Here is a 144,179-nt window from a genome sequence, read left to right as displayed (position 1 = left end):
ATGATTGTTCTTCTCTTTAATGTCCTTGTTAGCAAAATTTAGAGGATATTGTGTTTTAATTCTGCTTTAACATTTGACATTAGTGTGTGCATAAGAATTGCTCGTTCTCCTCTTTTAAAGAAGCAAGAAACTCAAATGGTGACTTGTTAGTATAGGGGTTGGCAAACTTTTTCTCTTTGGATGGATAGTACTTTTTGCTTTTTGGCCCTTGTAGTTTCTGTTGTAACTATTTAACTTTGCAGTTGTAGCACAAAGTCAGCCACAGACAAGATGTAAACTGATGGGCGTAGCTATCTTTTCACATAATTTTTATTTAAAAAACCAGGTGGCCCAAGGGGCTGAAGGGGCCAGAATTTGCCAACCCTTGACCTGCAAGGTTTATCTTAACCCCCGCTGTACTTTATTAAAACTATTTGCGTCTTAAAAATTTTTAAGAGAAGGGGTTTTGTTTTGTTCACCTTTATCATCCTGCAGCTTAGCATGTTGCCCGATACATACTGGCACTTAGTAGGCATGAGACTGACAACTTCTTGGCTTGGCTGCCACTGGCAGAAAACAAGTAGAGAAAAGGAAAAAGGAGAGAGGAATATTAGCATTAGAGAGTAAGAGGAAATAAGGGAGTGGAAGTAAGAGAGAGAAGAAATAGAGGGATCACAAGGTTGAGGTGGCAGAATCCTTGCCCATGACCGTGGGGTCAGATGGGCAGCTATTAAAGGTCGGGATCTAGTTGAGGTAACTGACTATTCATTTTACCTACTGATCCACAAACCTCACAACCACACATGCCCTGAAAGTTTTTTTAAATTTAGAACTGTGTCCCATTTTTTCATAGTGAGATTTAATATATAGAGGAGCATTAAAATGTTTTGCCTGAAGTTGCTGTTAGTGCGTTTTCTCCCTTGAAACTGTTCTCTCTAATATTCAGAACCTCAAAGCTCCCACTCACTGAGCAGTCTCTCTTCATTGGAGCATTCAGAGGTTGAAGAAAATGTACCTCAGGTATTATTTAATTGTTGGGTTTTCTAGAATTAATATCATATTTGCATAATGTACGGGCTTATTCCTTCCTAAGGGATAATGTAACGCCATTTATTTCTCATTTTGACACAAATACGTATACTTGTGGCCTGTTGATTTTTTTTTCTTTTTCTTAAGACTGTGAACCCAGAGTCATTGATGGAAAATACTAACTTCAAACATAAACTGGAAAACTTGGAAGACAGAGGTGAGAGAATACTAAACTCTTTTTGCAGTATAAAGCCAAACAAATCTGATTTTGGCAGGCCAGGCTGTTATTCAAATTGCAGCAGATAAAATCACTTTACAGAGTGACGATTGCTAGGTCTTGGAGAGACTAGTGTGATCTGCAGATCAGCTCCAAATGTGCATGAAGTTCAAGGAGGGGAACAGGGACTTCTTCAGGAACAAAAATGTCTTGTGTCAAGAAGCACATAGCCTGGGGCCCGAATCCCGCCAGCCAGCATGCCTCTTCTCCGGCCTCACACAAGAGCTTAGCGGGGCGCTTACAGTTTATCAGCAATGTTTCAAAAAGTTGTACGGCCAAGGTATTACAATTTCTGAATTCATGTTTTGTGGAAATGGTGATCCAAAGGTTTCCAGACCAGGACACAGTGTTGTGAATTAGTTTAGTACCTAACTAAACATCTTCAGGATGTTTCTGAACAGTTTGTTTTTTCTTTGCATGTTAAATTAAATATCAGGAAGATTCAAATAGTTATGAATTATATGCAGGATAGTTAGCATATCAACACAACAGCCATCTGTGACCCACCATCCCGTTTAACAAACAGAACATTACGATTTCCAAATCTTGGTTCGCTCCATGCCAAACCCATCCCCACCTTTCCACCTTCACAGGGGCCCATTCATGAAGCTTAGTTTTGTGTTTGAGTCCACTGCTTTTATTTTTTTCACTTTCACATTGTGAAGAGTGCCATAGATTCAGAAGAGAATACAAAACGTGTATAGTTTAAAGAACGATTATAAAGTGAACACGTATGTAACCACAATTCAGAGTAAGAACCAGAAAGAGCCCTTTCATACGGGGTCATTCTCTGCCCATTCCGTCCATCCTTCAGAGGTAATGACAGTCCTGACTTGTGAAAACCCTTCTGTGGCTTTTCTTTATAATTTTACTTCCTTTGTGTGTATCCCTATGTAATAGGTAGTTTAGTTATATTTGATTTTAAATTTAAACAAATGGCAGCATACTGTGTATACCTTGTGTGTCCTGCTTCTTTTGCTCAAAATCATTTGTAAAGGTCCATTTATGCCAATGCATAGGTGAAGTATATTAATTTTCATCACAATATAATATTCAGCTACACAAATATACTGTCATTTATCCATTCTAGTGCTGTGGGGTCTTTGGATTGTTTGCAGTTTTAGTTATTAGAAATAATGCCACTATAAAGAATCATGTCCATTTCTCCTGGTACATGTTTGAAAAATGTTCTCTAGGTATGTTTTAGGAATAGAATTGCTAGGCCATAGAGTATATGTACCTTTAACAGTTTTAGATGTGCCAAACTGCATTTCCAACGTGGTTGTATCCACTTACTTTCCCACCAGCTGGGTGTGAGGGTTCTGGTGCTTCACATTCTGCCAAGACTTGGTATTTTAAAATCTTGATTCGTGTGTGTATATATATATATACAGTGATGTTTTAATTTGAATATCCCTAATTAAGGTTAAGCATTATATGTTTATAAGCCATTTGAATTTCCTCTTTGTGTAGTGTCTAAAATGTCTTGCTGATTTGTTAATAGGCTTGTCCTTTTATATCAGTTCCTAGGAGTTCTTCATAGATTCTGGACTGGGTTATAAGTCTTGTAAATATCTTCTTCAAGTGGTGGTTTGCGCTTCTCTCTCTCTGTGATGTTTTCTCTCTCTATGTCTTTATGAGTTTTTTTGATAAACCAAAGTTTTTAATTTTAATGAATTCTAATTTATTAATCTCTTCTTTATGGTTAGTACTTTTTTAGTCTTGAGAAATTCTTCCCTACCAACAGTCAAAGATATCTTATAAATTATTTCCTGTATTCACTTAATGCTACACATTTCTGAGTACTACTATAGCTGAATCCCACACATAATATGCATTTGTTATTACTTATTTAAAAATACTTTTTCTTTAAAAGAAAAGCAGTATATTTCTCAATTACCAGTGGTATGGGATTTTTCTAGCTCTCGTTTTCTAGCTCTCGTTTTACTGTTTCTAGTCTGATTTCATTGTGGCCAGAGATGATTGCATCCTTTCTGTATGATTGCATCCTTTGCAATTTTGAGATGTCCTTTATGGCCCAGTATATGTCAAATTTTTTAAAGGTTATTTGTGGTAAGAGTATATTCCACAATTATTGAGTGTAGTGTCTCTATATGTGTATCCATTCAGTCACTTTCCTTAATTACATTCTTCGAATAGTTTATATTCTTACTAATTTTTTTCAGTCCACTTGTTTTATCAGTTGTTGAGAGTAGTGTATTAAAACCTCTTATGATGATTGTGGACTTGCCAGTTTCTCCTTCGGGTCTGTTCAATTTTGGTTTATACAAAATAAGAATGGCTTAGGTGCTTGTAAACGTGAAATAGTTTAGCCTTATGGCATATTGAAACTTTTATCATTATGAAGTGACACGCCCCCCTTTACCTCCAGTAATGTGTTTGTCTTAAAGTCTGTTATTTCTTTAGTTTAGAATGGGCATAGTATCATCTTTTCATCCTTTTATGTTTAACATATATGTCCTCAGGTGATAGACACCATTTGTAAATAGCCTATATTTGGAGTCCCCGACTCCTCATATCATAGTACTTGTCTTTTAACTGGAGTATTTAGTCCATTTAAATTACTGTAATTACTCCTATATTTGGATTCTATCTACTAATTTATTTTGTACTTTCTATGTGATCCAACCATTTTGTTTTCTTTCTCAATATTTTTTTAAATTTTGCTTAAGTATTTTTTCTCATTCTATTTTCCCCTCTACTCATTTATAGTTACATACTCTATTTCTTTTCATTTACTGATTAACCTAGAAATTATAACATGAATAACTTTTCGAAGTCTAACTTTAATCAGTAGCATTCTTTTCCTCCCAGATTATACAGGACCTTAAGTCTCTTGAATTCCAGTATCCTACCCCAACTGTGTTATGTGGTGGTGTTCTGTATTTTAATTTTATTATAAAAGTTGAGATACTGTTTTACGTAGTCATTTACATTTTTATATGCCCACATATTTACCACTTTGTTTACATTCTTCTACCCTGTTTCCCCGAAAATAAGACCTAGCCAGACAATCAGCTCTAATGTGTCTTTTGGAGCAAAAATTAATATAAGACCCAGTATTATATTATATTATATTATATTATATTATATTATATTATATTATATTATATTATATTATATTATATTATATTATATTATATTATAATGTTAATTATATTATACCAGGTCTTATAGTTAAATAAGACCGGGTCTCATATTAATTTCTGCTCCAAAAGATGCATTAGAACTGATTGTCTTGCTAGGTCTTATTTTCGGGGAAACATGGTAGCTTCTCACACTCTCCATGTGAGACTTCTTTCTTTCTGCTTATGGTACACCTTTGGTGAGGGTCTGCTGGTGGGAACTTCCTCAGTTTTTCGCTTGTCTGAAAAGGCCTGCTTCACCCTTATACTTGAATAAATTTTCACTGAATGTCAATACAGGTTGGCAGAACTTTTTCTGTCAGTACATCAAAGATATTATTCCACCACCTTTTGTTTTCTGTTCTTGTGATGAAAATTCAGCAGTTAATCTCACAGTTACTCTGAAGGTAATTTGTCTCTTCTTGCCTCCCTCTAAATACTTATAAGATGATTTCTATTTATCTTTGACAATTTTCCACTTATTAAAATTTATCTAAGTGTGGTATTCTTTTCATTTTATCCTGCTTAATATTTGTAGGGCATCTTGAATATATGACATAGTGTTTTTCATCACTTCTGGAGAAGTCTCAGCCATTATCTCCTCAAATATTGCTTCTGGCTCATTCTCCCTTTTTCTTGAACTCCAGTTAGATGCATAATATTCTGTCTCATTCTGTATTCAGTATGTAAGAGTAGTCTCTTAACTACGCTTACGTATTTTCCATTTCTTTGCTCTGTTTGCATGCTGGATAATTTAATTTGCCAATCTTCCAGTTCACTGCTATCTCTTTACCTATATCTGATCTGCTATTGAATCTATCATGAAATGTTTGTTATTGTATCTTTTGTTTCTAGAAAATGTTTGGTTCTTTACAGATCTTCTGGGTCATTTTACGTGTAGTGCCCTGTTCCCTTAAAAATATTTTTAAGCTTGAATTTATTTCTTTAAAAAGAATACGTGTTTTTAATAATGTGTGTCTGAGAATTCCAGTAACTAAAGTTTTTGTGAGTACCTTTCTGCTGTCTGATTCTGCTGCTCTCTGCTCATGGCGCATTGTTTCCTTGTGTGCTTAATGGTTATTTATTTATTTATTTATTTGCAGCTTCTCATTTTCCTTAGAAATTATTTATGATACTTCATTGAAGCCTGGGATGAAGTGATTGCTTCTTTACCCTTTTTGTTGTTTGCTGATTTTTTGCTCTTTGGCCAGATTGTACTTCAACTAATTTTGTCACTCTTGTTTCTTTTTGATTCCACTTGCCAAACTATTGTCATGTTTTCATTTTCAATCATTATAAATAATTTTGTTTTAGGCGTTTCTTTTTCTCTATAGCATAATATGGGTTTTGCTGTATGATCTAATCTGAAGATATTTTTCTTTGAATAAATGACTCAAACCTACTTTTATTGATATGACCCATTTTTGTCTTTGTTCTATGATTATTGTATGTGATGTTGCCTTTTTAAGGTTTTACAAATTATTTCACCATATGGTCTGTTAACTTTTCAAACATATTTGATTGTTAATTTTAATTTAAACAGCTTGATTGGGTGTAAATCCTTGACTTACTCATGTTTTGAGGACTTTGTAATGTTCAACTATCTTCTAGGGTTACATTTTTTTTCCCTTCTAAGTGAATTGAACTTTTTCTTTGGGAGCTCAAAGGATTCCTTGCTTCCTCTCTTTTGTTCATAGTCCCCAGTGTCATATGTCCCCATCCAATAGGTAAACACTGTAATGTGTTTGCTTATTTATTTATCTTGATATACCAGGAGAGACTTTATTTTTATTTTTTTGATTTTTTTCCCTAGGTTTATTGAGATATAATTGATATATAACATTGTGTAAGTTTAAGGTTACAGCATGTTAATTTAATACATTTATATATTGCAGTATGATTATCACCATAACATTAGCTAATACCGCCATCATATCACATAATTACCATTTCTTTTTTGTGGTGAGGACATTTAAGATGTACTCTCTCAGCAACTTTCAAGTATTGTTAACTGTAATCATTGTGCTGTACATTGGATCCCCAGAACTTATTCATTTTATAACTAGAACTTTGTATCCTTTGGCCACCATCTCCCCATTTCCCCCACTCTCCACCTCTAGTAACCACCATTCTAGTCTCTTTCTAAGAGTTCAATATTTTTAGATTCCACATGTAAGTGAGATCATACAGTATTTGTCTTTCTGTGTCTGACTTATTTCACTTAACATAATGCCCTCAAAGTCTATCCATGTTGTTGCAAATGGCAAGATGTTCCTCTTTTTTATGACTAAATAATATTCCAATGTATGTGTGTACCACATTTTTATTATCAGTTTATCTGCCAACAGATGCTTAGGTTGTTTTCATGTCTTGATTATTATAAATAATGCTGCAGTGAACATGGGGTACAGATACCTCTTTGAGATAGTGATTTCATTTCCTGTGGGTATATACCCAGAAGTGAGATTGCTGGATCTTATGGTAGTTTGATTGTTAATTCTTTGAGGAACTTCCATAGAGTTTTCCATAGTGGCTGTACCAATTTACATTCCCACCAACAGTGCTCGAGGGTTCCCTTTTCTCCATGTCCTAGCCAACACTTATCTGTTGTCTTTTTGATAATAGCCATTCTAACAGGTGTGAAGTGATACCTCATTTTGTTTTGGATTTGCATTTTCTTGATGATTAGTGATGATGAGCACGTTTTCATGTACCTGTTGGCCATCTGTACATCTTCTTTAGAAAAATGTCTATTCAGATTCTCTGCTCATTTATAACTTGGATTTTTTTTTTTTTTTTTTTTTTTTTGCTATTGAGTTGTATGAGTTCTTTATATATCTTGGATGTTAACCCCTATCAGATATCTGGTTTGTACATATTTTTTTCCCATTTTGTAGGTTGAGTTTTCATTTTTTTGTTGGTTTCCTTGGCTGTACAGAAGCTTTTTAATTTGATGAGGTCCCACTATGTTTATTTTTGCTTTTGTTGCCTTTGCTTTTGGTGTCAAATCCAAAAAAATCATTACCACGACCAATGTCAAGGAGCTTACTGCCTATGTTTTCATCTAGGAGTTTTATGGTTTCAAGTCTTATGTTTTGAGTTAATTTTTGTATATGGTGTAAGACAGTGGTCTAATTTCATTCTTTTAACATTTTTTTGACAGCATGTGGCTGTCATGTTTTCCCAACATGATTTCTTAAAGAGCCTGTCCTTTCTTCATTGTATATCTTGGCTCCTTTGACATAAATTAATTGATCATATATGTGTGTATTTATTTCTGGGCTCTCTATCCTGTTCCATTGATCTGTGTGTCTGTTGTTATGCTAGTACCATGCTGTTTTGATTAGTATAGTCTTGTTACAGTATAGGAAACATGATGCCTCCAGCTTGGTCTTCTTTCTCAGCATTGCTTTGGCTATTCAGGTCTTATGTGGTTCCATATGAATTTTAGGATTATTTGTTCTGTTTCTGTGAATTGTTTCTGTTTGTATCTATTAGTGGTATGCTTTGTTCCTATTAATGGTGTCACATAATTCAGGTAGGCTTTCTTCACTCTTTTTCATTCTTTTTGTCTTTGTTCTCCTCTAACTGGATAATTTCAAATGATCTCTTTGACACCACAGATTCTTTTTTTCTGCTGGCTCAGGTCTGTTGTTGATATTCTCTATTGAATTTTTCATTTCATTTTTGTATTCTTTAGCTCCAGAATTTTTCTTTGGTTCTTCCTTATGATTCCTATCCCTCTGTTAAACTTCTTGTTTTGTTTGCAAATTGTCTTCCCTATTTTGTTCAATTGCCTTTCTGTGTGTTCTTGTAGCTCATTGAGCTTCCTTAAAACAACTATTTTGAGTTCTTAATTGGGCATGACAGAGTTCCGTTTCTTTGGGGTCAGTATAATTATTGTGGGTTTTGTTGGTGGTGTTATGTTTCCTTGAGTTTTCATGTTCCTTGAAATTCTGGATCGCTTGAAGAAGCAGTCACCTTCCTCAGTCTTTATTGACTGGCTTCGGGAGAGAAATGCCGTTTTTCAGTCCTTCCAGAGATTCCGAAGCTTCCTCAGACCTTTGCCATGGATATGCCTGCTTCTGCTTCCCTCTGTGGGGTACTTCTTAAGATTGCATATTTTCTCTCAATCCTGCAAAGTGAGGCCAGTGCTGCCAGCCTCCTGTAGCTTTCCCTAGAGTAGTGCTGACTGCTCAAGCTTCTGTGCTTCTTCGCAATCCTGCAGGATTGGCCTTTCTTCAAATGCTCTTGGTCGGTACCCTGGAGTGGTAAGGGGGCAGTGTGCAAAGTGAGCCAACCGCAGGATGGGGGCATATGTGTGTGGGTGAGGCATGTGGAGTGTTTGTGGCAACCATAGGCCAGTTGGGGGGGCCCATAGGTGAGGCATCTCCAGTGGCCCATGGTCAGGTTTTTCGATGGAGTCTAGAGCAGGTAGTAGGATGGATCTATGTCCCTTTGGTGCTCTCCAAGAGCCCTGGATGCTGTTCTCCCAGCCCGTCCTCACCCCCAGTCGTGTATCATACCTTAGTATTCTGGACGGGGCACGAAAGAAGTGGTTCTCTTTCGCAGTGTCCCGCACAGCTGGGGAAACTGAGCGCTCCCTCAAACGCTCTCACTTTCCCCCATGAGAGAAATCACAGGCTGCAGAGGTCTCTTGGCTGAGCTGTGCTGCCTCGAGTGAGTGGTGATGTGTTTAAAGTGAAACAGTTCTCGTTACCCTCTTCAATATGTCCAATCTTGGGTTTTCAAAAAAAAGTCCAACAAGGTGCTAGAACTTCCCCACTGGATTCCAAGACTTCCTTCCCCAAAGGCACTTTTGTCTATAAGTGATTTTCAAGGTAGGTGTTCTTTTGGGGAGCGGGTAGAGATAGTAGAAAACTTCTGTTCTGCCATTTTGCTCGTCAACTGATGTTTTAATGTTTACCCTAGAACTTTTTATGTGCCATGCTTCCAGAACTGTAAGTAAACAGGATAATTTTACTCATGATTTTGCATTTTGCCCTCATCTACCTTCTTGGTCATGTCTCCATCATTGGGAAGGAGTCAGGAGGACAGCTTCTTTGTTCCATTCAGTGCTATGAATGCTGAGTTCAGTGCCTGGCATATAGAGGCATATTGAATAATAAGTATTTGCCAAGGAGCCAGAATAAGAACCTTAAAAAATCCTAGCATTTACGTGGCCAGTTAGCTCAGTTGGTTAGAGCATGGTGCTGGTAGCACCAAGGTTGCTGGTTTAATCCCTGTATGGACCACTGTGAGTTGCGCTCTCCTTAAAAAAAAAAAAAAAAAAATTCTTGCATTTAATGATGAACCTCTGCATAATTCCATCATTGAATAATCGTTCCTATATAGTCACAAGTAAGTAAGTATTATCAATTGATTTACGGATTTTAAAATCCATTAATCCGTGCAAAAGATATTTCAGTAGTCCCCATTAGGCTGAGCAATTCAACCATGGAGATTGTCTTCAGTTTTTCATATTCTCAGCATACTAAATAAACATTGGTAGAATAAACAAAGGAATGGGCATTGGGAAAGTGCCTCCAGGGGGAGGATATTGGGTAAAGAAGACTGTGAAGGTTGTTGGCATTTCTGATTCTAGGCCACAGGGTGTCACTTCAGAGTAAGATTTTCAAAATGCCTTAACTTAGGAGAACTTGGCTGTTAACCATAGGGTTGGTTCTGTGTAGCACTAAAAATTATTTTATCAGAAGTGTGACTATATCAATATGGATACTAAATTATGGTCACTACAACCTGTGCCCAGGAGGCCACCCAGTGTAAATTCAGAAGCTCCTCAGATTTCAAAAGTCTTCAGTTTTCATGCCAATGAGGAAAGCTATGTTCAAAAGCACGAGCACACCCCTTCTGCCAGCCACCAATAAACAAATGGAGTCAGCATTCTCCATTTGAGATCACTTTAGTTTCAGCCAGGGTTTGTTTACTGTTTGTGTTTATTCATTTTTTCTTTGTCTTTGTTTTTTCTTTGTTTATATTTATTTTGAGGTGCTTTATGTATGTAGTTTGAACCCCTTTAAGAGAATGTCAAAAAGTCCCTGTTGAAAGAGGCATATAGTTACCATGGAAACAAAACTGAGTCAACTGCATCACTTAGGACCTGCAGCCTTTAATATATGCACGGGTTTCTTTAGAGGAGCCTGTTCTCTCTGCAGAGCCATTCCTCTGTTACGGGTAAAATACTGTAACGATTGCCTCCTCCAAAAGAGTTCTCTATGCCAAATTATTTCCATGGCCCTCACGTGGTCCTTCTGGATGATTCCTTTTTAGTAGGTTCACAAATTCCAAGCCACTCACACCCGTGTTCCTGGATTCCTTTCTTCAAGTAATGTAACTATTGTCTGTGCCAGCAGACACCATACTTTACCATGGGTGGTGCATGAACATGATAAATTGAAATTTAGATCCATGCTTTGAGCTGTTGCTACAAATATATTGTCTGAAGAGAGAAAAAAATCCAGATAGGGTAGAACAGGAAGCAAGGAAAGAAATGTAGTAGCTGAGGCCTAATTGGGGGTAGCTGGAATCCTTCCTAAGTGGTTTCTCTGGGCCCTGACTGGGGTGTAGATACCATGTGAGATTCAAGTGAGTGCTGTTTGTTTTGAGGCTTGAAGGGGACAGTGCTGTACCTGGATGCTTTCCTTGATATTTGAAAATCATTTATCCTTGCAACAATGCAACCTCCTAGAAAATATCCATCCATTCTTTTCAAACAAATGAATGTGCCTAAATCTAGTAAGAATGATGGGAAGAAAGAAATAGTGGCTCCTATAAGTTACCTCTCAAAATGGAGAGTATTTCTTATGCTTTTCGTTTTATTTTTTCCAGAAAGGCCAGATATAGGCAATTGCTTTTCCAAGTTCTTCAGAGTGGGAATGTGATCTCTAATGAGGTTTTCAGTGAATGGAAATTCTATCACAGCAAATCCACGGAGGGGGCTCATGAATTCCATCATTCTTATATAATCATTCTGTTCATATACCTGGTATTAATTTAGTCCCTTCTGCTTTTGGATCATTCTTTTCTCTCAATTAGGTGTTTATTACATCTCTTGTTTTACCTCTCTTGTTTTGCTATTTCCTTTTTTTTTCTTTTAATAGAAAATAATCTAAGTTGACATTTAAACCTAGGTTATTCATTTTTCTTAAAAAATGTATCTTCTATTTTACCAGAGAGCATGAAGTATTTTGATACTGACTATTTCTATTTTGCATAATTTTAATGGCAAAATTATTTTTCTTTTATCACCTTGAAGTTTACAACTAGTATTTCCTACTCTGGTGTTATTTCTAAAAATTAGTATATTTACAGTTCCTCCCAAAAGGTAGTTTTAGCAGATTTTTAAATGCTAAACTTTATTAATTTCTATTTTTATTTATGTAGTGGTATTTGGGTCTCTAAAGTTTTTGATAGTCCTCTGTCTCACTTCTCCCTGCTTGTATAAGATAATTAGAATAAATTCTTATCTATTTTACCAAGATCCTCTTTTAGGATATGTCTTATTAGATATTCTAGAGAACAAAACAGACAAAATCCCCGACCTCATCAGAGCTTCCCTTCTATGGGGGGAGATAAGTGAAGTGTGTAGTATGTTATATTGTGATAAAGGGGATCCAAAGGGAAGGGGTCTCAAAGGGGGTGGTTGTACTGAAATTTTAGGTTGGATGGCCAGAGGAAGCCTCAGTGCAGATATGTGGGGGGATGGACTCAGATCAGACGAGGAACGAGTGCAAAGGCCTTTAGGTGAGAGGGTAGCTGGGGGTCTGAGGAAGCACAGAGACCGGGGTAGAGGAGCAGAGTGGAGAAGGAGAAACTTGCCTCTTTCCTTCTCCACTGTCTTCCCACCATATTGCACAACTCCTTGCACATAGTGGCATTTAAATATTTATTAAGCAAATTAATGAAATTAGATTCCAGAACTTTCAGAGAGAAAATCAATGGCAATTAGCTGGATATGCGAGGAGAGGGAAAAGCCAGATGACTCCACAGCTGCACGTGTGTTTAGGGGCTCAGTATATGGTGGGGAACAAAGTGGTTTGAGGGAGGAAATAGAAAGAATGGGTTTGAGATGGAGATGTTGAGTAGGCAGTTGGAAATACAAATTTGCTGCTTAAGCGAGCTCAGGCAAGAGAGATTTGGGAGATGACAGTTGAAGGTACGGTATTGATGAGCTCCTCCAGGGTCAGGGTGGACGGTCACGGCATGGGAATGCAGAGAGAGGTATGGATTCATTCTATAGGCAGGACCTCAGGCCGCGTTGATGGAAGAGAAGTGGATGGTAAAGAAAAGCAGGAGTCAGACCGAATAATAGAACTCTTTTGGCAATGGTGGTGCCATTTTGATAAGATTGGGAAGATGAAGTGAGGACATGTGTGGGGTGAAAGTGATTGGAACATATTTAGTAAATGCCGAATTGAGAAGAGACTCTATATTTAAATCTCATAAGCTGATGCTCTCTAAGTCACTTGAGCTAGTGAAGAGCAAAAAGGATCTCATTTATACGGTAACCCTGAAGCTCCAGTGTTACCAGCAGGTGGCACACGCTGCGGGGTGATCTGTGAGCTTCCAAAGGCCCACATGTGGGGAAATCTTGCTACCTTGCCATTTAGCCTGGAGCCTTGGAAGTGTTCCTGGTGCCAACCACTACTGCTTTCTGTTAGATTCAGTCTGTATCTTGCTAAGCAGAATGTTCCTAAATGTTACAGAGCTCATCAAAAGGAGGCCTGTTCCCCTGCATCTTCTTTCGGGCATCAGTAGACTCAGTGCTTTGATACTTGTCCCATGTGCCAAATGATAAGTAATTAGTAACAGGCAGGGAACAACTTTCACTTGGTGCGTATCAAGGTTAGACATTAACTGGTGAAAAGATAAACTTGGGACAAAAGAAATGTGTGTGTTGTTATTAATGTGCTGTGCTTGCCTTCAGACGTATCAGATGGTAGTTTTGCTAAGTGGAAACAGCCAAAATTGGAAGAAGATGATTCTCCAGTATCCCTTTCCTCAGGGACAGAAGAAACGGACTTGGCAGGTAACATTATGCACGCAGCCAGCCCGTGAAGCAAGAGTGTGACAAAATTGTAAGCACCGAATGTAGAAATGTGTGAATTAAAAGGAGTTACAGTATGAAGATCATAGCAATTGCAGGACCTAAAAATGAAGCATTCTGTCCTTTCAGAGACAAGTAAATTGTTGCACAAATTACAGATGAAAGTAAGCATATCTCCTTTTAGCTGTTAGATTTCAGCCTCTTAACTCCTCTTTGTGGCAATTTTTGGGCCCTAAGCGTTCCTAAACTTACAGGTTTCTGCTTTAGTTGATGGTTATTAACTAAATTTTTAGTGTTGGAAATAGACTATACCAATGAAGGAGAATGATCTGAAACGTCTGCATGTGAGGGGTTGGCCATCTTGGATGAGTGGTGCCACTCTATGTTGAAACAAAAGGGTCCAGAAAGGCAAATTTGGAAGCCCAGAGATACCAGAGCGTGGTGGTTAAGAGCAAGGCAGCCTGGGTTCCAATCCTGAAGCAGTTAGTGCGTGCTTATGTAAGTTATTTGATCTCTCTGTTAAGTGTGGACAATAACATGGCCCCCTTCCCATCGTCTTTATGAGGATGAAATGTGTGGACACATGCAAATCCCTTAGCACAGAGACCCCCTCAATGGCCCTCATCAAACTTCTGGAATCCAGAGGCTGTCACGCCTGCACTGCCCCCATAGAAACGCCCTACCCGTCACATCTTCCTTAACACCTCTTCCAACACTTCAGCCTGCTTCTCAGACTTAGTAGTATCAGTTGCTCTGATATAAAGTGCTGGGAAAGTCTGGATGAAGTGGGCACTCACCAGAGAGTGAGTTTTGATGCAAAGCAGTATGAAGTGCCTGCAGCATGGACTCTTGGCTTGAGTTGGCCTTGGTGGACGCCGCCAGAGTCAGCCCTGCTGCAGTCACAGCCAGGCAGCCATGGGGCTTTGTGGATCGGATCTGTGCTTCCACCTGACTGCCCATACTCTGGGCAGCTGATGGACTGAGCACATCTGCCTCAAGCACTTTGTTAGTTTTCCTTAATTCTCTGTTTTTGTTGCTCAGAAGGCCTTTCTACTCCACCCCTGGCAGTTGTGCCAGAGAACATGAATAGATCTGCTGTTATCACAACCTTTGAAAACTTCACTAGAGAACTGAAAAGAAAATACAAGGTAATGGTCCACAAACAATGAAAAGCTAGTTCGTTATGAGTTTAAAGTAACAGGTTCATATTATTCATTAATACTGTTGTTACTTTTTGTGTGTAAAAGTGTTCCTGAGTCTTTTTGGGGAGAGAGATTTGTCTTAGTGGTGCTCACTGATTTTAGAGCCTTTGTGAGCTGTGGTTTGTATTTATAAGACACCTATTCTATGCCCATTTGCTACAATGGGACCAGGTGGACCTATGTGGAAATCAGACTCATGGTTTGGTTTCACTGATAGCCTTCTCAGACACCTGAACTACCAAGAAACGATGATTTGGTCACATTGATAGACAAGGAGGAGGAGGGAGAAGGAAGCACGTGGATAAGAGAGGTGTAGGGGCACAGTTAGGCTGTGGGTGGGTGGTCACCTGAATGGTGGCAAATCTTTGTGGTGGCACAAATAGGCTGTCCCCAGACCTTGTCTGCCAGATGAACTCAAGAACCATTTCAGTCCCCTCATTTTTTGTCCTATTATTTGTATATCCCTAGAGTTATTTAATAGCACATTTGAGAGAAATATCTTACCCTAACACATTCATTTAACTAACTTGGAAAATCTCCAAAGTCTGATTTTCTGCACTACCAATGTAAGCTAGTTTATAATGGAAATTTGTACATGATATTCAATATATGTATCAATAGTATGAATGAAAGTTTTTCTGTTTTAGCTTCTTGTTCTTCATTGGTACTGACTCTGAGGTGATACACAGGAGATGCAAAGTGTGGCGCCTTACCACAATTCTTGAGCAGTAATGTTTGCTGTGAATATTATGTGCTGTCAACAGTTTTTAATACAAAGCCTGCACTCAATTTATGTAGTTATGGTTAACCCAAATATGATTATTTTGTTATTGTTGTTATGGTTTAGCTTAGGTACAGAAGGAGTGCACTTTACTCAAAATATGCAAAGGAAGCCCCGGATTGCCTAATAAAACTTTTAAACCAGATACATCAGTGCAGGTAAGTATTAGCTTTCAAAACAAGTTCATAAAAGGGGAATCATTCACAAACATTTGTCTCATGACCACTGTGCTGGGGTCGTGAGGAGATGAAGCTTGGGCAGCTGTGAAGTTTGATAGATTGCTTAAGCCATCCAGGTGCCTGGTTCTTCATTCATAAGATGAGGGGTTGGACTAAAGGTCCTTCTTAAGCCTTTTTATAGTCTACCATTGTAGATCCTAAAATACTGTTCTTAAAAAATTCATAATCCAATTGTGAAGACAGGGCAAGCATGGCTATATATGTGAAAAATGCTGGTTAAATTACATGTGGTTCAATTTTGCTGGTTAAATTATATCCATACAGTGATATTATTCAGCCTTAAAAAGGAATAAAGTTCTGAGGCTACAACATAGATGAGGGCATTATGCTAAGTGCAATATACAAAAGGACAAGTATTGTATGATCCCATTTACATGAGGTACCTAGAATAGGCAAATTCATAGAGACAGAATAGAGGTTAGCAGTGGTTGGGGGAGTGGGAAATGGGAAGTTATTGTTTAATGAATACAGAGTTTCTATTTGGGATGATGGGGAAGTTCTGGAAATGGATGGTGGTGATGGTTGCACAATATTGTGATTGTCCTTAATGCTACTGAATTGTACACTTAAAATAGTTAAAGGGGTAAATTTTTATGTATATTTTGCCACAATAAAAAAACACTACACACTCATGCACACATGTGCAAACACACATACCCTATGACTATGTACCGTGTTTCCCTGAAAATAAGACCTAGCCAGACAATTTTACTATAATATAAGACTGGGTCTTATATTAATTTTTGCTCCAAAAGACACATTAGACCTGATTGTCCGGCTAGGTCTTGTTTTCGGGGAAACACGGTAGCAGGAAGTACAAATGTGCCAAGATTTTAGAGAGATGTGAAGAACGAGAAATGTGAGTGGAGAGATGGGTTTCTGTAGTGATTAGAGTTAATCCAGAGTGCTGACAGTGAAGTGCTTCTGGAGTGAGGTTTTGGAAACAAAGATTTGAATGATACAGGGAGCGTGAGAACAGGGATTGTTCCTATTGGAGAGAATGGCATGTAAATGAAGGAGGGGAAGAAAGTGGTTGCAGGTTGGTTTGCTTGACTGAAATAGTAAGTTTCTTAGAGCAGAATACATAATGTGAATAGAAATTTATAATTTTTTTCACTCATTTATATATGCAATACCATTTGATTCTCAAAACAAGCCTGTGAAGGTCTTTGGACTTGTGGAACTTCCATTATCTCTTAGGGGGCAGGAATTCATCCATTTTTTCATTCAGCAAACGCACACTGAGCAGGAGTTCAGTGAGAACTGGCTTTAAGAGCATCTTGGCTTCATGGAACTTTCAGTGTAATTGAGAAGACAGAAAAAAAGCAAGCGAACAAATAAGCAGTTTATATGGTGGTTAGACACGGAATAGTGACTGTTAGAAATTTCAGAACTAAAACAGAAATGGGGAAAAAAGTTTGTTAGCCACTTTCAGCTTTCAGAGCCAGCTCAAGGCAAGAGAAAGTAGAAGGTACGAAGCAGCGGGGAGCCATGGTTGGTGGCAGAGTGACTTCTAGCGCAGGTCTGGCATTAGTCCCCTTCTCTGTGGAGTCATCTCTCCTTTGCTCTTCAAAGCGTGATCTGGAATACCACCTTCCTCTGGGCTTCTGTCGAAAGGCTAAATCAAAGTTTGTGTAGTTTCAGGGGGTGAGGACAGGCAGGCAGTCAGGGGAGGGGAGAGAAGAGAGATATTATTCTTAAAACAGGAAATGTCTAGAGAAGAACATGAAGTATCCTTGCGAGATGAGGATTGTCTTTTGTCACATCCAAGCAATCTCAATGAAACTTGTTGCTTTTACATTGATCAGACTGAATAAACTAGAGCTGTTTAACAGTTTTGTTCTTCAAGCGCTGAGCAATCTTGAGAAGGATATTCTGGCTCTGAAACACCTTGAGAAGGATGTTCTGGTAAGTTCTTTTTGTTTAGCACTTTATCTGTGATTTAAGAGAATCTGTTCCAGGGTAGGATGACTGCTTACTACTTAAACACACTTTTTGTTCAATTTTAGGAATTTTGGCGGAGACAGTCTGATGATCTGAAATCATTCTGTGATCTGCAGGTGCTGAGGTATTTTTTTTTTTTTTTTAAGTATTCTTTCTAGAAGTACCTTAGTTGAAGTATAAGTAATGCTTCAGCTAGAGTGTGGGTGGTTGCTATTCATAAAACTTCATGTAAGTGGCTAAATATTTGCTTTGCAAACCAGCCACTTCTCTAGCACTCCCTGAGCACAGAGTGTAGCTTAGGAGATCAAACTAGAAATGTGAATTTTGAAAAGCATAAACAGGATCATCCAAATTTCAGTGTTTTGATTCAAATTGTTTTATCTTTCAGCAATAGTTTAAATTAAAATGAGTAGATTTTGAGGCAAATATTTAGACTTCTGAGTAAACAGTTGATTTTCAGTTACATACTGAATTGTGTTCTTGATAGGCTATATTGTATATATATATATCCTATATGTATATATTTTAAATACACATCTATATGTCAAACATCAAATGGGTTTATCTCACCTCACATTCCTTTTGCTGTGATTGCTCTGTGAAGATTCTGAGACTGCGCTTAGACCTGTTTGGAATGCCAGGCCATTCTCTTGCGTGTAGGGAGTGGGGTAATGGAGAGGGGAGCCCTTCACTCCTCTGCTTCTGCCCTGGGAGAAATTGTAGTTTTCTTTCTTCCTGAACAATCAAAAGGAATCCCTATATCAATTTGCATTGACTGAAGGTTTATTTACCAGTTGAGAATCAGCTTCTGTCACAGAAATTCAAGTCCAGTGGTTTCAGAAAGGATATTATTCTGATCCACCATATATTTCAAACAACACTTTGGAAATTTGAGTTATCCATCCTCTGTTAGTCCTTTTAACACAATAATAATGACAGTATGAACTATAGATTTTCAAAATTCTTTCATACACACATCTCCCTCCCTGTACCTTATAAATGATCAGAGGGAAGAGGCTTTTAAAACCTCTGCACTGAATGCCTCAGGTGGTGAATGGTTCTCACACTTTTTGGAATTAGAACAGCTGACCACTTTTAAAATTGATTAAGACTCCCAAAGAGCTTTTGCTTTATGGGTTATCTCTGTGAATATTTTCTACACTAAAAATTGAGACTGAGATTTGAAACATATATTTATTTTAAAATAACCAATAAAACTGTACATATTGGTATAAATAAACATTTTTATGAAAAATAACCAGACTTCTCAAAACAAGAAACACGTGAGAAGAGTAGCGTTGTTTTATGTTTTTGCAAATCTCTTTAATGTCTGGCTTCATAGAAGACCGCTGCATTCTTATCTCTGCTTCTGAATTCAATCTGTTGTGATATCTCATGTCATGTAGCCTCTGTAAAACTCAACTGTATATTTGTGAGAGAGTAGGAGTTTACAAAGTGAGAGAATAAGAATTTAACAACATCTTAGTGTTGTTACCACTTACCAAAGTAAATTTTGATCTCACGAAACCTTAGGAAACTTACTTTCCTTAGGGGTCCCTGAGGAAAGGGGGTCTCTTTGGGGTTCCAAAGGTTCACACTTTGAGAACTGCCAATATAAAGCAACACTATAAAACACATTAGAGAAAATTATACCTCCTACTTTTCTGAAACTTGGAGAAATCAGTTATTTTGATTGAACCCCAGATTTTAGACAACTGTCTCTTCAGTTCATACAGATTACATTGCAGAGTATTAATTACCATTTACATTCATCTCCCTTGATAACAGGCCCCTGAGTGAATTTGGAATACCTCAAAGAACAAAAATGGCTTCCAAATGTACATCTCTCAGGGTTTTGCCTTTTCTCTCCTCTTTTCCAAACACCCGAGGACACCACCGTGTGGCTTGCAGATGAGAGATGATGGTGATACCCTTACCTCATGCTGAGTGCTGACTGGGGACCAAGCTCTGGGCTAACCACTCGAAGCTCCTATAAGACTTAGGGAAGTTAATTAGCTTGGTTGAGATCCAGGATCTGGATCTGGTCGGTATCCAGGGTCTGTCCTTTTGTCATGTTTGCCCATCAGTGTTGGCTTTGCCTGTCACTGTTGGCTTTACATATTTTTCTAGGGAGATGAGAAGGACATTCCTCAGACTAGATTACTTCGGCCTGTAGCACAGTGTTACAAAAAGATTGGGAGTCGTTGATTTGAATGGTGATCATGAAATACCTCTGTATGTGTTGTGACGATGCATAAAGTAGAATCAAGTAAAATATTAATCTCTTATGTTAATATCCTGGATTGGCCATTGGCCCTCCTCAGCTAACATCCGATAACATAACAATCTATGAAATAACTAGGGTATATGTATGTACATATATGTATATTTTTATTTTTCAATTGCCTAATGTGAATATAATGAGATGGACCAATTTCTTCCAGGCTTAATGCGAGTCAGCCTTCATGAAGAAAACCAAAGTCTGGTTTTATGATTGCATTCCTGGGGTAGGTATGAAGGTTTGCTTTGTTCAGTCGATGTGAATTGGAGTGGGGAGAAGCAAGCACCAAAAGATATTCTATCTAACACTTTGTCCATATTACAGCTCTTCCACGGAGCATCCTTCTCTGTCACAAATCTCCCATCCTAGCAGTTATCCTTTTGGATCTGGATCATTCATTCAGTAAGCATTTATAATTGAGTGCTTGCTCTGCATCAAGCACTGTGCTGAACATGGAAATACAGTGGTTAACACACAGACATGCTCTCACCCCCATTAAAAATAAGTTCCCTGTAGGAAGACAGAAAAAAGACAAGTAAACAGAATAATTGCAAGTTTACTAAGTGCTTTGAGGGATACCAATGAAATGCTTTGGCAGAGAGCAGTGGTGTGAAGTATCAGTTTCAGATGGGATGGTCATCAAAGATCTCTAAAGAAGTGACATTTAAGGTGGAGTTTCAAGAATGAGAAGGAACTAGACTTGTGAACAGTTTAAAGCAACCTGATTGGGTGGGAGAGAACTTGACATCCTTGAGGAACTGAAACTTCTTGGGTCATAGTGGTGTAAGGGGGACAGTTACTTGAAATGAAGTTGGGAGCATGGCGGACTCTCAGTTGCTCTTGGTGAGGAGTTTGGATTTTATACTAAGAGTGAAGGAAAATGTGAATGGCTTTTGAGCAAAGGCATTGTGGGTGAGGGTAATAGAATCTGATTTATATTTTAAGAAAGTCATTCTAGCTACTGTGTTGAGAATTGATTGGAGAAGTATAGAAGAGGAAAGCGCAGCTGGAGGGCTTTGGAGATCATCAGAAGTGGAGAAACTCCAGATCCCTTTTGGAGCTAGAATCAATAAATTAACAACAGATGGAAGGAAGCCATAAATAAAGGAAGGAGAAATAAGGATGATTCGTAGGTTTCTGTCTTTCAGCAATTAGATGGATGGTTTTGCCAATTAGAGAAAGAGGAAAAACGTGGGGCGGGAGCAATGCATGGGTTAACAAATGTTCATTTGTTAACCTTTTACCTTTCAGATGTCTACATCAATCCAAGTTTTGATGAAAACCGAGAATAATGGACAGTTTTCCAGGAAAATACAATTTAACAAAAGAGACTCTTGAATAGATGAATAATTTAGGCAAATATTCATAGAAGAAATAAAATGGATAAAGAACTCCCCTACAAACGTGTATGATCCAGATTTTATCACGGAGGAGCTCTACTGGTCCTTTAAACAAGAATAACTTTAGTGCTACTGACTAAAGAGTACTAAAGAATAATTTCAGTACTATTCCAGCACATAGAAGAATAAAAATTCCCAATTTTTAAAAATGAATCTATATTACAATACAAAAATCCAACAAAAATTGCGCAAAGAACCATAGAATAATTTCAATTAAAATAACTAAGCCAAAATTCTAAGTCAAACATTGACAAACATAACTTGGCAGCTTATTAAAGGAATAATACGTTATGATCAAGTGAGATTTATTCCAGGAATATGAAGTTCGTTTGATATAAGGGAATATATTGATACTTTAATTACTAAGGAGAAAAATCATTATAATTTTCTCCATATATTTCAAAAGGCATTTGAAAAAATTCTACATCTCTGTTTGAACCAAGTAAAATAGTAGATATTCTATAGTGAAGAACTAGATAGTCTTTAGTATGATAAATCTCAGTCCAAAAGCCATTATCATGCTTCATGGAGAAGCTAAATGCATCATTACTAAAATCAGGACCAATGGATGGGAAGACCGAATAACAAAAAGGTGTCAGTTTTGACTGACACTAATCCCACTCATGAGGGCTCCGCTCTTTTGAGAGCACTATGTGATTATCCCCCCAAAGATTCTGTTTCCTAATACCATCACGTGGGAGGCCAGGGATTCAGCATATGAATTTTTTTGGGGGGGTGGGAGCACAAGCATTCTGTCCATAATATGGGGTCAATCTCAGTGGGATCAGAAGCTATGACAGTACAGGAAGGAGAGCAGGTGTCTTGGAAGGGCCAGAAAGTATGGTCAGAAAGTGGGATATTGAGACTCAAGATTTTGGACGTGGGAAGTCGGTGATGATGACAAAATCTGAGAGTGTGGCTGTGGTGACATAGAAAAAAATGCTGTAGGAGGTGAGGCTTCAGAGAACTGAGAAGCCAGAGCATGAAGATGGGTGTTTTGTCATGGCGTTGCAATTACTAGTACCAAGGCTGACAGGAACTGAGTGAACACAGGGACCAGAATGGTGAACACCTAAGTCAGAGGGATGGTTCAATATCAGCAGGGAAGTTTCTACAGGAGAGGCAGTAATGGTCTGTGTGAGGCAGTAGGCAGTAGCAAGGAGAATACCTGCCTCTCCACCTGGCTGGTAAGTAATAGGATAACAGAAAAAAAGCTTTTAATTGAGAGAAAGTATCAGGGGGAGGTGGAAGCCTCAGAAGTCAGCAACATTTTAGTTAAAAGAAGGAGGCAAGGAGGTGTTTTTTTCCAAGAGAAGGCTAAGGGTATTAGGGACTTGGCTGCTGACAGATTGAGTTGTAGGGCTTGGACAGGAAGACCTCGAGAGGGTGGGGAAGGGTGGTAGATTGAGGCAGGCGAGACGTACCAGCAGCACCGTAAGAATGTCAAAGATAATGGCTGTCTTTTGGTAGTTATTAAGGCAAAGAGGGATTTGAAACTGAATGGGATTGACTTTGAGAGATTTATAAAGGAGGACGTTTATAGAATTATCACTTGAGCCTCATACTCCTGGGATGGTCCAGCAGCTCATGGGGCTGCCACTCTGAGTTTTCTAGCAGTGTTGTGAGACAGACAGAGTAAATGAATATGGAATATGTAGAACAACCTCCAACTATTCTTTTCTTGCACACAGTCACTTTAAGGACAGCGACCCTTCCGCCCAGTTGGATTCTCTGAATTATTGTTTCGTTCATTCCCACAGCATTTAATAATGGGGCTTTTTATACAGATCTCAACTCAAGATTTTCTTCAATTTAGAGGTCTGAACTAGATTGCCTAAGTAGGCCATATCCCAATACATTTTTATAAGAACGCAATTCCACTTACCTTAAAGAGTGTAGTAATTATTAAAAAAACCCAAGTATTTCATTTTATTTGAGAGTAAATGAAGTGGGTGATTTTTAAAAACTCCTTCAGTGTCCAAAATTGTGCTTTGTGATTTTTGACCCAGCAATTCCACTTCTGGGAAATTATTTTAAAGATGGAGCTAGACTGTGCATGGACATGTACAATGACATGTGTTACAAACAATTCTCATCAGGAGAGACTGGGAGGTGCCTAAATGCCCAACTAGAGTTTGGTTAATAGATTTATCCATTCATATGCTATCCTATGCAGCCATTAAAAAGAAAGATTTAGATTATATTAATTGACTTGGGAAGACATTTAACAGTGGGTAAAAATTAAATGCTTGTTTTTAAGCAGCATAATCCCATTTGTTTTAAAAGGTGAGAATGAATATATTCATTTTCTCAATAAATTGTTGAGTGGATTAGATGCTGGGGGTAGAACAATACCCAAGAGGTCCGTGACCTCACAGTGTGCATTTTAGGGTAGACAGATGGTGAACAAGTAAACGGATAAGAATTCATGTTAGGGGTTAGTGCTAAGGAGGAAAGAAGTGTGAGAGACTCAGTGTGGAAGGAGGAGAGTCAAGTCAGACCTCTGTAAGGAAGTGACATTTGAGCTAAAACTTGAAGGATGAGATGGAGCCAGCAGTGAGGACAGTGGGGGAAGGGCATTTCAGAGTGAATGGCCAAGACAGATGTCTGAGGCCATAAGCAGCTTAGAATGTTCCAGGAATTCAGTGAGGGTTAAACAAAAGGAGTGAGGGCAGAGCCGTAAAAGCTGAGGATGGGGGTGGGGTATGTGTGGTGGGGGTGTCACCTAGGCCTATGGACCATGGTTAGGAAACTGGATTTTGTTCCAATTGCAGTGAAAGGGGTACTAGTACAGTACTGTTCTCAAGGGCCTTTGTGTGTGTGGAGGGTGGGGAATGGGTGATGTGGGCGAGGGGAGACGGTGCTGGAAGGGCTGCTGATGGATTAGATGTGGTGGGGAGGGAGAAGGCAGGATTAAGGACAACTTCCAGGCTTGGAGCTTGAGTAACTTGGCAGAAATTGGTGTCATTTAAGGAGAATAGTGAAGATTGGAAAAGGCCCAGTTTTATTGAGAGGGTGAGGGGAAGGATATAGGTTGGGTATCGGCTATAGGAGGATATAGGGGTACATGTTGGTGGTGGTTTGATTTGTGACGTACATTTGTCTTGTGATTTTAGTATCTGAATGGAGTTGTCATGTGGGTAACTGGCTATCTGAGACTGAAAGGCATGGCAGAGGGCTAAGCATAAGACTGACTGAGTTGACTTAGGGACTACCGTGTTTCCCCGAAAATAAGACCTAGCTGGACCATCAGCTCTAATGCGTCTTTTGGAGCAAAAATTACTATAAGACCTGGTACGATATGATATGATATAAGACCCGGTCTTATTTTACTATAATATAAGACTGGGTCTTATATCATATCATATCGTACCAGGTCTTATAGTAATTTTTGCTCCAAAAGACACATTAGAGCTGATTATCTGGCTAGGGCTTATTTTCGGGGAAACACGGTGTATTCTTCCAGACATTTTTGTCTATACTTACAGAAGAATGTATGCAAATGTCTATATAAGTATACATGTGTAAATTTTTAAGTAACATGAATGATGTACTAAATATTATTTATATTGTCCTTGCTTTGTTCTCTCAGCAATAAAAGATTCCTTTCCAAGTCAAAAATATGGATCTACTTATTTTGTAAATAACTGCAAAATATTCTAGTTTATAACTTATACATTTGATTCTCTATTGGTGAACATCCAGGTGATTTTAAATTATTATTCCAAAGAAATCTGTGGTGAATACTCTTGTAAATGTCTTCAAAGACTTTCATTATTGGAAAAAAAGTAATATTTTCTTTTGGGGAAAAAAAAATAACAAATCTCCAAATCAAAATAGTACTGAAAGAGGATATGGAAAAAAGACTAATCTAGGCTAAGAGTATTAGACAAATTCCCAGACCTACTAGAGAATTAGTTAGATCAAATGTGAATTAACTGTACATGTTACAGTGAATCACGTGTAACAGAAACCCGATTCCACCCCACCCCCCACCCCCCAAGCAGCCGCCAAGGGGGAAATGATCCAGGGTTGGTTTCAGTAGCTTTAAGTAGTCATTAAAGAAGCAGGTTTTTTAGCTCCCTGCTCTGCCTCCTGCCTGTGGCTTGGGGCTTTATAGTCACAGATTTCTGCCCTAACGCTAAGCATCTCTTCTGCACTCCAGGAAGGCCGAAGGGGTGGGCTAAAGATACGAATCTGCCCCTTCCCCCAACCCCCCTTTTTTTCTCAATTAGGGAAAGAGTTTTCATGGAAGCCCAAACCAAGAGATATTTCTCCATCTTATTGGCATGAGCTGGGTCCCAAGGCCCTTTCTAGCTGAAAGGGAATTTGGGGAGGTGAGAATTTAACTGAGCATGGTATTGCCTTCCCAAAAAGTGGGGTTCTGTAGATAAAGAAGAAAGGAGAATAGATGTTGGGTAGGTTACTGGTAATATCTGTCCTACCTGAATCAAATTACATGTGCTGAACACAGAAAAAATTGGAGCAATAACTTCAATTGCACAGGTTGCCGTTCTTCTCGATGAGAATACACCCTAATGTTTGCACTGGGCTGGGAGAATCTGGCCCCTCACTGATATCAGCTCCTACCTACCTCTTGTTTTATGAGCATCGAATTGGGTTGAATGCCAGGCTGGTTATTGACAACATGTATTTTTCATACAGCGTGACCCCAGAAGTCAGCCCAGCCACTTCATCCAGTATTCTATTCAAGAAATAGCTATTTTTCCTCCAACTCTGGAGGAAAAAAAATAACCTACTGTGTTATAGACTGTTGAGAGCTGGCACCTTTAACAGATTTCTGAGGGAGATTTTGACTCTAGCTGATTTTTACCCAGTACACTGACTTTAGCTCCCAGCGGCCAGGCAAGATCCAAGTTCAATGAATACCTGAGTTAAGGACGTAGCTGATGAAAAGCAGTGACATCCATATTGACTCACTGACTTTTGAGGGACCAAGAGGAGGATAGTTCAGGCTGGACTAATCACTGTTCTCTTTTTTCCTTTCCACCAGCCTGAGCTGCATGAAGAAGAAAAAGATGACCCAGGCCACACAAATGGTGCTTTAGTGCTCTGTGTTTTCATTTCACTCCACTTCAAACAGAATCCCTGAGAATTCCTGAGGTGGAATAGAAACTGAACCAAACAGAACAGAATAGAATATGTTGGTAGTTTGCAGTTGTGTTATTGTTCATTTGTTCACAAAAGTTAAGCTTTTGTATTAAAATTTGGTTGGAATAAAAGGAAGTTCAGGATGTTTAGCAACTTGGAGTGTTGTTGCTTTTTTAAAAAATGATTTGAAAAGTAAAACTGATTTTTATTTGAGAAGTGTCAAGTTTTTTGGGGAAGTATTTTAGCAGCATTTATACTCGTACTATTTACCCTGTTTCCCCAATAATAAGACCTAGCCGGAAGGTCAGCTCTAATTCATCTTTTGGAGCAAAACTTAATATAAGACTGGGTCTTGTTTTACTATAAGACCGGGTATAATGTAATATAATATAATGTAATATAATGTAATATAATGTAATATAATGTAATATAATGTAATATAATGTAATACTGGATCTTATATTAATTTTTGCTCCAAAAGATGCATTAGAGCTGATTGTCCACCTAGGTCTTATTTTCAGGGAAACAAAGTAGTATAACTCTTTGAGGGAGAATTTAAGTTGAATGTGATGAAATTATCTCAGATGAAAATAGGTATTTTGAATTAGTTATTTAATTTGATCTGCAAACGTTCTAATTTCTTCAGCACTTTAACAAAATTTCCAGCTTTAGCAATGGAGAAATATCTAATTAACCTCATTTCATTTAGGCATATCCAGTTTCGGGCTCACAATTTCTGGTGACCCGATGTTTTATGGATTTCGGTGCCATTACACTGACTGTCTTCATGGAAGGACATCTAAAGAATTAGTTACAAGAAGCGGAGTACAGCATTAGGAACAGAGACAGTGGAAATGCAATGGCTGTGTGCGATGTCAGAGGGGTAGTGGATGGGGGCGGGGGGTTGTCACAGTGTGGGGTATAAATGATAAATATCTAACTATTACTATTACATTTTGTGCACCTGAAACTAATTTAAAAAAGGAAAAAAAAAGGAATATATATGACTTCTGGTAACTAGTGGACATATATTTGAGCACTGTCCTCTGAGAGACCTTGAGGTGGCTCCCAGTAGTTCGCGTGGTAGATGTCAGGATGGGTAAGAGGGGATCTTGGCTGTTAAGAACTTCGTCTAAAGACACCCAGGTAACTGACAACCTCAAGACTGCAGGTGACAAGTGCCATAAATGAGGTGTACACTGCGCACTGTCAGAACTGTGAGGAGGGAGAGGCCATCTTTGTTGGGGGGACCGGCATGGCTTCCTGGAGGAGAGACTCCCCCTGGAAATCGATCTGGAATGATGGAGCAGAGGCACGCAGATGCAGAATTTGTTTGAGGCCATCACGGGGTATTAATGGGAATTAAATTTGGCTAGGCCCAGACTGCAACGCCTTTCCTGGCTTGATTAGAAGGACTTTATTCTGTCTGTGAGGAACAGCCCCTGCAGACTGACTAGGCAATGGGACAATGAACACAGTGGTTTAGGAAGATTGATATGACAGCACTATGAAGATGGAATTCAATTTACCGAGAGGTGATAACCGCAAGTAGGGCTCCACTGGAACAGACGTCCTGGGGATGGACAAAGAAATGTGCAAAATAGCTTGACGAGTGTTGTGCCAGGAGCAAGGTGGGTGGCAGGACACGGATGGATGTGCTCTTGTGGGCAACACGGAGGGAGGCTGGATGGTGGGTGCCTGGCTGCGGTCGTGTTCAGCCAGTGGGGGAGCAGGGACAGCAGCAGTGCCCCCTCATGCAGACCCCGCTGACTGTCCCACCCTCTGGCCCATGCCAGCGGGGCATCATGCTCACCCCCTTTCTGACTCATTCAGGAGTTGGGCACAGCCCCAGACCCACCCCAGTGGACTCCGTACAAGCCTGTGGCCTCAGCCTCCTCCGTCATTTCCCATCGTCCCCTGTGCTCTAACCTCCCGTCCTCCACAGTTGTTCTTCCCAGTATTTACTTCCATCTTCATGTTCCTTCCACAGCAGACTATCTCCTGGATTTTGTATTTTTAAACACAATCCAGTGGCATGAACAGCCCTCCTTCCTGTTCCTCCCTCCCAGCCCCTTGGCTCCTTCCCCACCCTTCCTGTGACAAGAAAAGATTGAGGCCAGTTCTCTCCAAGGTTCAGGGCCCCAGTGGGCTGCTTTCAGCGCGGGATTTGTTTGAAGCCATAGAGACTATACGGTGATTCAGCAGTGATTTGTGTTGTGAGTATCTTTCCTGTGGAAACAAAGGCCAGATCCTTGGCCTCAAGCTGCAGGTTCATTCAGAGTTTTCCTTCAACTACTGGAGACACCCCCTCTCTCTCCCTACCCCCCACAGCGACACTCATTCTCTCTTGCTCACTCACTCACCTCTGTTTTAGCAACTACTGTAGTCATTCCTTCAGATCCCCAGTTCTTAGGCATTATTTTCCTGTGGCTTGTTTGATTTTTTTTTTTTTTTTTACTTTTCATTCACTCTAAAGCCCCTGCAATGTGCTAACTGCCTCCCCTTGACCAAACCTAATGGCTTTTGTTCAATAGTTGTCCACCTGATCTCCATGGAGCATTTGATGTAAGTATTCTCTCTTTCCTTGGCTTCTGGGACACTACTTTCTCTTCTTTCTCTGGCTGCTTCCTCAGCCCCAGTTTCTGGTTAATTCTTTGGAAAGTGCTGCTGGCTTTCTCGTCTCTTGCTCTCAGCTTCCTGAGCCTTAGTGCATTTGCACGTGCCCATTAGACAAGCACCAACTGCAATCGTGCACCCACCTGAGACTGAATGTGCCCACGACTAACTCATCCTGGCTGCTCCTGCCCGTCCCAGTTCAGACCCTCCCCCGCTGAGCTCAGGTCATCCCCATCCACTCCTGTCCCTAACTCAGAATCTGGACTTTGACTCTTCCCCCCTTCAAAGTTTTGTGGCATCTCCAGAGCAGTGAAGTCTCCTATATGATCTAGCCTAGATTTCCCCCAATCTGGGGGAGAAATGCCACAATGGTGCTTCTACCTGGCTTCTCCCCGCTCTTCCCCTTTCCCCAGTAACCACAGGTTACCTGTCCACAACTCCCATCTAATGCGTCATTCCCTGCTGACTACCATCACGGCTTCCTGTGAGCCTGGCACTCAAGGCTGTCCATGTTCAGCCTCATCTTCTTCCTGTCACCCTATCCTGAAGCCTCCTCTTTAGTGCTAGAGGTTTCTGGAATGTGCTATAACAGCTGTGCCATTATGCTGCTCCCTAACTAATATTGCTGCTCTACTGGAAGCACTCTTCACCCAATTCTGCCCCTAGTGAGCCCCTAAATGTGTTTCAAGGCCTACCTCTGGTTCTGTTTTCTTATATATAGTCCTCACCACCTCCCAGCTCAGGTCACAGCTGACCAGCCCTCCTCTGGGCTTGCTCAGTGATCACCTCTGAGATCACACTTAGCTTGTGGGGTGGTGATGGGTGGTTTATAGGTCTGCAGCCTGGCCTGCTCCTCGTGTTCTTCTCAAGCATTGCTCACCTTTCTGCCTTAGCAGAAATGGAAGATGACTTAATCAATTCAAAATCCCAGGAGGAGACATAAACAAGAGAACCTCCAGGCTCCTTCAAGTTCTCAGAAGCCAAAGGACAAGAGAATTTTGAGAATGAGGCTATTAACCCTTTTGTGTGGCAATGAAGTCAAGAAAGGTAGGAACAAGTCCTACCTGGGGTCTTGGTCATTTCCCAAGGAGCAGGTGACAGTCAATTTTAAGTGTCAACTTGGCTGGGCTGTGGTGTCCAGTTGTTTACTAGTCTAGATATGTGAACTATTTTGTAGATGCGATTGACATTTAGATCAGTAGGCTTTGAATAAAGCAGATTACTCTTTATAATCTGGGTGGGCCTTATCCAATCAGCTGAAGGCCTTAAAAGCCTGAGGTTGCCTGAAGAAGCAATTCTGTCTCAAGATGGCACCATGGAAACCTGTCCTGAGTTTGCATCCTATTGGCCCACCCTGAAGATTGCAGACTCAAGGCTGCATTATCAACTCTTCCGAGCGTCCAGCCTGCTGGCGTTCGCTAGACTTCACACTTAGCAGCCTCCACAACTGGTGAGCAAACTGCTTAAAATAAATCCCTCTCCCTATCTATTATCTATATCTATCTATCTATCTATCTATCTATCTATCTATCTATCTATCTATCTATCTATCTATCTATCATCTATCTATCATCTATCTAGATTTAAGTAATAGAGATATGGATATATCTTTTTCCTTCTGTTTTTCTGGAGAACCCTGGATAGTGCAGGAAGTCTCTAAGCCAATGTAACTGAGACCTGTCCCAGGAGCCTAAGAAATGAAGCACGGTGTGTGTATGGCAGAAGAGTGGGTGGGTAGAGGGTCAGGGTGGTGAGACATGGGCTAAAATATGAGTCCAGAATTTCTGTGCTTTTTAGAAAATAGTATGAGTAAAGCAGTAAATTTCCAAGGTGAAAAATCTCAGCTTTGCATTAGATCAAGGATAGCTGTAAAACTTATTTCCAGAAGAACTGAGATTTATTAAGTAAAAGGCCCAGATGTTCTTGGTCAGGCTTTTAATTTTCTGGGAATTTAGTAGTTTGATTCTTCCGTTTATGATATAGTCGTTATGACTGACCAGATAATGGAGAGGCAGATGCTGTTTGGACTCCTGAAGACTGGTCACTATTGGCCGAAGCCCTTTTTACTGGGAATTCAGGTAAGGCAGGAGCTTGCCTTTCGGTTTTTCCATTGGGCACTAGATTTCATGTGGCACAGACATTTTTGGTTGTTATCACAGGCTATATGGTAGCTTTGTAATGTGTTGACTTGGCTAGGCGGAACTACATTTCTCAGAATCTTTGCTCCTTTACTTTTCTGGTTAGAAAGAACCACAGAGAGTCCAGTGGGTGATTTGGAGGGCGGAGTAATGAGACTGCCCCTTTGTAGCACACCTGAGTTGTTGCTCGTCTGCTGACTAGACTCCAGGCTGTGGGGCAGCAGCTGGGCCTATGGCTGGTACGCCTTTCCCTAATCTTCTGTCAGCTCCCATTCCTGGGCCAGACGTGTGTGGAGCTCTGGGACATGGGCCTGTGGAATTTCCTTGAGCAAATTTCCTGCCTCGTCTGTTTGGAGAATTTCTCACCCGTTAAAACTAAGCTCAGCCATTGCCTCCTTTAGTTTTCTTGGTAAGCTGATTTCAATATTTTTATTTTATAACTAAATGTTTCTCCATCTATTTTACTAGACTTATGAACTCCAGGGCAGACATTTCATCTGGGTCACTTTTGTTCTCTAGTGTAATACACAGCCTTGGGCAAGGTAGATTTGATGAATTTTTCAATTAAACTTTACTATTTCCATAGTTTATCAAAGCCCACAGGACTAAACTAGCTTTAAAAAAAAAAGCTAGTTCTACACAAAGTACGTTAGGTAGAGGGCTTAAGTCCTTCAGAGAAATTTGCAGCTTCTAATTTTGTTACTAAGGTCACAGCCAACAAGAATGTTAAGTTCATCCCCCTCTTAATATATATATGACATCAACCTGGGAAAAGTGGTTTTCCTTTTGGTGTTCAGTGCTCAGGAGTCACAGAGTCACATGCCTTTAGGGGATCAGCTCGGTTCTTGGGCTCAGGGCAAAGGCTGAGCAGTAACAGTGGCAAATACAAGAGACCCCATCTCAAGGCTACGGACTGTGGTGCACAAACACATGTGCCAAGAGCTAGCGGGGCACCGAGCATGGCTGGGCCTGGCCTGGGTGCCAAATGTGATGTGGCCTCAGCCGCTGTCCTAACGGGCTCCCGGTGGGTTGCTCCTGAGTCATAATGGCTGCACTCCAGGAGGGTGTGCATTCCAGATTTACTTGTCCTTTTGGTGTCATTCCAGTGTTCCCTCAGTGCAGTTTCTTGAGACAGAAAAATGACCTACAAATCAATAGCTTTTACTCCGTTTTCCCCCCATGACTGAAAATCATGTTTTATTGAAGGCCAAGGGATTTTTAGGTGACTGTAGTTAGTCTTGCAAGAGTGATCATTTCTTTGCATGCCCTGGAGTGGAAATCTTCCTTAAATACATGAATGTAATTTGATTTTGAAGAAAGTCTGCTGTAATAAAAACACACACTGAACTTTATACAGATACTAAGTAACTTACTTGGGTGAACATTTATCATGTATAAACAGCTTTTGATTTGCAACAATAGTTACAAGACTTTGCCATAGAGACATAGGATTTATCTTTTATTTTTAAGCACAAAGTTTTAATAACTTCGGTCCACTGACTTTAAAATAATGAAAGCCCTGAAGGTTAAAAGGAAGCTCTTTAAAAATGTCTACTCTTCTCCCCAAATTCTATCCCCCACGCAGATAAAATAGTTTCTCTTCTTCAGTGCTACCTCCTACTCCGTTTTCTTCCTCTCCTATTCCCTTTTCCCCTCAACATATCCTGCCCCATCTCCATTACTATGCAGGAATTTAAGCAACTTCATAAGCAGACTGCGAGCTCATCTTTCATAGCTTTCTTTTGGACCTGTGTCTTACTCTCCTTAACATCACAATCAAAACTCTACTCTCTACATTGACCCAACACTTATCTGTGGTCCTGCTGCACAATCTTGAAAGTCTCAGGCTTCACCAGGTCAAGTCTCAGCTCACACAGCCACACCTGAGCTGCAGTAGCCCCCTGCCTGTCCAGGTCTCTGCAGAGGGAGAGTCCGGGCCTCAGGGCCTCACCCTGCTTCTGTGCCTAATAGTCTCCTTAACGAATATGTAGGCATCGTTTGTTTGTTACAACTTTTATATCCTCTGCTATCTAATTGGTCTTCAATTTTTCTTGTGAATGATCATTTTCTGAAATAGTTTAACTTGCTATATGAATACTCTGTAAAGGTAATAATGTTACATAAAACCTCATTGCTTTCTGAAATAAGGAAGAATTAAACGTCTGAAATTAATTGCTAAAATATTACTTTATTGTAAAAAAAAAAAAAAATCCTGAGTAACAATAGGTCATTTGGAATCTCATGGAGCACACATTTTAACTTCTTTGAACCAGATAAGAAAAATCACAATATGCTTTACTTTAGTGTAAAAATCAGTTTATTATACAACAATCATACAGAATGCTTTTTATCTATCTACAAAGAAAAATGGCTTCTCCTGCCTCCCTGCCACCCCAATCATGATACTATGTTCTTAAGGTACAAGTACTTTCAAAGGAAAACCAAAAAAGTGATATCCTTATTTTCCAAATAAGGAAGCCCCCAGAAACATCATAAAATGACAGGGAAATATTAGAAAGAACCAGAATGGCCTCTACACACAAAGTGCTGTTCTACCCATCACAGTTTATGTCACTTTGCTTTAAAATATAAATACCTTCCTGATGGTGGTGGGAGCATTTCACCCCCCAAATGCCTAAATAGTTCAATATATAATTTTGAAGGGTTGAAAATTTCTCTCTGTTTAATTCCATTAAGTAAAAGTTTTATTTTGTTAGTTTAAAAAACTGGGGGAATTATTGACAGATATGCTTATGGTTTCATTTAAATGTTTTCATTCTTATGAATAAGAAGACATTTGGGAAAAACTTTTTCCATTTTTTTCGTTATAGATTATATAATTTTTTTTTTTTTATTTTACAGTTTTGTTTTAGGAAAATCACATAAATAGACAGTTTGTTTTTCAAAGTTGTAACACTTAATGACAGGTGAAAATATTTACCTGATTCATTTTTTGTGGCTAAGAGTTCTTAGCTCTGTGTCTTTTTATCAGCCCTTGAATGGTTTAAGGCGATTAGTGTTTTATTAAGCTTCTCTAGAGTTAAAGACCAATTGGAAATCATCCTGAAACCTTTAAATTGAGCTTGAAAGTGTACACTACCCAAGTTTTCGCCTTTGATCTGGGAGGTTTCAAGCTGCTCTGTAAGTAGAGCTCCTCGGCCTTGGCCTTCTGCTGAACGATGGCTTCCGCCTTGCTCTGCAGACAGGAAGCCCATGAAAGCGCCCAGGATGGAAGGTATGGTGCCGACTGGTGAGACTTCAGGGACTCACTGACAGTTAAGAATAAGGTGAATACAACCAATGACTAGTGATGTGTCTTCTGAGTCTCATTTTTACCTGGATTTTAGCCCATGTTTGGGACTTAAAACTGAACTAGAGTCCAGTTGCTCCAAGGGCTTTCTCCTCACTCCAAGGTGTGTTTGTCACAGGGGAGCAGTAATGGTCGTGCTCGAAGCTAGCCCTTGTTTTACGATGAGTTTCTAGGGGAGAACAATACTTACAGCAATACAGTTATACAGTTATAATGTGACGAAAGTGGGGATTAAGCACCCTGGCGCAAGTCAGTTTTAGAAAACCATCTAGAAAAATAAATCCAAGAGTAAGTGGGCATCAGACAGAGATGTCTGTCCACCAGAACTGGGTCAACTCCTAAAGAAGGGAAGTTACAGGGCACAACACTTTCATCATGAAGACTAGGTTAGGATCAGTCACCGTTCAAAAAGTGGGCCGGAATCCTGAGTGGGTAGTTTACATGAAAGAGAAGTTAGAAAAGTCAGTACATTGTCAGCGTACAATGTCAGTACAAAAGTCAGTGTGGTTGTTTTTCTCTAAATAGAAAAAATAATTTAAAAACTAGAGCTCAGGGGGCAGAAAAGGCACTCCCAGGCGTACTGGGACGTGCTGGGGCAGTGGTGACGATGCCTTTCTGGCACTCAAGCATTCGATATCGACATTATGACCTAAAAACTTATTTTAAAAAGAAGGGATAGGGTATAAATGCTTTTAGAGGGTATAAGTCATCAAATCTTCCGAAGGTATTCTGGTTCCATTTTTGGTACAGTGTAATAGTAAGTAACAGTCCCACCTTTAGGGAGAAAGGAAATACTCATTCATGCCGTCTTCTGCTTTTGTGCTTGATTCTCAGTAGATACAGGTTGTGTTACCCGAGCAGCGAAAGGGTGCGCTGAGTTTGCCAAATCGGCACTTTTCAGTGCACCTCACGACCAGCTCACAGCTCAGCGCTGAAATCTTTCCATAGTCCTCTAATTTTTTCTTCCAATTTCCAAAAACTTAACCCGCAAAGAGTGACAGCAGGTATTTGGGAACAATATTCACAAACAGGCTCACAAGAACTAGTTGACAAATTCAATGTCTATCTGCCCCGATTGCTCTGTTAATTCTGATTTGTAAGTATCCCAGGGGCCTATCAGTCTAAGGAAAATGGCAGAGGGGGCTTGAGTCCTTGTTCAGAAAGCAATGAGCAGCCAGGTTGAGATTTTGCTTTTTAATACTGAGTATTGTGTCTGTCTATTATCTTAACCTGGGCAACTTAACACAAGAGGTAGATGTGAATAATTAAAGAAACCAAATTAAAACTGAGGAACAGCTCCTATTCAAGACCCCTGAGCTATGAGGGTTTGGCAGAAGATTTTTTTTTTCTTAGAAAAACTAATCTTCAAAATGAAAAAATACAAATTTCATTACCATATCACTAAGTTGAGAATTAGGAGTGGCTATGGGAACTTGACAGATTTTAAGAGAGAGAAAAGTTTTGCTACATTTACCATTTATGATGCTATTCTAATATTTTCTGGGGTTGATTCCTACCATGTTTCCCCCAAAATAAGACCGGGTCTTATATTAATTTTTGCTCTGAAAGATGCATTAGGGCTTATGTTCAGGGGATGTCATCCTGAAAAATCATGCTAGGTCTTATTTTCAGGGAAACATGGTAAAGGAACAAAGGGACTAATTACTTTATACACTGACAATTATTGCTTAATATAGATTAGAACATACCCTGTATTTATAAGATAATTAACATTGTTTTAAACATTTTAATGTGAACAAAACTCTTAACTTTTAATTTGAAGACTTGCTGTGAAAAACAATGCTTCATGTTTCCTGGCTTTGATGTATATAAGGCATTGTAAAGACAGTTTTTGGTGAGTGGTTAAGTTTGGGGGGAAGGAAGAATAGGGGGGATGGAGAGAGAGAAGTTGTACCAGTTCTGAGGTCTACAGAGTTCAGCCTCACCTCAATGCTAACAGAAGCATTCAGTTAACAGTTAACCTAACAGCAAGATATTAATACATTCTGGGTACAAATGATTTATAAACTCAAAGGAAATTAGTTTATGCTAAAACATATGTAAACTCGATGTTTACTGTGCTTTCTTGCTTATTACTACTCCGTTAGTTGCAGTGATGTAGGCTTTGGAAAAACCATTCTTAACTTGTTTCCCTGCTGGTGACTCTTCCATCTCTTTCTTCATTGGCTTTTTTCGATATGTCTGTTGGATGTGTATATTTTGAAGAGAAAAAGAAAGAAAAAAGGATTCTTTAATAAGACCTTGTCTGTAACATGGCATATAGTATAAAACAGTACGTGATTTTCTTGGGTACTGAACTTTCTAATAAAAATTCTTGTTTTTAATATGACAACTTTTAAGCTTCTGGTTAAAAAAATAAGTAGGGTAAAAACAGGACATATGAATGAATTTCAATGAAAGATTGTTTCTTTCACCTTATCTATAATAGGATAGTATTTATATGTTATATATTATGGACTAGCATTCAATTTATTCTGCGTTAGTTGCTTACTTAGAAAGGATTTTTTTGAGCTGTTTTTCAATTGAGGTATAATTGACATACTTTAGTTTCGTGCACACAACATAATGATTTGATGTTTGCATATACTGCGAAATGATCACCACAATAAGTTAACATCCATCACCACGTTAGACATTTTTCTTGTGATGAAAACTTTTAAGATCTACTCTCTTAGCATCTTTCAAATGTGCAATACAGTATTAAAAACTATAGATACCTCTCATTACCATGCTATACATTACATCCCCATGACTTATTTAAGAATAATTTTTAAAAAATGCAATTCCAGTAAAAAAAAGGTGCTGTTATTTTAAAAGTACTAATACCTGGGATTTGGGCTTGATATGAGTTTTGGCATATCTTTGCTATTCTGACAAAATACCTGATCTCATCTCATTTTTACCTTTAAAAAAAATTTTTTTTAAAGCAGTGGTATTAGGGGTTAAGACTAACAGAATATATTCAACTTTAAAGGACTAGATTCAGTTGACCCAACATGTAGGGTTAAAGCTGTGAGTGCCGCGTGCTGACCCCTGCTGGCTATCTGCTTCTCTTCAAGTGCCAACAGTAAATGACTCCCTTAGCTTTCTTTTAACATTCAGCTTTTATTCCTTTTTGTGGCTTTGTTTGGTTCTATCAATGGTTATTTCTTTAGAAATTCTCAAAGGAAATGTTTATCTCTTATAAAAGACAAAGCCTAGCCAGTCCAATTTCAGAAACACAAGAGCTGAAAAGCTGTCAAAAGTTCAGTTCCCACAGTTGTACTCTGTATAAAACCACTATGGGTTGACTTTCAGCAAATGCAAACTAAAAAATCAGAAGGCACTTGTTGTTTGTCTGAAGAAGGAAATGCAGTTGAATACAATTTCAAAAGTATTGTTTTAAATAGAAATGTACGTTTTCATTTTTTTCATGAAGCTTTCTATGTCTCCAGCCCACAAGGAGAGCAATTTCAAATCTACATCGACCTGAGGCCTGTGCTGTTACAGCTTTCATCAGTTCTCGTGTAACAGTTGCTCTGAAATTGTATTTTGAAACTCTCTCCCATACAAATTGTTAATTAAAAAGAAAATGATGGGCGGCTGGGTGGCTCAGTGGTTGGAGTGAGGTGTTCACAACACCAAGGTCGCCAGTTTGATTCCCACATGGACGAGTGAGGAGCAATGGCCTGAGCTTGGAGCTGGGCCACCAGTGGGCAGCCAGTTGGCTCTGGTTGGAGCACGTTGCTTATAACGCCAAGGTCGCCAGTTCGAGCCCCATATGGGCCCGTGAGCTGCACCCTCCATAACTAGATTGAAAACAATGATTTGACTTGGAGCTGAGTTGCGCCCCCCCACAACTAGATTTAAAAACAAGGACTTGACATCCTGGAGAAACACACTGTTTTCCAATTCCCCACCCCCCCATAAAAACGATACTTAAGAAAAAGTCAATGGGAACTTTCCATGCTGCTTTGCCTTAAAATAATTTTTTTCCACATTATCAGTGAGTCTACAACATCACAGTAGCTGATATGGAAATAATTTTTTTAATCTTAAATTCATTTAGCCCATGTTTTTCTCCATTCATATAAATTTCCTGGATCTGTCTTACTATATTCGGAACTCAGACCTTGGTAGCATGGTACAAATATATGATACCACTGCATAATATTTCCAATAAAACTTAATATGCAGGCATTGAGAAATGTTGGACAGAATGGCCACTAGACTGTTACCAGTAGTTATCCTCTGAGGAGGAGGACCTCCTTCGGGAGAGGAGTTAGAAATGCAAGTTCCACTTTTTACTTTGTGCACCTCTATCACTGGAATTTACCAACAAGCCTGTGCTATGTGATATTTAATTGGTAAAATTAAACACATATATAATGCAAAAGTGCAGTCTACTAGGCGTTACTGCTGACTACTGACATTTAACTTACCTGGAAATAAAAATTTAAGAAGAGGATGACGAGTGTAAGCATGTAAGAAGACTGGAAGATGAGGCACCCAAAGGGGAAGCCACATGGTTTCACGACGGCGCTCATGGTATGCGTGATGGTGAGGACGAACTGCACCTGGAGGGGCAGCAGGAAGGGTGTCACTGAGCGGGACGCGGCCGGGCACACAAAAGCCACTGCCAAGTTTTATGCTTCAGAAACCAACTACTCTTACTCCCTAAATTTTGCAGGAATAAAACAAATAAGAAAACACCAAAGCAGCGCACAATCCCATCCAGAAATTTTATTTAAAATTATATGAGTAAGTAGTTATAATTGCTCGTTAATTTTCTCATGGAAAAGTAGTTGAAATGACAGATAAAAATGATTTAACATCAACATTAATTTTAAAAGTATTCGTCTGCATTTCAAAGCAAGGAATAAGCTAACTGCACAGAGGACATTTTAACACATGAAGTTTCATTCTTAAAAGGCCATTTTTAGGGGAAAAAATAGGCATCCTCATCACACATGGAAAAGCCTCTGGCCTCTGAGAGGACTGAGACTGCTTTCCCCGCCCACGAGGACATTTATGAGCTTCCCAGGGAGAAGAGCTGAAAGGAGGGAGAACATACCAGTTGAGCCTGTGTGAGATATTTCTTCCACCAAAGATACTTGTGCATTGATGGAAACACAGACAGTCCATAGTAGGAGTACATAAGAATGTGGATAAAACTGTTCAGAGTGGGTCCAAAGAAACCTGTGAAAGTACCATGTAAAAATTAATGCTCTTCTAGAAAGTAAGACTGTTCATTCTTTGTCCAGTGAGGTCCTTCCTGTGTGTCATGAGGACGAATAACAAATATGGCACTAACAATCACACGGATACACTCACCCCAGTTACTGGGCCATCGCTCCAGGATTCAGCAAATGTTGCCTAGACAGAAGGACTACCCTGGGACAGTGCTTCAGTCAGTGCCAAGCACACAGGTAACTCCTGATGTGCAGGGACAGCTTTTACTGTCCCTTTAACTCATTGCTATCAGCTAATTGGGGAGGAAAAGAAATGTTAGCTTAAAGCCGATGGCAGAATTTCTTTGAGAGGTGTCTTTGCTTTAGCTAAACCTTTGGTGAGCCATTTTGATTATAGAAAGAGAGCCTTCAGTGCATGACTGAGGAGTGTGCTCAAGAGTCAAGGAACATGCTGCTCTTCATAATTATGTAAATAAAATCTATCTACAAGAAACCTAGGAGCCAGGATGCTGGGGAGGGTGAGAGAATATGGGGGGCCGGGGGGAGAGAAGGGCTGGCAGGATGAGAAAGGGCTGGGACTGAGGAGACTGGCCAGAGACCTTCCCAGTAGCTGGGCCATCTCGTGGACTGAGGACAAGGGACATCTGAAACCTAGTTGTAGGGTATTTGCTGTGCTGAGCTGTGCTGGGGCATTCCTCCCACCCGTCTTCATGAAATCTCCCTATAACTGCCATCAGCGTGGGTGAGTTTCAGGACCCCAGGGAAAAAAGATGAAATTCTATGTTGGGTCAACTAAGGGTTGGAAAGACAGAGCTGCTAGAGGTAAGATGTCAGAGACAGATTATTTGTTGGAAACAGAGAACTCCCTGTTGAGGATTAAATCACTAAACATGGCAAGTGCCCATCAGCATTCACTTTGTGTTGGGTACTGTTGCCTGTTAGCTTGGGCTGCAGATGGCTGGCCTAGGAGAAATCAGTCCTAGAAGAGACTGCAGCTAGAGGAGCCCTATTAGCTATGGCCCCCGGATACGTTTACTTTCACTTTGGAAATTTTGATTTTCTCACCTGGAAAATGGGTATAATAATAATTACCTCTTAAGGCTATGGTAGGATAGAGATAATATAATACTATATAAACTAAATTAAACATTTGCTGGCTAATTAATCAATTTAAATTCTCTAGCCTGGTTTTCCAATCTTAGATTAGAGATCTGGATAGATAAATGCAAATCAATGAATAAGAAACAAAGGAATAACACCATGTATCTAGTAAGTCCTTAACTAAAACTGGCTGAAATAACTGGTTCAGGCACGTGAATTTATATAAAAACACAAATACAGTTTCAGAGTACCAGGGAGCACAATATTAGTGATTTTTTTTTTTACCTACGTGAGTTTTCATTTCCATCGATTAATGAAAAATGAGTGGTTGCTGCTTATAATTTTTATAATCTAGACTGAATAGAAATTGTCACACATAGTATTTTATTCATAGGAAATCTCCTTACACATGTTTGAGATTGACATCTAGATCCTTAGTAATTTGTAATGAAACTGTTGATGATTACAAAAAATACTTAACCTTGATAACTGTCCTTTGGTGTTGATTATAATCTATATATTGATAACAGTGTAAGTCTATTATTGTCTTAATAACAAAACTAAAGAAACTGGATTCCGTCAGGCTAGGAGAGATGTAAAAGGCGTCTCTTTTTGCCCACTGCATTTCTTGGTATTTCCTTCTCCACGTTGTAGTTTAAATTTGCATTTCACCATCACTGATAATTCCAAATATCCTTGGTGTTTCAAAAAATGTCATGTCTACAAGATCCTAAATCCTAGGACAAAATCATTTTGACTTAAGTTTTCACAACTGTTCTGATTTTTCAAAAGTATTTTTAAATTCTTGGGTACAAGACAGTATCGAATAGAAAGTACTGTCCTCTGTAGCTCAGTGTTTCTCAAACTGCAGGTTGTAATGGACCCATTAGTAAATCAGTGCAGTGAGAGTTGTCATCAGCTTTTTGAAAAACTGAAAGAATGAAAAACAACAGTGCCTCATACAGAGCCAGGCTAAATACTGTCTCATGAAATTTTCGTTTCATACAAAATATATACATATGAACGAGTGCACTGGGTTGTGATGTATACAAATATATTCCTTATTGTAGTTCTTAGTAAAAAAAAAAAAAAGCCACTCTTCTGGTGGCTTTAATGTGACTTTAATTTTTCAGAATGGAAAAAGAAGCCCTAAAAGTTGAAAGGACACCATCTGTATCACAGCCAAGTAGTGACTGTGGAAGGTGCTGTATGTATTTCTTCAGCCCCAGGTGTTGGAGTAGCACTGCTCCTGCGGGGATACTGCTTTTGGCCACTGGACATGTGGCACGTGGACAAGAAAATATTTTTAAATTTTAAAGTAATACTCTGATTCTGCCAGTATCAAAGACCATAAGCTAAATGGCCCCTGGCCAAGCCGTGCTTCCCGGTGTGACAGAGCAGGCTATGCGCTATGTGCGGCCTCCCTTCCCTCTCTGATCTGCTCAACACAGGAGACTCCCGAGGGGACTTGCAAGATCCATTACACAGAACTGAAAAATTAACAAAATAACTTACTTTGCCCACAAGGTATCCAGTTCAAAACACACCACCAGATGTTAAACATAGAGGCATGATGGTATACATGAAGGAAAGTAATCTGACCGGTTTTTTTCCGCAAAACAAAGAAAATTGTGTCCAGGAACTCTATTAATTTGGAGAAGTAGTACCACCACAACACCTTGGCTACCTGTAAGAATTTTAAAACGGGAAAAAGAAGAGGTGAGCACTGAGAACGCCCTGGTGCTGCCCTCCCTCTCAGCATCCTGCCTGTCCTGTGCTTCACTGGTGGCGTCTGTCTCAGACTACCGACAAAACTCGTTTTTCCTTATTCCCAGCAGCCCTCTCTACTCTAGTGTTATCTTTCCAAGGTACATATCTGATCAAGTGGCTCCTCTGCACCTACAGAACCGAGTCCACGGTTCCGTGCTTGATGCAGGAAGGTCCTCGGACTTGTGCTGGCGCCGTTCCCACCGCCCTCCCAGCACAGCACCCCGCACCCGCGTGCTTCTCAAGTGGTGTCTGCTCACTGTCCCCAGCCCTGCTGCCGCTGTGCGCTCTGCCTCTGCACACTCTCCTCCCTGCGACCAGCACTCCTTTCCTTACCTCCCGTCAGAAACGTTCCTAGTCATCCCTTATGAACACTCCCCTTAGAGACCACCTTTTCTCTGGAACTCTACCTAACCCTCTCCTTTCTGAATCAACCACTTCTTCACTTATATTCATTCCCAAATTGCTTTATGCCTCTATTTTAATACCCATAATGTAGTTGGTATTAGGAAACTATCTTTTCCAACAGATTGTAAGTCACTTGAAGGCAGAAACTGCCTCACCCTTGCTCAGTGCCCAGCACTCAACAAAGCACTATAGTTTGTTACACTAGATTTTCATTTGTCTCTATTTCTCCAATGGACGTATTTTGTCTCTTAAAATTATACTACCCACGAACAGCCTTTGACTACTTCTTTCGTGTCTCTTCCTTAGAAGAAAGATTAAAAATCAAGACACTCTGCTTCCTCATTGACAGTAGGTCATGATAACCACTTCCATTTCCTCTAAGTCCCTTAGCACTAACATATAAACATAAGAGAAGACACTATGTAATAGGAACTTTAAAAACTAGAATATATGCTCTACTGTCTTCTTCTCAAGAAGATAAGGTATAGTGGCATCCATCTTAACATTTGAGGGAATAAACCTTCAAAAATATTAAACCAAAAAACTATTAAACCATAAATACATACATACATACAATGACCTTTAGAGAACTGTACGGTATCCCAAAGTGCACTGGTCTATGATAATATATTAGAAATAAAATGGATATAGAGAAATCTATATGTCCTACTTTTTTGTATGTTTACTTTCAAGATATTTTAAAAACATACATCTTAAATATTTCAATGAAAAGTTTCAATCATCTTCTTTATTAATAACCCATGTTTTTTAGTATGGGAAATTTCAAACATTCCACAAATGCAAGGTGAATAAGTATAATGAACCCTTTGGTATCTATTGCTGAACTTCAAAATGTTCAATATGATTCCAACTTGTTGAATCAATTCTATTTCCCACCACTTTTTTAGGGGGAGTGTAGCATATAAAAAAATCCAAAGTATTATATTATTTTATCTATAAAAACTTCTAATAAATAGGGAGACTTTTGTTTAACAAAGCCACCATGACATTATCTAGTAAAATTAACAATTCCTCAATACCTTCTAATAGCCTAGTCCATGTTCAAATCTGTCTCAGAAATGTCTGTTTGTAAATGATTTGTTTAAATTAGGACACAAACGAGGTCCAGCTTGCATTTGTGATAATGGTTCTTAAGTCTTTTCTAATCAATAGCAACCCCTCTCCTTGCTCCCATTTTCTTTCATGTTTTTTATTTCTTTAAAAAGCTAGATCAGTTGTATAGAATTCCACTATTATGGATTTGGATGACTTTCTTCCTACCGTGTTTCCCTGAAAATAAGACCTAGCAGGACCATCAGCTCTAATGTGTCTTTTGGAGCAAAAAATAATATAAGACCCGGTCTTATAAGACCCAGTACTTATATTATATTATATTATATTATATTATATTATATTATATTATTATATTATATTATATTATATTATATTATATTATATTATATTATATTATATTATATTATATATTACATATATTATAGTCCCGGTGTTATATTAATTTTTGCTCCAAAAGACGCATTAGAGCTGATGGTCCGGCTAGGTCTTATTTTGGGGGAAACACGGTAATGTTATTTAACTTCTCTATCCTCCGCATTTCCTGTAACTAGCAATTAGATTTAGAGGCTTTGATTGGATTTAGGTTTAAAAATACTTCATAGGTGGCTCTGTGTACTTCCTATCACATCACAGCAACAGGGACATAAGTGCTGATATTCATGAACACCCAGCTCAGGTGTTGTCAGCCTAATCCAATCATTATGAAATTTCCACTCAACTTTTACCCAGTAGTTTTATCATTTACAGATCACTGCTATCTAGATCCTTTATTTCACTAGGAGTTGTAAAATGGTGATTTTTATTCTCTTATTTATGTGATTTTTTTCTTGAGAGAAGAACTCTTCTTCTTTGTCCATTTGGAGATTCACATATGAAAGGCAAAAAAACAAAAAAAAAAAAAAAAAAACATTTGCTTCTTTCATTTTAATTTTTTTTTTTCTAGAATGAGTTGGTGTTCTAGCAACTTTCAAAGGGTAGCCATGAGTTTTCTTTTAGGATCATTTTAAATGTGTTTTTAAAAATACACTTAATACGTTTCAATCCACTCCAGTCACTATTCTTTTTGACAGTCAAATTGTTCCATATTTAGCAGTGGGAGCCCCTTCAAGGTGGCTCTTACACCTAGGACATGCATGATCCTAGCAGTCTTGGGTAGTTCCCTTGTTTTCTGTCACAAGAAGTTCTAGATTCTTACTATCTACATTTCCTACCCAAACCAGGAATCAGCCAATTCTCTAAGAATCCTAATCTCCTAGGTGGAAAATTCTAGTATTTAGAGAACACAATCTGGGGATTCATTGCTCACTGTACTGGGTTGTCGCAGACTAAGCCTTTTTTATTGAGTGAGCTAAAAAATCTCGTTTGTTTTAGAAAGAATAAAGTTCTGATATTTCCAATTTAAATCTATGATTACTGGTTTTCATTTAACTTTTTTATTGATAACTCCTTTCTTGTATGTTTAAATGTTAGTCATAAGGGTATTAACATTATATACTTTATCCTACAGTGTACTTGTTAAGTCTCAATAAAAGCAATACCAATATTTTTATTAATAGCAACCAAAAAAATTACTGAATACTGGTAAGGTATACCTCACTAGGGATGTCCAATCAGAACACTGTTTTAATGTTACTTGAAATAATTCTTTGTGTGGTTATGTCACCAACTTAATATATGGGTATATTCATTTATTTTGGTTTATTTTCAAGTTTTTTTGGGGGAGGCTACCCTGCTTTCTTTTTAGATTTAATTTTGTTTAATAATTATGTAAAAGACTTAATGGTTCCCAAATCCAACGTAAGACAAGGCACATTCAGAGAGTTTAGCTTCCATCAGTTCCCCTCTGCCTTGTTTCCTCCCCAAAAAGGAAATCACTTCGTTAACTTTTGGTTTATTCTGCCATTGTTTCTTTTTAAAACCAAAAGCAAATACACACACATACAATATTTATATCTTTTCTTGCACAAAATGTACGATACTATTAAAACTGTCTATACAGGTTGCTTTTTTCCACATATCCTGGAGATGATTCTGTAACAGTAGAAATCTTCCTCATTCCATTTTGAAAGGGATTCATTACATGGATGTACCATGGTTGATTCAGTCAGTCTCCCGTAGTTGGACATTTGGAAAACATTTTTGTTACCATTTCTATTAGAACAGGAGTCCCTTTCTTATCTAATCCCAGCCCCCATCCTCATGTCTAGAAAGAGAAAGCTTTCTCCTCTTTTCAATGAGAAATAGTTACAGGTGGTTGACTTGCTTCTCATGACTCACCCGGGTATCAGCTTCCCCTGCACTGGCAAGATTCTGACACTGTAAGTTGTAGCCTCCTTCCCAACTGGACAGAATAAGCTGCCAAAGAAACAAGAAAGAGGGGAGGGAATCAACACAAGAATTTGGACAAAACTAAATTTCCCATCCATATTTCTAATTGGCATCTGTTCAAGTTTTGAGTAGACACTTCCCAGAACTTGACTTGATCCCGTGCTCAAACATTTATTATCAAAGGATTAATTCTTGCAAAGAACTGATATCAATGGTTATATTCCTTAATTAATATAATTTACTTCTAACCTTTTTTCTTTCTAAATTAAATCTAAAAGAAACATGATTTAGCTATCTTTTGAGGAACAAAATATTTTGTTAGTAACTATCTAGTCATATGTTTCTATCAGTAAAATGTAGAATTAAATGTAAACAAATGTGAGGAAACTATACTAAATTTTTAATAATACTTTATATTGGCTTATACATAAATATTTCTCTTATTTATGAAGTACATATTATCATTTTTTTTAATTAAAATTTATTGGGGTGACAATGGATAGTAAAATTACATAGGTTTCAAGTATACAATTCTGTATTACATCATCTATATATCACATTGTGTGCTCACCACCCAGAGTCAGTTCTCCTTCCATCATCATATATTTGACCCCCTTTAACCTCTTCTACTGCCCCCCTCCCTCCTTACCATCTGGTAACCACTAAACTATTGTCTGTGTCTATGAGTTTTTGTTTCTCATTTGTTTGTCTTGTTCCTTTGTTGTTTTCAGTTTTATATCCCACATATCAGTGAAATCGTATGGTTCTTGACTTTTTTTGTCTGACTTATTTCGCTTAGCATTATAATCTCAAGATTCATCCATGTTGTCACTATTTCATTTTTTCTTACCGCCGAATAGTATTCCATTGTGTATATATACCACATCTTCTTTATCCATTCATCTATTGAAGGACACTTTGGTTGTTTCCATGTCTTCACCACCGTAAATAAAGCTGCAATGAACACTGGAGCACACGTGTCTTTATGGATAAATGTTTCAGATTTTTTGGGTAGATACCCAGGAGAGGGATTGCTGGGTCATATGGTAATTCTATTCTTAATGTTTTGAGGAACCTCCACACTGCCTTCCATAGCAGCTGCACCAATCTGCATTCCCACCAACAGTGTGTGAGGGTTCTTTTTTCCTCCACAGCCTCTCCAACACTTGTTACTATTTGTCTTGTTGATGATAGCCATTCTGACTGGGGTGAGGTGATATCTCATTGTGGTTTTTATTTGCATTTCTCTGATGATTAGTGATGCTGATCATTTTTTCATATGTGTATTGGCCATTGGTATGTCCTCTTTGGAGAAATGTCTCTTCAGGTCCTCTGCCCATTTTTCAATTGGGTTGTTTTTTTGTTGTTAAGTCATATGACTTCCTTATATTTTTTGGATATTAGCTCCTTATTGGAGGTGTTGTTTGCAAATATCTTCTCCCATTCAGTTGGTTGTCTATTTTGTCGACGGCTTCTTTTGCTGTACAGAAACTTTTTAGTTTGATATAGTCCCATTCATTTATTTTAACTTTCACTTCCCTTGCCTTTGAGGTCAAATTCATAAAATCCTCTTTGAACCTAAGGTCCATAAGTTTAGTACCTATGTTTTCTTCTATGTAGTTTATTGTTTCAGGTCTTATGTTTAGGTCTTTGATCCATTTTGAATTAATTTTGGTACATGGTGACAGATAGCAGTCCAGTTTCATTCTTTTGCACATAGCTTTCTTTTGCACATGGCTCTCCCAGTACCATTTACTGAAGAGGCTTTCTGTCCTCCATTGTATGTTTTTGGCTCCTTTGTTGAAAATTATCTGTCCATATTTATGTGAGTTTATTTCTGGGTCTTCAGTTCTCTTCCATTTGTCTGTGTGTCTGTTTTTCTGCCAATACCATGCTGTTTTGATTATTGTTGCTCTGTAGTACAAGTTGATGTCAGGGGGAGTGTGATACCTCCAGAATTATTTTTTTTTTCTTAGGATTATTTTGACTATTCAGGGTCTTTTGTGGTTCCATACAAATCTGATGATTTTTTTGTGCCATTTCTTTAAAAAAATGCCATTAGGATTTTTGATGGGGATTGCATTAAATCTGTGTATATTGCTTTGGGTAATATGGCCATTTTAACTATGGGTTTTTTTTTTTTTTGTCTTAATTGGGGAATATTGGGGAACAGTGTGTTTTTCTAGGATGTCAAGTTGTTTTTTTCAATCTAGTTGTGGAGGGCGCAGCTCACTGGTCCATATGGGAAATGAACCGGCGACGGTGTTATGAGTACCACACTCCAACCACTGAGCAAACCGGCCAACCACCACGGCTCAGCCCCAAGCTCAAGCCGTTGTTTTCAATCTAGTTATGGAGGGTGCAGTTCACTGGCCCAAGTGGGAATCGAACTAGCAACCTTGTTGTTAAGAGCTCGCGCTCTAACCCACTGAGCCATCTGGCCGCCCCTATGTTGACTCTTCCAATCCATGAACACGAAATGTCTTTCCATTTCTTTGTGTCTTCTTCAATTTCTTTTTAAAATGTCTTATAGTTTTCAGTGTATAGGTCCTTCACCTCCTTGGTTAAGTTTATTCCTAGGTATTTTATTCTTTTTGTTGCAATTGCAAAAGGAATTTTTAGAAAAATTTCTTTATCTGAGATTTCATTGTTAGTAGATAGGAATGCAATGGATTTTTGTACGTTGATTTTGTAGCTGTCAACTTTACTGTATTCGTTTATTGTTTCTAATATTAGGTTGGTTTTTGCAATGTAACTTTTTAAACTGCAATTACTTTCGCACCAAGCTAACAAAATCCAGAATAGAGTCTGACATTGTATAGGAACGCCATACACAGCTGTTGAAAGAGTTAATAATTTAAGTGGTAATTTCCTGGACTCAGCAAACATCGGGCCAAGGCATAACAAGTTAGCAAGGTTAACTCAACCTATCACTCGCCTGGTGTCTATTAAACATACCCCAAAAGTGCCAAAGAAAAGACCTTCTCCTTGCCGTGAAAGAGGCTGCAATCAGAGGAGGCCAGGAAGGCAATCCACAGTAGCGATTTTGAACCAAGAGATGTAAAAGTGTGAGAAGAAAAGCGGTGGAAAAAATTCGTAGAAGGGAATGAGCTCAGCGTGGATGTTCTTCCTAAAAGACAAACCATTTACTTGGTTGTTCACACACTAAACTGTTGTCCTCGTTCCGGCTGATGGTGACCAATATTCCCTTTAGAATGTACAAAGCCTTTCACACTGACTGACTCCTACGTATACTGTTCTGTGAGTACAGATACCCTGCCTCTCAAGTACAGATACCCTGCCTCTCAAGTACAGACACCCTGCCTCTCCACCTCCGCATCTCCGGGGCTTGGTACACTCCACAGCGCCTCCGAGTGCTCACTGCATGTTTGCTGAACAGAACCCATTCACCCTCACATCTGACTGAGTTCAGAAGAGCAAATACCATATCTCCATTTCAAAGATAAGTTGCCTAAGGTTCAGAGAGCCTAAGTAACTCCTCTAAAATTACAAAGTGACAGAGCTGACACATGAATTCAGATCTCCTGACTCCACTACACCAAAGCTTCCAGCAGGTACTGGAACTTTCAATGTAGTTAGACCTTTAGGCTGGCCCTTCCGATGCAGCTGATACTTCTGACAACCAGCCAATGATGAGTTATCTTTCCCTTTGTTATACAGAGAAACTAATTCCATAAATTACTATCTCGCCAGCTCATCTAGCGACCTAAAATTCACTTAGTAAAGAACCTAAAATACAAATTCCCCTTTCAGAGTCAGGTAAATTAGTGAGCTCACCTATGTGTATGATTTTAGAGCCACTGGCATGGCTTTTCTGACCCCAAATCCCATCTCCTGCACTTTGATGACTAAAATTCCATTATTAGTGTTTTATTGCAATCATTTTAGATAATGGTTGTTAACAATTATTAGAATGGTGCATATTAGACTAATGAACAGATTGAACTCTATAGGAGAGATGACCTGTATTTCAGGCAAGGATTTACCTATTTATTTTAGAATTCAAGGATACCAGGAAGGCAGTTATACTTGTGCCATTAACAGCCATTTGTAATTTATATGAATGATTTTATCCTAACTTTTCCCTAAAAAATATTTTGTTCTCTCTCTCTCTGTCTCTCTCTCTCTCTCTCACCGTTGGTTCTATAGGCTGGACACTTTTTTTTCCCTAATAAAATTACTTGGGTTTGACACTTCACAAAGGAATGGAGAGTATGTGATGTGATGAGGGCAGCTAGAACTGAGCGGGAATGTCAACTCAGACCTCTGAAAGTCAGTCCTGAGAAACAGCTATGCCACAAATATTTGTATTTCAGTCAAACGAACTGCAGTGGTATTTAATTTTAAAAAGACTCTGTTATTCAATAGCTGTCTATTCTCAGGCAAATCATGTAACTTTTCTAAGTCTCAGTATTATTATGTATAAAAGGAGAAAATTATTATTATTAGTTTCAGGTTGCAAAACAACATGATTAGACACTTACACCCCTCACAAAGTGATAATCCCCCCAGTCTACTACCCCTCTGACATCATACATAGCTATTATAATACCATTGATTATATTCCCTATGCTGTACTTTATAGCCCATGACTATATAAATATATATTTAATTACAGTTGACATTCAATATTATATTAGTTTCACGTGTACAGTGCAGTGGCTAGGCATTTATATGCTCTATGAAGTGATCCCCCATAGTCCAGAACCCACCTGACACCCTACATACCAGTAGTCTTTATTACATTATTGACTATAGCCCCCATACTATATTTCACGTCCCCATGACTATTTTATCACTACCAATTTGTACTTCCTAATCCCTTCTTCTTCTCACCCACACCCAACGCCCCTCCCATCTAGCAACCATCAGTTTGTTTCTTTTTATATATGAGTCTATTCTTTTGTTTGCTTGTTTATTCTGTTCTTTAGATTCCACATATAAGTGAGATCATGTGGTATTTATCTTTCTCAGTCTGACATTTCACTTAGCATAATACCCTCTAGGTCCATCTATGTTTTTACAAATGTTAAGATTTCATTCTTTTTTATGGCAGAGTAATACTCCATTGTATAAATGTACCACAATTTCTTTATCCAGTTGTCTACTGATAGGCATTTTGGTTGTTTCCATATCTTGGCTATGGTGAATAGTGCTACAGTAAACACAGTGGTGCCTATATATTTTGAATTAGTGTTTTGGATTTCTTTGGGTAAATACCCAGGAGTGGAATTGCTGGGTCATAAGGTAATTCTATTTTTAATTTTTTGAGGAACCTCCATTCTGTTTTCCATCATGGCTGCACCAATTTGCATTTCCACCAACAGTGCACAAGAGTTTCCTTTTCTCCACATCCTCGCCAACGCTTGATGTTTGTTGTTTTTTCGATGAGTCTTGCTGACAGGAGTGAGGTGATATCTCATTGTGGTTTTTATTTGCATTTCTCTAATGATTAGGGACATTGAGCATCTTTTCATATGTCTATTCGCCATCTGCATGTCCTCTTTGGAGAAATGTCTGTTCAGGTCTTCTGCCCATTTTTTAATTGGATTTTTTTTTGACATTGAGTTGTATGAGATTTTTATGTATTTTGAACATTAACCCCTTATCAGATGTATCATTGGCAAATATCTTCTCCCATTCAGTAGGATGGCTTTCTGTTTTGTTGATGGCTTCCTTTGCTGTGAAAGGAACGGATGTAGTGCCATTTGTTTATTTTTTCTTTTGTTTCCCTTGCCCGAGGCGGATATATCAGTAAAATTGTCACAAAGAGTAATGTCTGAGAGTTAACTTCCTATATTTTCTTCCAGGAGTTTTATGGTTTCGGGTCTTACATTTAAGTCTTTAAATCCATTTTGAAATCCATTCTTGTATGTAGCATCAGAAGGTGGTCCAGTTTCATTTTTTTGCATGTATTTGTCCAGTTTTCCCAGCACCATTTATTAAAGAGACTATCTTTACCCCAATGTAAATTTTGCTTCCTCTGTCATAGATTAAATGACCATATAGGCATGGATTTATTTCTGGACTCTCTATTTGGTTCCATTGATTTATGTTTCTGTTTTTATGCAAATATAAGAGGATAAAATTATAACATATGAACTTTAAAGGCCCATTCAGACCTAAATTGTGATTTTAAATTACAATGAAAGATCAAGCCTAAAGAAATAGGCCTAAATTAGGATAAGAAAAATTCAAATTAGAAACAAAGACTTCTAGGGCTTTTGGAAGGAATAATATCAAATGCTGGAACAAGTTCTTGGGATCTTAAAGAACAGAACTGATAACAACCTTGGATAGTTTTAATTGCTTTTAAAAATCTCTCAATTATAGACTCTAGCTTAGCTACATAAACACTTACCTCTGCCAGCATATACATGGAGAGGAGTGTGATTCCAAGATTATACAAGGTGAGGATTCCCTTCAGGGAAAGGGCATGTCTGTTCTTCATATATTTGTTACCCAGCCATATTGAAAGTAGATACAAGACAGTAAGAAAAAATGTAGGAAGGTAGGAGTCCAACATGAACCATCCTCTGACTCGAGAATCTGAAAAGAAACACATACCGTGGGAATCCTGAAGAGTAACACTTCTGTATGTTATAAGATACTGGCACATATATTTTATTTGTACATACGAAATACAATAGGGAACATAGTACACAGCATTAAGGAAGCTAGATTTGGATTATCATTTGGAAGAAGAAATCAGTGGGGGCTGCAATGGTTAAAGAAGGTGTCATGGAGCAAACAGCTTAAACTGAACATGGAATGACAGGAAAAGGTAATGAAGATGGAAAGTAATAGTTCTTGAATGTCTACTTTGGAATAATTACTATATTTATTTGCTCTAACTCAGTAACTATGAAGTAAGTATCTTATGCCATCTTATGGATGAAAAAAACTGCTCACAAAACTTTAGTAACTTGCAAAAGGCCACAGAACAGTCGGCTGCAGAGTCAGGATTTGAATTCACATCTGACTCCCGGCCATCATACCTTGCTGCTGCTTCCTGTGAAGAAGTTTCACGGAGACAGGATAGAAAGCAGATTAATACTGTAACCTAATTCCTAAAACCCACACTCCCTGGAATTTGCCTGGGATCATTGTGCAGTAAATCAGGAATGGGCTTAGAGTTCAGCTGATCCCAACAGAGCAATGGGATTTCAGCATGGCATGCATGAGAGCTGAAGACCGTGGAGGCAAAGCCTTGGAGCTGATGATTCAGAACTGAGAGCAGAAAGTAAAGCCAAGGACCCAAACCTGCCCAAGGACTACAAGTACAAACAGCCAGGAGGCCAGAACCTAGACACATCAAGTGTCCCTTACTCTGGACAGTGAAAATTTAAAAACGTAAATAAAACACACATAATCAATTTGTATATAATTAGTAACACCTGAAAATAACTGTAGGCGCAAAATGATTTTTGTTCTCTATTTTGCTTTCTTTTGTTGTTGTTTAAATAAAGGTAATGATTTGGCCTAGAATTATAACAACTGCATGCTGTGTTTAATCTCCATAAATAGAGTTGTGAGAGCTGGTTCCTCCGGAAGATAAAGCCCTTTTCTTGAGCTCTGTGGTTCCAGGCTGCCGCTCTTTCTGCTCTATTCTACCCCATCGACCCCCAGCCTCTCTTTAAACCACTCCACCTACCAAGCGCTATTTCTAAGAAAAGGGTCTTCTCAAGCTCTGTCCCATCCCTTCTTCTGTAAACTTCTCCCACTTTGTGATAGAGACAAGAAAGGTAAGAAAGGAACATTCATGTGACTAAGATACTACCTTTCATACAACTAGCTCGTAATTATCCGTCATGAAAGTTTGTACTCTGGGCCACTTCCTAATGTTTACCTCCTTATTGAAATCTCACTCATCCTTTCATGCCCAGGTAAAGGCCCTGCCTTCTGAAGGGAGCCACTGCCTACTGCTCTTTCCTAACTAGGGCTCCTCATCAGCATAACAAAATAATGATCATTTTACAATTGATGTTATTAGAGCTATAATATTCTTTTTTTTTTTTTAATTTATTTTTAATTTATTGAGGTGACAATTGCCAGCACAATTACATAGATTTCAGGTGTGCAATTCTGTATCACATCATCCATAAGTCACACTGTGTGTTCACCACCCAGAGTCAGTTATTATAACTAACATTCACTGATCACTGATTCTGTGCCACACACTGTTCCAAAGCCCTTTACATGTATTAACTCTCAAAGCAATTTTATTATATGGGTCGTATGATTTTTAACAGCTTTATTGAGGTGTAATTGATACACAGAATCACTTACTTAATGTGTACAGTGATAATTTTGGACACATGCAAATACCTGTGATGCCATCACCATAGTCAGAGTAATAGACATACAGGTGATATTATCCCCAGTTTATGTTTGAGAAAAACTGAACCACGAGGTGTAAAAAAAGTCAAGTAACTTGTACTAAACTGCTACTCTACCTCCTGTCATGCTGCTATGGGTTGAACTGTGTTCCCCAAAAGAGACGTTCAAGTCCTAACTTCCGGTACCTATGACTGTGACTTTATTTGGAAATAGGGTCTTTGCAGATGTAATTAAGTTAAGATGAGGCCATGTGGGTTAGGGTGGGCCCGACCCAGGTGGCTGGTGCCCTCATAAGAAGGAGATTTGGATTCAGGGACACCAAGAGAACGTTATGTGAAGACAGAGGCAGAGATTGGAGGGATGCATCTATAAACCAAAGGGTGTCAAAGATTACTGGAAACTACCAGAAGTTAGAAAGGCATGGAACAGTCTTCCCTAGAACCTCAAGGGAGCAGAGCCCTGGCAGCACCTTGATTTCAAACTTGTAGCCTCGAAAACTGAGAATAAATTGCTGTTATTTTAAGCCAGGCGGTTTGTGGTACTTGGTTACTGCAGCCCTAGGAAGCTAATATACATGGTTAACTTCATGGCTGTCCAATTGTTTCATGTGCTAGTTTTACCTTCCCAACTATAGTATAAGCTCCATGGGACAGAGAGTAGGCCTTACATTTCTACTCTCACTTAGAACTAGTAGAGCGCCTCAAGGGTTTTTTTCCCTTATGTCATGGTCCCGTAAATATTTGCTACAATTGTTAGGGAGGATCATAACGATTCTAACCAAAAGACAGGAACAAATACTTGCAACAAGATTATTGTCTCTGGGACTTGAGAAGTGTTAGCTCTGCATCTGTGTCAGGTATTCGCCCAGAACAACATCCCCTGATGGTATTAATATGGGAGAGGTAAAATCAGAAAAGGCTTGGGCACATCGGGAAGCTGACTAGGGGGCTGCCAGCCAACTTAAGCTTGAGCCACTTTTAGGAAGGGGACAAGGATTCATGATGGCCTACATGCCAGACTGTCTGTCACTGTGGAGGTCACCTAGTCCAGCTGTCAATTATCCATCTTACAGTCTCTTTGCTACAAAGGAGACATCCATAAAAATGGCCAAAGCTGAGTAAACAACTGCAATCATATCCTTAATTGATCCCATGTCCACGTTATTCCAGATCATGGTGATGTTACCGATGGCAAAGTTTAGTGTGAAGCTGGCTCAGAGAGACTGCTACTTAACTCTCCAGTGGAAGTGCCAAGCAGAAAGCCACAGTCACCAAAACTCCCTCCATGCCCAAGTTAGGGTGTTACAACACTGCCTGCTGGAACTGGAAGGCAGCGATCATATGAAATGAAGTGGTTACGAGATACAGGTATCCCACTCGGCCTATCCCCCAGGATCACCACAAGGATAAAAAGGAAAAAAAAAAAAAAAGCCAAAGACTACATGAAACTATTTTTCAAAAAGCTCTGCTGAATCACAGAATATTTTATTAAAATTATATAAATAGTCATTCACTTAGAATGACTTAGAATAGTTTATGGAGCCTGTACAGAAAATGGAGAGTGGTCTAAATAATCTCTAAGTGATTATTCTGTTTAAAGATCTTGAGGAAAAACGAAAACCTCATTTCCCTCCTCCCCCCACCCAAGAGTGCTAAGGAAATAACTTGTATATTTTTCACAGTTTTGTGAACATTCAAGGCTCAAATGAAACAAAACATATTGCTTAGAATGTATTCATTTATTTGCAAAATATACAGTGCCTAACCTGTTTCTGGAACTGTAATAAGCCCTGGAGATATAGTCATGGTTCCTGCCCTCATGGGAGAAGAGCTCTTCATAATAGGAAAGTATATGAAGGAAAAAAAGAGAGGCTGAAACAAAGAATAATAAGGGGGCTACTTTAGAGGGGCAAATTCCCTGACATCTTTGCTAGAGAAAGCCCACCTGAGAAGGTAACATCTGAGCTGATACCTGAAGTATAAGAAGGAGCTCACTGTATTGGGGGATGGAGTAGGAAATAGTGGGGAGGAATTCCAGGCTCAGCACATGGAAGAATTTTATATACTGTGTTTCTCCGAAAATAAGACCTACCCCGAAAATAAGCCCCAGTTAAGATCGTCAGCCAGACGAATGCATTTAGTACGTTATGACGATGTTCCAGAAAAAGATGACATGACTGTATTTGAATAAAGCTAGATTGTTGTACATGAAAAAATACGCCCTAATGCATCTTTTTGAGCAAAAATTAATATAAGACCTGGTCTTATTTTCAGGGAAACATGGTATTTGAGGAAGTAAAAGATATCAGATGTCAAAGTGAGTGGGGAAGACTGTCACTGACTGCTGGAGAAGTACCAGGGCTGAATAATACAAGACTATGTGGGTCGTGGTACACAATTTGGGTTTTATCCTGAGGGCACTGGGAAGACACAGATGAGTGTTTAGCTAGAGTACCACAGACTATGATTTAGGCTTTTAAAGTATTATTTTAGCTAGCACTTAATAAATGATTGGAAGAGGGGAGACTAGTTAGGATAACTTATAACCTCTTACCGTGTTTCCCCAAAAATATGACCTAGCCGGACAATCAGCTCTAATGCATCTTTTGGAGCAAAAATTAATATAAGACCCGGTCTTATTTTACTATAATATAAGACCGGGTCTTATAACATAATATATAATAATATAATATAATATAATATAATATAATATAATATAATATAAATAATAAATATAATATAATACCAGGTCTTATATTAATGTTTGCTTCAAAAGACGCATTAGAGTTGATTGTCCGGCTAGGTCTTATTTTCGGGGAAACACGGAAGTACTGAGTTGAGAGGAAAGAGTCATTAAATATATATGAATTAGACATTGAATCAATTGGCACATAGCAGTAATCTAAGTGACTGGTGGTGGAGGAATGATCAAGAGACTCACTGACCGAGAATTTAGGAGCTCAACCTAATGGCTCCGGTAGGGACAGCTCACACCTCTTTAAAGATAATTTGTCGAGACACATAAGGGCAGAAAGACTACATACGACTGTGCATGTGAGGAAGGTCGAGGGTGAATGGGTGTTGGCGAGAGGAGCAGCAGCAGTATACATTCAGATGGAAAGCCACCACCTACTTTGGTAGCCAGTTTTTGGTAACTTTGGTAGCTGGAGAGACATGACACCAAAGGGAAGTATGGCACTGCATTCTATTCCTGCTTCCTGCTCCCAGAACCTGAGTCCCAGGAGGCTGAGCAGGAGAAATGGGGCATTCTGGGTGTTCTGCGAGAAGGCTAGCAAAGGTGAGGGATGTGAAGTCTCTAAATGTTAGGTACCATATACTATTTTCAAGACACCAAAAGTGATATCATCCTTTTCTATAACTAAATGCAATGTTCCTTCCATATTAGGTTCTCGAGGAGCTTACTCACCTCGAGGTCCAAACATGTTGTCCAAAAAAGCATTGACTTCATCGTCAAAGGCCTTTAGATGCTCCTGAAAAGTTAAAGAAAAAAATGATTTAGGTGGGTTTTTTTGGGAAACTTAAACTACTATCAACAATGTTGAGTTGACAGACTCCCCAGGGGTCCTAGCTTCAAGGACTTGGACTGCAAAGACTTAAGGAACGTGAACCAGTAAATGTAGCCTCACCTCTCCCAGCCTGTAAAGATTTGGAAGGAAACAATTCCTCTTTCATTTCCTTAGGCAAAAGTAGTCCTGAGAAAACAGGGTCGGTACATTTAACCACTGAAGGGTTATTGACCTGAATTCCATTTCCCTCTAAAATGCTTAGAGGTATAAGCATTTCCATAAGCAACTTCCATTGTTGCAGTTAACAGGAGTTGTGTGCAAGCAACAGGGAAAGTCTATTCCTGCAAGGCAAAATGTAAGTATTTAATGAAAATTCAGTTGAATTGTATCACAAAGCTGACCTTAAAGGGGACTTGTTTTTCAAATAAGGAAATTAAGCATTACAGCTATTTTTTCCATTACCTTTATATTTTGTTTTCAAAATTTCTAAAAAATACATTAACATCTATTTAATATTACAGTAAAGAGTGTGCTGGGGTACATGTTATTATTGCCACTTTAATTGAATTCAGATTGGGATCAAAGAATCTCTGCCAACAATCTTAAGGTTGATAAAGGGGCTTCTGGCTCTTGATTTAGCTCCTATTCATGCTGGTCTGCTACTATACAGCTCCAAATACCTACTAAGATGTTCCCTACCCCTGTACAAAGGTCTAGAACACCCCTTCAAGCAAAGCAAACAAGGGGCAGGGCACTCCCCAGTGTTCCTAGGACAGCAATCTTTGATGAGGATTTCGGGCCCATGGAGCCTAAGAAGTTCACAGAACATTCTCTATAATCAACAGGACGGCAGTCAAACGCATCCCATTCTCAAAGAAAGTCTAAGTGCCAAAGAGGAGAATTAATTTACTGGCATCTGAAGAGAAGATCCACATGTTCGGTGACTGGCACACACTATTCCTTATTCGTGACTTTGATCTTAAGAGAAATTTCAAGGAAACTTAGGTCTTTGGGAACTTTAGGAAGGAGGATGAAGATTAGAGACTAACATTTATTAGTACCTACTACTGCTGGCCAATGTATTAGGAACTTTTTTCTTTCACAATATCTCTATAAAAAGTATCTGGGCTAAATTAAACAAAGCTTGGAAGTTTTTAAATAGTGTTTTCATCTTTGCTTTCTATGAAGGGCATCTCAGGACACCTCCAGACTTGAGAAAGGTCAGTTACCTAACATCTCAGTGTGACAGAAGTGATTTTTGTTGCCATTACAATAGAGCAGATCTGTCTAGATCTCTCATTCTGAGCAAAATATGTTAACCTCACTGATGTACCCACCTTCATAACAAATACCAATGAAATCTCTTTCATTGCCACACCCACCCACAAATGTTTAAACTTTTTCAGTTTGTTTTACTAAGGTTCAAAGTCCATTTTCCAACATATGTGATCAAAGAACACTCTAATTAAAGGTCAGAAAGCTTGTATTATTTCTATCATCTCGCAGAAATGTACTCACAGTGGAAGAAGAGCAGAAAAGAAAAGAGCTCAATGAGAAGGGACATTCCATTCTTTCAGTCATTAATTTACTGATTCATTAACCAATTATCTGAACATTACTCTGTGCCAACACCATGTTAGATGCTGAGCTACAAAGTCAAAGGAGACATGGTCGTTATCTTCATGTAAGTTAACAGAGAAGTAAATCCATAATTACCTAGTGTCTTAAATACGATGAGAGAGATTTATAGGGATATGCTATAAGAACACAGAGGAAGGAAATATTCAGCCATAAAATGAAGGAAATCTCGCCATTTGTGACAATATGGATGGACCTAGAGGGCATTATGCTAAGCGAATAAATAAGAAACAGAAAGATAAATACCATAGATCTTACTTATATGTGGGATCTAAAAACAACCAAAACCCGAAAACAACAAAAAAGCCCCCCAAAATAAACACAAACTCAGATACAGAGGATAGATTGGTGGTTGCCAGAGGCAGAAGGGGTTGGGGGAAACCGGTGAAGGTGGCTGAAAGGTACAAACTTCGAGTTATAAAATAAGTAAGTCACGGAGACGTACAGTAGGGGGATTACAATTAATACTGTGTTGTGTATTTGAAAGTTGCTAAGAGTAGGTCTTAAAAGTTTTCATCACAAGAAAAAAACATTTGTAACTATGTAACAGGACTTACCGTGATCAATTCGCAATAAATAAAAACATCAAATCATTACGTTGTATACCCAAACAGACAAACAAAAAGAACACAGAGATAAGAAATTTAATTTAGATTACTTAAAAAGAGAAGCCCTCTGAGAAAAGCGGCTGCTGCTGTTGCTGCTGAAAAACTCTAGGGCATCGTCTGGATGAAGGAAAGAGGGCTTTTAGGGGAGAAGGATCAGCATACGCTGACACACTGAGATGGGACACTTGGGAAATGGTCACGGACAGGGTCTCTAGTGTCCTGTATGACAGAAACAAAGCCAATGCTGGGAAAATCAGAAACCTGACTTCTGGATTATCTAATACAGTTATTAAGGATATAATCTAAAAAGACTATGAGATCAGAAAAACTAATCAAAATTTACCCTGGATTAGTAAAATGTAAGTACAGGTTTGGGTAGTGTTAGTTAACTAAGGATGAACACTTAGCAAACAACGGTAGAGCAGAGCGTGGGTAATGAATTAATCGCTACACACTAGGTTCTGTATATGTAAATGCAAAAGCATGCTGGATAATTTCTCAAGTCTAACACCATAACCCAGGAACTAAGAAAAACCAGCTAACGACATGCAGTACTTCATTCATTTAATCAGCATCTTTGAACAGCTATTGTGTACATAATACTTAGTCAGACATATGAAGAAAGAAGGGATAGAGTGGTTGACTCAAAAGCTTATAGACAAATTGGGAAAGTCAGAAATACAAACAAAGGCAAACAGAAAACAACTGAGAAGAAGGAGATACACAGACTGCTACAATGATGGAAGATATAGTAGGAGTGAGGACTTACGATGGGTTTTTAAATGGTTAGAATTTGCACAGATTAGAAGACAGAGGAATAGTCCTGCCCTTTGACCTGCCAAGGGGATACACTCCTGAACTTCCTACGTTAGAGGGCCCCACTCTGGTCATCCTTAGGCTATACCCCTCCACACAGGGGAGAAAAATCCTCTGAGCCAAGGGAATGCCTGCCTATGGCCACAGCTTCCCCCTCCAGACTATGTTCAAAGCGCGCCGGGCCTCAGAATTCTCTGCCAAACAATTCTGAGCCCACTTCTAGGACAGCTTCAGGGATTTCTCCTTACCCACATAGTCAAGTCCACGTTCTATGACTTTGAATTTAATCTGTGGGTGTGTATAGCAATAGCTGAAGGACGGAAAGACTGGAAGCAAGTAGGGCCTTATTTAGTTGTGTATCCCTGATTACTTACCACATCTGGCAATAATGTAAATGGTACAACCACACTGGAAAACAGTTTAACAGTTTAATAAAATCATAAACATTCAACTACGATCCAGCAAGCCACTCTGGGTATTTACCCAAGAGAAAATAAAGCATATACCCATGCAACGACTTCTACACAAATACTCATGGCAGCTTTATTTGTAATGGCTAAAAAATGGAAACTTTCCAATTTCCCATCAACAGATGAATGGATGAATTGTAGTATAGCCATACAATGAAATACTATTCAGCAATATAAAGGAATGAACTATTGATGCACACACAATGTGGACAGATCTCAAAATTATGATACTGCATTAAAGGAGCTAGACAAAAAAAAGAGTACGTACAATTTGTTTCCATTTACATAAAACTGTAGAAAATATATACTGATCTATGTGACAGAAAGAAAATCATGGTTGCTTGGGGACTTCAGGGAAGGGAAGCAGAATATCCTTTAAAAATGAGAGTGAAAATAAGGATATTTTCATATATGCATAAGTGAGAGAATTTGTAGCTAGCAGAACTGCACTATAAAGTATGCTAAAGATGTTCTTCTTGCCAAAGGGAAATGATTTCATATGGAAACTAGCATTTACAGAAAAGAATCAAGAGCACAAGAAATGGATCTAACTGAACAGCCACAACTCAGAGCAAGCTGGCCTCCACCCATCTCATCACGTCTACATAACTGCCATCACCACCTGTCCCACCACGCACATCTTTACCACCAGGAGCAGTATTACCTAACACCCAGGTGGTGTCCTGCACCTACTCCTTCACCTACCTGGTCATGTGACACACAGCTCCCAACACTGGTGGACTAGACCACCATGCACTCCCGCCTCAGCTGCCATTTTCTGACAATACTTGGGAAACAGGAGCCATGAGGGGCCCACCTAGGTTTTTGCCACCATGAAGATGATTGGGACTCCCACTCAGCCCTAACCGCATTAGTTGGAGCTCAACATAAAGTGAAGGCATCTCAAATGTAAGGCCATTTCCTGGTCTGTTCTTCAAGGTACAAACCCTGTGATCATTGTGGGGATGGCCTCAGCCTGAACACCCTGATAATTCAGATTTTCTTCAGCAAAGGCAGTCTTGCAATCAGAATCATTAGCACCACGATTAAGCATCATTCTACAAAAGCTGAGATAGGAAGCAAAGCAGAGAGAACCCCACCAAAAAATCTCTGCCTGTACGTTTTCTGATCTCTAAATTATGACTCCAGATTTCCGTTTTTTTTCTTCCTTTCCTTCTTCCCTTCCTCTTTTCCGTCTTCTGTTACTTTCCTTGTTCCCTTCCTCACCTTCCATTCCTTTCTCTCCTTCCTTCTTTTCTGCACTTCCTTCATTCCAACTTTTCCCTTCCTCCCTTCCCTTCCGCTTTCTTCCTTCCCTCCCTCCTTCATTCATTCCTCCTTCTTGGCATTCCTTCCTTTATTTATGTTTAAGGCCTTTTGTAGTTTTCAGTACTTATCTACCATGGTCATTATGTTCTATAAAAATCTCATGACCACGGTGTTTGTCCTACTTTGTTCATATAGTTTTATATTATAGAACATTTTAAAGACCCTTATTTATTAGAATAGCTATTTCCTACCCCCAACTCCCTTCCTCACTGCTTTCTAAAATGAGCAAAAGACATTAAGATGACAAAACTGACTGTTAAGCTTCAGAGAAGACATAGTATCCAAATCGTTTCTTTCTCTCTCTCTCTCTCTGACAAAACTAAATCTGAAGTGTTCAATGACAGCAGGTCAGGAAATGGTGTCTGACCAGCTAAGGAATATATCATGTTTCAGACTAACCAGACACAACTCTGAAAATTTTCCAGGAACCTCAGGGCAAGGCTGAGTTATACAGGCTGAGACAAGATATGCCATCTTGTCCCCTCAGGTGCGAGGAACACAGATTAGAGTGCCATCCCACACTGTCCTCCATGCTGTTCCAGGGCTCAGGATGGCTTTCCAATGTTGAAAGCTCTTTTGCACACCCCAGGGGACTATTCCCAGCCAGTCTCTCATGTATTTGAAGAGTCTAAATGTGTTCATATTTGTGAACACAACTAGAAGGTTTAGAGGATGGCTAAAGGTAGACAGAAAATTCTTTGGCTTTCATGCAGCTGCCGTCACACAATGGGTACGTATGCATATTTACACCGATACCCCTACATGCCCTCGAGAGGCCTACCCATTCAGCATCTCCACCCTCACGACGATACTCCAGAGGGAGTAATACACTAAGTTAGGCTGAGGGTAGGCAACAGGTAGGGAATTCTTAGTCATTTATGGGAACTCTACATTATGTGTTTAGAGTTCTATTATGTGTTCTATTATGTGTTTAGAACTCTATTATGTGTTTTATGAAACAATTTTCTTAAGATTGAAACTAAGGTATTGGAGAATCTGTGGGAACATTTATACGTGGTTACCACATCCTACGACAGATATAAATTGAAGGAGAGCAGAATCCGCTACTCCACAATATGCCACTTTGTGAATTACAGTTACTTAAGAATCAGCTGGTACAGGAAGGACACTCTGAGTCTCCTTTCTCCCTCTGAAAGCAGGAAATAATTCTCCCCGTGAAAGGTGCCCTTCTGTGACAGGCGGGTAAAGGCATCGCTATCACCAGAGATAGGGAATTTAGGGCTGAGAGGGCTGTATAAACAGACCTTCTTACTTCATCAATTTACTATCCCAACACCAAACCCCTTTGTCTAGTCAATTCTTCATAAATTTATTATAATTTCCTTGTCTAAAAGGTATACAAGCTACCTGCTTTGGACACTTGAGTCTCATATTTTTTTATAGTGCTCCCATACATATGCAATTAAATTTGTTTTTCTCCTTTTAATCTGTCTTATCTCAACTTAAGTAGGACAGCCAAAGAACTTAAAAGGGAAGAAGGAAAAAGTTTTCTGCTGCTACAAAGTGAACTAACCATAATGGTGGCCACTAAAACTCCTGTTTATTTAACATTTAATATGTGCCAGACACTTGATATACGTTACATATGATTTTTATAATAGGTTTGCAAGTTGGGTATTTTTCCCAGGTTACAGATGTGGGAATTGAGACTGCAAGCTCCAGTGGCAGTGTTGTGTGAAACCTAAACTAAGTTCAGAGACAATGTGCTTTGTTGTTTTTTTTCCTCCCCTTTTCCTGCCCGGCTCCCCTACTCTGGTTCCAGCCGTTGTTTGTCAGTCCAGTTGTGTAGGACATACCTCCCTGGCCCGTGCTGGTGTTATAAGCCTTGCACTGCCCCCGGCTGAAGCAGTCAGTCGCCTGTTGTTGATTGGCCGCTCACAGAAGCTCACGGCAGCTGGCGAGGTGCCAGACACTCACGATGGCTGCCGGCCACTCACACTGGCCATCGGTCGCTCATGGTAGCACATGGTAGCCCATGGCAGCACACAGCACCCCATGGCAGCTCATGCCGACCTCCGGCTGCTCACGGCGGCCCAGCTCCAGGGAGAGCCATTGTTCACAATCTTAGCTGTAGAGGGCGCAGCTCACTGGCCCATGTGGGAATTGAAGGGGCGACCTCAGCATTAGGAGCACAGCACTCCAACCACCTGAGCCACCAGGCCGGCCCGGCCATGGTTTTTTATACCTTCAGATGGAAAGGTTTCCGAGCTGGGATAGCAGAGAAACAGCTCTTTGCTGAGCTCATGCTCATGTTCTTGTGCTCTCAGAACACGAAATTGATGAATAGGAGCTGTTTGTATTTGCATTATTAGCATTCTGGGTAACCCTGACACTACAGGACAGTTTCACTCAATTGAGGAGATGAAAGCTCTTTTTTAGAACAGGAAACATGACTGCAGTTTTGTCTGTCTCCCTCCACATTGTTCTCTATCTCATTTCATTCAGTGTCTGGTCAAATGGCAACTCCTTACATGTTTCCCTGATCCATCTCTCATGGGCCTAATTACAAAGGAGAAGAAAGCATCTGCTTCATGGTGTCCTGGCCTGTGTACAGAATCATTCTCCACTTCCTTACCTACTCTACTTTTTCCTTATAGCACTATCACTATACAAACTTTCACTGGCTAATTAATTTGTTTATTGTTTGGGTCCTCTACTGAAACATAAGCTCTAATAGGCCATTTTATCCTCAGTTCCAAAAACAATACCTGCCACATACTGGGCGCTAAATATTTAGTGTATGGATTAATGAAACTCTCATTCCTCTAAACCTTCACAGTACTCACTTGATACTTATTTCATATTTATTGCATTCCTGGCTATATTTTAATACATGGGATCTGGTTTCCAATACCTTTTGAAAGAGCCTTAACACTCAATACTCAGTATATCATCAGGGTCTACTGGACCCAATTTTATTTTTTGACTTTCTTTTTTTGAAGTTTTATTCTTCCGAAGAGCAAAGAAAAAACTGTTTATATATTTTTAAAGTAGAATAAAACTCATTCTATCTTATATGAGTTAATATAATGAGTCCAGTGGACACTTTTATAAATCTAAGATACACTACGGGATCTTAGTGGACTTATTTTTTCTGTATCTTAAAACATTGTTGCTATTTAAACAACCCAGGAATTATACCATCAATCATTTCAATCTATGCCAAAAAAAAGTACGAAAATGTAAGAATGATGGAATTGCCTAGAAGGACAATGTAACAGTCAAAGAAGCCATCACTATTACATTATCTTTAATTTTTGTTATTACGTTACCCAAAGTACAGCATCATGCTTTAGGAAGACACAGAAGTTTGGAGACATCATCTCTACAGCTTTTTTTTTTTAATGCACACTAAATCTTTTTTATTTATTTATTTATTTATTTATTTTGATTAGTTTCAGGTGCACAAGACAAAGTAATACTTAGACGTTTATCATTTATATCCCTCACACTGTGTGAACCCCCCTCCCCCATCCACTATCCCTCTGACATCGCACACAGCCATTACATTTCCACTGCCTCTATTCCTAATGCTGTACTTTGTTTCTTGTAAGTAGACACATATATGCATATATATATGTATGTGTATATATATATGTGTGTGTGTATGTATATATATATATATAAATTTGTAGTTGACATTAATTATTGTCCAGCTTCAGGTGTACAGTGCAGTGATCAGGCATCTACATCATCCCTGAGGTGGTCTCCCAAATGAGACAAGTGTCCATCGCATACCCTACAAAATCTTTACAACATTATTGATTACATTCCCCAAATTAATTTTCAAGACCCCGTGGCCATCTTGTGGTTACTGACTGTTTTCTAATCCCCTCACCTTCCCCCTTATCCCCACCCTCCCTTCCATCTAGCAACTCTCTGTTTTTCCTCTATGTCTCCAAAACTGTTTCTGATTAGTTCATTCACTTATTCTTTTCCTTAGATTCCACATATAAGTGAGATCATATAGTATTTGTCTTTCTCTGTCTGACTTATTTCACTTAACATAATGTTCTCTAGATCCATCCATCTTGTTGCAAATGGTAAGATTTCTTTCTTCTTTATGGCTGCATAATACTCCATTGTGTAAATGCACCACAGTTTCTTAATCCAGTCATCTACCGATGGGCATTTCGGTGTTTCCATGTCTTAGCTATTGTGTATAGTGCTGCAATAAACATAGGAATGCATGAAGTTTTTTGAATTAGAGTTTTGGATTTCTCCAGACAGATATCCAGGAGTGGAATTGCTGGATCATAAAGTAGTTCCATTTTTCAGATTTTTGAGATACCTCCATACTGTTTTCCATAGTGGCTGCACCAATCTGCAATCCCACCAACAGTGCACAAGGGTTCCCTTTTCTCCACATCCTCGCCAGCACTTGTTGTTTGTTGATTTATTGATGATAGCCATTTTGACTGGGGTGAGGTGGTATCTCATTGTGGTTTTTATTTGCATTTCTCTGATGGTTAGTGAGGTTGAGCATTTTTTTCATATGTCTGTTTGCCATCTGTATGTACTTTTTCATGTATGTCTCTTCATGTCCTCTGCCCATTTTTTAATTGGGTTGTTTTTTTGGAGTTGAGTTGAGTGAGTTTTTTATAAATTTGTGATATTAACCCCTTATCAGATATATCATTGGCAAATATCTTTTCCCATTCAGTAGGATCCCTTTTTGTTTTATTGATGGTTTCTTTTGCTGTGAAAAACTTTTTAATTTGATGTAATCCCACATGTTTATTTTTTTCTCTTACTTCCTTTGAGCAAGGGGATATATCAGTAACAATCTTACTCCGGGTAATGTCTGTAAAGTTTCTTCCTATATTTTCTTATAGGAATTTTGTGGTTTCAGATCTTGCATTTAAGTCTTTAAGCCATTTTGAATTTATTTTTGTATATAGTATAAGGAGGTGGTCCAGCTTCACTTTTTTGCATGTGTCTGTCCAGGTTTCCCAGCACCATTTATTGAATAGACTGTCTTTACCCCACCGTACATTCTTGCTTCCATTGTCGTAGATTAAATAGCCATATAGGCATGGATTTATTTCTGGACTCTCTATTCTATTCCATTGACCTATGTGTCTGTTTTTATGCCAGTATCATGCTGTTTTGATTACTGTAGCCTTGTAGTATAATTTGATGTCAGGTATCGTTATACCTCCCACTTTGGTCTTATTTCTCAAGATTGCTGAGACTATCCGGGCTCTTTTATGGTCCCATATAAATTTTAGGATTATACGTTCTATTTCTATGAAAAACGACATTGGTAGTTTGATAGGAATGGTGTTGAATATGTATATTGCCGTAGGCAGTATGGACATTTTAACTATATTAATTCTTCCTATCCATGAACATGGTATGTGTTTCCATCTATTTGTATCTTCTTTCATTTCTTTCTTCAGTGTCTTATAATTTTCTGACAACAGATCTTTTACTTCTTTGGTTAAATTTATTCCCAGGTATTTTATAGTCTTTGAAGCAATTGAAAATGGGATTGTTTTTTAATTTCTCCTTCTGATGTTTTATTAATGGTATATACAAATGCAACTGATTTCTGAATATTAATTTTGTATCCTGCTACTTTACTAAATTCATCTATCAGCTCTAATAGTTTGTTGGTGGAGTCTCTAGGGTTCTCTATATATAGTATCATGTCATCTGCATATAAGGACAATTTTACTTCCTCCTTACCGATTTGGATGCCCTTTTTCTTGTCTGATTGCTGTGGCTAGAATTTCCAGCACTACTTTGAATAGAAGTGGAGAAGTGGGCAACCTTGCCTTGTTCCTGATCTTAAGGGGAATGGTTTTAGCTTTCCCCATTGAGTATGATGTTAGCTGTGGGTTTATCATATATGGCCTTTATTATGTTGAGATATGATCCCTCTATTCCCACTTTCTTAAGGGTTTTTATCATAAATGGCTGCTGGATTTTATCAAATGCTTTTTCTGCATCTATTGATATGATCGTGTGATTTTTATTTTTCATTTTGTTAATGTGGTGTATCACACTAATTGATTTGCGGATGTTGAACCACCCTTGCATACCAGGGATGAATTCCACTTGATCATGGTGTATGATCTCTTTAATGTATTGCTGAATTCTGTTCGCTAATATTTTGTTGAGGATTTTTACATCTATGTTCATTAGAGAAACCCGCCTGTAGTTTTTTTTTGTGTGTGGTGTCTTTGTCTGATTTGGGGATCAGGGTGATAGTGGCTTCGTAAAAAGTGTTTGGGAGCCTTCCCTCCTTCTGGATTTTTTGGAAGAGTTTGAGGAGAATAGGTGATAATTCTTTTTTGAACGTTTTGTAAAATTCACCTGTAAAGCCATCTGGTCCAGGGCTTTTGTTTGTTGAGAGATTGTTGATTACTGATTCAATTTCCCTGGTGGTAATCAGTCTATTCAGGTTTTCTGTTTCTTCTTGAGTTAGCCTTGGAAGGTTGTGCGCCTCTAGAAAATTGTCCATTTCCTCCAGATTGTCAAATTTGTTGGCATATAGTTGCTTATAGTAATTTCTTAAAATTTTTTGTATTTCTATGGTATCTGTTGTCACTTCTCCTCTTTCATTTCTGATTTCATTAATTTGGGCCCTCTCTCTCTTTTTTTCAATGAGTGTGGCTAAAGGTTTGCCCCTTTTGTTTATTTCCCTAAGAACCAACTCTTGGATTCATTGATCTTTTGTATTGTTTTTCTGGTTTCGATTTCATTTATTTCTGCTCTGATCTTTATTATCTCCTTCCTTGTACTCCCTTTGGGCTTATTTTGCTGTTCTTTTTCCAGATCCCTTAAGTGTGAAGATAAACTGTTGATTAGTGATTTTTCTTGTTTCTTAGGTAGGCCTGCAGTGCTATGACTTTCCCTCTTAGGACTGCTCTCATGGCATCTCATAGATTTTGGGTCGTCGTGTTTTCATTTTCTTTTGTCTCGAGATATCTTTTGATTTCTTCCTTGATCCCCTGGTTGACCCATTCATTATTTAGTAACATGTTATTCAGCCTCCATGAATTGGTGTGTCTTCCAGTTTTTTTCCTGTAGTTCATTTCTAATTTCATAGCACTGTGGTCAGAGAAGACAACTGGTATGATTTCAATATTCTCAAATTTCTCAAGACTTGTTTTGTGGCCTAACATGTGGTCTATCTGGAAAATGTTCCATGTGCGCTTGAGAAGAACGTGTATTCTGCAGCTTTGGGGTGAAATGCTCTGAAAATATCGATTAAATCCAAGTGGTCCAATGTGTCAGTTAAGGCTGTTGTTTCCATATTGATTTTCTGTCTAGAAGACCTGTCCTTTGTTGTCAGAGGTGTGTTGAAGTCCCCTACTATGATAGTGTTACTGTTGATCTCTGTCTTTATGTCAGCCAATATATGTTTTATATATTTAGGTGCTCCTATGTTGGGTGCATAGATGTTTACTAGGGTTATGTCCTCTTGTCAGATCGATCCCTTTATTATTATATAGTGCCCATCTTTGTCTTTTAATATTTTCTTCACTTTAAAGTCTATTTTGTCAGATATAAGTATTGCAACTCCAGCTTTTTTTTCATTTCTGTTTGCATGAAATATCTTACTCCAACCCTTTACTTTCAGCCTGTGTGTGTCTTTTGATCTGAAGTGAGTGTCTTGTATACAGCATATACAAGGGTCTTGCTTTCTTATCCAGTCCGCCACCCTATGTCTCTTGATTGGAACATTTAATCCGTTTACATTTAAAGTGATTATTGATAGGTACATAGTTATTTCCATTTTTAAATTTGTAGTTAGATTGTTTTCATCTTTCTTCTATTTACAGAAGTCCTTTTAGTATTTCTTGCAATGCTGGTTTCGTGGTAATAAATTCCTTTAGCTTATTCTTTTCTGCGAAGCTCTTTATCTCTCCATCAACTTTAAATGATAGCTTTGCTGGATAAAGCAATCTAGGTTGTAGGCCTTTGTTTTCCATCACTTTGAGTATCTCCTGCCACTCCCTCCTGGCCTTCAATATTTCTGTAGAAAAGTCATTTGATAGTCTTATGGGAGTTCCTTTGTATGTAACCCTCTGTCTTTCTCTTGCTGCTTTTAGGATTCTCTCTTTGTCTTTAAGCTTTGCCATTTTAACTATAATGTGTCTTGGTTTGGACCTGTTTGGGTTTATCCTGATTGGAACTCTCTACACTTCCTGGGCTTGTATGTTGGTTTCCTTCATCAGGTTAGGGAAGTTTTCGGACATTATTACTTCAAATACGTTCTCGATCCCTTGCTTCCTCTCTTCGCCTTCTGGTATTCCTATGATGTACATGTTGTCGTGCCTGATGTTATCCCAGAGGTCTCTTAAACCATCTTCATTGTTTTTTATTCTTTTTCCTTTCTGTTGTTCTGTTTTGGTAATCTCTGCTAACTTGTGTTCTAAGTCGCTGATTTGATCCTCTGCTTCATCTAACCTGCTGTTAATTCCTTCAAGTGAGTTCTTTATTTCAGTAATTGTGTTCTTTAGTTCTAACTGGTTGTTCATTATGATTTCTCTATCCTTCTTTATGTCATCTCTAAGCTCCTTAAACATTCTTATCATCAGTGTTCTGAACCTTGTCTCCGATAGTTTGGTTACCTCTGTTTCATTTGGTTCCATTTCTGGAGGTTTCTTCTGTTCTTTTATTTGGGTCATGTTTCTTTGTTTCCCCATTCTGGCTGACTCTCTGTGTTTGCTTCAATGTATTAGGTAGATCCCCTAGAGTTCTTAGTTCTTGCTGGGTTATCTTATATAGTATTTGTCCTTTATATTTGACTTGCACTACTTCCTTCTCCTCTGCGTGTGCTCCAAAGGTGACTCTTGTGTGGTGTATATTGTCCTGTTAAAGAAGATCTTCAACTGCTTTTCGCTTGTGAGTAGGTGGGGTTAACTCCTACGCTGACTAGTTGTGAGACTTGGCTCTGCGCACCGCAGGGTGTTCTGCTGCGTGAGGGTTGACCACTTAAATGTGGTTTGTCCTCTATGGGCTCTTGTGCCTGTAGAGAATTCCCTCTTGGTGTGTCACTTGTAGGTCAAACCCGGTAGTACTCTGGTTTGGTCTGGAGTTGGCCTCTGGGTGTGTAGAATCTTGTGCCTCTTAAGCTGGGCCCTGGTGTAGGGCAATTTCAGAACAAAGCAAATTACGAAGTACAACAACAAGAACAACAAAGAAAAAATCAAATACATTCACGTGTAAAAACAACTGACAACCCACACTCAACACAGGCAAAGATATCAAAGATATAAAGACAAAACAAAACAAAACAAAAAACAGCGCCAGTCTTGGCTTAAGCCCACCACGTAATCTCCAGGTTGTCCTCTGCTGTACCAGAGTCCTCTGTGTATTGTGCAGGCAGAGCTGGTCACCTGGTTCCCAGAGTGATCTTGGGACTGCAGATTTAGATGAGTGGGGCTGAGGGGTCTGGATGGCAGTTTCTACAAAGCCAGTGCAGTTTCTGCTCTTGCCTGCACATATGCACACTGAGAGTAGCACCACCAGCCCTGTGTCTAGTTCTCCTGAGTCTTAGGGCACTTCTTCCGTGTGTGTGTGTGTGTGTGTGTGTGTGTGTGTGTGTGTGGCAGGCAGGAGATTTCTGAGCTGCTGAAAGCCCAGAGCTGTGTCTGCAGCCTATTGCTGATCCCTGGGAGTGCCTCTGCAGTTGTAATTGTCATGCCCTAGGCAGGCCAGAAAGGGTGTGGGCTGGGGATGGAGGGGTCTCCTCTCTCCCAGCCCAGCCGTGTCACACTCCTCCCATAGGCCAGAAAAGGTGGTGGCTGGGGGTGGAGGAGTTTTTTCTCTCCTAGCCCAGCAAAAAATCACACTCTTCTTAGCCTCTTCACTGGGTCAGAGCTGCACGCTGGTCTTCCCAGAGCCTGAGCACTACAGCTCCTCTGTAATCTGACACTACTCCTCATTTCGGGGGCCAGTTTAAGTCTCTGGAAGGGCTAGGTGTAGGATTGGGAGAGTGAGGGGAGGGGCCCAGGTATGGAGTTTGTGTCCTTTGTCCAATCTAGGGCCCAGCTGAAGGTTTCAGCTGAGGTTACTGCCTCAAATGCTGGATATGCTGCCTCCTCGGCAGGAGAGATCAGCTGTGGGATGCAGGGAAAGAGCCCACCTCCTGGCTTTTGTGTTCTCTGTTCCATCCTGGGATCACCTTCGTCTCTGCGGCCGTGGATGCCAGTGGCGACTCCCCAGCCACAGGTGCCGGCTGCGTCTCCACAGCTGCAAATGCGGCGGTGTCTCCACTCTGCTCCCTTCCCTCTTCCCCTGTTCGCCGAAGTTGCCCACCTTTAAGTAATCCTTGCACGAGTCTCTTAGCTGTTCTGCGTGATGAGCAGAGAGTCCTTTGATGGGTTATAGATGTCCCATTTGTGATAAGATCTGGAGGAGAACTCAAAAAGTCCGACCCGCTACCGCCATTCCTATGACATCACTCTGTCTATAGCTTTTTAAAGCTTTCATTGAACACACTTAAAGTTCAGAATTTTTCATGTTTTTAAACTTTAATGGTCATACAAGTCTTGTTCAAGTACACGTTTTCACTCCATTGGTCTAGGGCGGGGCCTGAAGTCTGCATTTCTACCAAGCTCCCAAGTACTGTCAATACTATTAGCCGACAGACCACAGTTTGAGTAGCAATGATTTAGACCAGGGTCTCTTGAAATCTGTTTGGATTATCATCAAGCCGTTAGTTTTCTGATGTACTTTTATTATGAAAATACCATATACTGGCTCATTTTTACAAATTGACCAAGTATTTTATCACCTATTCCTCCCTATAAAATTCAAACTTGTTTTATACTAATTACATCACCATTCATTTCGCAGGCATTTTAGTAATTAACTGTCTACACAAACCCACTTAGACAGAATGTACATTGCTGTAAACAGAAATGAAATCACTGGTTTGGATGTATTTTTCCTTACATTTACTATATCTGAATACAGTTTCCTGAAAGTGTACTTCCTGAAAGGCTTACTCAAGGAAGAGTACAGAAAGACTGGTGGCTTCTCCTGATCAGGATATTATATTTCTATTAAAGTATCATAAGACTGCACTTGCACATTGCATCAGTTGGTCCTCGTCAACATACATCACCTGGTACTTTTCATGTTCATTGTTCTCCAATTCAAGTTCAACCCATCTTATACAGCTGATTTTTTAAAACTTAAATGGAATTTTAAACTTTCATCACTTTTGAATTTATACTCTTCATTTTAGCCCCACCATTGCACTCTGATGAGATTATCCAAATTCCCAAATATATATTTGTTTTCCCTTTATGTTTAGTGTATTTTAAAATTTTGGTACTGAGATTCAAATTACTACTAAAAAGAAGTTGCATGATATGGGTGTTATGGATTGAATGTTTGTGTCCCCAAAATTCATATGCTGAAGACCTAACTCCCAATATGATGGTATTTGCAGATAGGGCTTTGTGGAGAGATATTTAGGTTTATATGAAATCATGAGGGTGGGGCCCTCATGATGGGATTAGTGCCCTTACAAGAACAGACACTAGAGCAACCTAAGCATCAAGGTGGAATGAAAAGGCTCCTTTGTATCTCCCCTTAAATTTACAACAAAGCAGACATTATCATCCAAAGAAGTTTCCTCTGCGCAACACACAAAGAAGCCTAAGAGATCCATGGGTACATTTGAAGGTAGGTTACTGGAATATGTAAGAGAGGGGGGACTGGAGGAAGGACAAGGGATGGTGTCTATAGATGCAGTTCGGTGGTTGCTGGAGCCCCAGATAATGTGGTAGTGGTGACAGAATTGGGGTGCAGCCCTCACACTCAGGTCCAGCGAAGGGTAAGAGGGGGAGAAGTAGTGTCGAGAAGCTGGTCTCATCCCATTGCAGCAGAACCTGGTAGCATGAGTGGAGATGCCCTAACAGCACAGCAGTTATGGTGGCCGTTAGTAACAAGGAGGCAGTGCTGCAGACTTGCAAGCCCAGCTCCTATGCCCCCAGCCACATCCCCCACCATGGTGGTGATGCTCTGAAACCAAGGCAACCTGGATGCAGTGGAGACATTTACCACCTCGTCACCCAGTAATCAATTTCCACAACAGCAACACTACACCCACCCACATACACTGCAAACCTGAAGGCACAAGTAGTGCAGGTAAGAGAAAAACAAAAACTTGCGTTGTAGTGCCATCTACTGGAAAATAAAAGAAAGATCTCTAATTATCAATTATCAACCTGCTGAATTGTTAAAATCAAAATAGTATCTAAACAAACAAAAAGACTCCACTATCTCCAATGTGCAGGCAGAAGAACAATCCATTAAATACCATGAACAATGAAAGTAACATGGAAACACTGAAAGAAACTGAAAGTCTCCAGAAACTAATCTCAAAGTCATGGAAGACTGTGATTTAAATGACAGAATTTAAGGTTGCAAACATGAAGTAACTCAATGAGATACAAGATAACCCAGAAAGACAGTTCAATGAGCTCAGGAATAAAATCAACGAACAAAGGAATACTTTATCAAAGAGACTGAAATTATAAAAAAGAAACAAACAGAGTTGAAGAACTCAATAAATGAAATGAAGAATGTATTAGAAAGCACTGAAAATAGAGCAGACCAGACAGAAGAGAGAAATGGCAAACTTAACGACAGAAATCTAGAAAAGACTCAGGTAAAAGAAGAGAGAGAACTAAGAGTTAATAAAAATGACAGAACCTTATGAGAACTTTCTGACTCCATTAAAAAGAGCAACATAAGAGTGGTGGGCATCCCAGAAACAGAAGGGGTAATAAGGAAACAGAGAGCCTATTGAAAGACATAATTGATGAGAACTTCCCAAACCTGGGGGAGGAATTGGACGTTCAAGTACAAGAAGCTAACAAGACATGTAATTATCTCAACTCAAAAATACCTATTCTAAGGCACATTATATTAAAACTGTAAAAAGTCAATGATAAAGAAAGAATTCTCAAGACAGCCAGGGAATAAGACAGTACCCTACAAAAGAAAACCCATCATATTTAGAAACCCTAAGGCTAGGAGTGGAATGATATACTCAAATATTGCAAAACAGAAACTACCAGCTAGGAATAGTACATCCAGCAAAGTTATCCTTTAGATATAAAGGAAAAATAAAGGCTTTTAAAGACAAAAGCTGAGGGAATATGCCACTACAAGACATGCATTACACGTATGTTTAAAGGAGCTCTTCTACCAAAAGCAAAAAGAGAAAAGTACACAAAAATTTGAGTAATGTGACAGACAGAAGCAGGAAACTGCAACTCTATTTCAGAATAGGGTATTAAATACTTAAGTATAACATAAAGGTTGAAGGGAAAAAAACATTTAAAATAACTATAGCTACTGCAATTAGTAATGAACTTAAAACATAAAAAGGGGTAGTAATTTGTGACAACAAAAATATAAAAAGGGGAGGAAAAGAACTAAACTGTATAGTTGAATGAAGATGCAATCAGAAAAAAAAGAACTGTTTTATTAATGAGATGAGACATTTTACACAAACCTTATGTAACCACAAAACAAAAATCCAGAGTCGTGACATGAAACATAAAAAAAGAGAAAATGGAGAAAAACATCATAGAAAACTACCAAAATAAAATAGCAGACAGAAACACAAGGGGAAAAAACTAAGAAGATACAAAGCAACCAGAAAATAAAAGATAAAATGGCTGTAGTAATCATATATCAAATCAATAATCACCCTAAGTGTAAATGGCCTGAACTCACACTCAAAGGGCACAGGATGGCTAGATGGAATTTTAAAAATCCAACTAGATGCTGCCTTTAGGAGACTCACCTTAACTCCAAAGACAAACATAGGCTCAAAGTGAAGGATGGAAGATGACACTCCAAGCAAATGATAGACAGAGAAGTGACTGTAGCTGTACTTATATCAGACATATAGATTTCAAGACAAAAAAGCTAACAAGAGACAAAGATGGACATTTTATAATGATAAAGTGTACTATCCATCAAGAAGACATAACATTTATTAATAATATATGAGCATGCAACCTAAGAGCACCAAAACATATAAAGCAATTATTAACAGATCTAAGAAGGAAATTGATAGTAACAAAATAATAGTAGGAGATTTTAATACCCCTCTTACACCAATGGATAAACCATCCAGACAAAGTCAACAAGAAAACATAGGCCTTAAATAACACTAGATCAGACGGACTTAGCAAAAATTTATAGAACTTTCCATTCCCAAATGACAGAATACACATTTTTATCAAGTGTAAATGGAATATTCTTAAGGATGGATCATATGTTGGGACAGAAAACAAGTCTCAATTAACTTAAAAATCTGAAATCATATGAAGAATCTTTTTTGACCATGATGGTATATGAAACTAGAAATCAACTACAGAATGAAAGCTAGAAAAATTACAAATATGTGGAGATTAAACAATATGCTACTGAACAACTACTGAGTCAAATAAGAAATTTTATTAAAAAATCAAAAGATACATATAAGCAAATGAAAATGAAAATATGATGTACTGAAATTTTGGGGATACAGCAAAAGTGGTACTAACAGGGATGTTTATAGCAATACAGGCCTTTCTCAAGAAACAAGAAAAATCTCAAACAACCTAACATTACACCTTAAGGAACCACAAAAACAAGATAAAGCAAAGCCCAAAGTCAGGAGAAGGAAGGACATAATAAAAATTAGAGCAAAAATAAATAAAATAGAGAATAAAAAGAATACAGAAAAAATTAATGAAACAAAGAGCTGTTTCTTTGAAAAGATAAACAAAATTGACAAACCTCTAACTAGACTCACTATGGAAAAAAAGAGAGGACTCAAATAAATTCAGAAATGAAAGAGAATTTAAAATGAATACCACAGAAATACAAAGGATTATGCAAGAATACTATGCAAGTTTCTATGCCACCAAATTGTATAACCTAGAGAAACAGACAAATTCTTAGAAGCACACAACCTTCCTAGACTGAATCATGAAGAATTGGAAAGTCCGAATAGACTGATCACTAGTAAGGAAACTGAAACAGAAATCACCCTCCCCATCAAAAAAAGTACAAAAATCCAGGACCAGATGGCTTCACTGGTGAATTCTACCAAACATTCAAAGAAGATTTAATATTTATCCTTCTCAAAATATTTCCAAAAAGTTGAAGAGGTGGGAATGCTTCCTAACTCATTTTAGGAGGCCAACATTACCCTGATACCAAACTCCTCTCCCTAAGGAGCAATAGGTCCCAGCCCCACACTACGCTCCCCAGCCTAGGGTTCCAGTGCCAGGGAGAGAATTCCCCACAACTTCTGGCTATAAAAATGTGGAAATTTGTTGCTGAGTGAGATGGAGGGCAGCTGGAATCCCAGGAGCTCCGCTTGAAGGGCCTGTGCACAAGCTTACTCACTGACAGACTCATTTGCTTTAACAGCACTACGGCAGCAGCATAAAAGGTGCAAGGGACATATGAGGAGGAAGTGAATTTGTTTGGCTTCAGGACAAAAGCTGGAGGGCAGCTTTCTCTCAGACAGAAGTGCTGGCAGAAGCTACTGTTCCTTTGTTGAGCTCTCCCCCCAGCCAGTGTGCATGCACAGGTGGGTGCTGTATCTGAAACTCCATCAACCTGGCTAACACCAATCATCCCGACCTGGTGATTCCCTGAGACCCTACCCCACCCAACTTGCTGTTTTCAGTGGCTTTTCTATACAAATGGCCTATCTTGACTCATGCTGTGGACTTTCCTAAATCTCTCAAAGGTTCACAAATACCAAACCAGCAGCATATTGCTTCAGCATGCCCTGTATCTCTTGCTAAGCAGTCCCAAGCCCAGTACTAGTGGCAGTTGGCCTTGGTTCACAGCTTAGCCCCTCCCAGGCATCTCCAACCCAGCACAAGTGGCAACCATCTGCAGATCACATTCTAGCTCATAGCAAGTACCCGGGGTAGGGCACAGGCAGTGGCAGAACTTAGCCTGCAACAGAGCCCCTCCCAAAAGGCCCTAGAACCAACACACCTGCTGGCCAGCTTTAGACCACACCAGACGACCACCCAACCACCTCCACAAATGACCCACATAAAGGGCAGATTGGGCAGGCACCAGAGCCCTGCTACAGAGAATCCTGCTCCATAGGGCCAGCCCCTGCACAGCAGCTCCTCCACTATAGTCATGGGCAGTCCTCACCACCCATCATGGAGGGTAAATCCCTTCTACTGATATGCAAACAGCAACCAAGGCTCAGCCACAGGAGGGAATACACAGCCCACACAGGGGACATACCTGGTGCACCCAGCTCAGGTGACCAGGGAGACTGCACCACTGGGACCCACAGGACACCCACTACATAAGGTTACTCTACTAATACCAGGAGACATAGCAGCCCTACCTAATACATAGAAACAAACACGAGGAGGCAGCCAAAATGGGGAAACAAAGGAACATGTCCCAATTGAAAGAACAAAGCTCCAGAAAAAGAACTAAACAAAATGGAGACAAGCAACCTATCAGATGTAGAATTCAAAACACTGATTATAAGGATGCTCAATGATCTCAGTGAGAATTTCAACAAAGAGATTGGAACATGAAAATGGAGATAGAAAACAAACAACCAGTCAGAAGAGAAGAATACAGTAACTGAAATAAAGAATACATTAGAGGGAATCAACAGATTAGATAAAGCAGAGGATCGAATCAGCGATTTAGAAGATAAGGTAGCAGAAAACATCCAATCAGAACAGCAAAAAGAAAAAAGAATCCAAAAACTATGGATAGTTTAAGGGGCCTTTGGGACAACATCAAGCGTACCAACATTAGCATCATAGGGGTACCAGCAGGAGAAGAGAAAGAGCAAAGAATTGATGTATCAATCCTTTGTACCTATTTGAAGAAGGAAGGACAGGAAACTTCCCTAACCTGGCAAAGGAAATAGATCTACAAGCCCAGGAAGTGCAGAGAGTGCCAAACAAGATGAACCTAGAGACCAATACCAAGACACATTATAACTGAAATGCCAAAGGTTAAAGACAAAGAGAGAATCTTAAAAGCAGCAAGAGAGAGAAGTTAGTTACCTACAAGGGAGCTCCCATAAGACTGTCAGCTCATTTCTCAACAGAAACTTTGCAGGCCAGAAAGAATTGGCACAAAATATTCAAAGTGATGAAAAGCAAGGACCTATAACCAAAACTGACCTACAATCAATAAATGTGATGCATCACATTAATGGAATGAAAGATACAAATCATATGATTATCTCAATAGATACAGAAAAGCATTTAAGAATATACAACATCCTTTTGTGATAAAAACGGTCAATAGTCAACAAATTGGATACAGAAAGAACTTACCTCAGCACAATAAAGGCCATATATAACAAAACCACGGCCAACGTCCTGCTCAACAAAAGTTTTTCCCTTTAAGATCAGGAACAAGACAAGGGTGCCCACTTTCACCAGTCCTGTTGAACATATTGAATAAAGTACTGGAAGCCCTAGCAAGAGCAATCCATCAAGAAAAGAAATAAAAGGCATCCAAATAGTAGAGGAAGAAGTAAAATTGTCACTATTTACAGATGATAAATTTTATATATTGAAAATCTAAAAGATTCCACCAAAAAAAAATGCTAGAACTAATCAATGAATTCAGGAAAGTTGTAAGATACAAAATCAACATATAGAAAAGTTACATTTCTATACATTAACGATAAAACAACTGAAAAAGAAAAAAAAATAATCCCATTCACAATAGCAACAAAAACAATAAAACACTTAGGAATAAATTTAACCAAAGAGGTGAAAGATCTGTACACTGAAAACTACAAGACTTTGATGGAAGAAACTGAAGACACACACAAATGTAAAGATATTCTGTGTTCATGGATCAGAAGAATTAATACTGTTAAAATATCTATACTACCCAAAGTCATCTGTAGATTCAATGTAATCCTTATCAAGATCCAATGGCATTTTTCACAGAAATAGAAAAAAAAAATCCAAAAACTTATAAGAAACCACAAATCCCCGAATAACCAAAGAAAAAACAAGAAACAAACAAAAGAACAAAGAAACAAAAAATGAACAAAAAAGCTGGAGTTATCACACTTCCTGATTTCAATGTATACTACAAAGCTATAGTAACCAAAAAAATATGGCACTGACATAAAAATAGATACATATATCAACAGAACAGAATTGAGCTCCCAGAAATAAATCCTCACATACAGAGTCAATTAATGTTTGACATGGGAACCAAGAATGCTCAATGGGGAAAGGACAGTCTCTTCAATAAATGATACTAGGAAAACTGGATAAGCATATGCAGAAGAATGAAATTGGACCCCTCAAAATGGATTACAGACTTGAACATAATAACTGAAACCATGAAACTCCCAGAAAAAAACATGAGGATAAAACTTAACATCAGGTTTGGTGATGATTTTATGGATTTGACACCCAATGCAAAAACAAACAAGTGGAACTACATCAAAGCATAAAGCTTCCGCATAGCAAAGGAAACCATCAACAAAATGAAAAGGCAACCTATAAATGGGAGAAAATATTTGCAAGTTATATATCTACTAAAGGGTTAATATCCAAAATATATAAAGAACTCATAAACTTAAGGGCAAACAAACACTCTGATTTAAAAATGAGAAGATCTGAATAGACATTTTTCCAAAGAAGACATACAGATAGCCAACAGGTACATGAAAAGATGTTCAAGATGACTGATCATCAGGGAAATGCAAATCAAAACTACAGTGAGATATCACCTCATGCCTGTTAGAATGGCTATTATCAAAAAGATAAGAAATAACCAGTGATGGTGAGGATGTGGAGAAAAGGGAACACTTGTGCACTGGTGGGAATGTAAAATGGTGGAGTCACTATGGAAAATAGTAGGAAGTTTTCTCAAAAAATTTAAAATAGAACTACCCCTCACACTCTCTAACTTCAAATTATAGCGCAAAGCTACAATGATCAAAATAATATGGTACTGGCAGAAGAATAGATACACAGACCAATGGAATAGAATTGAGAGCCTAGAAATAAACCCACATATATATGGGCAACTAATTTTTGACAAAGGAGACAAAACATACAATAGGGAAAGGAAAGCCTCTTCAATAAATGGTACTGGGAAAATTGGATATCCATGTACAAAAGAATGAACCTAGACTGCTATACACAAAAATTAACTCAAAATGGATTAAAGATTTAAATATAAGACCCGAAACAATAAAATACATAGAGGAAAACATAGGTACTAAACTTATGGACCTTGGTGAGAGACTTTGGTGAACTTGACCCCAAAGGCAAGGGAAGTAAAAACAAAAATAAATGAATGGGACTACATCAAACTAAAAAGTTTCTGCACAATATAAGAAGCCATCAACAAAACAAAAGGCAACTAACTGAATGGGAGACGATATCTGCAAACAATGGCTCCAATAAGGGGTTAATATCCAAAATATATAAAGAACTCAACAACAAAAAACAATCCAATTAAAAAATGGATAGAGGACCTAAACAGATAGTTCTTCCAGGAAGACATACAAATAAACAACAGATATATGAAAAGATGCTCAACTTCATTAGCTATTAGGGAAATGCAAATCAAAACCACAATGAGATACCACCTCACACCTGTTAGAATGGCTACTAGCAATAACAAGAAATAACAAGTATTGGAGAGGCTGTGGAAGAAAAGGAACCCTCCTTTTGTTGGTGGGAGTGTAAATTGGTACAGCCGCTATGGAAAACAGTATGGAGGTTCCTCCAAAAACTAAGAATAGAGCTACCTAATGACCCAGAAATCCCTCTTCCAGTTGTCTACCAGAAAGTTTAAGAACATCGTAAAGATATATGTACCCCTATGTTCATTACAGCATTATTCATGGTAGCCAACACATGGAAGCAACCAAAGTGTCCTTCGATGGATGAATGGATAAAGAAGATGTGGTACATATACACAATGGAATATTACTCTGCCATAAGAAAAGATGAAATATTGCCATTTGCCACAACATGGATAGATTTTGAGAGTATCATACTAAGTGAAATAAGTCAGATGGAAAAAGACAAGAACCATACAATTTTACTCATGTGGGATATAAAACAGAAAGCAACAAATGACAAAGAAAACAAACAAATTCACAGATACAGATAACAGCATGTTGATTACCAGAGCGGAAGGGGTGTGGAGGGAGGGTGAAAAGGGTAAAGGGGGTCAAAAACATAGTGACAGAAGGAGACTAGACTTTGGGTGGTGAGCACACTATGTAATATAGAGATGATGTATTACAGAATTGTAGATTTGAAACTGATATAATGTTATTAACCAATGTCACTCCAACAAAACTGATTTAAAAACAAAACGAAACAAAACAAAACACCAAACAGAACTACCATATAATCCAGCAATTCCACTCCGGGTATTTATCCAAAGGAAATAAAAACACTAATTTGAAAAGATATATGCACCCCATGTTCACTGCAGCATTATTTACAAGACTGGAAGCAATGTAAATGTCCATTAGTGGGTGAATAAATAAAATGGTGTGTGTGTGTGTGTGTGTGTGTGTGTGTGTGTGTCTGTGTGTCTGTGTATAAAAAGAAAATATTAAGCTAAAAAAGAAAAAGTTTTGCCATTTGCAACAACATGATGGACCTTGAAGACATTATGCTAAGTGAAATAAGACAGAGAAAGAAAATGAAAAAGACAAGTACTGTATGATCTCACTGATATGTGACATCTAAAAAACAAAACAAACAAGGAACACAGATGCAGAGAAAACACTGGTGGTTGCCAGAGGCAGGGAGTGGGGGGTGGGCAAAATAGGTGAAGGAGGTCAAAAGGTACACACTTCCAGTTATAAAATAAGTAAGTCCTGAGGATGTAATGTACAGCATGGTAATTATAGCTAGTAACACTATATTGTACATTTGAAAGTTGCTGAAATAAATCTTAAAATTTCTCATAACAAGAAAACTACAGGTGGTTATAGATGTTAACTAGACTTATTATGGTTATCATTTCACAATACATAAAAATACTGAATCAGGTTGTATACCCGAAATTAATATAATGTTGTAGGAATAAAGAAAAAACTCAGAGCAAATTCTGTATAGAAGGAAACTTCTTTAATTAAGTTGGAAAGATAAGGTACCTAAAACTGGCAGCAAGCATTTTATTTAGTGTAGAAACTTCAGATGCATTCTCTATAAAATTAGAAATAGGCAAGGGTGTGAACTTCCACTGCTATGTAATGTATACTGAAGATACTGGCTAATACTATGAAGAATGAAAGACAAGAGATGCAGGTATCGGAAGGGGAGAGATAATCTATTACTATTTGCTAGTGATAGAATCATCTACCTAAAACAAACAAGAGAATCAACAAATACACTATCAGACCTAATAAGAATTCAGCAAGCTCACCAGACATGGGACTAAAAACCAGTTGCATCTCTCTACTTTAGCAATAACCAATTAAAAACCAATAGTAACAAAACTGTAAATATGTAGGAATTAATCAACAATACATAAGTCCTTCATAGAGAAAACTTTAGACCTCTGTAAAGGACACAGGCAATGATATAACAACAAATGGAGAGACATTTTGTATTCCTGGCTTAATATTTTAAAGATGTCAATTCTCTTCAAGTTAATCTACATACTTAATACAATCCCTATCAAACTTTCAGTGAACCTAATTATATAGTTGTCAAAGGAAATGAAATCTTGAAGAGATACCTGCACCCCTATGTTCACTGCAGCATATTCACAATAGCCAAGGCATTGATACAACCTATGTGTCCACTGACAGATGAATGGATAAAGAAATTGTAGTATATCTATACAATGGAATATTAGTCATAAAGAGGAAGAAAATCCTCCAACTTAGACAAATTGAATGAACCTTGAGGGCATCACGCTAAGTGAAATAAGTCAGGCAGAGAAAGACAAATTCATGGAATGGAAAAAAGCTGACGGCATAGAAACAGAATAGAGTGGTGGTGACCATGGGCAGGGGAATGAGGAAATAGGGAGAGATTGGTCAAAGGGCAAAAAGTTCCAATTATAAGATTAACAAATTCTAATAAACAGCATTGCGAATATAGTTAACAATATTGTAGCATATACACATATTTACAAGTTGCTAACAGAGTAGATCTTAAATGTTCTCACCACACGCACACACAAAAGGTAATTATGTGAGGTAATGGAGATGTTAGTTAACACTGTGGTGGTAATCATTTTGCAATATATAAGTGTATCAAACCATTACACTGTACACCTTAAACTTACACAATGTTATATGTCAATTACGGATATCTCAATAAAGCTGGAAAAAACAGTAATCATCCCAATTCTCAACAGCAATTGGCAGTGTTTGGTGAAATCTTGAATCTCATATTACATACTCTAAACTACCCAAGTCTAACTATCATCAAAAGATCAGGAACACCTGCAGCTGTCTACTCCAATATTTCTCTGTATGTGTTTCAGAGATGCTCACAGAAAGATACAAGAAGGGTCATCTCTTTAGTTACTCCACTCTGCTTTATTCACTAACCCACACCGTGGGAATAAGGTGTCTGGGTAAGTGACCCATTCCCACACTAAGAGAAGGCTTTTTCTTCAATCAAAACAAATAATCCCAAGAGGGCTGCCCTCGGTGGGTTTGCAGCAGTCTTTCCTCAGATTATTGGTCAGATCACCATTTTGTTAAAAGTAAAAACAGTATTTTTCCCTTAGTAGGTTAAAATTATACAAAAATCACAGCCCCAAGCAAGCCTAGTCTAGTGACAACCTCATTATTTTTACCATTACAAGTGGTATTAGCTGTTATTTTAACACAATGCAAATAATCCAGTACAGAGCTCAGAGGTGGGAAAGTACCTTATCAGTGGGCTGCACTAAGATAGTCCAGACACATCCACTATGCGTTTAACTTCAATTCCTTAGCATCCAACTAGATGCTGCGGGAAGAGTTTGCATTATTTGGCAAGAAATGTGAAGAATTTTTAAAAATCAAATTGTTAAATTCTTGGCTGACTGTGCTCAGACTGTGACCTGTCTCTCCTTGGATGCCGCATGCGCACTCTGTGCGCCTGGCACCTAGTGACCTGACGCCCTCAGTGCGTCAGTCCCTCTCGTCCATCACGGGTGTTCTCTTCCTTCTGCTTGGTGACTCCTAACTGTCTTTCGGTTTTCCCTGACCCCCTTACTTCTCAAAAACTGGTCAAAAGCCTCTGTATCTGGCACACACTACGCACTCAATAAGCATTTGTCCAATACATTCTGTAATAAATAAGTTTGCCAAAATCATACCAAGAATGGGACTAGCAAACTTCAGGGGTCTACTTTTGACTTCTTTTTCTTTTGATAACACTCTTCTTTGACAGGTTTAGAGTTATCAGATTATGTATATATGAATATATACATGGCAAGTAAAGTGTTGGGGAGCAGGAAGAGAGAACAGAGAGACTGAAAGAGCTCTGATAAAGCATCAGTATATTTTAAAGCAGAGGGATATTGAGACATCAGTAATTCCAAAATTGTAGAGAGACCCACGACTCAGCAGACAGCAACTAGCAGAACTCTTAAAATATCTTTGTTTAGATTTTTTAAGGGATAAATACCAATGTTTAAAATCACTCATTTCAGTGTTTTAAACAGTTTTCTAGTATACTACAAGGAGTACACACCTTCAGTCACTTGTTCTATCTGTACCTCCCGAGCGGTGCTGCTGGCTCACTTGTTGGCTTCACAATTCTCTGCAGGCTGGGGGGGCAGCCCACTCTGCACCAGAACCCTGGCAACCATTTGGGAGGGAACCCAGCCCAAGGAGATGCATTGGTGGAGTGGTCAGAACTCACAAGGTTGTCCCTGTAACAAAGCTCTGTACATGAGAGCAGCAATGCTAAGGAAAAAGTCTGTTGCTTGGGATTCTTCATGGCTGAGTTCCCTGTGGGTAGTGCTGAAAAAGAACCAGGATGTACTTAAATTCACATAGATATTGGGGTTCTAAGGGAGAAGTGCTGTGATCTCTCTAACAGACTAAAAAAGAAGAGACAGGTATTCTCCTCACCTTTTACACAGAATACTACGTGGAAGCTGGTTCCCAGCAGCGTGCGGGACACCTGGTCTAAGTACCAGTGACCCCTCCAAATGCAGTGCTCAGCGGGCAACCAGGATTCCACAGATGCAGTGGTGGGTCCTTGGAGGATATAGTGGCCCCAGCCCTACCCAGCACACGGGGATCTGAGCAAGAGAAGAGCACTGGCTATCCCCATAGATGTCATGAGTAACTGACGAGAACTGCTCCGGAACAACCCCATGAGAACTCCTGAAACACCTGTCAGGGTACGGGTGCATGTCAGGGTAGACGACAGTAGAGGGAATCTGTGAGAAGCAGCGGAAAGAGAGGGTGGGACACAAACTGTCTAGACACAAAGTATTGTGAACTGCTGCTCAGACATGTATCTCTGGGGCACAGAATGGCCCCTGGTTAACAAAGATATAAGTATACCTGGTTTGTTAAGTCTCAAAAGTAGATTTTAAACACTTTAAAAATATATTCACAAGACTTACATGATTTGTGAATTAATTCATTGGTTACATAGGAATTTACCAAGTTTAAAGAAACTGAAATTTAACTAAACAAATATACATTCTTAATAATGAATACTATTTTGAATATTAGTTTCTTTCCAGTCATTTTGCAAGTTATGGCCTTCTATCCAAGGGTATGGAAATAAAATGCAAACACATATTTCTTTCATAACATTCTGGTCTCATTAAAAGATAATGAATAACTTGCCTTAATTTTTTGAGTAAAAATGAAATCTGTACAGAAAAACAAAATGTGTCCATTTTACAATTAGAAAATAAAGTCATCCCATGATTAAATAGTAAATATGTGAGTGGGGAAAAGCTAACGCTGCTAAGGTTGCAATTCAAGATATTTGGAACCACTATTACAACTTCTACTTCCACAGGAAGTAGTGAGTGAATACAAAACTCCGTGGAGATTTAATCCAAAGCTGGATGGCTCTATTCAGGACACCTTGGAAATGTACCAGTTTCTGAGTTTGGGGACATGGGGAAGAATAAAGCTCTTTCACAATTAACAACAGTGATGAAAGGAGATTCTGTTTGTATGTGCTCTGGTTATCAAGTACTGACCAGAGGGGAAGCAGCTTGGTTATTCTGCATGTACAAGTGGGAGCGTTTCGAATGGGAAAACAAAGGAAAGCTTTTAAAGATTTCTTGGAAAAAACATAGGCCAGGTTTTATTCCTAACTTTGTAAGCAATTATCACACCTATCTATTCTAACTATTTCTATATATTCTTTCTATTTCTATATATTCTAAAATATCTACAGTATTTCAGTATATTTACAGTGAAGCCAAAAGATGTATTCTTTTACTGCTAATACAGAGCAAGGGACAATCTGCGAGTCATATGGATAGACTATTCTACATTTTCCTTCTCTCAAGCTATAGAACTAACCAATATGGGGGTTTATTGAACAATCCAGATTATTTCTCTGCTGAATAAAATCCTTATCACATACCTTTTTGTTTGGCAGTACTTTATCATAAAGTAACAGATGATCCATACTCCACTGCGCAGTCTCTTCTAAGAGGTAAAGGAAAATCATATCTTTCCCTTAGTATTTTAATTCAGATAATGTCAAATCAAATTGAGCATCATTAGCAAGCTCTAAGAGGGAAATAAATCATTAAATGGCAAAATGCAGGCGGAGCTGTATGTGAAAAAAAATGGCCTTTTTTGATGGCCATTTCACCTTTATGATGGTTAGAGTTTTACAAACTAATTTACAATATTTGAATCTCATCTTATTTTGAGCATCTTCTGAGATATCACTTTAATTCCTCTTAATTAACTCATCAACATTCAATCATCAGTCCTACGTGGTGTCCCAAAACACTGGGCTGATGGCCAAAGACAACTTTATGGGAGAGGGGGACAGGAAAGAAAGAGATGGCAAGTATTAATGGATTTTACAGATGATAAGAGGCAGAAGGCAAAATGATTGATTACAATTATACACCACATGTGACTCAACTCATTGCCTTGGCCAAGATATTGTGTCAAAATAAAGAGAATTACGTAAATGTAAGTCTCTGACCCCCATTTTTAAAATTAGCATTGCATGTCACAATCTGCTCTCTGGGTTCCACTTGAGCTACTGTTTTGAATTCTGCTAAATGAGCACTTTAATGAAATATTACTATCCTTTTTCTTATTGATAAATCTTTTCTACTCAGTAGAGAATAGTAGAGAATTGTTTTCTTAATTTTCTTTAACGTGATAAATAATAGAAGCTTCCAGCCCCCTCCCTAGTCTCCACCCTTCATCCCAGCTTCCAACTAGACGACTGTCCCATTCTTTGCCTATATAAAAATTTTGAACTTACTACTGGAAATAAATATAAAACACACAATAACGTGATAACTATATTAACATATTTTTAGCTTATGACTGGTACCAGTATCTGAAGTATGTAGGACTGATGTATAATTTGGTAATGAACTAGGCAGACAGAACTGAAATCAATGAAACAGAAATCTGCAGCCTTTTCAATTAACACTGAGTATTCTGTTCGGTAAGTTAGGTTACTTCAATGATTTTATTCATTCGATAATTTTTCAGTTTCAACTGCATGCAAGCAAGTTCTTCTCAATGCTTATCTTCAGTGTAACTTTTTTTTGGTGTAACTTTTAATAGAGTAGACAAAATTTAAAGTGAATAAAAACCTATTTGAAACAATTATAAATGTATCACAAAAATTAAAATGGAGTGAGAGAAGCACAACCATTTTAAGTCATATAAATAATTTAAGAGAATATTACCAAATTTTCTTTAAAAAGTATGTGCATCGATCAATTCTATCAGAAATGAATTGACATCTATAACACAAAGTGCGCTAATTGTTATTTTCATGATCTCATGATGGTAAAAATATTTTTTTGGCAGAAGTCTTCATCTAGTTTTAGCCTCTCTACACTCAAATATTATTTGTTTTTTCCTTTAAATATAGCTTTTTAGAATTCTATCGTTACAGAGAATGTTAACTACAATAGCAAATGCAGCTATAAGTGGTTTATAGTGTTTTTCCTCCCAACCTCTAAAAAAGAAAGGATAAATTCAATAAGACTAATGCGTAGTAACTCTGAGCAGGGGAAAGGGTGGGTGAGAAACATTCCTGAGTTTTAAGAGGAGACTTGATGCAGATATTAAGAAGATACAGTAGAGGTAGTAATTGGAACAGCTATGAGAACATGGCTTCCACTTTACTAGTGATCTCATTTGATTAGTGGTTCTAGTAGTTTCTCAACTCATGGCCAGAATTAGTCTCCAGAGAAGTAAAGACTTAAAGTTTACTGGTCTGAGTGTGTGAAAATAAATATGTGTTGGATTTAAATATATTAGAAAAGTTAAAGAAGGAGATGTTAGACTACGTGTTTTTTGTTTGTTTCTAAAAGGAGAAAGTCTGGTCAACTCATTTGCATAACCTTAAAATAGCTCTACGATTGAAAATGTAAATGACTCCTGAGGCCAACTGCAAGCTGGGCCAAAAGGTCTGGTAATGCTGTGCCAGGGCTGTCAAGATACAAGTGGGCAGCGCATGCTAGGAAATCCTTTGTGATCCTTTTAGGCTGTAACAGAAGGGACAAGGCAACTCTTATACATTAATCCTGAACTTGGGGATGAAGTATTACATTACAGATCTCTGGGACAGCCACCAAGAAACTGATTCTTACATAGAGAGACTCCTTTGTTTCACTAGACAAACTAGGAATTGTGGGAAGATGGAAGCTGTTTATTAGGATTTATTTATGTTCATTCTCATTAGAATAGAACTCTTAAGTCTGTCAAGAAACTTACTAGGTAGCAGCTGGTAATAATCAGAAGGGAAAATCTTACAATAGGAGTGGTGGTGGTGGTGGTGGTAGTGGTGGTGGTGGTGATGGTGGTGATGGTGGTGGTAGTGGTGGTGGTGGTGATGGTGATGGTGGTGGTGGAGGAGATGGCGGTGGTGGTGGTGGTGTGTGTTCCTTGCTACTTTCCCTAACTCTTTCCTTTGAAGGATTGAAGAGTAGTCTGATTTTCACCCACTTCTTCACTACAGCTTGCTGTTCCTTCAGTCTCTAGAACACTCTAATATAGGAATCACTTAAATATAATCACCGAGAAAGCTATATAACTCAATGACAGCAATAGTTATTTTAGCTTAAGATAAAATCTTGTAGAATAAAACATATTCATGTCCAACTCATAAGGGTAGCTTGTAAACCCTTAGTGGATACCAGAATGTAAGATGAACTCAATGTTATACATATTAATTAAAAATCCTATTTAACCAAAATGGGCTTTCCCAATTCCATGGACTCTCTTTAGGGGAATGCCCAAATATTTAGCCATTTAGTAAAGACTACTGCTTCACTATAAAATCAGTAATCACAATAAGGCCAAAAACACCGAACTATAAATTAAGAGACCCAGGTACTTGCCTTGACTTTGGAACTAACAAGTTTTATGGCCTTGAACCTTATTTACATAATACAGAAAAAAAACCGAACCCTCTTTTTTTATGATGATTGAATGAGCTACTATTGACCGTCATTTACCTAGAAACAAAGATTTTATAAGACAAGTATTCATGGAACATTGACATGCCGCAAGATGTCCAACTATGTTTTAGAATCAGTAAAATAAGTATACCTACATGCTGTTATTCACGTGTAATTCCAACATGATCACTGGATTAATGATATGAAATTTTGTCTTTGGCCACGCTCAACTCATATAAAAGAGCCTCTAGCTTTATATGGCTGCAGCACATGGAAAACTGAATAACAGGATTTTTTTTACCAGTTTATAAAGTGTAGCATTGTGGATGAAAAAGGGGCCACCAATTAAACCTGACAAGATCAGAGGCCTGCAGAGTGGGCCTTACAAACCCAGAGACCAAGTAACCACACAGGGTGAACTGAACACTAAAATTCCTAACTAAAAATGGGTCATGATGGGTAATCTCATCCTAGGCCTGTACCTTCCTTGACAAAGGTCAGTCTTTAACTTTGAAATTGTCTATTGTCTTCATGCATCTAAGATAACACACCTTGGAAATGTCAGATGGATGTACCCACCAATGTTGAAGAAGTATGTGTCTCTACATTTCATTTTTTATCCAGTCTCAGAGATTTCCAGCTTTGCTTTCTCCTGCCTCCTCAATTTACCACCAATGAATTTCATGTAACCTTCCTTACACCTCCTCCTTTGATTCTATGAAATAAGGTGCAAAACTGCCATTCTCCAGAGTATTTTTCTCAATCCATTGTCGTCAGCCTGGGTCAAATAAACTCTTATAAGACTTTCTTAAGCTGGACATTCTTTTGTCATCAGCCTGATTTCATATGAACTTTAGCACAGATATATGGAGCATTAATATTATTATATCTAACAGAATAACTATCTTTCTAAAGAGTAACTATCTTTTCTTACATAGAGATTTCATATCTTTAGATAAGATATTTGAAAATATTTGAAGAGTTTTGATGTGCTTACGTGGGGACCGAGTCCCAGAGAGAGGTTTCCAGGCTCTCAGCCTCACGTGGGAGGGTGCTGACTCGCGTGCTGACACAGCCATCGGCTTGACTGGTTGGCCATCAGCTATAACCAGTTAGCCAATATAACTGCCGTGGCTACGCTGATATAACTGCCATGGCTACGTTGGTTGGTTAGTTGGTTGGCAGGCAGAGAACCGGTTGGTGGATTGCAGATCGTGTGGATCCTGCTTTGTGTCTCACCCAGCCACCAGTGAGACTGGGGTGCAGGAAGACCCCTTGCTGGGGTACTGGCGGATGTTTGCTTTTGTGTCTCCAACCCAGCCGCCAGCGAGAATATAGCGGTATGACTCCTGTCATGCAGGGTGTTATGCAGGGTCTCTAGTCCCGCTCCCCACACAGGTACGCAAGATATGGTGAGGCCAAAAAGGAACCCCCACGGAGCCATAGATAGATGAGTCATAGCATTATATTCTCACTGGCAGCTGGTTGGAGACACAGGAAGCAGGAGCCACACAATCCGCAACCCGCTGTCCACTTCTCTGCCAACCAACCTCACCTGCTAACTGCAATCCACGCCTCTCTGCAATCCGCAATCTGCAATCCGCACTTGCTGGCTTAGTCACGGCAGTTATATCAGTGGCTAATGGCTAACCAGGTAACAGCTGATGGCCAACTAGTCACAGCTGATGGCCACCTACTACCCAAATCAGCAGCCCTCCACGTGAGGCAGAGAGCCTGGAAACTGCTCTCTGGGACTCTGTCCCCACACTCCCCTATCTATGGCTCCGTGGGTGTTCCTTTTTGGCTTCACCATATCCTGCGTTCTTATGTGGGGAGCGGGACCAGAGACCCCACATGACTCCCTGCATGACAAATGGCACAGTGAGCAGGGTACGGTGCCGGCCAAAGCTCTCCGAAGGGCGGTGGAGCAGTTTGTGCATATGAACACACAATCTCAGGAAGACCAGAAGGAGCAGCTGCCGGAGAGCTGGACCCCCGTGGAGGGGTGGGAAGACGTGGACGGTTCCCCAACCAGCAGAGGCCGGAGAAAGCGAAGGTTGTTGTGGACCTGCGAGCTGGGAAGTGCTTGCTGAGGCCCTCACCTCCAGGTTGGGGACCACCTGGAGCCCTCGCCCTGCGGAGAGGTCACACATTGTAAGGCCAATGCACAGCCCTGGCAAATGACTGTGGACTGTGGAGAATGGGCTCCATCCCTAATTTAATGGACCGCTTGACTGTTTGCTTGGAAACGTACCACCAAGTAGTAGAACTGGCAGATGTTTGCTTTTGTGTCTCGACCGGCCGCTGAAAATATGTGAGAACCCTGGCTGAGCCCAGGAAGACTGGCTGTGTCCAGAGAGGCCCTGGCTGTGTCCAGGAAGTCGGGCTGTGCCCAGAGAGAGTGGCAGTGCCCTGAGAAACCCTGGCTGTGTCCAGAGAGCCTGGCTGTGTCCAGGATGTTGCATGCACCTCCAGGCTTCTGGCACAGGGCCCCTCACGGAAGACGCTTGTCTTGTAGATTGTGAGGCGAGACCCTGTAGGGGTGGAGTGTGGGGACAGAGCCAGGAGTGCAGTTTCCAGGCTCTCGGCCTCATGTGGAAAGGTGCTGGCTCAGGTAGTAAATGGCCATCAACTGTGATTGGATGGCCATCAGCTGTGGCTAGTTGGCCGTCAGCTATAACCAGTGAGCCATTGGCCACGAATATAAATGCTGCGGCTACGCTAGCAGAAAATGGGGGCTAGCAAGAAGATGGGGGCTGAGCTAGCAAGCGCGGATTGCAGTTAGCAAGTGGGATTGGTTGGTAGAGAGAAGCGGACAGCAGGTTGCAGATCGTGTGGCTCCGGCTTCCTGTGTCTCCAACCCAGCCACCAGTGAGACTATAGTGGTATGACTCCCCTACCTATGGCTCTGTGGGTGTTCGTTTTTTGCTTCATCATGTCCTGTTTCTTATGTGGGGAGCAGGAGCTGAGACCCCGCATGACACTTATATTAATTTTTGCTCCACAAGACGCATTAGAGCTGACGGTCCGGTTAGGTCTTCTTTTCAGGGAAACACAGTACTATAAAGACATAAGAATTAGCTCTACATGGTCCAGAATTTTTGTTATGAATAGAAACATAGAAAAGAGAGACAGATTGGATTTTAAACCTCAGATGAATCCAGGAGCAGCTTATTGGCTGCCAGAGAATCATAGACATCTAATTCAGCTTTCTATCCAAACCTGGAAATAATTGCTTTTTATAATAATTCTGATAGAAATTCACCCTCCTTACTGGAAAAACTCCAGAGAAAGATTTCGCACTACTTTGCAAGGTAACACATTTTATTTTTAAATGTTCCTTGTTTCTTAGAAAATCCTTCCTTTTTCTAGGCTAAAAATCTTCATTCAACTACTGTGTTTCCCCGAAAATAAGACCTAGCTGGACAATCAGCTCTAATGCGTCTTTTGGAGCAAAAATTAATATAAGACCCTGTATTGTATTATATTAAATTGTATTATATAAGACCCGGTCTTATTTTACTGTAAGACCGGGTCTTGTAGTAAAATAATACCGGGTCTTACATTAATTTTTGCTCCAAAAGACGCATTAGAGCTGATTGTCCAACTAGGTCTTATTTTCGGGGAAACACCATATTACCCATCATGCCTAGTTCTTCCCGTTGAAGTCATACACAACTAGTATTTTTCTTCCACATGAGAGCCTTGCAGATATTTGATGCCAGGCATCGTGTCACACCAAGCCTTCACCTTTCCTAAGCTAAACAGCCTTAGTACATTTATTTGCGGCCATTGTCCTTTCACTCCCTCCCTCTCTTCCTTACTTTGACCTTTCCTGCTGCCCTTCCTTCCACCTTCCACAAGCATTAACTGAACCTACTAGGGATTAGACACATGTCCATATATATGACATGAGCTCTAGACCCTCACCTTCTTCAGAATTCTTTGCTGCATTTCTTCTAGTTTGTTGACATGTTTTATTGTTTTAAATAGAGTTCTCAGAAGTGAACACTTTCAGAATGTGGTAGAACTATTACCTCTTTTACTCTGAAAGCTCTATTTCTATTGATAAAACCAATTCCTTTGCCCGTGCCTAGCTAAAAACTTTCCCGATACCACTCCTCCAAATGGGACTAATTTGGATTTTCTTGGGGGAAAAAAAAATCTACAGACACATGGATTTCTCTTCGATCAACCAAATGATGACTGTAGAGTTTCTTCATAACAATGTATAAGTTGCTTTGGTTACAGGCTGTCTTTTCCTCTTTGGGGACTTGGTTTTGCTTTGGACTTGGATGTAGCATTTTAACTCCGTAACAGATTAAAATAGGTCCTTGTCCTAGAACACTGCACGCCTCCCTTGTTATGGCTGTCCCGATAAACTACTGCTTGATTTAACTTTCTATTCATCTGACTCTTCTGTGTGGCCACTTTTTATTAAGAGATTTTATTGTTGGCTAGGGGCAGAGGTGGACAAATAGGCTGATCTGTGACTGGATGGCTTTAGCTCAAAGTAACTATCTCTATCAGAAGAGTAGATTGTCTCCAGTTCGTAATCATGGTTGTAGGCTTTCTTTTCCTTTCTTTCTTATTTATTGATTGACTGATTGATTTTGAAAAAAAGAATTCTACCTCATTAGTTACCTATAGCTGCCATACCTCCTTAGTTACCTATAGCTGCTTGTTTTTTATTGTTTTTTTTTTCATTTTAAAATCAAGGAGTTTCTAATTTCAGAATTACCACAATGTCACTGATTTCTTCATTATAAAAACTACAGACGACAATAAAAATAGTAAAAAATAAATGCAACTAAAATGTGTTTACCAGGCCACTGTGTTTATTGGGCAGATTACATACTATTATTTCACTTAATTCTCTCAACTATAAGATAGGTATTTTCATCTCCCTTGATAGATCAGGAAAGACTTAGAGAAGTAAAGCAACTTGCCTAAAGTCATAGAGCTAGTAAATGAGGAACCACCATTGCTAAAAAGGCTGTAGCTTCTTGCCACTCACTTAGGTGGTGGTTATTTTTAGCTAATCCTGTGTCTTGGGTGTGGGAGGAGAGGTCAGTGAAGGCTGTGGTTAAAACAGGTAGCATGGCATTCAGTGTGGTGCGTTGCAAAGAACGGGAGTTTCACAAGGGTTCTAGTCTTGGTTCTGACGCTAAGTAGCTGCAAAACCTTCGGCAAAACTCTGAGAAATATCTCTGAGCAAAATCTTCATTATCTATAAAACGAGAAAAATAATCCTAACCTCACAATGTTGTCAAGGTTGAATGATTTCATATTTGTAAAAGTATATATGATAGGCCTGTATACTAAGTAGAAGCTTAAGAGACAATCACTCGTTCAATGTTCTGCATTTTCAAATCCCAACTCAGTGTCATATCGTCATATCCTTGTATCTCCCACTGCCATCGTACTTAGGAAATCTAAAGGGAGTGACCTTATATAGGAGACACATTCCCTCCTTAATTAGTGTTGTCTCAACAGTGATACCTTTTTTAAAAAAATTAGAAAAGGAAATGTAGTGGTATAAAAAGGAGAGTAACAGAATTCCAGCTTGAGTTTTAACACTGGGAAGGAGTTCAAGGGGGAAGGTCCAACATAAATATCCTCAAAGACAACACTGGGTAAAGCAGGTATGAGAGAAGGGAAGGTGAGACGATACAACATGCAGTGGGTTCAAAAGCCCTTCACAACCGACTTTTGGTCGGGAAACACGTCTCTATGGTGCATAATTTGAGTTAAAATGCTTTCCTTGTTCTTGCATGCTTCTTTCCCCAACTTGCCTCAGTTTCTTTATCTGCAAAAAGGAAATGACAGTACCACTTCCCAGGATTGCTGTGAGGCTGAGTGCATCCAGGAAAGGTTCTTACTGGTTTCGGAGACATAGGAAGAACTCAATAAATGTTATTAGTTGCTATTTTTGTTAGCATTTGGCTATTCTCTCCCTTTTCGCACATGGGGAAATATCCTTATTCCTTTCATTGATGTTGAGAATAACAAACAGGCCCTTCCACACTACGTCCTTTAGTTCTTGAAAACTGCATGGATGCCCAGCCTGACCTTGTAAAGCCTTTCAGATATTGATCCAGGCAGCCAAGAGGAAAGGATTAGGGTTTAAGAAAACAACAGAAGGCCCTTCTGCCCTACGTTCCACAGCACATCTGTTCTACATGTGCTATACCTACCAGATCTCTGACTGGAGACGACTGCAGATCCCAACTCCAATACTATTTTAACTTGGGAAAAAATGTAAAGGCATAAAATGTAGAGAATGGTAATATAAATACATCACACATGTTAAAATTGTGTCACATTTGTTTCAAATCTTTTAAAATTAATTCAATAGCTATTTATTGAATAGACCTAAAAGGTGCTGGGGACTAAGAAATAAAATATAACTGAAAGTTGTCCTTCCCTTGGCACATCTCCCTAATCCCGCGTCCTTTGTTCCTCAGATATAACCATTGTAATCAATTTGATGGCAAGCCTTCCTTTCCAGGTATTTGTATGTTTATATACAGATATTCACAACAAAAATAGTACTGTTTTGCACATTTGTACATACATAAAAATTATATCACACTTTTCTTTTTGCAGCTTGATCTATCGTGTGGATCTAGTAGATTAACTATAACTGCTGTACATATTCCATTATATGAATATTCTATATTGTTACTTATCCATTTCCTTACTGATGGATATTTTAGGTTGTTTCCAGTTTTTGCTATTACAAACAACATTGCTTTATACTAATGTTCTTGTGTTTATAAATGAGAAATTTTCGGGGAATAAATCTAGTTGTACAATTGCTATCTTGTTGGGAAATACATTTTTAATTTTAGCAAAAACTACCATATTGCTATGAAAAAATTCATGGGAGCAGCTGCTCTCAGCATTTAAATTTTTGCCAAGTTCATGGGTGTGAAATGGTTTTAATTTGCATTTCCTTATTACTACTGCAGTTGTACATGTCTTTAAATGTTTATTGGCTGTGTAGATTTCCTCTTCAGTGAACTGCCATTTACTAACCCTTATCCTTGTTTCTAACGGATTGCTTATCTTCCGTTTATTGATGTATAAGTCATTTGTATATATAACAATCTATACTGCTATATAGATTGCAAATACCTTCTCTTAGTCTGTTGCCTGTTTGTTGTTGTTGTTGTTGTTTGTTTGTTTTATCTCTGCCTACGGTATCTTCTGTCATCTCAAAATTTAAGTTTGACATGGTCAAACCTGCCACTTTTTATGGTTTGTGTTTTTTCAGTCTTGCTGAAAATACATGAGTATCAAGAAAGCCAATTGGTATAATGAAATAAGCAATGGAGTAGAAGATGAGAGACATAGGTATAAAGTGGGTCTGAATCCCTACAATGTTGTATGATTGAATAAAGTAATCTCTGAGTCTCAGTTTCCTCAAACATGAGAAAGCTACTTTACACATTTTATCCATTTATCCAACAAGTATTCTTTGAGTGTGTATTATGTGCTGGCACCATTCTAGTGCTGAAATTACGGTGGTAAACAATACATACAAAGTTTTTGCCCTTATAGATCTTACATTGCAGTGGGGGGGATAAGTTATAACCAAGTAAACTAAGATGATAAAAAAGCAACAAACTAAATAACATGCAACTGAGATGACGCTGTGAAAGTGTTCTGTAAATTGAAAGTATTATATAAATATATAGTATTATAAGTACCATTATTAGGGTCATTGTGGAAAGTTCCTCTAAAGTGGCTCATGAATTGAAGGGGGTGTACTTATTCTATTTTATGTCAAAATGAACTGACAGGAAGTCAAGCCACGCAAGACAAAACGTGTACCAGGTAGGAAAGAGTTTTACACTGGCGGGCATCACAGATTTTCACCAGAAACCCAGAGACTTCATTCCGTTTGGTTCCAAGCACTTCTCCAGCCTTGCCTGGACCAGCCGTCCATGCAGCAACTGCACACCAGCCGGGCTGGTTTTTCATTGCCCTCAACATGTCCAACGTGTCTTCCGCTTTTCCCTTAGCCTCTTCTAACACTGACCCCTCCCTCTTAGATCATGCAGAGTAAGTTCCATGTTGTCCACTTATTTTGGTTTTACCCAAACACTTAAATTTCTAATCAGTTTTCACTATTTCCAAAGTAACAGGGAAAATGCAGGAAAAGAAGCTATGTACATATATGTATTCTCCTTGCTCATTATTTTCAATACAATATACATATCCATTAATCTGCTCTATTTACGATTTTCGCAACTGAAATAATGATCATCCAGTGGGAAAGGCAGAGAGTGGACAATGTTTTCTTGCAGGGTAAATTTTTAGAGGTTAAGGGCTCAGATTAAGTGCTATTATGAAGCTCAAGACATAGGCAATTTGACGTAGGTAGCTGGGCAAACAGCTAAGGTTTAATCTGATTATGTGGAGCTTTTGGGATTTTCTAAAATCCTGATTCAAACCCAGGAAACAATTTTCAAAATACATTGTTTTATAATATGAGTGAATCTACATATGAGAACTACTCCATAAAACTGTTTTAAAACAAGCACAGTTTAGTTTTTCATTTCTCATTAACAGAACTCTTGTAGCCTAAAGAAAAAGAACAACAAACAAATCAGAGAATAAAATCTTTATCATTTTTCATTCTCTGCAGAAAAAGATCTCAATGTGAGAACTAATATCCATTATCACAGGATTATGAGAATTTTTAAAAATATAAATACATATAAGGTTAGTCAAGTTAATTAAAAAAAAAAAATCTCAGGACGTCCGGTTAGCTCAGTTGGTTAGAGCGCGGTGCTCATAACACAAAGGTTGCCGGTTTGATCCCCACATGGGCCACTATGAGCTGTGCCCTCCACAATTTAACAACTTGGAGCTGATGGGTCCTGGAAAAAAACACTTAGTTAAAAACAAACAAACAAAAACCTCTATTCCAGGCATAGAGAAAAAAGCTAGGGTTGTAATGATGAATATGATTAAGTTTCTATGGGTAATAGCCACCAGTTTTGAGTATCTACTACCAGCTAGCAGTATATTATGAGGGACTTTATATATATTATCTTATTTGACCCAATCTTTACTATGTGTTATACATATTTGATAGATGAGATAGAGAATTGAACTCAGGAGTATATGGTCAAAGAGAAGTTTTCAAAAGTTGACAAAATGAAAATAAGTGAGAAGAACCGACACATTAGTTCATCCCCTTTATAATCTCCTTATCCAGGCTCTCCTAGCCCCAGATATTATGAAACCAGATTAATCTTGCTAAATGATGCTTTCATCATTTGACTCTCCATTATAAAACCTGGTTCACAGAATCAGGAAGAAATGTCTTAGCCTCAGGTTCAAGACTTCAAAATCAAACTGATTCATACTATAATCCTGTTGGTCCGTAGCCCTCACAAATTTAAAAAACATTTATTGAGCACCTAATCTATGCAAGGCTCTGTGAAAACATGGCTTTGTCCATAAATTGCTCATACTATAGTGTTTTTCAAATACATCTGTTATTGCTTTCTGGGTCCTTACCCACTTATTTCCATAAATGGAATGTTCTGTTCTGCTCAATTTCTACATTCTTCCCTTTCCCTACCTATCCAAATGCACCTATTCAAGATCCAGCATTGATCCCAACTCCTTCATGAAGCACACACTAAATATTTTTGCTAGAAAGTAATCCTCATTCCGCTTGAGCCCCTCCAATACTAGATTTCAAATCTGTGTGAAGCTGATTCCTGGCATGCAGGTTCCATGGCCTCTCACTCAGAGATTCTTAGTCCGTAGGTCTGGCTTCTCTCAGTCCGGGAATGTGCATTTAAACATGTCTGCCAGTTCCTAAATTCATGCTCCTTCGACCCATCCTACTTCTTAGACAACTGGCTCCTCTCACTGAATTGTCTTCTGAGTACTCGGGTATCACACAGACAAAGTCTCGATCTCAGCTTTGTCAATCCTGATGATTTTGACCTTCAATTATTAGCCACCCCATGGCCGTGACCACATTCTTGGCATAATAAAGACATAAAAGACCATGTTCTTGGCATGATACAGAAGTAAAACGACTAAGTATTTTTTATTAGATAAAATTCCATACACACACATAAGAGCATATTTACTGGCCTAAGTGACTGGAAGCTCAGCTACTAACTTGTTAACATGCTTACACTGGAGGACATGATACATTCCCTCACTGAACAGACTTCTTGAAGCAGGGACTGTCTGTTGTTTTTAAATTGACAGTCCCTAGCACACTGCCAGTTATTGGTCATGTGCTGAATGAATCAATGATTGTATCTAATCAAAAGTTTACTGAGGCAATCATTTTTGTGTCTCCTTGGTATCGATTTTTTAAAATGTGGTAGTCAATGTAGAGAACATACCTTTTTCCTTCAAAAGAACCAATGCAAATTAGTTGTAACTATTAATTCCAAAGTTTTCACTAAGGACTTAAGATTATTACAGCTATTTGTTCTATCTTACATGAAGCAAGCACTAGTAAGATTAATGTTCTTTTCAGAAATATATTACAACAGGGACATTTCCACTTACTTTTCAAATTATATTAAAAAAAAGATTCATGATCTAGTAAACCTAATTTACAAAAGGGACATAACAGCATTTTAGTAGCAGTGATAGGACCTGTAAGGGGTTGATGGAATAACCGTACTAGTGTTTAATGGAGAAACATAGCTTATACAACACTGAGGCTAGTGTGCTTGCTTTGTGCTGGTGAGTTTGAAACAGACTTCAGGCAGTAAATCTCAAAATAATTTGTGACACATGCCAAAGAAAAGGGGATAATGCCCTCCTTGAAAATGCAAAGGAATAACAATTTCCCAGCCTGTGGAGAGAGGGATGTGAAATAAATAGCATCTAAGTGCCATTTTGACTAGGCTGCCCCAAGGGAAAGTTCAGCCAACTGAGCATTTTTCTGACAGCCCAAATCACCCTCTTTCTTAAATATAACTTCACCACTGACATTAAAAAAGTCATGAAATCTGCATTTCCAAAACTCAATGCGGAAGCTGCCAGCTCCAAGAGAATGAATCTTCCCTGTAGCAATGTAAGAAAAGCCCCTAGTATGGGAACAGAAGAGGTCAAAGTATAGGCTTCCTCTTTCTTCCCAGGCCTTGGAGAGCACTGCACAGACTTCCCAGAGGCAGAGAAGAAAATGAGCCGATCAGAACTGATTTGTCAGGAAAAGTGAAAATGGCCTAATTTCATTTTTGCCTCTGGACACCTTCTGATTTCTTCTTTAAAGGCTTGAGTTAATTTTTAATCTAACTCCTCAGTGTCACAGTCAACGAACTTCGACCCTGCCAAAGAAATAAGCCCCTCCCCCAAGGAGTCATGATATCTGTGAAACTCAAAGATTCTATTAACCAAACTCTGCTTAACCACATAGAAAAATAATTTAAATCTTTAAAGTTTTAGAAATAAACACAAATGATGAATTCGTTATGAAACAAAAATTTATGTGCAAAGCTACCATTGGTCTCTCTGATCAATGTCTTAACACTGCAGTCATCTCTTCAAAAACAGTGAAAACTTAACTTCCCCTGTAAATTATTTAATTGTCTATTTACGTGTATTCCCTATTTACTATACTGGTAGGTAAATTAAGTATGCTGTGTACATATGTTGTTAATGATCACCTCCATTTAAAATTACATTTTCCCTTATATGTTCCATTGTCCATACTCGTCTATATGAAGTGAACCTTTTAGTTTTATATATTTAGTATGTCTAAATGTATAGATATATAAATATAGATAGATACAACCATCTATCTATTCTTAAAATTCATGGAATGAAACTACATGGGAAAGTCATCCTGATTTTTCCATTCTCATTTATAATAATGGGGGAAAGTGCTATTGCTTTGATCACATTTATATAAAAAGAGAACATTTACACTGGCTCTTAGATAAGGCTATACGGAATAGAAGAGGTGATGTTTTTTGGCATCAGAAGATTTATACCTGGTTTAGCTACCTCTAGTATGTGCCCTTGTATAAATCACTCATCGTCTTTGAAACTCAATTTTCTCACTGGTAAAGTAGGTACAACTGATACAAGACTTGCCTCTCTCAAAAGTTTTTTGTGAGGTGTCAAAAGAGATAACATGTGCTCCTCCAGATCTTATCACAAACGGGACATCTATAACTCATCAAAGGACTCTCTGCTCATCATGCAGGACAGCTAAGAGACTTGCGCAAGGATTACTTGAAGGTGGGCAAATTGGGCGAACAGGGGAAGAGGGAAGGGAGCGGAGGGGAGACATGGCCTGCATCTGCGGCTGTGGGGACGCGGCCCACACCTTCGGCTGTGGAGATACCGCCCGCACATGCGGCTGTGGAGATGCAGAGGATCCCAGGACGGAACAGAGAACACAAGCACCAGGACGTGGGCTCTTTCCCTGCGTCCCACAGCTGATCTCTCCCACCGAGGGGGCAGCACATCTAGCATTTGAGGCAATAACCTCAGCTGAGACCTCCAGCTGGGCCCTACAGACAAAGGACACAAACTCCATACCTGGGCCCCTGCCCCCACTCTCCCAATCCTGCCCCCGCCCTTCCAGAGACTTAAACTGGCCCCTGAACTGAGGAATAGTGTCAGATTGCAGAGGAGCCTTAGTGCTCAGGCTCTGGGAAGACCAGCGTGCAGCTCTGACCCAGGAAAGAGGCTGAAAAGAGTATGATTTTTGCTGGGCTAGGAGAGAAGGGATTCCTCCACCCACAGCCACCACCTTTTCTGGCCTGCGGGAAGAGTGTCACATGGCTGGGCTGGGAGAGAGATGACCCCTCCATCCCCAGCCCTCACCCTTTCTGGCCTGCCTAGGGCAGGGCAATTACAACTGCGGAGGCACTCCCGGGGATCAGCAGTAAGGGGCAGACGCAGCTGCCAGCTTTCAGAAGCTCAGAAATCTCCTGCCCGCCACACACACACACACACACACACACACACACACACACACACACACGGAATAAGTGCCCTAAGACTCAGGAGAACTGGACACAGGGCTGGTGGTGCTACTCTCAGTGCGCACATGTGCAGGCAAGGGCAGAAACTGCACTGACTTTGTAGAAACGACCATCCAGATCCTTCAGCCTCACTCATCTAAATCTGCAGTCCCAAGATCACTCTGGGCACCAGGTGAACGGCTCTGCCTGCACAATACACAGAGGACTCTTTGGTACAGCAGAGGACAACCTGGAGATTACGTAGTGGGCTTAAGCCAAGACTGGCGCTGCCTTTTTTTTGTTTTGTTTTGTCTTTATATCTTTGATATCTTTTCCTGTGTTGAGTATGGGTTATCGGTTGTATTTACATGTGAATGTATTTGATTTTTTTCTTTGTTGTTTTTGTTGTTGTGCTTGGTGGTTTGCTTTGTTCTGAAATTGCCCTACACCAGGGCCCAGCTTAAGAGGCACAAGATTCAACACACCCAGAGGCCAACTCCAGACCAAACCACAGTACTACCGGGTTTGATCTACTAGTGACACACCCAGAGGGAATTCTCTACAGGCACAAGAGCCCATAGAGGACAAACCACATTTAAGTGGTCAACCCTCACGCAGCAGAACACCCTGCGGTGCGCAGAGCCAAGTCTCACAACTAGTCAGCCTAGGAGTTAACCCCACCTACTCACAAGCAAAAAGCAACTGAAGATCTTCTTTAACAGGACAATATAAACCACACAAGAGTCACCGTTGGAGCACACACAGAGGAGAAGGAAGTAATGCAAGTCAAATATAAAGGACACATACTACATAAGATAACCCAGCAAGAACTAAGAACTCTAGGGGATCTACCAAATACATTGAAGCAAACACAGAGAGTCAGCCAGAATGGGGAAACAAAGAAACATGACCCAAATAAAAGAACAGAAGAAACCTCCAGAAATGGAATCAAATGAAACAGAGGTAACCAACCTATCAGAGACAGAGTTCAGGACACTGGTGATAAGAATGTTTAAGAAGCTTACAGATGACATAAAGAAGGATAGAGAAATCATAATGAACAACCAGTTAGAACTAAAGAACACAATTACTGAAATAAAGTACTCACTTGAAGGAATTAACAGCAGGTTAAATGAAGCAGAGGATCAAATCAGCGACTTAGAAGTTAGCAGAGATCACCCAAACAGAACAACAGTAAGGAAAAGAATAAAAAACAATGAAGATGGTTTAAGAAATCTCTGGCACATCAAGCACAACAACAGGCACATCATAGGAATACCAGAAGGCGAAGAGAGGAAGAAAGGGATTGAGAACATATTTGAAGTAATAATATCCAAAAACTTCCCTAACCTGATGAAGGAAACCAACATACAAGCCCAGGAAGTGCAGAGAGTTCCAACCAGGATAAACCCAAACAGGTCCACACTAAGACACATTATAGTTAAAATGGCAAAGGTTAAAGACAAAGAGAGAATCCTAAAAGCAGCAAGAGAAAGACAGAGAGTTACACACAAGTGAACTCCCATAAGAATATCAAATGACTTTTCTACAGAAACATTGAAGGCCAGGAGAGAATGGCAGGAGATACTCAAAGTGATGGAAAACAAAGACCTACAACTAAGATTGCTTTATCCAGCAAGGCTATCATTTAAAGTTGATGGAGAGATAAAGAGCTTCCCAGAAAAAAATAAGCTAAAGGATTTATTACCACCAAACCAGCATTGCAAGAAATACTAAAAGGACTTCGGTAAATAGAAGATGAAAACAATCTAACTACAAATTTAAAAATGGCAATAACTATGTACCTATCAATAATCACTTTAAATGTAAACGGATTAAATGCTCCAATCAAGAGCCACAGGGTGGATCAAAATGGCGGTGTGAGGCGAGCCTCTGTAAAGCAACCCCTGGAATTTACAACTAATCAAACAACAACTCCACAAAGGACTCCCTGCACAGCAGAGAGGCAAGACGAAGAGGCCCACTACTGAATTCACTGAAAGGTGGGCGAATTGCACGAGCGGAGGGAGGAGGGAAGGGAGAAGTATGGAGACGGAGCCCCGCGGGCAGGCGCAGGACGCAGACCTAGCTCAGTGCTCCGAGCTCCCTGCATCCCGGAACTACTGCATCTGACGCAGAGGGAAGAACTGGGACTGCTAGGGCTCCGCTTATGGCCCACAGGGTTGAGGGGGCAGCATATAACACTGCTGAACCCAAAGCTCACGGCAGAGACCTCGGAAAAAAGACTGAGGGAAGAAGGCTGAAAACGGTGGTTTAAGCCCTCACTGCCGAGCAGAGAACGGAAGCCTTAGGCACTGAGACTGCCGCCCCCTCCCTACGCTCCCAGAGCTCGCCCCGCCCCCACCTGTCCGGTGCTAGAAGCAGAACAGTAGCAGTGTCAGATTAAAAGAACAGAATATTTGCTGTTCTGAGAACTGTGGACCACAGACACAGATTCGCAGCCCAACTAGTTTCGGCAGAGGGGAGGGAGCTATGGAAGCAGGACCGGCTGTGGTAGTGGTCACTGCCATTGCTCTGGGCCACCTCTCACAACTCACCCTGCCCCTGGCCTCACTTATCTGGGCGGATCCCTGCAGCGGTAAACAGAACTGCTGAAACATAGGGGCTCTGAATCTGGTGCAGGAAGAGCTTTGGAACTTCAAAAGCTCTCCGCATACCCACACGGACACTGTGCCCTGTGACCCAAGTGAACTATTAACAGAGGAGAAGCCCATTTCCCAGGGAATCCCCCCCATTGTATGAGAAGCTGGAATAGTGCAGAGAAAACATAGCACTACCGTGTGAGAGAAATAAAAGGCTGCAGTTGGAGAGAAAATAAAACATTCTATCAACAAGTACTGGAAAAAAAAAGAAAGACCTCTTCCTATCAACCTGTTACAGAGGCCACTCCTGTAGATGTCTAGGAAGAGAAATAATAAATCAGTAATTGCCATGAATAACCAAGGCAACAAGACAGCTCAGAAAGAAAGTGAAAAGTCTCCAGAAAAGGAACTTAAAGATATGGAAATATGTGACTTAAACGACAGAGAATTCAAGATTGCAGTTCTGAAAAAACGCAACGAAATGCAAGAAAACACAGAAAGGCAGTTTAATGAACTCAGAAACGCAATCAAAGAACAACATGAGCATTTTACGAAAGAGATTGAAATTTTAAAAAAGAACCAAATAGAATTTTTGGAGATTAGGAACTCAGTAGAAGAAATTAAGAATGAAATAACCAGCTTAGGTAATAGAGTTGACCAGATGGAGGAAAGAATCAGTGACATCGAAGACAGAAACTTGGAAATTACACAGATGGAAGAAGGAGACTTGAGACTTAAAAGAAATGAAAGAACTCTACAAGAACTTTCTGACTCCATCAGAAAGAGCAATATAAGAATAAAGGGCATACCAGAAGGAGAAGAAAGAGAGACGGGAATAGAGAATATATTCAAACAAATTGGTGATGAGAATTTCCCAAACTTGTGGACAGAACTGGATCCTCAAATCCAAAAAGCAAATAGAACACCTAATTACCTTAATCCCAACAGGCCTTCTCCAAGACACATTGTATTGAAGCTGTCTAAAATCAACGACAAAGAAAGAATCCTCAAGGCAGCCAGGGAAAAGAAGACGGTAACCTACAAAGGAAAGCCCATTAGATTATCATCAGATTTTTCAGCAAAAACTCTACAAGTCAGGAGAGAGTGGAACCAAATATTCAAACTATTGAAAGAGAGAAATTATGAGCCAAGAATAATGTATCCAGCAAAGATATCCTTTAGATATGAAGGAGGAATAAAGACCTTTCCAGACATACCAAAGCTGAGGGAATTTTCTAATACACAACCTGCCCTACAAGAAATACTAAAGGAGGCTATTCGACCACCATCAACAGGGACAATTTGTGGCAACCAAAACATAAAAAGGGGGAGAGTAAAGGCCTGAACAAGAATATGGGAATGGAGAAAGTAAGTGTGCTAAAGAAAATGGAATACTCTAAATATCAAACTTTCTTTTACTTAAACTTAAGGGTAACCACTCAAGAAAAATCCCGAACTGAAATACATACTGTAATAAAAGAAGAAACAGAGGGAAACATTATAGAATACCACCATACAGAAATAATAAACAACAAAAAGGCAAAGAAACAATGGAGACACAGCCTTACCAGAAAACTAAAGATAGAATGACAGGAAATCCTCACATGTCAATAATCACCTTAAATGTAAATGGACTGAACTCACCAATAAAAAGGTACAGAGTAGCAGATGGATCAAAAAACTAAACTCAACCATATGCTGTCTCCAAGAGACACATCTCAGCTACAAGGACAAGCATAGACTCAAAGTGAAAGGGTGGAAATCGACACTCCAAGCAAATGGTACCCAGAGAAAATCAGGTGTAGCCATAATGATATCAGATGAAACAGACTTCAGGGTGAAAAAGGTAACAAGAGACAAAGATGGACATTTCATAATGGTAAAGGGGACTATACAACAAGAAGACATAACAATCATCAATATTTATGCCCCCAATCAGGGAGCACTGAAATATACCAAGCAACTATTAATAGAACTAAAGGGAGAAATGGACCAAAACACAATTATACTAGGGGACTTAAATACATCATTGACAGATATGGATAGATCATCCAAACAGAAAATAAATAACGAAATAGCAGCCCTAAATGACACATTAGATGAAATGGACATAATTGACATATATAGAGCACTTCAACTAAAAAAAAAAACATCAGACTATGCATTCTTTTCTAGTGTCCATGGAACATTCTCAAGGATAGGCCATATATTGGGACATAAAATCAGCCTCAGCAAATTTAAGAAGATTGAAATCATACCAAGCATATTCTCTGATCAAAAGGCTTTGAAATTGGATATCAACTGCAAAAAGAAAGCAGGAAAAAACCACAAATACATGGAGATTAAACAACATACTTTTAAAGAACGACTGGGTCAAAGAAGAAATTAGAGGAGAGATCAAAAGATACATAGAAACAAATGACAATGAAAATACATCCTACCAAAATTTTTGGGAAGCAGCGAAAGCAGTTTTAAGAGGGAAATTTATGTCATTACAGGCCTATCTCAAGAAACAAGAAAAATTCCAAATAAATAATCTCATGTTACACCTTAAAGAACTAGAAAAAGAAGAACAAGAGAAACCCAAGGTCAGCAGAAGAAAGGAAATAACAAAAATCAGAGCAGAACTAAATGAAATAGAGAACAAAAAGACAATAGAAAAAATTAATGTGACAAAGAGCTGATTCTTTGAAAAGATTAACAAAATTGACAAACCTTTGGCTAGACTCACTAAGATAAAAAGAGAGAAGACACTAATTAACAAAATCAGAAATGAAAAAGGGGAAGTTATCATGGACACCACAGAAATACAAAGGATCATCCAAGAATACTATAAAGGACTATATGCCACCAAATTCAATAACCTAGAAGAAATGGACAAGTTCTTAGAAACATATAGCCTTCCAAGGCTGAACCATGAAGAACTGGAAAATCTAAACAGAGCGATCACCAGTAATGAAATTGAATCAGTCATCCAAAACCTTCCCAAAAGCAAAAGCCCGGGACCAGATGGCTTCACTAGTGAATTCTACCAAACCTTCAAAGAGGATCTAATACCAATCCGGCTCAAACTCTTCCAAAAAATTGAAGAAGAGACAGTACTCCCTAACTCATTTTATGAGGCCAACATTACCCTGATACCAAAACCTGGTAAGGACAACACACAAAAAAGAAAACTACAGACCAATACCTCTGAGGAATACAGATGCAAAAATCCTAAACAAAATTCTAGCAAATCGAATACAACAATGCATTATAAAGATCATTCATCACGACCAAGTGGGGTTCATCCCCAGGGCACAAGGATGGTTCAACATCCACAAATCCATCAATGTGATACATCACATAAACAAAATAAATGACAAAAATCATATGATTATATCAATTGATGCAGAAAAAGCATTTGACAAGATACAACATCCATTTATGATTAAAACACTTAACAAAATAGATATAGAAGGAATATACCTTAACATAATAAAGGCCATATATGACAAGCCCTCAGCTAATCTCATAATTAATGGTGAAAAACTGAAGCCCTTTGCTCTACGTTCAGGAACACGACAGGGCTGTCCCCCATCACCTCTGCTTTTCAACATAGTGTTGGAAGTCCTTGCCAGAGCAATCAGGCAAGAGAAAGAAATAAAAGGCATCCACAGTGGGAATGAAGAAGTTAAATTATCACTCTTTGCAGATGACATGATGCTATATATAGAAAACCCTAAAGACTCCATCAAAAAGCTATTAGAAACAATCAACGAATACAGTAAAGTTGCTGGCTACAAAATCAACGTACAAAAGTCCATTGCATTCCTATATACTAACAATGAAATCTCAGAAAAAGAAATACAAAAAACAATTCCTTTTGAAATTGCAGCAAAAAGAGTAAAATACCTAGGAATAAACTTAACCAAGGATGTGAAGGACCTATATGCTGAAAACTATAAAACATTTTTGAAAGAAACTGAAGAAGACACAAAGAAATGGAAAGACATTCCATGCTCATGGATTGGAAGAATCAACATAGTTCAAATGGTTATATTACCCAAAGCAATATACAGATTTAATGCAATCCCCATCAAAATCCCAATGGCATTTTTTAAAGAAATAGAACAAAAAATCATCAGATTTGTTTGGAACCACAAAAGACCTCAAATAGCCAAAGCAATTTTAAGAAAAAAGAACATTACTGGAGGTATCACACTCCCTGACTTTAGCTTGTACTACAGGGCTACAATAATCAAAACAGCATGGTATTGGCAGAAAAACAGACACATAGACCAATGGAATAGAATTGAGACCCAGAAATAAAACCACATAAATATGGATAGATAATTTTTGACAAAGAAGCTAAAAACATACAATGGAGGAAAGACAGCCTCTTCATTAAATGGTGCTTGGAGAATTGGAAAGCCACGTGCAAAAGAATGAAACTGGACTGCTATCTGTCACCATGTACCAAAATTAATCCAAAATGGATCAAAGACTTAAGCATAAGACCTGACACAATAAACTGCATAGAAGAAAACATAGGTACTAAACTTATGGACCTTGGGTTCAAAGAGCATTTTATGAATTTGACTCCAAAGGCAATGGAAGTAAAAGCTAAAATAAACAAATGGGACTATATGAAACCTAAAAGCTTCTACACAGCAAAAGATACCATCGACAAAATAAAGAGGCAACCAACTGAATGGGAGAAGATTTTTGCAAACAGTGCCTCCGATAAGGGGCTAATATCCAAAATATACAAGGAACTCATGAAACTCAACAACAAAAAAACAAACAACCCAATTGAAAAATGGGCAGAGGACCTGAAGAGACATTTCTCCAAAGAGGACATACAAATGGCAAATAGACATATGAAAAAATGCTCAACATCACTAATCATCGGAGAAATGCAAATAAAAACCACAATGAGATATCATCTCACCCCAGTCAGAATGGCTATCATCAACAAGACAAATAGTAACAATCGTTGGAGAGGCTGTGGAGAAAAAGGAACCCTCATACACTGTTGGTGGGAATGCAGACTGGTGCAGCCGTTATGGAAGGCAGTGTGGAGGTTCCTCAAAAAATTACGAATAGAATTACCATATGACCCAGGAATCCCTCTCCTGGGTATCTACCCAAAAAATCTGAAAACATCTACACATAAAGACACATGTGCTCCAATGTTCACTGCAGCTTTGTTTACGGTGGCCAAGGCATGGAAACAACCAAAATGTCCTTCAACAGATGAATGGATAAAGAAGTTGTGGTATATATACACAATGGAATATTATATGGTGGTAAGAAAAGATGATATAGGAACATTTGTGACAACATGGATGGATCTTGAGAGTATAGTGCTAAGCGAAACAAGTCAGACAGAAAAAGCAGAGAACCATATGATTTCACTGATATGTGTTATATAAACCAAAAACAACAAAAGAACAAGACAAACAAATGAGAAACAAGAACTCATAGACACAGACAATAGTTTAGTGGTTACCAGAGGGTAAGGGGGTGGGGGGTGGGAGATGGGGGTAAGGGGGATCAAATACATGGTGATAGAAGGAGAACTGACTCCGGGTGGTGCACACACAATGGGATTTATAGATGATGTAATGCAGAACTGTACACCTGAAATCTATGTAATTTTACTAACAATTGTCACTCCAATAAATTAAAAAAACAAAACAGAGCCACAGGGTGGCTGAGTGGATAAGAAAGCAAGACCCTTGTATATGCTGTATACAAGAGACTCATCTCAGATCAAAAGACACACACAGGCTGAAAGTGAAGGGCTGAAGTAAGGTATTACATGCAAATGGAAATGAAAAAAAGCTGGAGTTGCAATACTTATATCTGACAAAATAGACTTTAAAATCAAGAACATATTAAAAGACAAAGATGGGCACTATATAATAATAAAGGGATCGATCTGACAAGAGGACATAACCCTAGTAAACATCTATGCACCCAACATAGGAGTACCTAAATATGTAAAACAGATATTGACTGACATACAGACAGAGATCAACAGTAACACTATCCTAGTAAGGGACGTCAACACACCTCTGACAACAAGGGACAGGTCTTCCAGACAGAAAATCAATATGGAAACAATGGCCTTAAATGACACATTGGACCACTTGGATTTAATCAATATTTTCAGAGCATTTCACCCAAAGCTGCAGAATACACGTTCTTGTCAAGCATACATGGAACATTTTCCAAGACAGACCACATGTTAGGCCACAAAACAAGTTCTTGATAAATTTGAGAATATTGAAATCATACCAGTTGTCTTCTCTGACTACAGTGCTATGAAATTAGAAATGAACTACAGGAAAAAAATTGGAAGACACACCAATTCATGGAGGCTGAATAACATGTTACTAAATAATGAATGGGTCAACCAGGGGATCAAGGAAGAAATCAAAAGATATTTCGAGACAAACGAAAATGAAAATACGACGACCCAAAATCTATGGGATGCCACGAAAGCAGTCCTAAGAGGGAACTTCATAGCATTGCAGGCCTACCTAAAGAAACAAGAAAAATCACTAATCAATAGTTTATCTTCACACTAAAGGGATCTGGGAAAAGAACAGCAAAATAAGCCCAAAGGGAGTACAAGGAAGGAGATAATAAAGACCAGAGAGGAAATAAATGAACTTGAAACCAGAAAAACAATACAAAAGATCAATGAATCCAAGAGTTGGTTCTTAGAGAAACAAACAAAATCGACAAACCTTTAGCCAAACTCTTTGAAAAAAAGAGAGGGCCCAAATTAATAAAATCAGAAATGAAAGAGAAGTGACAACAGACACCACAGAAATACAAAAAAATTTAAGAAATTACTATGAGCAACTATATGCCAACAAATTTGACAATCTGGAAGAAATGGACAATTTTCTAGAGGCGTACAACCTTCCAAGGCTAACTCAAGAAGAAACAGAAAACCTGAATAGACTGATTACCACCAGGGAAATTGAATCAGTAATTAACAATCTCTCAACAAACAAAAGCCCTGGACCAGATGGCTTTACAGATGAATTTTACAAAACTTTCAAAAAAGAATTATCACCTATTCTCCTCAAGCTCTTCCAAAAAATCCAGAAGGAGGGAAGGCTCCCAAAGACTTTTTACAAAGCCACTATCACCCTGATCCCCAAATCAGACAAAGACACCACACACAAAAAAAAACTATAGGCCGATTTCTCTAGATGCACATAGATGCACATAGATTTCTCTAGATGAACATAGACACAAAAATCCTCAACAAAATATTAGCAAACAGAATTCAGCAATACATTAAAGAGATCATACACCATGATCAAGTGGGATTCATCCCTGGTATGCAAGGGTGGTTCAACATCCGCAAATCAATTAGTGTGATACACCACATTAACAAAATGAAAAATAAAAATCACAGGATCATATCAATAGATGCAGAAAAAGTATTTGATAAAATCTAGCAGCCATTTATGATAAAAACCCTTAAGAAAGTGGGAATACAGGGATCATATCTCAACATAATAAAGGCCATATATGATAAACCCACAGCTAACATCATACTCAATGGGGAAAAGCTAAAACCATTCCCCTTAAGATCAGGAACAAGGCAAGGTTGCCCACTTCTCCACTTCTATTCAACGTAGTGCTGGAAGTGCTAGCCACAGCATTCAGACAAGAAAAAGAAATAAAGGGCATCCAAATTGGTAAGGAGGAAGTAAAATTGTCCTTATATGCAGATGACATGATACTATATAGAGAACCCTAGAGACTCCACCAAGAAACTATTAGAGCTGATAGATGAATTTTGTAAAGTAGCAGGATACAAAATTAATATTCAGAAATCAGTTGCATTTGTATATACCATTAATAAAACATCAGAAGGAGAAATTAAAAAACAATCCCATTTACAATTGCTTCAAAGACTATAAAATACCTGGAGATAAATTTAACCAAAGTAAAAGATCTGTAGTCAGAAAATTATAAGACACTGAAGAAAGAAATGAAAGAAGATACAAATAGATGGAAACACATACCATGTTCATGGATAGGAAGAATTAATATAGTTAAAATGTCCATACTGCCTAAGGCAATATTCATATTCAACGCAATTCCTATCAAACTACCAACGACGTTTTTCACAGAAATAGAACATATAATCCTAAAATTTATATGGGACCATAAAAGAGCCCGGATAGCCTCAGCAATCTTGAGAAATAAGACCAAAGTGGGAGGTATAACGATACCTGACATCAAATTATACTACAAGGCTACAGTAATCAAAACAGCATGATACTGGCATAAAAACAGACACATAGATCAATGAAACAGAATAGAGAGTCCAGAAATAAATCCATGCCTATATGGTCATTTAATCTATGACAATGAAGCAAGAATGTACGGTGGGGTAAAGACAGTCTATTCAATAAATGGTGCTGGGAAACCTGGACAGACACATGCAAAAAAATGAAGCTGCACCACCTGTTTACACCATATACAAAAATAAATTCAAAATGGCTTAAAGACTTAAATGTAAGATCTGAAACCATAAAATTCCTAGAAGAAAATATAGGAAGAAACTTCACAGACATTACCCGGAGTAAGATTGTTACTGATATATCCCCTCGCACAAGGGAAGTAAGAGAAAAAAATAAATATGTGGGATTACATCAAACTAAAAAGTTTTCACAGCAAAGGAAACCATCAATAAAACAAAAAGGGATCCTACTGAATGGGAAAAGATATTTGCCAATGATATATCTGATAAGGGGTTAATATCACAAATTTATAAAAAACTCACTCAACTCAACTCCAAAAAAACAAACAACCCAATTAAAAACTGGGCAGAGGACATGAAGAGATATTTTTCTAAAAAGTACATAGAGATGGCAAACAGACATATGAAAAAAATGCTCAACCTCACTAACCATCAGAGAAATGCAAATAAAAACCACAACGATATACCACCTCACCCCAGTCAAAATGGCTATCGTCAATAAATCAAGAAACAAGTGCTGGCGCGGATGTGGAGAAAAGGGAACCCTTGTGCACTGTTGGTGGGATTGCAGATTGGTGCAGCCACTATGGAAAACAGTATGGAGGTATCTCAAAAATCTGAAAAATGGAACTACTTTATGATCCAGCAATTCCACTCCTGGGTATCTGTCTGGAGAAATCCAAAACTCTAATTCAAAAAACTTTATGCATTCCTATGTTTATTGCAGCACTATACACAATAGCTAAGACATGGAAACAACCGAAATGCCCATTGGTAGATGACTGAATTAAGAAACTGTGGTACATTTATACAATGGAGTATTACGCAGCCATAAAGAAGAAAGAAATCTTACCATTTGCAACAACATGGATGGACCTAGAGAACATTATGTTAAGTGAAATAAGTCAGACAGAGAAAGACAAATACCATATGATCTCACTTATATGTGGAATCTAAAGAAAACAATAAGTGAATGAACTAATCAGAAACAGTTTTGGAGACATAGAGGAAAAACTGAGGGTTGCTAGATGGGAGGGGGGTGGGGATAAGGGGGAAGGTGAGGGGATTAGAAAACAATCAGTAACCACAAGATGACCACGGGGTTCTGAAAATTAATTTGGGGAATGTAATCAATAATGTTGTAAAGATTTTGTAGGGTATGTGATGGACACTTGTCTCATTAGGGAGACCACCTCAGGGATGATGTAGATGCCTGATCACTGCACTGTACACCTGAAGCTGAAGCTGAACAATAATGAATGTCAACTACAAGTTTGTATACATATATATACATGTACATATATATGTATATATATGTATATACTTACAAGAAGCGGAGTACAGCATTAGGAATAGAGACAGTGGAAATGGAATGGCTGTGTGCGATGTCAGAGGGATAGTGAATGGGGGGTGGGAGGTTCACACAGTGTGAGGGATATAAATGATAAACGTCTATGTATTACTTTGTCTTGTGCACCTGAAACTAATAAAAAAAATTTTTTTTTTAATTTAAAAAAACGAGATAACATGTGCTCTGAAGATCACTGAAGAACATTTAACTGAATAAATAGGACATATTATAAAACTTGTAATGTATTTAAGTGACAACTAAAAGCCCCCCAAGAATAATTATTCAGTAAATTCATGAATGATAGCTTTGTTTACATTACTATTAAGATAATTATATTAATATTCATTTTTAATTGTAGTAACAACTTAGTGACATAATTATAGATTTTATTATATGATTTTATTATATAAAATAACAACCTAGCCCTGTCTACAAATTATATTATGAAATGCAAATATAATTATAGAAATGCATATATAAGAACTGATGATGGAATTATGGGTTTCGTTATTTAAAACCAATGACATAACCTGTCCCCTTCCACAAACATGATTGTAAAGTATAAATATAGTTGTAGGGACTTACACACATCATCATTTACTAAAAGGTTACACAGCCATATATGTATTGATGAAGCAGCTGTATTACTGAAACAGGCCTAAACTGAACTATGATAAATTAAAACATTTTAAATGCATCAAAGAGATATTGTTCTTTGAAAGAATTGTATTGTGGATATGTTTGCAAAGCAAATGTTTATTTTCCAATTCATCCTGTATGAATGGTAAATGGGATATAGAGAGGAAAGAGCACTGCACTGGGAATCAGCGTTCACTTTATCAGCAAACAGTCATTTAGCATTTACTGTATGTCAGGCATCAGCTCAGAGATACATCACTAAACAATGCAAACAAAAATCTCTATCCTCATGAAGTTGGCAATCAGGTAGGAAAGGATAAACAAAAATCACATAAGTAAACTATTAGATTATTCCAAGTGCTATGTAAATGAGTAAATACTTAGGTTATAAGTGTTATGAATAAAAGAGCAGTGTAAGGGGATCAGGTAAGTATGTGAGGGCAGGTTCCAGTTTTCAATAAAGTGATAACGGCAGATCTTATTATGAAGGTATTGAGAAAACAGCCATACAGCTCCCTAGGGAAATTTCCAGCCAGAGGCAACAGGCAGTAGTAAAGACCCCATTTGGTTCTGATAAAACAATCTTGCGAAAAATACCCCATTTTGTGGGTGAGTAAACAGCGTCTCTGACTTGATTTAAGGAAACAGAGCTAGTCAGTAATAAAGCCAGGACTAGACACCAGGTTTCTTGACTCGGTCCAGTGCCATTCTTCTGTTTTGTGCCTTTGTTCACGAGGCACAGAGAAAGTGCTCTGTTTCCTATAACACACTGAGTAAAGGTAAAGTATCATCACTGTTGTGGTTGTTTTTGCTATTATTATTATTAACCAGGTCCTCTGATATTTATTGAAAGGTAAAAGCTCAAATAATTTTATTTTCCCTTCCCATGGTTTATTGTCTCCTTCCTTTAAATATTCTTCTTCTCTTGGATGGATCTTTTTAATACCAGATGATCAGTTAATTATATTTCTTTGGATATTTGATAAAGGAAAGGTGTTTAGCATAGGAAGAAGCTATAAAATAGAAAGCATTCATGACAACATGAGAAAGAGATGATGAAAGAATGGAGAGAACAGTGATTGCAGGAGAGAAGTATATTTCTCAAGACATACAGGCAGGCAGGGAGAGAAGAAGGGAAGTGGGAGAAGCTTTGAAACATGAGGGCTACAGCCCCCAGCATCAAGTTACTACACGAAAACGATGAATCTGGACTTAAAGAAACAAACTTACAGTAAAAATGTTAAAAACAAAGAGACCACAAAAGAGAAAACCTGTAGAAAAGGCAAGAATAGTGGAAAAGGGGCTGGAGAGGAAAGGAGAAGACTTAAAGATATTTTCAAGTAAAAATATGAGAATATTCTACAATAAACACTACAAAAAAAGAGTAAGAATCAGATTTCAGACACAGTAGACTTGAGAGCTGGTGGAATTACTAACAGCAAAAGGGAACAGAGAAGAGAGTCTGAAAGATGAGCTTTATTTTCGTAATGCTAGGTCTAAGGTGGCAGTGAGGTTTCTCACGAGTGGAAAGGGCCGAATAGATAAGATGTAAATTTGGAAGATGCGTATCATTTAGAACTGTTTTGTCCAATACAGTAGCCTCTCACCATGTGTGGCTATTGAAATTGTGGCTAGCCGGAACTGAATGTGCTGTAAGTATAAATAGATATCAGATTTTGAAGATTTCATATAAAAAAATGTAAAATATCTCACTAATACTTACATCAATTACATGTTGAAAAAATATTTGCATGGATTGGGTTAAATGAAAAATATTAAAATTAGTTTCACCTGTTTCTTTTTACTTTTTAATGTGACTACTAAAAAATTAAAAATGACTGTGTGGCTTGCGTTATATTTCTACTGGACACTTGACTGACATGAAGCAATATTAGATATGTATTAGGGTCACATAAGGGGAACAGATCTATGAGGTTAATCACTGACATCATCCTGACATGTCTCAACTGAAAACAGATATGGGAAAAAAAGAACACGTCATTATAATGGTTAATATTTACTGGGCACTCTAAGCATTATGCTAGACACATTAAGTGCATCACCTTGTTTGTTCCTCCCAACAACCTTAGGAGATACTAGTCTTTTTTTACAAAAGAAAAGACTCAGGCCTAAAGAAGTTAATCTGCCCAAGGTCACACAGTTAACTGTTGGCATCGGGATTCAAACTCACGGCTGACCCAGATCTCAAGCTGTAAACTGTCACATCATCAATTCCAGAACAATTTATACTCTGCAATTATTAAATTGTTAGTTTAAATATAACCATTTAAAAATCTAACAATTTATTAGAATGGTTCATTGTCTGAGTCAGTGATTTACTAGTGATGTCCTAATTTGATTCAGAGAAAATACAAATGTGTAAATTTGTAACTTTAGAGTTATGAGCTACTGATGTTGGCATATTTTCACCATGCTGGGCCTTATAGTTTCCAATGCAACTTTTTGCCCTTTGTTAATGTCTACTCCTAAAAACCCAAACCTGTCAAGTGAGATGGTACAACAGAGACGATTGTGGGCACAACCCTGAACAGCAGGGCCCGGTTTTCTGAACATACTTAGACATATGTCATGGATCCACTTATATTTTAAACACTCTCTTTCAAACTATGAAAGTAACTGAACCTCCCAAACTGTGATTTAAATGTTTTGGGTGGCGCTGGATTAAATTGCAACCTTTTGTTGAAGAACTAAATATTAAACTTACACAACAGGATACTTTAAAAAGAGATTTTTGAACTCCTTGAAAATGCAACACTTTCAAGGAACAGAAAGAAAAAAATGGCTTGATATTTTTGACTGGAATCATAACATAGCATAATCTCCTACAAATATAAATTGGGATCCAAAGAATTAGGTGTTTCTCATTTATGTTTGGTTGGTTTTAATTTCAAATACAAACTTATCTTTCATTTTGCCTTTAATTTCTACCACCTATCTGGACTAGACGGTAATCATGGAACCGCTGAATTTGTATGTCTATAATTACATCATTTTCAGAAACTTGCCCATGTAAATTTTATCAAGCCGTTTGGCTCAAATTATATAAAAACACTTCCTCAGCCTTAAAACATGGATTGCCATCAATTTACACTATGGAAATGGAAAAACAAAAGGGAATTTCAAGGGAAAACATTTGTTTTGGTATAAGACTAATTAGCAGAGACATCATGAGACATGGATTCAAAGGGGTGTCTCTGAACTTACCCACTAATTTATGAATTTAACCCTGCCTCATCTTTTTAAAAAAATGAGATGACTTGGATTTGGACATATTTATAAAAATTGCTCCTCTGAAGAACCAAAGTTTCTGAGAAAAGCTTATCTAAAGAAGAAGTATTAAAATTGTATAGGGTAGAGCTTATAAGAGTTTGCCCCTTACTTTGGCTCTTTTAGGTTAATTTCCATGACTCTTCCACCCAATTAAGAAGTTATCCTTGGACTTGTTCCCTTATTCATTTCAATTCATAATCATTTGGAACAATGGTTTAGACCCGGAAGGAGAGAGCCAGGTAGTCCTTAAAATGCTTTGTCCACCCACATGCTAAGGTGACAGACCCAGGCATAACAGATGGCCACTCAATACTCCTATCATTGAGGTCCACCAACCAAATTGACTCCCTGCTTTCCAGAGAATCCCTCCTCTCAAACTTCACTTGAGATTCTCCTCATTACAACTGTCAATTAGATAATCCTTGTAGTTGCATTGCTGCTTCCCGTTTCTTCATTAGCAGAAAGTATGCTGCTTTATTGGGTTAATTTACAAAAACATGTTGAGTACTTACTAGGTGCCAGGCACTGTTGCAGTTACTAGAAATACAGCAGAGGACAAAATGACAAAAATCTCAATCCTCCTGAAACTTACATTCTGGTGGGGTACACAGTCAATAAACAAGTTAGACAAAATCGATAGTATGTTAAATATTAGATACGGAAGAGGGGGAAAAAATGAAGCGGTCAAGGGGAATATGAACTGTGGTATGTAGGGTGGGAAAGACGGGAATTTTGATAAAGTGGCCAAAAAGGCTTCATATATAATCAGGTAGATAGTGTGTATCTGAAAGGATAGAGAGGGCAAAATCTACGTAGGACTGCTCAGTGTCAGCTGGAGTGCGGAAAGGACCGGAGGTTAGCATGTTTTAACCAGCCCTGAAGTGGAGAGTAAATCATATGGGAAGGAGGAGAGAAGCAAAAATAAAATATGGACCACTGAAGACATGTGGGTTTCACAGTTTGCCTAGGACTGACTGGTCCTTCGAGCATGGCACAACACACTCTCTTTTTTAGTCACAGATCCAGGCTCTGCTGCCAAAACCCTCAGGCAAGCCATGTGGATACGGACCCCGACAGACACCCCAGCCCCTCCCCACCCCTAGGCCCCCAACAGAGCTAATGCCAAGCAGAAAGCGTTATAAATTCAGAGTCGAGTACTGGCCTGGGAAACTGGAAGACAGAGAGTAATCGTTGGAAAGAACGCACCAGAGGCCCCTCCATCCCCGTACACAAATGGAAACCTACCCCCTGACACCACCATGCAAACCCAGGGAGGCACTGGCAAGCACACAGACACACCCCTGGGGCTACAGGCACGGAGCAGACAGGAGAGGAGGCATGAATTCAGCCGTTAGAGCCCAAACCCCAGAATTTCTCTACGCAGGGTCGGGACCGCGCGAGGGAAACGCCGTTCCCCTGGCCAAGAGCCGGAGGACGGCGGGTGGGAGCGTGTGCGGGGCCAAGGAGGCTGTGAGCGGCGAGCCGGCGAGCCCCCCGCAGGAGCCGGCGGTTTCGTCGGGCATCCCCGGCGACGGCCGGCCGCGTGCATGCAACAGGGGGCTGGAAGCGAGCAGGCGCCCCGTGGGGCCGGGACCGGACCGGACCCGGACAAAGTGCCTGAAACCCGCGGGCCCGGGCCCGCGCGTCCTCAACCCAAACGTTCACCGCCCCCTCCCCAGGCCCGCGCGGGCCCGGCCCGCCGACAGCGACGGGTTCCAGCGGTCGAATCCGCAGCTCCCGCGCCGCCGCCCGCTCGGCCCCTTCCCGCCCAGCGCGCCGGTGGAGAAGAGAAAGAAAGAAAGAGCGGCGGCGGCGGCGCTGCGCGGTCCCACTCACCATGATCCCCGGCGGCGGCGGCGGCGGCGCGGCGACCCAGGCGGGCGGTGCGCTGTCCAGGGTAGCCAGCGTTCCTCTGCCCCGCGCTCCGCGCCGCCCGCTCTACTTACCCCCACCCACACCCACGCCCACACCCAGCGCGCGCACGCCGCCCGCCCGCGCTTCCCCGCCCCCTCGGGCTCGCGCCACTCCCGCGCGGCGCTCAGCTCAGGGCCGTTTCGGGCGCCCACTGCTCTTCGCCCCCTCCCCTAGCCCGGGACACGCGGGCCGCAATGCGAGGGGGGCAGCAGGGGCAGAGGCGGGACAGGTGAAGCGGCGGTCCCGTGCGGCCTCGCGCGCCCGCTTCCGAGAGCCCGGCTTCTCCGGCGAGGCCGCGGCGCCCCCTGCCGGGAGGGCGATGATTTGCAGGCCCAGCGGGCGCTGTCTGCGCGCGGCAGCTCAACGTTAGCGGAGTCTCAGCGAGGACCCACCAGCCACCGGCCTCTGTCCTGTCCCCTGGACGCTGCGATGGCTGCGGAAGCAGAAGGGAGGGCCAGGGCACTGGTCCTGCTATTAGTTGGGCTCCGTGGGTTTCAAGCACACGGTAAACGGAGAATAGCTCTTGATCATGCAGGTTTGCAAGATGTAGGTGATTTAGATACTCGTATTAGGATCAGTCAGGTGCCTTTAGGGATGAGGTCGGGAGACCGATCATTCTGTGCAGGAGATTCCTTTTCTCACACAACGCTATCTCCACAGGATTTTATCCCAGGGGCTAATGCCACCAATGGTCATTTTAACAATTATTTGTGAACAGAAAAGTATGGGATCCTAGATCCTGAGCTTTCAATTTTACTTCTATTTTTGTCGACCAAGGTGAAAGAAGTCAGGAAAGGCAGATTTGTGTATTACATGACCTTTACTCGTTTTCTAGCGTTAAAAATGAGTGCTTTTTTTTTTTTTGATGTGGCCAATGTGGTTGACTGAAATGCAAGCAAAGTAAACACATTTATTGGAGTCAGAAACATTGTATGTGGATGTTCTCAGAGGAACCTGCAACATAAACTGAGCATTTCACACTTGAAGTAATGCACACGTACATGCAGTTTTGTAAAGGAGTAGAGTGAATAAACAGATGCCAGGTCTAGGTCTTAATTATCATATAATCACCTAAGATTTAGAGTTTCCTATAGGTGGAGTGCTCATCAGATACATATGTATTTGCTTATAAGGGGTGGGTAACTTTAGACCACAAACAGGTAGGTATTTGTTAGCCAAGTCTCATTAAGTCTCGTTGTCAGTGGGCTCGGGGGTCGGCCGTGTCACATATTGGTTGTGTGATATTGGATTAGTTACCTAACGCCTCTGTGCTCCCGTTTCCTGATCTACAAAATGGAGATAAAAATAGCATTTACGCAACATATCATTAGGATTCAATTAATGTGGGTAAAATACTAGAAAAATGCCTTGTGCAAAAATATTAGTTATTGATGTTGTGACTGATCTAATGCCTGTGGGAATCAGAAAGTGATATTCTATTTACTGCTGGCATGTTTTTATAGAAAGTGTCCATATGGCCAGAACTAAATATACAATTTGATGCCAATTCCATTCATTCATTCCCTTTGTTGATCCAACAATATTTGAATACATCCTTTGTCGGACATTGTGGTTAAGAGCTGGGGGTACAAAGATCTACACACAAACACGGCCCCTGCCATCAGAAAGTATGGTGATCTATATTATGACATCCAGAAACTGGAAGGAAATTCACCCAAATATTCACCAAATATTGTGTTTCCTGCCCCTCCCCCCCATAATGGTATTATGGAATGATTTTTTTCCTTTTATTTTTTCTTTTCATTTTCCAGATTTTTTATATGTATTGTTTTGTATTTTTAAAGCCATAAACATAGCTTCCACATTCTTTGAATATTGCACTATAAAAATACAGGATCTGAATTTCACTGTATCTGTCATCTGATGTAGGCGAATGTTAATTCTTAATCTAGATAGTGACCCTCAGACATTATTGTGTATAAATTGCACCTCAGGATTTAATGAACTGCAGACACCTGGAACCCATCCAGGTAGTCTCCGGTGCAGATCAGGAAGACAAATTGTTAACAAGCACCACAAATGATACTGATGCAGACAGGTGGCCAGTGGGCCACATTTTGAGAACACAAGTCCATCGTCTACTTAGGGAAAGTTTTGTCTTATTTTTTTTCTAACAACATTAAGGGGGAAAAAAAGTGTGACAACCAGCCTCTAAGCATTCTGCTGTTTGCTTGCAGGAATTGTACCGTTGATGTCATCCATATCTTGCAAAGCATACCAGATTAACACGTGAAAGGAACTTTTAAGCTTGGAATTCTCTATTTCCCCCTACCATTTAGCCCGATAATAGTTATTTTACATTTATCTAAAAATACATATCAACCCACAGGGCCAGAAGTAAGTCCAAAAAATCACTTATATCTTATTTATTTCCTAAAATATTATTTTATGGCTCTCCTTGTCACAATAAAGGTACAAAAGAGACAACCAGAGGGTATTTTTTTCCACTAATATTTCATTAAACAGAAAAAGGATGTGGTTCTACCTCTATAAACACAGCACTGGGATAGTACCTTAACATTCTAACCAGATAGAACATGAATTCCAACTTATTATCAAAAATATTTTAATATGCCATCAACAAGATGTTACAATGTTTTCTTCCTTTATTACTTGTTCTCTTGTATGAATTACACAAATACTGGAATCTGCTCATGTTTCTTAGTTGTAGGGCAAGACTGCATTGAGCATGTGTATCAGTTAAAATGCCACAATAACATAATTATAGCCTAATCATGTTCTGGACATCAGATTCTTTTTTTATGTGTATATTTTATATTTTACTGGTGAAGAGAGTCTATCTCGGAGAAGTTAGAGATGACTGACAACTAATAGGTCACAGGACTGAAGCCTGATTTCCTGGCCCCTGTCGAGTGTTCTCATTGTCAGTACTACCTCTCCAGTCCTCTAGAAACAGACTCTGGAAGTTGGATCCTTTTCTTGGCCATATACTCTGCCTTTATGTAAAGGAAACTATATATCTATGAGTTTAGAAAGGAAAAATAATAAGATGAAGAGTAAAGCCGGACAAGGTCACACTGGCACAGCTAGGTTACCTCCAACAAATTCAGTGCATCCTTTACTCAGTATTATCAGGACTATGGATTTATGTAAAAGCTATATATATACACACACATATATATATATATGTGTGTGTGTGTGTATATATATATATATATATCTGTTTATCATTTGGTTGGAATGGAGTAACAAGTGGACAATCATTACTTTGTATCAGTCAAGGTAAAAAGAGATTTCTGTTCATTTACTTAAAAATATTTACTGAGTACTGTGTTCCAGCACAATGTTTTAGAGCAGGGATTGGCAAACTACAGCTACAGGCCAAATCTGGCCAGCTGCCTTTTTTTGTAAATAAAGTTAGAACACAGCCATGCTCATACATTTACATATCATCTATGGTGGCTTTCAAGCTACCACGGCAGAGTTGAGTAGTTCTGCGTGTGGCCTGCAAATCCTCACATATCTACTGTTTGGTCCTTTAATAATAAAGTGTGTCGATCCCTGTAGAACTAGGTATTATGAATAAGGCCTTGAAGAGTATAGATAGATCCTTTTCTTTTGTAAAGCTTGTATTTTAATGGGAGGGAAGAAGACAATAAAATAATTTTAGATAGAGAAGTGTCATGAAGAAATAGAATTATGATAGAGAGTGAGTTGGTGGGAGGAGGCATTTCAATAGGATGGTCAGCAAAGGCCTCTGTAAGACGGTGACACCTGACTTAAGATCTCAGTGGCAGAACAAGCCAGCTATGAAGCTGTGAGAAAATCCAGGGGCTAGCCTTCTTCATGGAGAAAATATCAAATGAAAATTCTGAGACAGAAAAATAATTGGGCTTCTTTGAGGAACAGGAAGGTGGCCAGTATGTCTGGAGTGTGAGGCAGGGGTGTGACTGGATGCAAAGCCATGTCCCCTTCACCTACTCTTGTAGTTAGAGATCCATGTACATGTTGACACCATGGCCATTAGCCCCTGACTTGGGGCCCTACCTTTGAGGTTCTCAGCCCTAGGGAGCCTGGCAGGACACTCTCATGTGACGTCCGCTGCTCAGCTGAGCCAACTCTGTTCAAGAAACGCTAGTTTCTTGGAGAAGCATTTGAGGTCTTGCTTCCCTGCTACATGCTGTCGGTCTGGGCTCAAATAAACTCTTATAAAAATTCAAAACAAACGTATTTGTTTGTACTATCCAATTTCCCACAGTCTGGATTTTGCTGATGGTATCCCCAGGGTATAGGTTAACGTGCTCTGACCTCTTTTTTTCTTTTTGTAAATTTGTAACTAGCTCTAGAGGCTTGATCAGATTCAAGTTAGAAGTTTTTTGGCAAGAATACTTCATAGGTGGTAGTGTGTGTTTTTAGCAGGAGGCACATAATTTCTTATTGTCACTCTTTTTGTGATGTTTAGGCATCAGCTGATGCTCAGTGCCTATATCCAGTGATTCATTAGGGGTTGCAGAATTGTGATATTCTAGCTCTATCATTCCTGCTTCATTTATTAACTAGACTATTTCCAGAAACTTTCCTTTATATACACTTTGATTAATTATAGCACAGTTCGCATAGGAAAGGCAGGATAAATGACAGTTTTAAGATGAAGAGTTGGTTCAGTAGCAATGTAAAAATTCAAGGAGAAAATTTCAAGTTGAAAATTTAGATATGGAGATAAAAATAAATAGGATTTGGAAATACTCAGGCTAACTGCCAAGATCAACAATGCCACGTTAACTGTTGTTACCCAACTTGTTTTTTTTACATCTACCATGTTCTATCTGAAAATAGAGTGATTTTCAAAGAATATTTTAAAATTTATGTAAGTTTCGAAAAGGAAAAAAAATAACACTAGGCTTTATTTAATGTCATTGGTCCTTTTCAAGAGAATAGGTCAGAACTCAGGAGGGGAATAAGTCATGAAGAATTTTTGGGGTAAAATATTACTTGGTTCTCTTATTAAACTAGTTGGATAGAAAAGTACATATGACAATAGTCCTGATATAGTCTCACCATTCTATAACTAGTTCTTAAAGGTAATTTACGATTAATTTAGTTACAAATACTTCAGTTTACATCAGAATTTGACTTACAATGTTAATTCCAACTGCCTTTATAGTTTCTGTCACATAATAGACATTCAATTTATACTTAAGACAGACCTATCTTTTTTGTCCTATGTCACCTAAGGTTTCTGTGACATTCTCATTCTCATGAGAATCTCATTACATTCAAAAGTTTTTGAAAAGTATATTAATATTATTAATAGGGAAATGTAGTTCCTGAACAAATGCTAATTTAATGACATAATTTATATAAACATCATCACAAAAAAATGTGGTCATTATTATTTCAAGACCTTCACCATGCCAGCACTGAAGGGTTTACAAAAAAAAATTGGGAAACATAGTTCCAGCTATTTTCTATTAAGAATGATGGCGACATCAGGAGTCTGTGTTTCATAGGTTCTAGCCTTATCCCCACTTTTCTGATAGGGGAGCTGAACATGATCCTAACAGTGAAGAAACCTCACCATGGGGCCTGTTGAATTCTAATAATAGTTGCAATTCAGGGAACTAGAAATTCATTTCTAGGAAACTTACATATGTTAGAGCATTAGATAAAGTGTACAGCCAAGTAACATTTCTCTATAACCATTGAAAGTAGTAAAATGTAACTCCTTTGCACTTTTCTCTTTTTCCTTTTTGTTGTTGTTGTTGTTTTGGGTCCTTAAAAAGACACATACTTCAATTCACATGTGCCTATCCTGATCATTCTCCTATAGCGAAATTGAATGAAGTACGATGATGCTTCCAAGTTGAACTTGTGCCCACCAGCTCTTTTTTGTTAAGGTCTGCAGCAGCCTTAAAAGGCAATACACCAAGAACTAGAATTCTTGGTACAACACTTTATATTTAGTGAAACACTTTATAAACACTTTATTTCTAGTGAAAGTTACTAAATCTTGAACTTGGATCCACAGTAGTCATTGAGGACCCCACATTTGGAGGATGGCTTCTTTTTCTGTGCAACTTTGGATTCACCCTGCTTTCCCAACCTTCACGCCACCTCTAAACTGTCCAGCAAGTCGTGTATAGCTTTGGACCTTGTTAAATGAACTTCTGCTGTGGATTGTATGTAACTTTATTCTCCAGACTAAGCTGAATTCAGAAGCCAGACTAGCATGCTGTCTTATAATAGTACTCAGAATGTATGAATAAATGCAAAGGCCTAACCACCTGTTGAATTCTTAAACAAATAGTTTAAAATCAACTGATGTCATTTGGAACTAGCTGAGGAACAGGTCAATAGCCTTTACTCCACTTAGAAAAAAAAAAAAAAAATAGTAAAAACAAACAAACCCCAAAACCATGTTTTAATGAGGCTGGTAAAGACTAGTTATTCTGACAGAAGATGGGTTGCAACCCCAAAATTTTAAATATTATATACTAGGTTGATGCAAAAGTAATTGAGGTTTAAAAGGTTAAAAATAACTGCAAAAACCTCAATTACTTTTGCATCACCCTAATAATAGAGACCAAGGGAGAGGTACATAATCTCACAGACCCGTAAAGGTCACCTGATAAAGTATTTATGAAAAAAGCAGGTAATAGCAACTTGAATTCTTAGCTACTTCCTGCAAATGAGGAGAGCTGAGGAAATTAACTGTTAGCATTGAAACAGAGCAGAAACTCCTACTACAGTCAAGTTGTGCTGAGGTCTCAGACGCTTGTCCTCGTTAGGAACATTGATGGATATCTGTCTGTTCTCTATTTGTCTAGTAATATTATCTGGAACTCATTGATACTGATATTATCTATCAAAAGCCTAATTGAGGATGGAATTTTTCACGGGAATTTGTCACTGTTGTAGTCTTATCTGAATAGTCTGAATCCATCCCTGCCTTAAGCCAAATCTTTAGAAAGCTGAGAACGTGGACCAGATCAAATTGGCCCCCAACTAAATTGTTTGACTAAAAAAAACCTGACACAATACCATAATTTTAAATTAAGAAATACAAGCAGCCCTATGAAATACATTTTATCTTAAGGTAGCTAACTTTTAAAATTTATTGGCCCTACTAGAAGGAACCAGAGATACACATGCTACAACTTACTTTTAAATGACTTTGGTATGTATGTTGGTACTAGAATAATTTTCACTTGCTCTAGTTACTAAAATAATCATCGAAATGAATTCTAAGTGTCAATCAAGTAAGAAATACCTTCAGGAAAACCAAACCTCATTCATACATTCTTTTACTCTTTCATTCATTCGTTTATCCATCCATCCATTCAACAGGTTTTTCTGAGCACTTTTCATGTGTGTATTTGCCACAAGCATACCTTCTTCAGTAAAGAATCTCTTCAAATGCTTTGCTCATTTTAAGTTGTTTTGGTTGTTTTTTTTATTATTGAGTTTGAGATTTCTTCATATATTCTGGATATAAGTTCTTTATCAGATATGCATGGTGCATTTTCTTCTAGCCTATGGCTTACTTTTCTTTTTTGTAACAATGCCTTTCAAAGATAATTTCTTAATATTGATGAAGTCCAAGATTTCATTGTTTTTTTTAATTAGTTTCAGGTGCATAAGACAAAGTAATACATAGACGTTTATCTTTTATATCCTTCACACTGTGTGAACCCCCCTCCCCCCATCCACCATCCCCCTGACATCGCACATAGCCATTACATTTCCACTGTCTGTGTTCCTAATGCTGTACTCCGCTTCTTGTAAGTATATACATATACATATATATGTATATATGTATATGTGTATATATAAACTTGTAGTTGACATTAATTATTGTTCAGCTTCAGGTGTACAGTGCAGTGATCAGGCATCTACATCTTCCCTGAGTTGTTCTCCCTAATGAGACACGTGTCCATCGCATACCCTACAAAATCTTTCCAGCGTTATTGATTACATTCCCCAAATTAATTTACAAAACCCCGTGGCCATCTTGTGGTTACAGACTGTTTTCTAATCCCCTCACCTTCCCTCTTATCCCCAACCTCCCTCCCATCTAGCAACCCTCTGTTTTTCCACTATGTCTCCAAAATTGTTTCTGATTAGTTCATTCACTTATTGTTTTCTTTAGATTCCACATATAAGTGAGATCATATGGTATTTGTCTTTCTCTGACTTATTTCACTTAACATAATGTTCTCTAGGTCCATCCATGTTGTTGCAAATGGTAAGATTTCTTTCTTCTTTATGGCTGTGTAATACTCCATTGTATAAATGCACCACAGTTTCTTAATCCAGTCATCTACCGATGGGCATTTCGGTTGTTTCCATGTCTTGGCTATTGTGTATAGTGCTGCAATAAACATAGGAATGCATGAAGTTTTTAGAATTAGAGTTTTGGATTTCTCCAGACAGATACCCAGGAGTGGAATTACTGGATCATAAAGTAGTTCCATTTTTCAGATTTTTGAGATACCTCCATACTGTTTTCCATAGTGGCTGCAACAATCTGCAATTCCACCAGCAGTGCACAAGGGTTCCCTTTTCTCCACATCCGCGCCAGCACTTGTTTCTTGATTTATTGATGATAGCCATTTTGACTGGGGTGAGGTGGTATCTCATTGTGGTTTTTATTTGCATTTCTCTGATGGTTAGTGAGGTTGAGCATTTTTTTCATATGTCTGTTTGCCATCTGTATGTCCTTTTTAGAAAAATGTCTCTTCATGTCGTCTGCCCAGTTTTTAATTGGGTTGTTTGTTTTTTTGGAGTTGAGTTGAGTGAGTTTTTTATAAATTTGTGATATTAACCCCTTATCAGATATATCATTGGCAAATATCTTTTCCCATTCAGTAGGATCCCTTTTTGTTTTATTGATGGTTTCCTTTGCTGTGAAAAACTTTTTAATTTGATGTAATCCCACATGTTTATTTTTTCTCTTACTTCCCTTGAGCAAGGGGATATATCAGTAACAATCTTACTCCGGGTAATGTCTGTAAAGTTTCTTCCTATATTTTCTTCTAGGAATTTTATGGTTTCAGATCTTACATTTAAGTCTTTAAGCCATTTTGAATTTATTTTTGTATATAGTATAAGGAGGTGGTCCAGCTACACTTTTTTGCATGTGTCTGTCCAGGTTTCCCAGCACCATTTATTGAATAGACTGTCTTTACCCCACTGTACATTCTTGCTTCCATTGTCGTAGATTAAATGGCCATATAGGCGTGGATTTATTTCTGGACTCTCTATTCTATTCCATTGACCTATGTGTCTGTTTTTATGCCTTGTTGTTTTTTATTCTTTTTTCTTTCTGTTGTTCTGTTTGGGTGATCTCTGCTAACTTGTCTTCTAAGTCGCTGATTCGATCCTCTGCTTCATCTAACCTGCTGGTAATTCCTTCAAGTGAGTTCTTAATTTCAGTAATTGTGTTCTTTAGTTCTAACTCGTTGTTCATTATGATTTCTCTATCCTTTATGTCGTCTCTAAGCTCCTTAAACATTGTTATCATCAGTGTTTTGAACTCTGTCTCTGATAGGTTGGTTACCTCTGTTTCATTTGGTTCCATTTCTGGAGGTTTCTTCTGTTCTTTTATGTGGGACATGTTTCTTTGTTTTCCCATTCTGGGTGACTGTCTGTGTTTGCTTCGATGTATTAGGTAGATCCCCTAGAGTTCTTAGTTCTTGCTGGGTTATCTTATGTAGTATGTGTCCTTTATATTTGACTTGCACTACTTCCTTCTTCTCCTCTGCGTGTGCTCCAAAGGTGACTCTTGTGTTGTGTATATTGTCCTGTTAAAGATCTTTAATCGCTTGTGAGTAGGTGGGGTTAACTCCTAGGCTGACTAGTTGTGAGACTTGGCTCTGCGCATCGCAGGGTATTCTGCTGCGTGAGGGTTGACCACTTAAATGAGGTTTGTTCTCCATGGGCTCTTGTGCCTGTAGAGAATTCCCTCTGGGTATGTCACTAGTAGGTCAAACCCGGTAGTACTCTGGTTTGGTCTGGAGTTGGCCTCTGGGTATGTTGAATCTTGTGCCTCTTAAGCTGGGCCCTGGTGTAGGACAATTTCAGAACAAAGCAAGTCACCAAGCACAACAACAACAACAACAAAGAAAAAATCAATACATTCACATGTAAAAACAACCGACAACCCACACTCAACACAGGTAAAGATATCAAAGATATAAAGACAAAACAAAACAAAAAAAAAGCAGCGCCAGTCTTAGCTTAAGCCCACCAAGTAATCTCCAGGTTGTCCTCTGCTGTACCAAAGAGTCCTCTGTGTATTGTGCAGGCAGAGCCGGTCACTTGGTACCCAGAGTGACCCTGGGACTGAGATTTAGATGAGTGAGGCTAAAGGGTCTGGATGGTAGTTTCTACAAAGTCAGTGCAGTTTCTGCCCTTGCCTGCACATATGCGCACTGAGAGTAACACCACCAGCCCTGTGCTCAGTTCTCCTGAGTCTTAGGGCATTTCTTCCGCGCGCGCGCGTGTGTGTGTGTGTGTGTGTGTGTGTGTGTTTGTGTCAGGCGGGAGATTGCTGAAAGCCCAGAGCTGTGTCTGCCGCCTACTGCTGATCCCTGGGAGTGCCTCTGCAGTTGTAATTGCTCTGCCCTAGGCAGGCCAGAAAGGGTGGGGGCTGGGGATGGAGGGGTCTTCTCTCTCCCAGCCCAGCAAAAATCACACTCTTCCCAGCCTCTTCCTTGGGTCAGAGCTGCACACAGGTCTTCCCAGAGCCTGAGCACTGAGGCTCCTCTATAATCTGACACTGCTCCTTAGTTCAGGTGCCAGTTTAAGTCTCTGGAAGCGAGGGGGAAGGGCAGCGGGGTAGGGTTGGAAGAGTGGGGGGAGGGGCCCAGGTATGGAGTTTGTGTCCTTTGTCCGACCTAGGGCCCAGCTGGAGGTCTCAGTTGAGGTTATTGCCTCAAATGCTGGATATGTTGCCCCTGCGGAGGGAGAGATCAGCTGTGGGATGCAGGGAAAGAGCCCATCTCCTGGTTTTTGTGTTCTCTGTTCCGTCCTGGGATCCCCTGCATCTCTGCAGCTGTGGATGCATGCCGCGTTTCCACTGCCGCAGATGTGAGCTGCGTCTCCACAGCCAAAGGTGGGGGCCGCATCCCCACAGCTGCAGATGTGGGCCGCGTCTCCACTCCGCTCCCTTCCCTCCCCTGCTCGCCCAATTTTCTTCTTATTTTTTTAATGAATTGTGCTTTTGGTTTTTGTTGTGTATAAGAAATATTTGCCTTCCCAAAGTCATAAAAGATTTCTCCCTATATATTTTTCTCAAAATTTTGTAGTTTTATGTTTTATATTATTGATAGGTCTATGTGGTACATTTTTGGTTAGTCTTTGTACTAGGTGCAAGGGATGAATGAAAGTTCTTTTTTTGTTTGCATACCGAATTTTTCCAGCACCATCTGTTGAAAAGGTTATCCTTTTACTTTTGAGTTGACTTTGTACCTTCGTCAAAATCAATTGACCTTATGTGTATGGGTCAGTTTCTGGACTTTCTATTCTGTTCCATTGATCTAAGTGTTTATCTTTTCACCAATACCAGACTTTCTTGATTACTGTTTCTCTAGGATAAGTCTTAAAATCAAGTTTTGTAAGTTTTCCACTTTTCTTTTCAAGATTGTTTTTGCTATTCTAGCTTTTCTACTTTCTATATAAATTTTAGTTAGGTTGTCAGCATTCCACAAAAATATTTACACAAAGTTTAACTGGGATTGTGTTGAATCTCTGGTTCAAGTTGGGGAGAACCGATATCTTAATAATATTGTTTTCCAATCCATGAACTAGTATTTCTGTCCATTTATTTAGATCTTCTTTAACTTCTTTCACCACTGTTTTTGAGTTTTAAGTATACCTTGCATATATCTTGTTAGATTTATACCTAAGCATTTAATGTATTTTGGTGCTGTTGTAAATTATTTTTTAAAATTTCAATTTATGATTGCTGCTAGTATATAGAATTACCATTGATTTTTGTACATTGACACACTATCTTGTGGCCTTGCTAAACTTTTTTTTTTTTTTTTTTTTTTAAAGATTTTATTGGGGAAGGGGAACAGGACTTTATTGGGGAACAGTGTGTACTTCCAGGACTTTTTTCCAAGTCAAGTTGTTGTCCTTTCAATCATAGCTGTGAAGGGCGCAGCTCAGCTCCAGGTCCAGTTGCGGTTGCTAGTTGCAGGGGGCGCAGCCCATCATCCCTTGTGGGAGTCGAACCCAGCAACCTTGTGGTTGAGAGTACGCTCTCCAACCAACTGAGCCATCCGGGAGGCAGCTCAGCTCAAGGTGCCATGTTCAATCTTAGTTGCAGGAGGCGGAGCCCACCATCCCTTGGACCACCATCCCTTGCGGGACTCGAGGAATTGAGCTGGCAACCTTGTGGTTGAGAGCCTACTGGCCCATGTGGGAATCGAACCGGCAGTCGAACCGGCAGCCTTTGGAGTTAAGAGCATGGAGCTCTAACCGCCTGAGCCACCGGGCCAGCCCCCAGCCTTGCTAAACTTATTTATTAGTTCTAGAAGATTTTTTTGTAGATTCTTTGAGATTTTTCCAAATATACAATCATATCACCTAAGAATAGAGACAGTGTAATTCTTTCTTTACCATCTGTGACTTATTTTCTTTCTTCTTTTTTAAAATTTAAGGATATAAAAATCTGCTTTGTTCTGTGCATATGGTAGAAAAAAGAATAAATGCCAAAATATTAACATTGTTCACTGATATTTGGAAAAGTGATACCTGAAAATTCAGGTTAGAGGCTTCCAATGTCTTCCGTCTGCCCAAAAAAGCATGCTATAACAGAACTGAGAGGAAGGTATTTTGTTTTGTTTTGTTTTATTTTGTTTTGTTTTTACCCATCCTCCTACCCCCATCCCCTTTGGCAAACATCAGCTTGTTCTCTTTATCTATGGATCTGTTTCTGTTTTGTTTATTTGTTTTGGTTTCTTTAGAATCCCCATATAAGTGAAATCATATGGTATTTGTCTATCCCTGACTTATTTTGTTTAGCATAATACCCTCTAGATCCATCCATGTTGTTACAAAAGGCAAGATTTCATTCCTTTTTATGTTCCTATACTAATGTTCAATTGCATATATGTGCCACATCTTCTTTATCCATTCGTCTATCAATGGACACTTAGGTTGCTTCCATATCTTGGCTATTGTAAATAATGCTGCAATGAACATAGGGATGCATATATGTTTTCAAATAAGTGTTTTGGGTTTCTTTGGATAAATATCCAGAAGTGGAATTGCTGGGTCATGTGGTAGTTCTATTATTAATTTTTTGAGGAACTTCCATACTGTTTTACATAGTGGATAGCCATTCTGACAGGTGTGAAGTGATATTTCATTGTGGTTTTAATTTGCATTCCCCTGGTGATTAGCGATGTTGACCATTTTTTCATATGTCTGTTGGCCATCTGTATATTCTCTTTGGAGAAATGTCTATTGAAGTCCACTGCCCATTTTTAAATTGGATTGTTTGTATTTTTGTGTTAAGTTGTATGAGTTCCTTATATATTTAGGATATTAAGCCCTTATTGGATGTATCATTGGCAAGTACCATATTTTGCCATGTATAATGCACTCCCCATATATAATGCGCACTCACGTTTTTGACCCAAACTTTCAGAGAAATAATCTTTAGTTTTAATTTTTTAATTCAAATTTTTATTTGTTTACATTTAGGTACTAGTTTTTTGTATTATAAAGGAATTTTAGAATTTATTTTTTAACATATTATAGTACGAGAAATTTTATGTAACAAATAATTACGAAACACAAGAACAGATACAAGGTACAAGAAATTTTATGTACTCGTAAAAAATTTATGTTATTTTCGAATGACAGAAGGCCAAGAACTCTTCATCGCTGCAAATTCATTGTAAGTTAAACAAAACTGATTATTGTATTCCAGGGTATTATTTTACATATGGATATCATTACTGATTTCTAGAGTTACACTTTTAACCTATGCATAAATAAAAGAACTAAAAACATTTATATAGACACAGAATTAGTACTACCCATGTATAATGTGCATCCTTATTTTACCCTCACAAATTTGGGCAAAAAAGTGTGCATTATACATGGCAGTATGGTATCCTCCCATTCAGTAGGTTGTCTTTTCATTTTGATGATGGTTTCCTTAACTGCAAAAACTCCTTAGTTTGATGTCCCATTTGTCCCGTTTGTTTATTTTTCCTTTGTTGCCCTTGACTAAGGAGACGTATCCAAAAAGATATTGCTAAGTTTGCTGTCAAAGAGTTTACTGCCTATGTTTTCTTCTAGGAGTTTTATGTTTCAAGTCTTAAATTTAAGTCTTTAATTCATTTTGAGTTTACTTTTGTATACGGTGTAAGAAAGTGATTCAATTTCATTTGTTTTTTGCATGTATCTATTTAGTTTTCCCAACACCACTTATTGAAGAGACTGTCTTTACCCATTGTATATTTTTGCCTCCTTTGTCATAGATTGACCATATAAGCAAGGATTTATTTCTAAGCTCTCTATTCTATTCCATTGATCTATATGTAAGTTTTTATGCCAGTATTGTACTGTTTTGATTACCGTAGCTTTGTAGTATAGTTTGAAGTCCGGGAGTGTGATACCTTCTACATTGTTCTTTCTCAAGGTTTCTTTGGGTATTCTGGGTCTTTTGCGGTTTCATATAAATTTTAGGATCGGTTATTCTAGTTCTGAGAAGAGTGCCATTGGTATTTTAATAGGGATTGCTATTTTCTTTTCTTGATTCATTACACTGACCAGGACTTCCAATATGATGTTGAATAGGAATATGAGAACAGTCATCCTTTCCTTATTCCTGATATTAGGGGTAAAGCTTTCAGTCTTTCACTATTAAGTTTGCTGATGGTTGCAGGGTTTTTTTGTAGATGTCCTTTATCATGTTGAGGAACTTCCCTCTTTTCCTAGTTTGCTGAGAGTTTTGTATTTTTCTTTTTAAATTTTTTTATTGGGGAATATTGGGGAACAATGTGCTTCTCCAGGGCCATTGTCCTTCAATCCAGTTGTGGAGGGTGCAGCCCACTGGCCCATGTGGGAATCGAACCGGCAACCCTGTTGTTCAGAGCTCATGCTCTAACCAACTGAGCCATCCAGCCACCCCCAAGTATTCTTTTAAATAATATTATAAGTGGATATTGAATTTGGTCAAATGGTTTTGCCACATTTATTGAGATAATCCTGTGCTTTTTCTTCTTTAGTCTGTTGCTGTGGTAAATTTCTTTGACTAATTTTTGAATGTTGAATTCACCTTTCATTTCCTGGATAAAGCTCACTTGGTCATGATGTATTATCCTTCTTATATATTGCTGAATTCCATTTGCTAATATTTTGTTAAGAATTTTTTGCATCCATGTTCTTGAGATTTATTATCCTGTTGTTTATAATGCCTTTCTCTGATTTTGGTGTCAGGAAAAATGGACTCAATAAATGACTTGGGAAGTCCTCCCTCCTCTTCTATTTTCTGGATGGTTTGTGTAGAACGGGTACTATTTTCTTTTAAAAACTATTTGTAGTACATACCACTGAACTAATCTGAGCCAGAACTTACTTTATCACTTTATCAGAAAATTTTAAATATGAATTCATTTTTCTTTAATAGACATAAGGACCATTCAGGTCATATATTTTTTCTTTCTTTCCTTCTTTCTTTTTTTTTTTTTTTTTTTTTGGAGTGAGCTTTGGTAACTTGTGTCTTTCAAATAATTTATTATTTTATCTAAAATTGTTAAACCTGTAGGCAAATGTTGTATATCAAATTACTTTATTGTCCTTTAAATGTCTGCAGGATTTATAGTGACATTCTTTATTTCATTCCTAATATTTTATTCCTTATATCAATGGCAAGAGTTTATCAATTTTATGACCTTTTCAAAAAATCAGTTTTTGGTTTCATTATTTTCAGCTGATGTTTTTCTTTCTTCTGTTTCATTGATTTCTGCTCTTCCTTTGTTATTTCCCTCCTTCCTTTGCTTTGAGTAGGTTTATTTTTCTTTTTCCAATTTCTTAACATAGAAATTTAGATTATTGATTGAAGATTTTTTCCAATGTAAGCATATAATGCTATAATTTTTCCTCTAAGCATTGTTTTAGCTACATCCTACACATTTTTGTGTGTTCTGATTTCATTTTTATTCAATTCAAAATATTTTTTACTTTTCCTGTGATTTCCCCTTTTACTCATGTATTATTTAGTAATTTTTTATTTCCAAAGATTTTGGGGTTTTCCAGATATCTCTTTGTTATGGATTTATAGTTTAATTCTGTTATGGCTAGAAAACGTACTTCACATGGTTTTAATTCTTTTAAATTCGTGAGAGCAATACCAAATAAGGGTCTATTCAGTTAGCCCAGGATATATGGACTATCTAGGTGAATATTCCATGTGTACTTGAAAAGAGTGTATATTTTGCTGTTGTTGGGAGGAATGTTGGTTTCACTCAATGTCGACTAAGTCAAGTTGGCTCATAGTATTAAGTCTTCCGTATACTTAAGTTGCTCTACTCTTTATTTAATCACAGTCTACCTTCAAATAATATTATACTGACTCTCACATATAAGAATGCTATAACAGTATACTTCCAACTCCCCTCTATTTTTGTGCTGTTGTTGACATACATTTTTCTTTTATATATGCCATAATTCTACAGTTCTACAATTTATTGCTACTATTTTTGCTTTAGACAATCAATTATCTTTTAGAGCAATTAAAAACAAAAATGTCTTTTATATTTTACTTTCAGTTTAACCATTTCTGGAGATCTCCATTTCTTTGTGTAGATCCACCTTTCTGTCAAGCAACACAACCCTGTAGAATTTACTTGACCTTGTCTTGTGGTATAGGTCTTCTGGTAATGAATTCTCTTAGTCTTTTGTTTGTCTCAAATTTATGTGAGATTTAAAATATTTTACCTGTGGTAAAAAGGTGTCTAAAGATGAAAGTTGTCAGTTCCTCTTTTCCCATAGGTATATTAAGAGGTGAAATCTATTTCTCCTCCCTTAAACCTGGACTCATCTTGTGACTTGCTCTATCCAATGAATATGGCCAAGTAATCCTGTACCAGTTCTGAGTCTAGTCTATAAGAGGGTTGGCAGCTTCTGCATTTGCTTGAGGAAACCAGACAGTTGGATGTAAAGAAGCTCAAGCATACTGTTGAATTATGAGACACCATGTGAAGAGAAAGAAAAAAGACACATGGAAGAATACCAGGCACCAGACATGTAAGTGAAGCCCTCTTAGATCTTCCATCGCAGCCCAGATATCTGCTAAATTCGTGTGACAGAGTGACCTCCGCAGAAGAGCCTTATCCCTGCCCGGATTCCCAACCCCATCACGCAGCGATGATAAAAGTCAGACAGGTGTTCAGTCCATTTAAAAAATGTTTTGTAAACATTTAAATCTCAACAGATTAAAATGCGTCAGTTGCTCAGGGAATTTTGTCCATCTCAGACACTGTTTCCCAGGAGGCAACTGACGCATGGCAACTGACGCATTTAAATCTCAACAGATGATGCACCCCCTTGTTGCTTGCACCCAGGTAGAATCACTCCCCCTCCACTGATATGCCACTGAATAAGAATGAAAACTTAAAATCATATAGGGCTAGTTTTCCTACTTTCTAGTAACTCAGGATTATTAGTTCTCCACTAGCTGATTGTGTGGATTAGTAATAATAGTTTTTCTATGTACATTCAACTAAAAGAATTATATTGGGGCAGCCGGTTAGCTCAGTTGGTTAGAGCGTGGTGCTGATAACACCAAGGTTGCCGGTTCGATCCCCGCATGGGCCACTGTGAGCTGCACCCTCCTTAAAACAAAAAAGAATTATATTAAATATGGTTTATATCTACTCTCCAGTTACACTCACCAAGACTTCAGATATTCAGGATCTGCTAACACTTTTATTCAGTTGAAAATAAATCTTGCATGTTATCTTCATTCAAAGTGTATTGTGGCAGAAGAGAGGAAAGGTCGTTTGATCCTTTGTTGAAACTGAGTCACTGCTCTGGCCACAATCCCTTAGCTGGTTATGCACACAGAGGGCCAGAGCATTGTGTCTTGGCTTAGTGAGATGAAATTCTCTCATGAGATGGAATCAGAAGCCTGCGATTCAGCCTTAGGGAAAACAAAACTGACTGTGATAATGTGTTAATTAATGGCATTATCTAGGGACTTTCAATGTTTTATTTACTACCTCTAGCTTCCTCTCAAGGAAGGTTTCAAGAGAAACTTGCTATTATCAACCCGAAAAGGCATATAAGCATACATGCCTTGCTCACTTGCATCCATTCTATAACATGACAGAAATGTCCTCCTCAAGCTAGTAACTGGGAGATAGAGTAAGGAAGAGAAAGACGACTTCCTGAAATACATACAAAAATAAAATACCTGCTGTCAGAAAGTCTTTATTAAGGATATGAAAGATTGAATCATTGTACTTCAGATGGAATAAATAAGATTTTTTTCCACTGACCGATATTTATTATTCATGTCCACTTACTTATTCCCTGGTTTCTGTGAATGTTGGCTTCAGATAGCCAAGTGTGTTTCTGGACTTACTCTAGGCTGGAGAGCTTTGCTGCCTTGTTCAAAGATAATACTCTTTAGCCCAGGTTATGTCCATATCCAGTGCCTGGATAAGTGAGGATAGAAAAGCCCAGATCTCTGGACCTGACTGGGGACCACTCTGAAGGGCCATCCTACCCCCAGAGCTCCCCGTCGGATCTAACGAGTCCTTTTCCTGCAGCCTAGTACTGCTTCCTTCACTCCCTCACCGATGGTGACTCCCAAGAGCACTGCTCAGGAAATTTTGTCCATCTCAGAGACTGTTTCCCAGGAGGCAACTGACGCATGACCAATATATTCGGATAGCTGAATATTTATGGAAAACTAAAATTTGAAGTGAATGGAACTGCCATGCAACAATTTTCCAGCTATAGCAACGATCGACTAACAGCCAGTGTTTGTTTCATCTATCCCCCCACCTGCTTCCCCCCAATCCTACTCGAGCTTATTTTGAAACAAATCCCAGATATTGTAAATTTTAATCTGTGAAAGTATCAGGAAGTATTTCTAAAAGATAAGAACTCTTTTTTTAAAAAACCATAACTGCAATACCATTATCACATCTTAAACAATTAATAATTTCTTAATACCAACAAAGCCAGTGTTCAGTTAGTTTCAGTTAGGATCTATGTAAGGTCCCCTATATTACAGCTGATTGACATCTTTTAATTCTTTTTTCATCTATAGAGTCTCTGTCTCATCAGTTGGTAAACAGTATACTTTTGGACTTTTATGATTACTGTGCTTGCAGTCACCAGAGCTTGTGGGAATGCATATGATACGAACAATACCTGCTTTTTGAGGCCTTTTTATGAGCCAGGCACTGTGGCAAGTGCTTGGCATATTCTATCTCATTTCATCCTCACAACAACCCAGCGAGTTAGGTATCATCAGCCCCATTTTGTAGACACAAAGCTGAGGGTTAGGGAGATGAAGTCGTTTGCCAGGGAACACACAGTTAATGAGAAACGGAGCTGAGGTTCAGAACCACATCATTCTGATTCCAAAGTCCATATTCTTTACGTCTGGGTAAATGCATTAGGAGAAGTTAATGCCATCCTGAGTGTGGGCTTAATTATTCTTGGTACTTTTATGGATGTCTGAGGTATTTCTTAGGTTAACGAGGGAAATTGAATGCCTTCATAAAATGTCCGTGTAATCCATCTAAATCAACAGACATGTATTGAGCACCTTCTGTGTACACAGAACTGGATAGGAGCTGGTTAAATTAGCAGAAAAACTGTATTTGATCACTGCCTTCCAGATGCTCACAATCCAGAGGTTGGGATGAAGGGAGACAGATACAGAAGCAGATACAATGGAAAGAGGATTGTGGTGAGAGTTTTCATAGAGCTACTAATAAAAAACAATGCAGAACAGAGAGAGAAAAAGAATTCTACTCTGGGGGGATTCGAAAATACTTTCGGAGAACATGGGAGCTTCAAGGCCCTTGAATGATGAGGGGGACGTTGGCAAACCAGGTGTAGGTAGAGGGGGAGTGAAGATGATGAGTATTCAAGTGTAACACCACATTTTAATGGTTTAGTTCATTTGGGGATTCTCTTTCTCAGTGTTGATCTTGTGGAAAGGCAGACAGCATTCCTTGCAGCTTTCTCTACAACTCAGCAGACTCCACCATAGGCAGATGGTGCAGCTAACTCCTCACCTGCCTCCACTGCTGTTCCAGGCAGGATCCAGGCTGAGGTGGCAGGGGTAAGGACATACTGACCATGCACAGTAGCTGCCAGTTATCTCTTTGACAGTCCCTGTCAAAACGCCCAGGATCGTCTCTGGATTACTAGTGGCCACGGTCCCTATGGCCCCTGCTGCCATTTATCTCACTAGCTGGCCTGCTTCTGACCTAAAGTTTCCTTTGGCTTTGTGGAGGTCAGGCAACGTGCCAGCTCCACCTTGGCAGGAGAGCCTCAGTTCCCGAGATCACCAGTTTTGTGCCGCTCTGATTACAACCTGATTACAACCCTGGATCGTTCTTGGTGAACAGTGTGGACTATCACTGCAGGAGGTGGTCAAACCCGACCCTTAGCGCTTAGCGACAGGTCCATCTGCAATTCCTTTTAGGTCTGTTACATTAAGAAAAGAAGCTCTTCTTTCCAGTACTTAAAAGGACTACTCCATTTGACACCTTTATTTTAGAAACCTGTTTCTCTGGCTTTATGAGGTTAAGAGAAAAGGGAATGCTGAGCGATAAATTTTTCATTCCTATTTTGTCACCCATCAGCTGTAAAAGCTTAACCTCTAGCTGCCTGACCCTTTCCTATCTCCTTACACATACAGCAGTTATTGTGTTCTCAGAAAAGATAAATAGGTCTTAATATTAATCCAAGCAAAACCTAAGTAGAGAAGTAAATCTGCTATCCATCCCACCCCTCCAAATTATATGTAGCAATGAATGTAAAAACCAAAAGCAAAATATTTTAATTATCCATGCTCACAGTGTTTACAACCAAGGAAGAAAGTTGAGTTAATAATATAGCCTGCAGACCATTACTTGAAGATATAAGGATAACTTCAAAATCAGTGTTGCTACACATATATCAATTCCAGTGACTT

General features: G+C 38.9%; 1 protein-coding gene across 2 annotated transcripts; it reads right to left on the bottom strand.

Annotated features, from left to right (window-relative positions):
- Nucleotides 1-33,510: 33,510 nt before the first annotated feature.
- ELOVL2 (ELOVL fatty acid elongase 2) lies at nucleotides 33,511-122,953 on the bottom strand. Of its 2 annotated transcripts, none has more exons than XM_033115495.1 (8): nucleotides 122,933-122,953; nucleotides 58,179-58,242; nucleotides 52,774-52,961; nucleotides 46,341-46,418; nucleotides 42,330-42,501; nucleotides 39,596-39,720; nucleotides 38,964-39,098; nucleotides 33,511-36,723 (listed from the first exon to the last, which is right to left on the bottom strand). In XM_033115495.1, exons 1-8 carry the CDS (start codon nucleotides 122,933-122,935, stop codon nucleotides 36,595-36,597), a joined length of 894 nt encoding a protein of 297 aa, XP_032971386.1. In that variant the 5' UTR covers nucleotides 122,936-122,953; the 3' UTR covers nucleotides 33,511-36,594. The 2 variants fall into 2 exon arrangements, with proteins under 2 accessions (XP_032971386.1, XP_032971387.1); XM_033115496.1 differs by lacking the exon at nucleotides 122,933-122,953 and adding an exon at nucleotides 58,399-58,419.
- Between the last annotated feature and the right edge of the window lie 21,226 nt (nucleotides 122,954-144,179).

The sequence above is a fragment of the Rhinolophus ferrumequinum genome, chromosome 9 (assembly GCF_004115265.2).
Source record: "Rhinolophus ferrumequinum isolate MPI-CBG mRhiFer1 chromosome 9, mRhiFer1_v1.p, whole genome shotgun sequence".
In the NCBI taxonomy this organism is placed as follows: domain Eukaryota; kingdom Metazoa; phylum Chordata; class Mammalia; order Chiroptera; family Rhinolophidae; genus Rhinolophus; species Rhinolophus ferrumequinum.
This window is presented reverse-complemented; position numbering and strand designations above follow the sequence as displayed.

What these genes read in the sequence shown, in the direction of transcription:
- ELOVL2 (XM_033115495.1), bottom strand. An exon ending in CAACATGTTTGGACCTCGAG is followed by an intron (nt 52,962 to 58,178) that starts GTGAGTAAGCTC and finishes GTTTCTTTTCAG; the next exon opens with ATTCTCGAGTCAGAGGATGG. An exon ending in CCATGTATATGCTGGCAGAG is followed by an intron (nt 46,419 to 52,773) that starts GTAAGTGTTTAT and finishes TTTCTTTGGCAG; the next exon opens with CTTATTCTGTCCAGTTGGGA.